General features: G+C 39.8%; 5 protein-coding genes and 11 gene segments (V, D, J or C); 2 read left to right on the top strand and 14 right to left on the bottom strand.

Annotated features, from left to right (window-relative positions):
- Nucleotides 1–10,801: 10,801 nt before the first annotated feature.
- LOC142972060 (E3 ubiquitin-protein ligase RNF139-like) lies at nt 10,802–18,965 on the bottom strand. Its single transcript, XM_076112860.1, has 6 exons — nt 18,385–18,965; nt 15,833–16,467; nt 15,206–15,353; nt 14,837–14,943; nt 13,979–14,230; nt 10,802–13,723 (listed from the first exon to the last, which is right to left on the bottom strand). The coding sequence occupies exons 1-6, from the start codon at nt 18,545–18,547 to the stop codon at nt 12,953–12,955; spliced, it is 2,076 nt and encodes a 691-aa protein (XP_075968975.1). The 5' UTR covers nt 18,548–18,965; the 3' UTR covers nt 10,802–12,952.
- A 712-nt stretch (nt 18,966–19,677) lies between these two features.
- LOC142972081 (deoxyribonuclease TATDN1-like) lies at nt 19,678–25,106 on the bottom strand. The gene is made up of 12 exons (XM_076112874.1): nt 25,025–25,106; nt 24,294–24,359; nt 23,158–23,207; nt 22,738–22,801; nt 22,407–22,550; nt 22,075–22,117; nt 21,791–21,876; nt 21,669–21,709; nt 21,064–21,140; nt 20,431–20,501; nt 20,126–20,252; nt 19,678–19,998 (listed from the first exon to the last, which is right to left on the bottom strand). The coding sequence occupies exons 1-12, from the start codon at nt 25,101–25,103 to the stop codon at nt 19,896–19,898; spliced, it is 951 nt and encodes a 316-aa protein (XP_075968989.1). The 5' UTR covers nt 25,104–25,106; the 3' UTR covers nt 19,678–19,895.
- A 249-nt stretch (nt 25,107–25,355) lies between these two features.
- Nucleotides 25,356–27,857, top strand: LOC142931416 (NADH dehydrogenase [ubiquinone] 1 beta subcomplex subunit 9-like). The gene is made up of 4 exons (XM_076075319.1): nt 25,356–25,493; nt 26,421–26,613; nt 27,143–27,256; nt 27,494–27,857. Exons 1-4 carry the CDS (start codon nt 25,405–25,407, stop codon nt 27,623–27,625), a joined length of 528 nt encoding a protein of 175 aa, XP_075931434.1. The 5' UTR covers nt 25,356–25,404; the 3' UTR covers nt 27,626–27,857.
- An 828-nt stretch (nt 27,858–28,685) lies between these two features.
- On the bottom strand, nt 28,686–34,070 carry LOC142972002 (angiopoietin-4-like). Its single transcript, XM_076112752.1, has 6 exons — nt 33,435–34,070; nt 31,091–31,331; nt 29,905–30,039; nt 29,614–29,830; nt 28,915–29,110; nt 28,686–28,832 (listed from the first exon to the last, which is right to left on the bottom strand). Exons 1-6 carry the CDS (start codon nt 34,068–34,070, stop codon nt 28,686–28,688), a joined length of 1,572 nt encoding a protein of 523 aa, XP_075968867.1.
- A 7,111-nt stretch (nt 34,071–41,181) lies between these two features.
- Nucleotides 41,182–42,016, top strand: LOC142972123 (pro-opiomelanocortin-like). The gene is made up of 2 exons (XM_076112950.1): nt 41,182–41,298; nt 41,435–42,016. The coding sequence occupies exons 1-2, from the start codon at nt 41,182–41,184 to the stop codon at nt 42,014–42,016; spliced, it is 699 nt and encodes a 232-aa protein (XP_075969065.1).
- Nucleotides 42,017–43,619: 1,603 nt separating this feature from the next.
- On the bottom strand, nt 43,620–56,878 carry LOC142972001 (Ig kappa-b4 chain C region-like). The segment is given in 4 exon segments: nt 43,620–44,140; nt 44,954–45,029; nt 52,532–52,653; nt 56,857–56,878. Coding segments are annotated over 4 exon segments (558 nt in total).
- A 156-nt stretch (nt 56,879–57,034) lies between these two features.
- On the bottom strand, nt 57,035–58,566 carry LOC142972050 (Ig kappa-b4 chain C region-like). The segment is given in 2 exon segments: nt 57,035–57,601; nt 58,411–58,566. A coding segment is annotated over 1 exon segment (264 nt).
- Nucleotides 58,567–65,626: 7,060 nt separating this feature from the next.
- Nucleotides 65,627–66,616, bottom strand: LOC142971930 (Ig kappa-b4 chain C region-like). The segment is given in 1 exon segment: nt 65,627–66,616. A coding segment is annotated over 1 exon segment (264 nt).
- Nucleotides 66,617–71,031: 4,415 nt separating this feature from the next.
- On the bottom strand, nt 71,032–74,281 carry LOC142971929 (Ig kappa-b4 chain C region-like). The segment is given in 3 exon segments: nt 71,032–71,813; nt 72,017–73,436; nt 74,258–74,281. A coding segment is annotated over 1 exon segment (264 nt).
- Nucleotides 74,282–80,819: 6,538 nt separating this feature from the next.
- Nucleotides 80,820–81,811, bottom strand: LOC142971931 (Ig kappa-b4 chain C region-like). The segment is given in 1 exon segment: nt 80,820–81,811. A coding segment is annotated over 1 exon segment (264 nt).
- Nucleotides 81,812–87,385: 5,574 nt separating this feature from the next.
- LOC142931399 (Ig kappa-b4 chain C region-like) lies at nt 87,386–87,935 on the bottom strand. The segment is given in 1 exon segment: nt 87,386–87,935. A coding segment is annotated over 1 exon segment (264 nt).
- A 4,316-nt stretch (nt 87,936–92,251) lies between these two features.
- On the bottom strand, nt 92,252–93,106 carry LOC142972127 (Ig kappa-b4 chain C region-like). The segment is given in 1 exon segment: nt 92,252–93,106. A coding segment is annotated over 1 exon segment (264 nt).
- Nucleotides 93,107–100,358: 7,252 nt separating this feature from the next.
- Nucleotides 100,359–100,891, bottom strand: LOC142931379 (Ig kappa-b4 chain C region-like). The segment is given in 1 exon segment: nt 100,359–100,891. A coding segment is annotated over 1 exon segment (264 nt).
- Nucleotides 100,892–107,795: 6,904 nt separating this feature from the next.
- Nucleotides 107,796–108,796, bottom strand: LOC142972133 (Ig kappa-b4 chain C region-like). The segment is given in 1 exon segment: nt 107,796–108,796. A coding segment is annotated over 1 exon segment (264 nt).
- A 7,615-nt stretch (nt 108,797–116,411) lies between these two features.
- LOC142972070 (Ig kappa-b4 chain C region-like) lies at nt 116,412–116,959 on the bottom strand. The segment is given in 1 exon segment: nt 116,412–116,959. A coding segment is annotated over 1 exon segment (312 nt).
- Nucleotides 116,960–121,929: 4,970 nt separating this feature from the next.
- LOC142972072 (Ig kappa-b4 chain C region-like) lies at nt 121,930–122,867 on the bottom strand. The segment is given in 1 exon segment: nt 121,930–122,867. A coding segment is annotated over 1 exon segment (264 nt).
- Between the last annotated feature and the right edge of the window lie 6,757 nt (nt 122,868–129,624).

Genomic DNA, 129,624 nt, shown 5'->3' with positions numbered 1-129,624 from the left:
GAAAGGTTGCCAGCTCGTGTGAAGAGCTGCTGACACAAACTGCAGTTTGTCTCAAACGAGTGAAATACATCATTTGTGCCTCTGCAGGTTATTTTTCCCTTCGTCGACCCTTTTGTTATTTTAAAGACCGGGAGCTTTAAACTCTACTTCAGACCTGTGCAGAACGCTGACACTTCCATTCCCTTGGAGGCTCCACTTGGGGAGGAAACAGCACAAAAGACATCACAGCTGTAGGACGGCAGGAGTCAAAAGGACACGGAGCGGAGACGCTGCCAGGAGTTTAAGCTGGTGACTATAATGTGACAGACATTCAGATTTGGGTTCTGTGCTTCAAACACAAAGACAGAAACCTCAGGATTCACAGGCTAACAGGCTAACGTGAGAGGACAACACATCTCTGCAGACATCAACGGTTTTTCAATATATCGATCGGTGGTTTCTATAAAGACCGCTCTGTGCTCGTCTCCCTCTTCACCTGTTCATATATAGAACGGTCAGCTCTGAGATGCATGACTCAGCACTTTTCTGAAAGCGATGATGCGCCGCCGTTCGACCTGCCGGGCTCCGATTGAACAGCTCAAGCTCTGAAGCGAAGGCCTCGTTTAGGTGCCAATCAAACGACACAAAGTGCTGCCGAGCGCCTCAAACCACTTCTTCAACAGATTGAAACCACTCGATGAGATGGACGAGTTCCTGAGGTGTGAGGACTGAGAGCACTCATGTTTCTGTGGGTGGCAGCAGTATTTACTATGCTGTATAAATGGAGGACACGTAGAGAAGTGCTTTATGTCGGGGTTTGACATTTTGACCAATTCAAAGAATCTGAATTCATCATCATCCTTCATCAGGTTTGTCTCTCTCTTTCTAGCCTCATGTTTTCATCCATCTGACGCCTTCAGCTCTTTGTTGAGAATACTGAGCAGCAAGTCAATCCCCGTTTACTTCACACGGCTCTGAACTTCTATCTACTGGATTTATGAGCAAACTATTCCCGCAGATTTGTACTATTTATCTGAATTAACGTCAGGCGTCTGTTAGTGTCGCTGGTGCAGAATGTTCTCTGCATAGAGATCAGACCTGAAAGAGGAAACCTTCTCCAGCCCTCAGAATGATTGTTATACCTGCACAGGAGCCAAGAGGGAAACAGCTAGAAAGTGATTTAGTTTTGTTGTGATATGAAATGAAAGCTCACGCATCAGTTTAGTCTTGGTCTGAACTACAGCACTGCACGCTCACTTTAAGGGGTTTGGGCCTTTATATCTTTTAAAGATAGTTGAACTCGTGACGGGAGAGTAAACTGTTGTAGAGAATACCCTGTACTATATTAACACACTGCACATCTTACACATTCAAAAGGTACATTTATATTTTTAATACAGTGCTGAAGGGAAGATGTATTTATGTAGAACAGGAAGTTAACACGACACATGGTTCCCTGCACAAATCGTCAAAGGGATTCTTAAATTGGATTATTGCAGATAATAATGCCGTTAATGATGGTTACACCACTTTTATGATTTATTAAAGCGTGAAGTAAGAAGCTAACGTTCAAAACGGAACCGGAAGTGTATAAATTGCTGACTCATTCCCTGGTTTAAATAAGAGAAACGTGTGCAGATTCTGGACCCAGAAGTACTTTACGTAACAGCTTCATTGCCGACGCAAAAACACTTTGTCGAAAAGATAAAAAGGTTGAAGTGCACACAGTCTAAGAGCTAACGTTTAACCTGCAGTGTGGACTACATGCGGCTTCACTGGGTGTGTCTCAGGTGGTTCATTATGAGCTGTAGTGAAGTGTTGAAGGTGATCCGCACCATTACAAACAGCAGCGCTGAGTAACAGGAGCAAGAATGTCACCTCACAACGTCCCGTCCTTCTTGATGTGATGCTGAAATGTTGAGCCACAGCATCTTAAATTAAAATAAAATACATTTAATCTCATTTTAATTTGGATGAGTTTACTTAGTGTGTAACAGTCTGCCCAATGTTTAGTCACACTGAACCTTTAATGAGCAACTGGTCCTTTAAACTTTCAGGTCATTCATTCATTATATTTAAAAAAAACAACACTAGCAGAGCTGGGTTTCAATGTCCTTTCTTTTTTATTAGCAAAGAGCAATTTAGAAATCATTTAGTGTTGGAGAAATCTCATTTCCAGTCGGCATTGACCTTTGTTTTTGTCAATAAAAATATTGCAAACATTTCCTGCAGCAGCTCTGTTCAGCTGTAACTGAAGGATTTGAGCTGCGTTCTGGTTCATTTTCTTTCTGAAACCCTCGTCTGTACGCCAAACATCATCTAGACTGGACTGAGAGTTTTTCTAGTCCAACAAGATCAACGGAGTCTTCTTTAAAGAAAGTAACGAGCAGATTTCATGCATATTAAATGTTTTTAGCTCAACGTGATAATGCTGAATCAGGACTTAGTATGAAGTGAGTACGTAAACCAACATGTTCCATCTTCTGTCGCTCGGCTCACTTTCAGGTCGTCAACATTTTATTCGGCTGCAACTCAAAAACCTTCTCAGCCAACAAACGTTAATCTTTGACTTTATATTCGCAGCTTTGGTTTGCTGTAAAATGTTAGAAGCTAAACCTTCTGGATTTGATAAAATACTATAAATCCCAGACTCAATACAGTATTTATATGCCCATTAAACTTTGTCTAAAAATCAATATTTAGAGTCACAGATCCTGTTCAGCTGCTGCAGAAACGTCTGCTGATGTGGGGAAGCACTATTTGAGTTAAATAAATGTGTGTGTGGTCGGCCACGTTTTCAATCTCATTAATCATGACAAACTGCCTGATTTAGGTCATTGATCTACAAGAGCGAGGAGGAATTTTCACCCAGCATGCTTTGCTTTACAGAGACTGTGTGCAACAGTGGAATATAATATTAGGTTCTGTTTTCTTTAACGTATAATTACCTGAAAATAGGAATTTGTCGTTGTTTCTTCGTTACCTTAGAACGAGTCGTTTTTAATCTACGTACAGAGCCGCCCGCCATGTTTCTACGGTAGCCCAGAACAGACATTTACACGTTGGCCATCGACATACTTGTGACACGGGAGAAGTTTCAGTTGGCTGCAATCTGCAACCTCACCACTAGATGCCGCCAAACCCTGCACACTGCACCTTGAAGATGCCATACATTGGAGAACCAATTTAACCGTAAACAGCTAAATGGATACCAACTAATATAGGCTATGCATTACCCCCAAAACAGCTCATGAAATAAGGGAATATTAGTCTCACATCATGCATTATGAATCACACACACACACACACACACACACACACACACACACACACACACACACACACACACACACACACACACACACACACACACACACACACACACACACACACACACACACACACACACACACACCAAGAGCATAATCGATTATGAGATATTGCTTCAAATAGACTCAACGATCAGTGAACCAATCGGCATATTGTTGCAATTCTGCTTCGAACAATCGGCCCTGAAAGTCCTGATCGGAGCACCCGGAGCTGTGATTTATTTGATTGTTGCACATTTTGTAGTCATTTTTGTTTCAATAAAAAAGGAAAATCCTCGTCATCTCTCGTTAGACAGTAAAGTTACAATAGAAGTAAATAACGGCCACAAGTTTGAGGAAAGATTGACAGCTTGTGTTTGAAGTTTGAATATTCTTCAGTATTGCTTTGAAGACCCAGAAAAGGTATTCAGGACAGCCTTACATATGACGAGTATCACAGAAACAAGTATATATGGTGTTTATACTGAATATAAACGTTTATATTTATATGTATTCCCTTCTTTAGGGTGGGGGTGTTGGTGTAATTAGTTGCACAGAACTGATTCAGGTTCCTTATGTTCAGGTTCCTTATGCATAGAGAGGTTTGTGTTGCCAACTGGCCTCACGAAACTCGATAAAAAAAAGAAATCACTTTAAATCAGAGCTTCAAAGAAGTGTTGTTCCAGCCAAAAGTTCCTCAATACTGAACATCAGTGTTTCCTCTTCTTAGAAGCCACTTCTGAGCTGATTACACTGTTACCGGAGGGAAAACAAAGTGACTGAATGTTCTCTTTTTAAATGTTTATAGGGGTAAAAATAAAACATGGACGACCCTAAAGTCACATTAAGATATAGTTCTATACATCGTAGATATCGATGCATTGGCTAAAATACATTGTAGGGTTTTAACAGGCTCATCTTTGTGTGGATGAACCAATGACTGGAGCCCTGAGTCTACTCTCCTCTTCACTAGTCACCTCATGACGACAGCATCGATCGCCAAATCAATCATACGAAAAGCCAGCCGATCTCTGGAGCACCGTGAGTGAGATCAACATATTAGCATTAACATTTCACACAAATGACTAAAGAAACAAGAGTTCATAGACAGTTAATGTCACGAACTCATTGTTAAACCAGCCTCTTCTCAGGTATATTCTGTTTTAAATGAAGTCTTGTCAAATCGTGTGTTAAAAATCAGTTAGTTTGGTAAACACAAATACACTTAGCAGGCCGAGGTAGAAAATAAAACAATATCAATCCTTCAAAATATGCCCCGAAATCTGCTCCGATACTAATACTTTGGATCAGCTCTGGACATGTTTAGTACGACTAAATCAATACCCGATTATTGGAGGTGACACCAGCATAGATATCTGTGAGTCGGCTCCTCTTAGTCCACTAATCGTTGTTTTGGTTTTAGTCGACTGAGATTCGTTTAGTTGTGTTTTTTATGCTGTTTTGCATGATTCTCTGCAGAGAAACTAAGTTTTATTAAATCAACTGATTGATTAGTCGACAGAATCGTACGAGTGTGAGTCAATTAGGAATTTCTTTAGTCGAAAACAATCCTATTTGCGAGTTTTAAAAATAAAATCTTTTTTACATAAACACAATAGATAAGGGTTTCTTATGTTTGAGGGAGATTTAAAAACACTGTTTCTAAACCACCTCAAACATGCCTTCAGATTTTTTTGCACAGCAATTCCTCACAAAAACAATGAGCCCATAACATTTAGGAATGTCGCCATTCCAGTGAAACACTGACTGAAACACAATATTTATGTTAAGTTACACCTGTCATCCACATCTGCTGCACAGAGGCCTTTAGTCTCAGCTAAATATAATGTTCTCTATCTTTACATTCACTGGGAGCCTCTTAGGAGCGTCTCTAAACGTGTGAAATGGAGATGTCGTGTTTTAATGAGCCAGCAGCTCGGCTCGCTGTCACACCAACTCACTGGAAACGCTTCAGATTCTCTCATTGTTCTTTTAGCTCATTAGTGGTAAAAGTAAAGATGGGGGAGGGGGGGGGGGGGTACAGTAGCTTATTAGAAAAGACTCAGCGTCATTCCTGCACTGACTGGGTCGTCTAGTTAATATGGTCGACTCTCCACTGTCCCACTTAAAAATACACCAAATAGTCTGAGCTCAGACACAAATATGACTGACTTACTTTTACACAGAAGAAGCAGAGTTACTGTGAGGAGTCAGGTAAAGGCAGGAAAATCGGAGAAAGTGGCGGCATGAGCAAGAAGTTAACACCAAGAAGTTCACAGTAATTTAAGTCTGGACTACTTTTCAAGGAACTAAAAAGGTTCCTTTAGCCCGTGACATTGAGACTGGAGCTTAGTTTATAATTGCTGTATAACTACAGCTGTAGTAAACCAGCCGACGTGTGTCTTGCTAGAAACAGTGAATAAACCTAGATGAAATCCACGGAGCTCCTCCGGATGATGTTATGAACCCAGACAAGAAGGCGTTTAGTTTCCCGTGATATCTGGGACTTCCACAACAAGTACTAAGCAGAAATAGAGGTTATTTCTTCCATGGTTGATGGCGAAAATAAATTGCTTGAGTTCATAACTGCTTCCAGGGCGATAAGCCACGCCCCCTCTCCGGCAGGTCTAAAGCAAATAACCACAAATGGTCTGCCGTGAGTAACGTTTATTAAGAATAGTTTCAGGCTCTAAAAGTAGCAACAAAAACTAAATCTCCATGATATAATAATACGTTAAGTAGTACTCGTACAGAAAAGAAAATGTTTTGCTCGCCGAGTCAAAGCTTCCAATCCCGGACGATGTTTAGGGATCATGAGAGAGGATGAAAATAATAAATTAATCTGCGACGCATCGCTGGAATACAGACGAGGAATTAGTTGTTTGGGTGGAACTCTCTGGAGGGGAACTCAAAGCTCTTCGCTGCCACTGTTTCTACGGGATAAAATAAAAACATCAACACATTCGTGTGACCTATGAAACTTTGCGAGGGCTCAAAGAATGGACACTCACTGGGATCATCATTATCATTACCCACAGCAGCTTAACATTGAGCCTCACAACCCAGAGCCATAACATGACACACTTCTGTCCTTTCATCCTCAGATTAGTACTGGGGAATGTTTCTGTTTTGAGAGGATACTTGTCCTTTAAGAATAAAAGATGTCCACTCTTCAAAATCTTCCATACCTGTAGAGAAACTTGAGGAAGCCACATTCCTACTTACACAACAGTCGCTCTAACAAAATGTTTGGGTGTGGATCCACAGCCGGGTCTCAGGCTCTCTTTCTTCATTTTGCTTGAAACTACAGGTTATGCAATGCTGCATTTCCTAATCCCTTGTAGTGTATTAATAGATGAACAAAAATGCTGTTGCGTGGTAGGCGGATAGATTAGCAGCCAGAAAAGGGAAACAAACAAAATAAATCAGCAGTTTGGGTGCAGAGTGCCAATAACGGAAAACTATAAATCTATTACGAAGGCGTTTCCTGAATTTTGGAGGCCTTTTTGCACAAATGTGGAGGGTCCCATAAATGCTCTCCACTCCATTAACCGCATAATATTTCGGGTGGCCAGTTACGGCTGCATGCTCAAGGACCTCTCGTGGTTGCCGTCAACTTTTATTGCCTGTTTTTTAATACTTTTATACTGATAGGGCCCCGCAAGTCATAACACAGCTGAGTGCATCACCGAACCCCAGGCACTGCTCTGAGACCAAACACACACACAGTGGGGTACAGACCATAGACCGTCTATGGGGAAATCAGTTTACTCACTTTTAGTGTTTTGGATGGTGTGATTGGCTAACAGCTAACAGAACTAGCAGTACAAACACTGGCGAGTACACCGTCGCCACTGCCGAGTACATCGTCGCCACTGTAACATTGTGACTAACTTCTCTATAAAATGGTAGACGAGGCACTTAGTAAACCTTTTGTGGTTTTGTAAACCTCCTTGCCACATCATTTAGTGATAAAACACTATTTACATGTCTGGGGCTCATACAAAGGAGGCCAATTCGATTTTAAATGCTTTAAAAACAGGTCTTAAAAACCTTAATTTGAGTAAGTATTTTGCAGCCAAATCAAATAGTTTACAGGATGTTCAGCCTTTGTTTCTTTATAATGCTTTTAATACTTAACTTCTTTCTTTATAGGTCTTGTACAGGGACAATATAATGTTGGAGACACACCCGGTGGAGATCTGGACTCTACTGAGAGCACCTTTCATAGTTGAATCTGCATTTTGTCTCCATGAGACTAAGATCTCTGTGACAAAGAGACGTCACTCCCTACTCAAATAAGTGCACTCCTGATTCAGCAGCTGATTTTACTATTTTAGTCCTAAGATGAGTCACTCTGCTTGAAAAGGGGAAACAATGCTTCAACATGAACCAAAACCAAACAGAAAATACCCTCTGATGACTCTCTCACTCACACCTTTTTATTTGGATCCAACCAAGAGAAACACAATAGCGGCAGCGACCTGTCAATTACAGTAAGCCCCGCCCTAAAGCATCCCCTGCTTTATGGTCTGTTTGACTCTAAATGGACCATAATGTACTAAATGAACATCATGCTGTATTGAAGAAGACTTGAAACTAGAGATTGAGATCATAAACTCATGTTTACTGAGGTAATAAATCAAGAGAGAAGTAGAGTCATTTTCTCATAGACTTCTATACAACCAGAGGAGTCGCCCCCTGGTGGTCAGTAGAGAGAATGCAGGCTATAGAAGGAGACACCCTCTTCAATGTTGTTGCGGTCTCTCCAGCTGCCATCGTTACCAAAGAGCCACATGTTTTACAGATTACTACACTTGTACCTGTCTCAGGTGTGGCTCACATGCCTTTGAGGGCCAACTATCATTCATTCAAAGACTCCACCCATTGACTCACACTCATTCAAGTGGAGATAAAGGACCCATCAGTTAAACACAAGCTGCTAAGGTGACAGATGTATACTAGCCATAGTTTGCACATCAATATCGGTCAATATGGGAAAATATCGGTGCATGTCTCGCGCCTGGGGATTTGTCGGGAGCTCGTTTAATAATTCTCACCTTGAACAATGGCTATGGACTCGAAACTCTGCAGCTCGTGCAGTAGACACGTCCTCTCCGTCGGCTGGAGGTGGTAAATAAAGTCTTTGGCTCTCATCGGAGAGTTCAGCGGCTCTCTCGGCTCGTTCCTCGCGCCGTGTGTTCCCATCTGTCGCCCATTTCCCGGCAGCCCCGGGAATATCACCGCAGCCGTTGATGGTGGCGGTTGCCTCAATCCCGACGGTAACTTCTGTACAACCGGTCGGAGGACTCTCTGTAGGCAAATCTTGAGCATTATGGCGAAATAAATAAAGTACTACTAAAACCAGTTTATTATTAACGCTTCTTTAAGCGCAGAGCTCCGCCGTCGTCTCAACCGTCGGCTCCCAGCAACAAACGGCTGGCACGCGAGCTTAGAAGCACTTTCTAGCTAGATTCGAGCTCGCGACGACTTTTAATGGCCGTTTCTCTAGAACTCGAGTTAACTTTCATGTACATGTCTTCTCCTTCGTCTCATGATCCATTGAGACTCAGCGGACAGGAGGAGTTAATGCACATGAAGTTCAAGCTAAAGCCGAACAAGTACTAAACAGCATCAAGCCGGAATTAAAAACACTGATTTCCGGCAGAAGCTTTTCAAAATAAGACGTGGTGCTTCCGGTCACACCTTTCATGTTAAATCCACTGGCAAAAAATATACATTATAAATAATGCCTTCACTACGAATTACGAAAATACTTAATGTTTTACTATATATATATCAAAATGATATATATATAGTATATACAATAATTATTATTACTATTAATAAACTATCATTTAAACATATACAATAAAAGGGCATAATGAGAAGTAGCATACATATATATATATATATATATGTATACACACCACTTCTCATATAAATTTACATTTCTGTTTCCAGTACAGTTTATTCATTTTGCAATTATTGTTCACCTTTCTATCACAAATATATATATATAATGTTATGTATGTTACATTTCATCCCTCTATATTAACTTCACATTTTCCTAGCTTGTTTTTCTTTTTATACATATTTAATGAGTGTCCTTGTCAGAAGCCTATAGATCAACAACTTTCATGGCCAGTAACTGCCTCTCTGTAATCGTAAATCGTTTATGTATCTTTTAACATAAAGTATCTGCAAACCAAATCTAATGTTTGTTTGTTATTTGTTTCCTTCATATTACAGCAACTTCACTCTCGTCTGAATACATTACCGTCATCTCTGATTTACTTTGATGGCATCCAGTAATATTGTGTATATTGTTCAATAGTATTATGTATAATAACTGTGTAGAGGGGGCTTCTTGAAGGCCTCTCTTCATCTCCAGAATGAATTAAAAACTGAAGTCCAGGACCAGTAGCACGGTAGTACCTTCACCTTGAAATGTCACCTAAATGTCAGTAAAATGTCCCTTTCAGCGAGAGTAGTCTCCTCCTGCAGGTGAGACTTGTTTGATTCATACCGGTTCACCTTTCTCAGTCTTCATGGCCCTTCACACTGTGCCACGGCAGAGATCCGGGCAGGTTAATGGTGTGCCACACTGTGAGAAATTAGTCAAATAAAATCTGTCTCAGGGTCGTAAAATATCAATTATGAGGCACGTCAGATTGTGCAATGAATGTCTGGTGAATCACAGCGCTAGGGATCGAAAAACAAAGACAAATGAATAAACAAAACAACAAGCACAGACAGGTCACATGATCCATCGCTACCATTGCTATGTTTTTAAAAATGCAGCATCAAACATTCGCTCTGCTGCTGGAACCTTTCAAAATAAACGTGAGTAGTAGCAGCAATGAGGTTTTTGGTCTTTGGTGTCCAAATATAAATAATATATATATATATATATATATATATAATATATATACATACATATATAAATAAATAAATATAAATAACAAATATAATATAAATAATATATAATACATATAAAAATAATATCAATATATATAACTAAATAAAAATGAATACAATATAAATATACTGTTAAGTGTACTCTATCTTTTGTATTTGCTTGGTTACCACAGTTTTGCAGTATTGCAGGTAAACTACTCAATGAATCACCTGCGAACTGCGACTTTAAAAGCATAAATGGTGAAATAGCTCCATCTACTGGACCAATGAGTCCACTGCATGATATTCACTGCAGTTCAGCAGTCTCATTGTATTTCTATGTGTGCCAAATATGTACTCGACAAAGTAATTTAAAGGGACAGCTCACCCCAAAATAAAAAATATGTTTTTTTCCTATTATGTGTAGTGCAATTTATCAATTTAGTTTGTTTTGGACAGCTTCATGTCGGATCTATTTTCTTGCAACCACAAGAAACTGTTCACAACAAGGTGTGTGGATTGTTTTGAGTCCCTTTAAAAAGAAAGAAAAAGAAAAAAAAAAGTTGATGTTTAATGTTGATGTTCGTGACATATCGGAGACACGGGTCCAAACGCAATATCAAAGATGATTTTATTTACATAAATCTCTTTTTAAAACAAAAGGCAAAAATGAACAGCTTTTACCTTTTTCAAAAAGCTTCCAGAACAATCAATCAAACCAATAATCAAGAGTCCTTCACAGCTGAGAAACATGTCAAAAAGCACAGCTTTCTAATCACACATCAGACCTCCCGCCTCTCTCTCTCTCTCTCTCTCTCGTCGTCATCAACAAGAACTTCACGGATTCCTTGCAGCTTATTTTTCTGCGACCAGCGATTACAACAGTAATGAACAGGAGTTTGTAGTCAAACCCTTTAAGACGTTCAGGCTGTGGAAGTCTAAACAGTGTAATACTCGGGAGGAGTTGTGCTTCAAAGAGGTTTAATACAAAGTCACAATGAAGACCTCTGTGATCTGTATCGTCTAAATAAAATAAAACAACAATTTGAGAACATGTCTCCTGAATGATTTCTGGGCTGTTCTTTTGTTCCAGTAGTTTAAGCATCAGTGTTTAGTCGGACATCTTCCTTGTAGCTCCAAACAGAAGAATAAATATCACAAATTGGGAGCAATGACAGCGTTTTCTGTGACTTCCAGACTGTTTTCTGCCGCTCCGTAAGATTTCAGAACCTTTTATTGCCCAAGTACGTTACACATACAAGGAGCCTGACTTGGTGACATTTCTTTCAGGCCTGCAGACAGGAACCCTGAGACTAGAAGCACAGTGTGAGCCTGTTGGACTCCTGTGTGGACCAGTGATTAGAAAACATAAAAAGGTGCATTTACTGAGTGATATGAGCGAAAATCAGCTCTTACAACGCGACTAATAACACAAAAAAAAGTAATTATGGTACGTTTTTTTTCTTCCTTTTGAAAGAAATGCAAAGTACTTCGTAGATAAAACAAGTGGCACCTTCTCATACTGTATTATTGTGACACTTAGAGAAATAATCATCTCACCCGAACACCAGCGCTGTTATTCACCGAACTAAATACTGATTCACGTGAAGAGGAAATATGCATTGTTGAAAGAACATCTCATCCGAATGGTGTTTGTTTTATTAGATGTACAATAACGTACACAAATGTAAGCGAGGTCACACAAGAGACCAGTAAGTCGTGACGAGAGGTATTTCAGTGATTTCAGTAGCGAGTCACTTTGTAAAAGTCAGACACACCTCTCAGGTTCTCTGGTCGGTGCAGAGTGGATAGAAAACGGCTTCACTCTCCTTCTCTCTCTCTCCGGACACGCTCACCAAATCTCTGCTTTAACAAGTCGGTTATGGTTATGTTGGTTAGTGACAAAAAACGTCGAGCATGCGTGCAGGAAACCCGAGCTGAGATCAATCAAGTCAGGATTTGAGAGAACACATATCAAGAGAAAGTGAGCGGAACTGATGCTTTGAGCCACACACACCGTCAACCAATCATTTTTGGCAAAAAATAACAGCTGGAGGAAGCAATAACAGCAGTTTTCACACTCTAAACTTTCTTAAAACTCTCAAAAAAACCCTGACTTTGCACGTCGATTGAAGCTCGAATCAGTTTAATCGCTCCGGTTCTTCGTCGTTAATGAACTAACACACTGCTGGAGAGCTTCAACTGCATCTCCAGACATCGTCTGAGCACATTATATGTCAGCAGGCACACACACACACACACGTGCACACACACACACACACACACACACACTGGGGCTGCTTACATGACAAAATCTAAACAAGTCATGTGACCCAAGTGTTGCTTCTTTTCTTTTCTCTGGAAGAAAAACTACATTTCCACAGTGTGCTTCAACTTATGCTGGGCAGAATATATATATATATATATATATATATATATATATATACACACATTTCAAAATGTAGGTTATTAAAATGGTTATTAAATAATAAGTATGAGTTTTTGGTCTACATCATGCAGCCTCGGCGTGCACACACACACACACACACACACGCGCACACACTCACTCAGAGCAGCAGTTAATCTTTCCTCGAGCCCTTTTAGAGTAAAACTCAAAATCAAACAAAAACAAACAAAGAATAAAAAGCATGACATCCCTGACATTTTTCAAGAACAAATTAAGATGCTGTTGTGTTTTTTATAATTATTAACTTAAATATAATAAAGATATATACGTATATTTCTCTTCTATAGATCTCTTCCTGTCAGTCCTCGGTGGAGTCTGTGTCGTCGTTGATATAGTCTTCTTCTACTGGCGAGCTGCCATGTTGAGTCCCCCACTCGTCCTCGTCGTACTCTATGCTGTCGTTGTCCTCCAGCAGCTCGTTGTCGAGCCCCCCCGGTCCTGCCGCGGCCTGGACGCCGCCGGCCGCCGCCCCATCGTCGCCCAGCAGCTCGGCGTCCGGAGCCGCTGGGTCTGCCGCGGCGGCGGCGACGTCTTGCGGCGCCGCGTAGCCCCCGTTGTTATTAGAAAAGGCGGCTCGGTCCCGGCTCTCGTCCTCCACGTACACTCTCTGGTGGCACATGGGACACGTGTCCTGGATGTAGAGCCACTTCCTCAGGCACAGCGCGTGGAAGTAGTGGTGGCAGGGCGTGATGCGCGCCGACGTGGAGAACTCCTGGTAACAGATGGCGCACACGTCCTCGATGTTCGTCAGCTGGTCGCCGCGCATCTCCGGCAGCGAGTTGATCTTCTTGACGGCGGTGCGGCGGTTGATGAAGGTCTTCCAGCCGTTCTTGGCCTGCAGGTAGATGTTGAAGTAGGCGTGCAGGCACATCATGCACGCGCGGATCTTGCTGCCCGACTCGAACATCATGGTGTAGGCGCCGTTTCCGAACATGATGACGCCGAACAGGAACTCGATGATGTTGCCCGTGGAGCGCACGTAGTAGACGTAGTCGTCCAGCTTCTCCCACAGGACGTTGGAGAAGCCGTCCACCATGAAGAGGCCGTAGACCGTCAGTGACACCACCACCTGGAGGGAGACAAGGAAGGGGAACATCAAAGACCTTGTTCTCTACGTAAGCCACGCTTTCTGTCTCCACCTATGTGATCCACAGCTGATCCATTACCATCTCCACGCTCTTTATACCTTCAAAAGACATTCTGGAAACAGTTTTCAGCTTTAAAAGCAGGAAAAATAACATGTCAGAGGGAAGCAGGAGAAGGTGCATCTTCTATCACGAGAGCCTCACAGACCGGTGAGACCCGACAGGTTCTCCGTCCTCACCTTGAGGCAGAGCTCCACGCAGAAGGCGGTGACGGCGAACAGCCAGGTGTTGAGGGCGTAGTGGTGCCAGAGGGCGTAGCTGAGCGCCACGGGGAGCACGAAGAGCGCCAGCGACACCAGCAGGACGGGGAAGTGGCGGCGGACGGAGGAGACGTGGGAGGCGCTCAGCGACATGAGGACAGGGTCTGTCATGCCGTGGACGAAGTGCAGGATGGCCGTCAGCAGGAGGCACATGTTCCGGCTCAGGCGGACCTTCAAAATAAAAGCGAGAGGCTCTCAGTCACTGATGCATAAAGTTAAAAACACAACCTCTGCTAGCGTTTAACAGCAAGCAATACTGCACACTATCTTTCTAATAAGTCGGTAAATCAACAAGGTGTTCGGTTCAAGGTGCCTCCAAGTTTCATCAACTTAGACTTAAGAGAGTTTAAGACTCATTTAATGCCAATTACAAGTTAAAATAAGACTTTAAGTCTCCGTGGATTAGAGGTCAGCAACGTCTACCAGTTCAGAGTCTAAGAGAATAAAGGATTAAATAGTTTGTGTAGTAATGCGTCATACAGGTATGCAACATATTAGCTTACATTATAGCTTATTACCTCATACAATAGATTTTTTTCAATCATGGCTTCCTAGTTGTGCTGAGGAACTCAGGATTCAATATTTTTTACAGTACGTGATGAGAGTAAACGGTTCATCTGGGCGGCTTTTTAAAAACCACAATTTTAAGCTTCGTTTTGTTTGTTATTCCTAACTGAAGCGTTCGTCGCACACGATGAGTTTACGGACCGTCAGAAAGATGAAAATCTGATGATAATGACTTTTTTTTTTTTTACAGCTTCTAGCTACGATAAGTACCAGGCGTTCCTCGGGGTCCAGGCTGCTGAGGCCAGTCTGCAGAGCCAGGATGAAGAACAGAACCGGAGCCACGAAGCCTAAACGCTTATCCTCCTCCTCCGTCGAACCTGCAGAGGGTCAAAACAAGACGCTGAACTCCAGAATCCTTATAAATTAAATAGATTAAAGGAAAGTCACACACACACACACACACACGCACACGCACGCACGCACGCACGCACGCACGCACGCACGCACGCACGCACGCACGCACGCACGCACGCACGCACGCACGCACGCACGCACGCACGCACGCACGCACGCACGCACGCACGCACGCACGCACGCACGCACGCACGCACGCACGCACGCACGCACGCACGCACGCACCTATGAAGGCCAGGATGCTGAGGCCCAGGTAGTGAGCGACGGAGGAGATGACGGCGCTCATCCCCAGCACGGTGAGCGTGGAGTCACAGCCGGAAATGATGAGGTTACTGGTGAGATCCCAGAACACGTCCCAGCTCAGCAGGAAGCCCTGAAACACAGAGTCACCCTTACTTAAAGCTCCCTTTACATTTATACACAACGATTACACACATTTTAAGACCTTTTTGATATCAGACAGAATGCAATTTAATACGTTTTTAACGATCAAACAGGTCAAAGAATAATGGAAAACCAGTGGCGACGATAAGGCTGATTAGTATTCATCAAGTACATGAATTTAGGGACTTTATTTTACATTTTTGTCAGTACTATTCCAGCTGCATATAAGAAGGATATATATTAGATTAATCCTGCAGTCACACTTTCAGTTTATAGATGTGCAATATCTCCCACAGCAGCTCACAACCACACAAATAAATATATTTAGAACTAACGTTACCATCTTCAGAAGGAAAAAACTAATTATCAAGACCTTTGTCAGAGAATCACCCTCCGAGGCCTTTTAGAGGAACTGAATTCAGTGTCAGACACCCTGATTAAAAGCAGACTCGGCGGTTGTGATCTCACCTGTGAGTCGGTGCCTCCGTCTCCGCTCTCCCTCCTCACCGCACGCACCACGTAGACCAGGATCAGCGCCTGCGCGGTGACCCGGGTCAGCCAGAAGACCCGCAGCACGTCGGGGAACCGGATCCTCTTCCACGTGTCCTCGAGCAGCAGCTGGAGCCCGTAGATCCGGTACATGTGCCGCACGAGCAGGTAGACGTACCGGCACGAGTAGTAGAACCACTTGAGCCTCGCGGCCAGGCACACGGCCGTGTTCAGAGCCAGCGCCAGGCCCGAGAACACGGCCACCATCTGCCGGACGTCGGCGGGCAGCTCGATCATCAGCCCCCACAGAGGGATCATGATGTCCAGGACCACCAGCGCGGCGAACACCGACTGGAGGTCGAGCAGGAACACGTAGCCCACGCCGAACACCAGCTGCACCGCCGCCACGCCCAGCCACAGCGTCGGCCCGTTTCTGGGCAGCAGCCGGAAGCCCAGCGCCGCTTTGTAGTAGGCGCTGTAGAAGTCTATGTGGGAGGTGGCGTAGTAGTTGATGAGCACCGCCGCCATGCCGAGGAGGACGGCGGAGAAGAGGGTGTAGAACTTAAACAAGGCCTTCTGGGAGAGCAGCAGCACCAGGCTGGAAACGAACACACCTGAGACACAACGGGGGGACGTTAAAGGGACGGTACTGTCTCCTATAAAGATGTCTGTCTCTCTGTCTGTCTCTCTATCAGATGGAGCATCAGGATCTGGTGATGAGGTAAACAGCTTCATATCTTATTCATACACTCATTTGTTGTTGTTGTTGTTGTTGTCATTATTTATATCCTAACAATAAATGTGATGTTGTAGAAAGTGAACACAGGACTGTCGCTGACTGAAGCTTCTCAAGTTTGTCTGATGAAACAATATCAACACAAACGAGATTTAGAGGTAAACAGTCAGCTGATAATCCTGACGAGTCAAATGTTGACCAAGCAACAAAGCAAACAGAGAGAATATATATAAATATTATCACAATTAGTTTTAACTAACATGATATCAACATTTCATTTTTACATATCCCGGTTATCGTCATCTCTCCTGCACCATGTTCATTAGTTTATTATATGGATTCTTTGTCTCCTGAACGACATTAACCTCTAACAGAGAGCAGCTTTAGTCAGTGACGACGTTAACCTCGGACCAGCTTTGTAAAGAGTGACTAAATGGACTTAAAGGGCTGTTTGTGGAAGTCTTCTACTTCAAATAATAGTGCGCATTATGTTGATTTGCATCGCCTTTGAGCACTTTTCTGAAGTCTTGTTGTAGTTTTGACTTCAGGTAAACACTACTAGCTTTACTTGCTGGCACTAAACATTATTAAAAAGTGTGTTGAAGAGTCATCAGACTGTTGGCTGACTCCTCTCCAAAACACAGAGCTCTTGGCCAACACCGAGTGGACTTTCATGGAGCCGTTCAAAGGTAACCTGAACAAACGGAGAGTTATGTAACCGGGTCGTTGTTTGTCTACAATGTTCTCTTCCACCACATTGTTCTGTGTGGGGAGAATAACAGCAGCTGTGGTTAACGTACACTAGGATCAAGACACTGAATAGCTTTGTCTGTCAAATGCCACAGAAACATGGACATGTTAGTCAAGAATCATGTGACGCAATGATTAAAATGCTAGTTTAAATTATGTTTTTATGAGTTGTGTAAAAGAAAACTGAAACCACATATCGGACTGCAAAAATGCAAACAAGGCCTTTGAGATTATGAACACTAAACTCATATATGATATGATGATGGGCTATTGGAGGTCACATGATTGTTGATTATTCGAGTAGTTCATCGAAATAAAGTTAAACTGCAACAACACGAATAATCTGGTAATTTTTAAATTGATTTTCAAGTCATTTTAAAAACAAAAAGTTGAAACTTTTAATGGTTCTAGTTTTATAGGTTTTCATTCTCGTCTATGTTAATGTATTGATATTTTATTTAAGTTCTGCACTATTAGTCAGACTAAACAAAGCGTAAAAGTAAACTTGGGAAATTGTGCATTTTTCACTATTTTCGAGAATGATAAATATAGTTTAGCTCTTGTGGTTATTACTGAAATATTAACTGTGTTCTTACACAGAGTTCAGTCTATGATTGACATAACATAACAGCTTTTATAGGCTAGAGATATATCTTGACAGGCAGAATGTCAGGCTGCCTAAAAGGCCTAAAACTTACTTTAAGGACAACCGTAGGATTCTAGGGATACAGAATGTATCACAACATCTGGGATGAAAAATAATACCTGACTTTAGCGGTTAGCGAGAGAGAGATGGCGAGTTGTTGGCATCAAAAGTTAAATTTCAGACTGAATTATGTTTGAGGCAGAAGAGCCAGCACTGTGTCAGATAAACCCGGCTTGTATTGATGTTATTAGCGGTGGTTAAATCGGCTTTATTCAGGTGTGACAGGTGACATAGCGTCACTCTGCTGACTGCTAACGTCACGGTTAAGCTAACGCTAGCTGCCAGTTTGACACGAGTTGTTCAGGCTCCTGTACTGGACTTTAAAAACCCAAAACTTACCCATGACTCTCACCAACACCTTCACCATCGTGCCGGTCCATCCCAAACCCGGGTCGTAGTACGAGTTAAAAATGGCGTCGATAATAAAGATACACGGAACTCTCAGGACCACATCGAGCACCGCTAAGGCCTGCGGGCCGAGCCGGACTGGAGTGGACGCCATGCAGGCTTACAGTCCTGAGGAAAAGCCCCGGCTATTTGGCAACATTAGAATAAACAACAACAACAAAAAGCCGGCTCTCCTCCTCGGTTTCCGCTTTGCTTGGTGTCTTTATTTGATAGGTGGAGACCTGTCCGCCATGTCTGAGCCTCCTGTTGCTTCTTCTTCTCTTTTAACGTTTTAACGTCGCGTTGCTCTCCTCCGGATTGTTGTCGCCATTAAACGTTACACCGTCAGAGTCTGATATCCTGAAAAAAATACTTGGATATCTAATTAAATGGCCGTTTCTGTTGCTTTGGGAACACACAGCAGAAGTTGCTGTTAGGCTGTTAGTTCCGACGTAAGGTGACGTGACGTCCAGCGTCAGAGGGCGTGGCAGGTGACGCGACAGTTTCTTCTTCTTCTTTTTTGAGGTTTTGTTTTAGGTTTATTGGCGGTTGGCAAACAATGAATTGGTACATTACTGCCACCAGCTGGTATGGAGTGTGGATCAGGATGTCTAGTACTTAAAATAAAATAAAATAAAACAAAACAAAACAAAAAAAAAAAAAAAAAACTGGCTCATATTTTCTTAATAATATTAGTTAGTCTAAGATATTGAAATAATACTTGATTTGACATTTAGTTAAATTCTAAATTAATATACAAACCCAAATAAATGTTATAAAAGCTTTAAAAGAACAGTTTGAATCAAACCTGCTTTATTTAGTTATATTTAATGTATTTTCTTATCATTTTATATACTTTTCATTTATTTTAACACTAGTCTTGTGAAAAATAACAACATATTTGGATCCGATATGCATGTTAATGTCCTCTTTCAACACGTTTGTTAATGTTTAGGTTTTTGTTAAGTTATTCATGATAACTGGTACATTTATGCAGACTTAAATGTTTTTTGCATTGTTAAAAAATTTGCATAGATAGCCTTATGATTGAAAAAATAGTTTGAGTGTAAACAATGTAAGAGCGTATATGTTCTTTAAATAACATAGAGGAAGTGAGGCAGACCTTATGACCAAGGCTTACATTTAGTGGGAAAATAAATGAATAAAAAACAACAGAAACTTAATTTAAAAGCACATGAAACACAGAAAATAACTAATTGTTGAAGCATTAAGGAAAAACCCATGAAAACATAATTTATTTTATTTCAGAAGAAGACAGATCAGAAGTTTTTTGACTTTTCAAAATTGGCAAAGACAGAATTGTATCCATCGTTCACACACACACACACACACACACATACACACACACACACACACACACACACACACACACACACACACACACACACACATTGATGAAGATCGTTTCAGTCGGTCTCCTGAAGGTTTAACGTGCTTCGTCATCAGCTGGAGCTGAAGAAGACTTTGATGGTGTTGTTGTAGATTGCGTTGGCGAGCTCCAGCGGCTCCTCCTCCCTCGCTGCAGCCATCACCTCTAACACTTGTCTGGACGAGAGAAATAGTGAAATCTATGCATCAGCTTTTGGACTGAAGAATGTTGATGTTTGCTCGCTTGCAAACTGATGAATTTATCGAGTGAGTTCTGCAGAGAATCCACCTCAACGTTACTCACATGATGTGACAGGGCTCGTTCCTGTCCTTCAGACAATGCTCCGCCTCCCACTTCTTCTTTGTGGGAAATGTAGTTGTTACATATTTGGAGCCTGCATGCGTGTTCTTCACGCCACACCACGGAGCATCTGGGAAGGAGCAGGAAGGTATGAACGCATTAATAACTGTCAAACAGCAATATGACGCACCAAACATCCAGATCTTTTGTGTAATGATGAGCATTTGTGTATGCTCTCCAATATCAATATCTTCTTTAATATTTATATCAAATACCTTTTATACTAAAACAAACTGAAGGCATCTCACCCGTTTCTATCATGAGCCTCTCAGTGGGGATGGACTTCATGGCTTCAATATTGGCCTCTGTTTTCAAGGAACTGAAAAATAGAAATAACAATAAACACTGTTTAACATGCAGTATTAAAATAAATAAATAATAACAAAATGATGTCGTGAAACACAGAGCTGAACTGATTTTTCTTTGTTAGATAATATAATATAATACATTATATCAGGGCTGTATTGTTCACATAATTGCGAATATAAAACTAAAATTACATATTTGATGAGTCATGTTACTTTAAATACAGAATACATTAAAACACTTTCCTTCATTGAATTATTATTATTAATAATTATTATTAACAAAAACAAAAATCCACCCAAAAATAAATAAATAAATAAATCCACCCAAAAATAATAATTAAAAAAATCCGCCACAAAAAAAAAAATGACCCCAAAAGAAAGTAATGTTTTTTTTGGGGTGGAGTTTTTATTTTTTTTGCTGGCGGGAATGGGCTTCCATAGCTTAGACAAGTGTTATTTAGCATGATACACTGAATCCAACATTGTAGACCAGATGTGGAGCTGAGTCCACATGTGGTTCATGTCGGGTCAAGTCTTCGGGTTCAGTTCAGGCGAAACACTACATCCTCTCACCATCCATTTATTCCAATGAAGAGGTCAAGGTCAATGAGGGCAGCCGCGTCCTCTGCCGTCCCGTCAAACGAGTGGACCTGAAATAATAAAACTCTCAGGTAATCAGCTGGATCATAGTTTCGTCTCCAACTTTAGTGAATTAATTTCTTCTTTCTTTACCATAATAATTACATTTGTGGCAAACTACCATTCCATTGAATTACGTTTCTATTTCTTTCAAATGTGAAAGCAATGTTCTACAAATATTTCCTACAGACATCTTGTAATGAGTGAAGATGTTTGAGATCCTTCTGCAGTAAGTTTTATTGGAACGTGTGTCTATTAAATGCATCACTTCCTGTAAACTGGAGATTACCCAGGATCCCACAATGCAATGCACAATGCACACGGAGGACTTAAACAGCTAATTTAAAGAAGAAACGTCAGACAGCTTCCACAACATCTTGGAAAATCAAAAACTTCAAACAAAATCAGTAAAAACCGCAAAGTAGCAAAGTTTGAATCCCTTTTAGTGAAACACTTTAAAGTGTCTTCCTCTCTTGTATACTTTCTACCAGACAGTTAACTTTGAAGAATATCATAAAGTGTAAAACAAATGTCCTCACCACTCCTCCAACACATCTGTCTCGGTTTCTCTTCATGATGTCTGTCAAAGAGAGACAAAGAAACAGTAAAATGCTTTGTTTCACAATAAAAAGCACACCAGGTCCAGAGTGAACAAACCTACCGATGAACTCCTGATGGGAGTTCCTGCAGTGGAGGAACATCGGCAGCTGGGTCTCCTCTGCCAAGTCAAACTGCTTCTCAAAGTATCTGTTCCACACCAGAACAAGCAGAGAGAGGAAACAGTGAAGAGAGTATTTAAGGGCTTCTTCAAATTTTTGTGACAAACAATTTAACAATTTCTCAACAAAGTTATCAATAGATTAGTTTGTGATGAAAACAATTGTTACACGTAGCCAGGCGTCAACCTCCAGGTCTTTAATAAACAATAGAGACAAATAAACTTACTTGAGTTGAGTCTCTTTTGGGCAAAATTGCAACCTGTCGAAATCTGTAACAGGGAGAAAAGACACATTACAGTCTCATTAAACAATGGAAACTCTTAATGTTACGATCCGCACATCCTACTCCCACACTCAGGACACTGGAGACTTTATATTTGATATCATATTTATATTCTATAGAAGAATACACACTGATGTAGTTGTATAAAAAAAGCTAAAAGCCACAAGTGTCAAATTTGTTGTGGATAAAATTTGAAGAATTTCCGTTTCCTTTTGTGTTTTATATCTTTTTTTAAATTATTACTGCACAAACGCAACACCGTCACCAGCACCCACCTAGCCCACACTCTCCGACGGCCACCACCTTTCCTCTGTGCGCCGTCACCAGCTCCCTCAGCCCTGAGAGGTACTGGGATTCACCATTCTGCTCAAACTCACTGCAGCGGGTGGGATGGCAGCCCACCGTGCAGTAGAACTCATCTGTAACAACACACAGGGAGCGAGTGTAAAGGTGGAGCACAGAGGACAGAATCAGGCAGATTTGGTTGATTCTGCTCCTGAAGAACTGGACTCATGAATTCACATTGAGGTTGTGCACCAGGCTCTGCGATACCATCGTAAAAAGCCCACAAAGAAATCCACAACACGTCTTTTGTCGTGGTTTTACCTCTGGTCTCGGCTAGTTTAAGAGCCTCCTTGCTGTCTTCGAGGTTTCCTCCTGTGATCATAAACTGGAACAAAGCGACAGGTTTTACATTACTTATGAGACAAAAATTCGAAATGGCTTTTCGGTGTTCAAAAACAAGACTTAAGAGTCTCGGATCACCACAGTTATTACTATTTAATGCTAAAGGGAACACAAGCGCCTTTCAGTGCAGTCCGTCCGATGGTTGTTGAAACATTTCCCTCAAAATCACAAACGTCGACCTCATGATGGTGCAAGAGGAAAAAGTCAGAGGATCACTTAAGTCAGTGGGATTCATCCTCTGAGGACCATGAATGTCTGCACTAAGTTTCATGAGAATCCATCTGACAGCTGTTGAGATATTTCAGTCAAACCAAAAGTAATAATGGAGACATGGCTTACCTTTTCGACTCCGGTTCTGAGAGCTCTGTCAATGATCTCATTGAAGTCATCTGTCACAAAATCACAACTGGTCTCAGGTTAACTGGTCTCAGATTAACTGGTCTCAGATTAACTGGTCTCAGGTTAACTGGTCTCAGATTAACTGGTCTCAGGTTAACTGGTCTCAGGTTAACTAGTCTCAGGTAAACTGGTCTCAGGTTAACTGGTCTCAGGTTAACTGGTCTCAGATTAACTGGTCTCAGATTAACTGGTCTCAGGTTAACTGGTCTCGGGTTAACTAGTCTCGGGTTAACTGATCTCAGGTTAACTAGTCTCGGGTTAACTGGTCTCGGGTAAACTGGTCTCGGGTTAACTAGTCTCGGGTTAACTGGTCTCGGGTTAACTGGTCTCAGGTTAACTAGTCTCAGGTTAACTAGTCTCAGGTTAACTGATCTCAGGTTAACTGGTCTCGGGTTAACTGGTCTCGGGTTAACTGGTCTCGGGTTAACTAGTCTCAGATTAACTGGTCTCGGATTAACTGGTCTCGGGTTAACTAGTCTCGGGTTAACTAGTCTCGGGTTAACTAGTCCCGGGTTAACTGGTCTCGGGTTAACTAGTCTGGTTAACTAGTCTCAGGTTAACTGGTCTCGGGTTAACTAGTCTCGGGTTAACTGGTCCCGGGTTAACTGGTCTCGGGTTAACTAGTCTGGTTAACTAGTCTCAGGTTAACTGGTCTCGGGTTAACTAGTCCCGGGTTAACTGGTCTCGGGTTAACTAGTCTGGTTAACTAGTCTCAGGTTAACTGGTCTCGGGTTAACTAGTCTCGGGTTAACTGGTCCCGGGTTAACTGGTCTCGGGTTAACTAGTCTGGTTAACTAGTCTCAGATTAACTGGTCTCAGGTTAACTGGTCTCGGGTTAACTAGTCTCGGGTTAACTAGTCCCGGGTTAACTGGTCTCGGGTTAACTAGTCTGGTTAACTCGTCTCAGGTTAACTGGTCTCGGGTTAACTAGTCTCGGGTTAACTGGTCTCGGGTTAACTGGTCTCAGATTAACTAGTCTCAGATTAACTAGTCTCGGGTTAACTGGTCTCAGGTTAACTAATCTCAGGTTAACTAGTCTCGACAGCACACAAGCCAAAAGTAAATGCGTAGCTCACCGTCGTGCTTCTGCTTCCCTCTGTAGAGTCCTCTGAACATCGGGTCGGTGAGGTTCACACCGATATCTGAAATGGGAAGGATGGAAGTTATCGATACTGAAATATTTCACCAAACATATTGTGATTCATTTTGGATCGTGCATTTTGACTGATATTCTCTTATGATATAGTTATGATATGATACAGTGATCCTGCTGGAATGTCGCCTCTTGAAATAATATATATATATAATTGATCAACTTCTCATCTCAGTACACATTTTAACTCCTATTGTTCATCATGTCATCTCAGCTGCTTGTAAATATGTAAAACTACGAGCATTTTTTAAAGTGCATGATCATGAGCCAAACCTGCACATGGTTAAGGCTTCAATTTCCCAGTGGGTTGAGGGTTTGATTCCCACTCTAATATTGTGCAACCACCACCTTTCTTGACTCTATCTGCATTCACTTTAATGCCAAGCACAGTACCTGTTGCTGATGTATAAGCTGTCATCAGGAGTTGTGAAATGCTTTAAACCAAAATCAAACCATCTGACATGTTCGTGCACACATCTGTACAGTTGGTAACTGCTGTGTTGTCATTTCTCAGCAGGGCTAACTCAAACTAGCTCCCATGCTAACTCAAAACACACATGCTTGTCTGTTTACCACCATTACCAGCATGCACTGACTCTCATCTAACCTTCTCTTTCTGTCATGTAATGTAAACATCAAACACAAGTGTCTCACCGATGAATTTGTGCTGAGCCATGTTTGTAAGAGCAATACTTCTAAAAAGAACCACACATGCAGCTCTCACCAATCCCATAATGCGTCAATACCGTAAGTACTGTAACTGAGAGCAATCACATTATTGGTATAGTTAGCTTTTTTGTTACTTTCCCTGCTCTCCAAAGGTTCTAGACGAAAGATAATATGGAGCGCGTTTGGTTGTAGTTAGCCGTTATTACTAACATCTGTGATTAAATTGTGGGAAAAAGGGACAAAATAAACATCCAAGAAAATACGTTTGCGCATTCTAAGTGCACTTACGGTAATAACGTCCACACGCCACATAGTCCCAGAATCCACCGCGCCGCTCGCCGAGAAGGTGACAGGGGACGGTGAAAATGGCCACTGCCTATCTCACTCACCACCAGAAGGTGTTGCGGCTTTACAAGAAATCCCTTCGACACCTGGAGTCATGGTGCATCTTCAGGTAAGAGGGGCTTGTCTTCGTTTAAGAACCGCGAAAATAAGAACATAACACGTCGATGCTGTACCGTAGACAGTCTGTGTTTGCTGTGCTGCTAAGCTAACCAGCTAAACTAAGCTAACGGCTAGCCAGGTCACCCATTCCAGTCGAGTTATAGCCTTATATCAAACAGCTAAACTTACAAATGTAGTCTAATAGATCTGAATAGATAAATACAGAAATCATCATACATTATATACATTAAGCGAGTTTACATTTTAGGAATTCACTTAGTGAGAAATCTTACTTCTCATTTGCTCACCACTCCAAACACTGTTCTGTGAAATCTATTATTGTTATTACTTAAGTAATTAATCAAGCTATTAACTCTGTTCCAGATGATGAACTGATTAATTCTTTTTTTTGTCAAATGCTGTTCAGTTTAAGTAAGTAGTAGTTAAGTATGGTAGGTATAGTATAGTATAGTATATATATATTAGTCAAAAATGAATGAAGTTATTCACTCTAGATGTGGTCAATATACAATTTACAATATCTGAGAATAAGTTACACATTGTAATAAAAACAACAGAGAAAAAAACAAATAGAGCCAGAACCATACTAGGCATGTGAGACCAGTATTTAGGGTTTTGAGTTAAAAGTTACATGGAGTTATACCCAGACGTTACATTGCAGACAAGAATTGTGAAGAAGAATCAAGAACAACTTCGACATTGTCAAGCTTCTCGATGTTACAGTGTAAACAGGAAACGCACTGTCGTGTTTCTTCTGAAAACAATTAGCACACATGATAATTTTGTTTGTGTCATGTTCACGCTGTATCTGCACTAGAAGTCTTGCGGTAACAGCACACATCTGAGTCTCTCTCTGCACTCTCATTTGTATGGTTTAAGACGTGTAACTGTTTTTTAAATTTTTTTATTGTTACAGAGACAAATACCGGTTCTACGCCTGCATGATGCGAGCTCGTTTCGATGACAGCAAGGACGAGAAGGACATGGTGAAGGCCACCATGATGCTGAAGTCGGGAGAGGAGGAGTTCTGGGCCAACCAACACCCTCAGCCCTACATCTTCCCCGACTCCCCCGGCGGGACGTCCTACGAGAGATACGAGTGCTACAAGGTGAGGCAGGGCGTCACGGGCTGCGTCTGGATGTTATTATCCTGTGGATACACATTTCTTCTTCTTCAGTATTTTATCTCTTACTTTATGAAGCTCACAACTTGAGACACGAAAACAACACAATTATTTGAACTTATTAGTTTGAGAGTTTTCCTGTAAACGTCTCTGTGAGGCTACAATAGGTTTGTAAGCTGTTTCACATTTTTCCCTTTTTTTCTGTAACATAAAGCCTAGGGATGTTTCAAACACAACCTTAAACTTTTCATAAAATGTTCACAACAATGTGACCGATATCGACATGCAGCACTATGTGGTCTATCGAGTCGTTACTGCCCTCTGCTGGAGATGTAAGGGGTGTGCAACTACGACCATCTACGTCACATAATCTGACAAATTCTGTCCTCAAATCTTGAGCGAGTTTTTAGCAAAGAAAAGGAACACTTGAATGTACTTATTTAAGATTAGAATAATGACAGGAAGATGCAGACGATCGTAATGTAACGTCCTGAGCTCCGCTCTGTTCCTGCAGGTCCCAGAGTGGGTGCTGGACCACTGGCACCCCTCAGAGAAGGCCATGTACCCCGACTACTTCTCCAAGAGGGAGCAGTGGAAGAAACTGAGAATGCAGAGCTGGGACAAAGAGGTGAGCGTTTCAGCACCCGGTCCGTCTACACATCACATGTTTTACATTCCACCGTGTCGCCTCCTCTTTGCGCTTTACAAGAAGCAAAATAGACATTATAGTCCTACCTATTTATACCCTTTTAATATTTAAGGTACTTTGATCAGTGCAGAAAATGAGCTCTGTGGCAAACAGACGTTTATGATACTTGCATGTTTGGTTCAGCACGTTAATCGTCACAATTGATCTTGGTTCCAGGTCGCCCAGCTGCAGGCTGAGACTTCAGCCGGAGGCCCCAAGACCGAAGCCCTCCCTCCCGCCCGCATTGAGGGAGACCTCCCCCCTCTGTGGTGGCAGTACGTCACCCGCCCCAGGGAGCGCCCCACATAATAACCCTCCACCCAACAATCTTCAACACACAGCAACAACAACAACAACAACAACAGCACGACATCTGGCTGAATTTACATATTTCTGTGAAGAATGTTTGACGAGTCATTCACCTGTGCAGGTTGCACAGCTGAGAAAACAACCTGCCTCAATTCACACTGATGTGACTTTGGGAAGTCCTGTAGATGTATCAATGAATACCTGTAACTATTAATAAATAATTATATGTAAATGTGTGTGTTGTGTTCAACTGCAAAAAGAAAATCCTCTAAATCTAGACCTCTACAATGAGTAAAAAGTGAGGTAAAGCATACTAACTTTAATTTGTTCCAAAACATCTTTCCTACCTCCAAATATCCCCCGAGTTTAAACGTGTCTTTATAGATCTTCTCATATAACTCTGCATATATATATATATATATATATATATATATATATATATATATATATGAACGTATATATATACATTGGATATTCTCCAAAAAAGCACGAGGAGTGTTTTATAAGTTCTGTATTAAAATGCACATATGCTTGCTTATAAGACCTCTGCTCAGGTGGGAGCTAAAGAGAGCTTTGCTGGGAATTTTGTGCAGTCAGCAGACTCTATGCACCAATAAGAATGATAAAGGTGTAGTTTGCTCCACCCTGACAGGTGCAACAAAACTTCCAAGAGAGGGAGGGTCAGTCTGCACCCTCCTGTGATGCATTCGAATCATCCAAAGAGAGTGAAATCACTTATTGTGGGTGAACCAGGGTCTGTGCACGGACCCTTAAAGGTGTAGACGTAACACTTTGACATCAGTGTCTTTACTGGTGCAACAGACGAAGCAGAAGAAGTCCGTAATGATTATGAGCCTCTAAATGTGACATTAAAGGCGCTGGATATATGCTGAGAAATCAAAGTACTTACAGTTATAGTTAGTTTACTCATACAGCATAAAAAGTGCATTTGTTGGGGACTATTTTCAGCAGTGTATTAATACATAATTTGGTACGTGGGAGTTCTGGCAACCCCTGGAGGCAGCTGGCAGTCCTAAGAAAGCTGCAAGCAGGGCTTCAGCTATGGCGACAAGCGCGGCCTGAAGTTGCACGGTCGCATCATCATGGTCACCTCCTTCAGAGAGTAGAAGTCTGACTCCTTCCAGGAGAACCAGACAATGCCATCCGGCCCGAGCAGGTTCTGAGCTTTCAGAGAGTAGCGCCCCCCCTGGTGGAAACAAAGGGTGTTTCACAATTAACATATTTATAAACCTGAGTCCTACAAAATCTAGTGGCGTGTTGTCTCTGACCTCGTAGTAGACGCCGTTGAGGTTGGTGTAGAAACACTGGTGGAACCACCAGCCGGCGTGGCTGATCTCGGCACAGATGTTGCCGGTGTCTGGCGTGCTGAAGTCGTGCTGGTCGTGGTACCAACCGAACGAATCCTCCACCGTTCCACTGAAACCAGACACATGGAGGCGGTACCGGTTCTCCTCGTTCTCTATCCTGCATGAGGAGGAGAGGAAACCATAAGAGTAGAGAGATCCACTTGTCCTCCAGCCCCCTGACTGTCCTCTACATGTTACCATCTTGGTTTTTTTTGCAACCAGAAGGGACACAAGGGGGTGGAGCTAAGTACAACCGACATTTTTCAGTGACCAAAATGTTACAATTATCTTTTAAAGTTAAAGTTCTCAGACAAAAGCACAGACAACTTCTTGACAGGAAAAAACGCTCTGGTAGCGACCTGTCAATCACAGTAAGCAACTAGAGATTGAGACCATAAACTCATGTTTACAATGTTTACTGAGGTAATAAATCAAGAGAGAAGTAGAGTCATTTTCTCATAGACTTCTATACAACCAGAGGAGTCGCCCCCTGGTGGACACTAGAGAGAATGCAGCTTTAAGACATGAAGCTTTGGCTTCACTTTTCAGACCCGGAGGTTGACGTCTGGTCTGATGTCTCTGTATTGTTTACGACTCATCTACATCATCCGGTCTGACTACCTGAAGCTGTGGTACAGGGCGTGTTTGTGGGCGTGGCTCCAGTCGTGCAGCTCGATGCGGAGGCTGTAGTGGCCCTGGTTGGACAGCAGGTGGAGCTGTTGGTTGCCCAGCCAGTGTTCCTCTCGTGGCTCGCCGAAGCCTTCGCGGTACTCCGACCAGCCGCGGTTAAAACTCACCAGGCCGCCGCGCCGCCGCTGAAACACAGTCCAGCCTCCGCCTGGAGCACACACGAAGAAGAAATATGTCTTTGTGTCTATACCTTGTACTAGATAACGCGAGTGTGTGTCTCACCCTCGGTCTCCATGTCGCAGTAGACGGGCAGGGCAATGCCTGGCGACTGGATGATGGTGTAAACACCGGAATGACGAACACCGTTGTAATACAGAGACGCACAGTCGGATGGACAGAAAGACAAGCGCGGTCCATCTGAGGGACGGAGACAGAGAGACATGAAACGGTCAACTAATGATGAAACTGTGAAATCCTGAGTTGTTCAAATCTTGTCATTAGCAGTTTTTATAATGTGTGTAAACAGGTTATAATTCTATTTATGTTGCTGTGAAAACATCCTTCAAACAACTGGATTTATTCAAGTTTCTCACCAACACTACATTTAATTAGTTAGTTAGAAAACATTGCATTTACATGCTGACATTATAATTTTCCTTTACATGATACTAATTTTCACTGAACAGCCTGAACGCATCATAATGTAACTTCAGGGAACCTCCATTGGTTAGCCGTTAGCGGTGCTGCTAACGCTGCTAGCTCTCCTCCTGTCAATTTAAACACGGATCGGTTGTTTACAATGTAACATTATCAGAGATCGGCAACGAGAAAAGCACGAATGGCGATGTCCTGATCGCACGTTGTGATGGTTAATATAATAATGAATTCCACCGCTCTTCTTGGCAAGACCTGCCCTGCGAAGCTGGTTTAGGCAGAGACAATTGGTTAAGTTGAGGTATTGACCTTGAGTAGTTAGGGTCAGGATAGCCCATTGGTCGGGGCATAGGACCCGAACAAATCAGGATATCGGGACCTCGGGGAGCTTGGACTCCCGGCCAATCCTAGCACTTGAATGCTTTACAGGGCGGCGTCTTGCCAAGAAGAGCAATGGGATTCATTATAACGCCTCCGGTAGCTGCTGCATGCTCTCCTCCGGACTAGTGGAGGGGAGGATGAAATAAAAAATGAAAACGTAACAAGTTGTTTTCTCATTTCTATTTTTTCTCGTCCCCTTTCTTCGGATTATGTGGCTATTTCTTACACATTGCACCTTTAACTGTTAACAAAACATAGGCTGCAAAATCTGATTTTTGTATGGTAAAGTCAAATACATGTTGAATGCCCTGCAGCAACACAGTGCTGCTGTGTGTCGTTTTGATTGGGTTAAAAAGTTCCAGTTAGGTTGCATGAACCTCATCATGCAACACGCAATTCATGCAACTCACCACTGTGTCGGTTGCATGTGTACCTGGTGGCAGTGTGTCTCGCGTGCCGAGCAGCGGCGTCATTCTGACGACGTTGATGGCGCAGCCCGTGTTGCGGCTCATGCGTTGCGCGGCGGCGGCGGCCGAGAGGTTGCGTAGCTGCGTCTGCAGCTCGTACAGCAGCGCCGCGTGCACCAGGAGCAGCGTGTCGGCCTCGGTGTGACGCAACTCCAGAGAATGCAGGCGCTGGTCGAAGGGCGACTCTACACTAACTCTTTCTTCACCCTGAGAGTTAAAAACAGAGAAGAGTTGGTGAGGTTTGACGTTGTTCTCCTGTTGTAAACAATGGGGCCTTAAAAAAGGAAGTAAGCAGTATAATTTCAAAGGAATGCTCAATGCATCTACAAAGTGTGTTTTTTAAATCTTTCAAACCAATTTATTTGTAAATATATTTAAATATGTGGTTTAAACTTCCAAACACATGTCTTCCAATATATTGGGCGGTTGAGGTTAAAGGGACAGTGTGTAACATTTAGGGGGATTAATTGGCAGAAATGGAATATAATATTCAGAACTACGTTTTAATTAATGCATAATCGTCTTCCACAGGTCCGCCATCTTGCACCTCCATGTTTCTAGAATGGACAAACTGAACGCTGGCTCTTGGGAGAGCCATTCGCGTTCTTACGTTACCCAAAGGTAGAGATCCGTACCAAATACATGGTATCAAACAGGCCCAGGTGCTAAATTAGGGGAGTATTAATAAACTCTGACGTTTCTGTTCTTTTTTTATTATTCCTTTTTAATGTTTAGGTGTAATTCATTATCACACTGCAGTGCTCATCTCAGCTCTCTCTGTCGGGGTGAGCTCCTCCAACTAAACACACACATAGACACTGTTCAACAAGCATGACCATGTAAACAAAAGTGAAACCTAATTCAATCAACTCTGTCAGCAGTCTCTCACCCGATCAGCCAAATGTTTTTTTTTTTTTTACAAACAAGCTTAAGCTAAAGCTGTCTGTATGTAGTCTGTTTATCATAGTCTGTTCTCGTAAACTTCTCAAAAAAAATGGAGGTACTACAAAGAGCCTATACGCCGTCTGAAGATGAAATTTACGGCACACGGATGAATGCGTACTCGCGGATACAGAAACTATAATTTTGGTTATTTTGTTTGTCTTCATTTTGGGAGGATTTTACTACTGCCTCATTTGTGTGGTACAATCAATTAAATTACCAAGATGTCGGATCACCAAAATGAATACTTTTCAATTACAGGACACACAAGTAGGTACATTTAGCCCATTGAGTAGCTTCTATGCTCAAAGGGAAGGGAAAGCATTCCTCTACTAGGACTTTCGTCAGCAAACAATGGCAACATTTACAAAAACAAGCAAATATCAGACAGCAGTCTTAACTCGACTTTGACCAAAGGCGGCCCCCGAGACACTCCAGCCCAGAAAAATACTCTCTGGGTCGGGCAGACCAAAAGGCCTGCAGCTAATCCTGTTAGCATTCAGGGTTAAGGAGGACTTAGTGGGTGTCAATACAGGGAGATAAAGACAGACAAAGATAAATAGAGACAGAGAGAGAGAGAGAGGAGGGTGTCCCAATAATCTTTGCCCCTATAAAATATAAACTGCATGTATGTGTACATTATCACAGTTATTGTTAGTGTTTGTAGCATTGCCTGTATTGTTTCTGTTCAGTTTCAGTGCTAAAAGCATTTAGCTTGTGAGGCAGTGCGTTAGCGTGAATATCAAAGTACAACTGAGGCCGACTGGACATGTGGCCTGTTGTTGATGCCAGATAAAAACTCACCAAAATAATTGGTATTAATCTTTTGGGGAACACGGATATCTGTGCAAACGTTTATGACAATCTGACGTAAAGCTTTTCAGATACATCACTCTGGACCAAAGTGCTGGACAGACATCAAGCCTACAGAGGGCTGCGTAGTAAAATAAAACTGTAAAAAGAAAGTGGTTGAAATAGATGAATAATACTAAACAAATGTTTAATCCAACGTAAAACCTGTTGAATTATAAAATATAGATAAATGTATCATTATCAATCATTGAGTCGACTCTAGAGGTATCTACTCGTGAATTTTATGTTGTAGAACAAAACTTCTAGAGTAAATCTCTTAATCTTGTGTTAACCACAGACCTCATTTCAGGCTACTAACCAAAATCCCATTAAAAAAACCCTGTGACTTTGAGAAGAGGGAACCAGATGTCAAAGAATTCTACATCATGTTCAGGTGTTAGGACTCACTCCTGCAGGACTCTATTTATAACATGTCCAACTATTTCTTTAAGAAAGTGAAAAGCTGCCATTTCATTCAAACAGAGACAAACTGTGAACTAGTGTACAGCCGTGTACCTGCACCTCCAGGGACTTGACTCGATGGCGGTGGTTCCTCAGCTCCTCCTGCAGCTCTGACATCGTCTCCCTCAGCTCCTCCAGCTGCTCCTTTCTGTTCTGGTTCTCGTGGAGCCAATATGAGATGTCGTCTGTGCAGCGGAACATATCCGGGCAGCGTTGCTGCGACGTTCCCACCGGCACCGGAGGCAGCGTGGCCATCAGCCGGCACTGGCCACTAGACGTCAGCTGGCTGCTGTACTCGCCGCACTGTGCCGATGAACTGACAATAGTCCGGTTGAAGCTTTGGTTGGTTCTGTCGTTAACACCGGTGTCGCTGCTGCGTATGAATGGTGGGGAGTTCGCTGACAGGTCGGAGTGTGTTTCCAGGAGGAAGGGAAGAGGATGCCAGTCAGCGTCCTCATAGTTGTCTTTGTTTGTGTCCCAGTTTGTGTCAAAGTCTGTGTCTGCTACATCCATGCTTGTTTGGATGTTCATGTCCAGTACATCCCCGTTATTTTCTGTGAAGGTATTGGGGTGTACGTCCTCTTCGTGTCCAACGTCTGGACGTTCATCGGAGGCCGCAAAGTCACCGGTGACATGGTGACACCGGCGGGTCAGTAAGACAAAGGTCAGTAGAATGGATCGCCAATTCATCCTAAACATTCAGTAACTCACCCTCACTGATTGTTGCTGATTTTTATTTTAATCCATAGTAACTTCAAGTGAAGTCATCGGTTTGAATTAGCTGATCAACATCAAGGTCAGACGTCATAGCTACAAGTTGAGGTCCAGACTTCACCCAAAGTTACACTTGGTTTGTAGGATGGGGAAAAAAATGTACAAAACACAGCAGAAGTCCATGGATTTTATTGTCCATGAATTGTGACTTAAACACAATCCGGTTCTCCCTCTTCAAACTCTGTAACATCCCAGCCAGGTTTCTATGAAGGTGCTCAACCTGGTTCAGTGGCCCATAGACTAGTGCTTTAACATTCACTGGATTGGTAGAGGAAGAGATCTCTGAAAGTCTTGTTAACTTTTAGCCCAGGAAACACAGTTACAATCAATGAGAAGAGCAGTTTTCTATACATCATTATGATTTTACCAGCAAGCCTTGAAGTTCTTGAAGAGAGAAACCTCTTTGACATGAAAAGAGTAGTTTTAGACAGGGATGATGGTCCTTCTCAACCAGATCTAAACCAAGCCCCAGATCCTGCTACGGTCCCAGCCAGGTCAAAGGAAAAGTTCAGACCTGCTGGTTCAATCTTCCACTTCGGTTGAAACAAACTGTTGAAGAGCAGAAACAAAGTCTGGATCACATTTACACATACTTTTGACAATGTATACCACAAACACAAACGTACTGGACAACTTCAAGCTTTCAAATTTGTTAATTTGTGGGACAAATCTACTTTACATCTTGGGTAAATTAAGACCCTATTCAAACCAAAACGGGAGTGTATCTATGTTCCCAGGGACCTAAGTTTGCAGGCTCATATGGTTTACAGGGTCCTAAGTTCAGGGTCCTTTGTTTCAATGGTCATAAGTTCCCGGGTCCTATGTTTCTAAGGTCCAATGATCCCAGGGTCCTATGGTTTACAGGGTCCTATGTTCTCAGGGTCCTGTTTCCAGGATCCTAAGTTCCCATGAAAAAACAGATGCAAGAAACTAAAAGTTCATGGAAACCCAGGACCATTAAAACGATCCCTGTTGGTGCATTCAAGGATGCTCCGACTTCTGAGATTCAAGAGTCAGCTGATGCACAGAAACCTTAAAGAAATAACCAAATGTAGATACTATGAATCTTTATTCCTGCCGTTGGACGTAAAAACATTGTCATTGAATATAAACTTGCGTGTTTTGCAAAATCATTCAATATCAACAATCTTCTCTGACATTCGTGTTGTTCTTTTCACAGTGTCTACGTCCTATGCGCTTGCTTCCTTGTCCATAAATGCAACTTCAAGAAAGTTTTCAGAACAGTCCCTGCTTTCAACTGTATCACCACACGATGGCATCGCAACTTTGACAACAAAACTAAAGGTGAACTGTTAACTGTGAGTGTCTAAAGCACTGGCAACAGAGCCAGTGAGCTAAAACTTAAAATAAACAATCCTTTGCTTTGCAAGAATTTTACATTTAATGTAAATCACACTCCTACCTGTTGCCCTGTACGTCCCAGCATTGCAACGCTGAATTCATCTCAATGGAAAAGCATCAGGACAGCCAGGAGACTATTTGTGTGTGTGTGTGTGTGTGTGTGTGTGTGTGTGTGGGCACCGGGTATGACATCTTATCCTGATAATCCTCTAATGGGATTGGCAGCAATTGGCCTTGAAGGTAATAGATTACATTTAATGGGTTCAAAGTAATGTGACGACAAGTTACAGCAACTGAAAACTGATCGCAGATCTGATCTGTTCATTTCATGACCATATAGTCAATCACAGGTGCAATAATATAAGTTCTCATTGTTGGCTAAAACAGCATACAAATAAACAAATTAAATGTTCCCTCATATACACATTTTAGTGGATACTGTATTGTATATGATTTTTAATGTTCATATAATGCTTATAGATGTTTAATGGGAGGAGCCTAACAGTAACTTGCTGTAGGCTTAGAATCAGCCCTAATCCCCGACAATGTTAATTACATCCCATGATACTAAACGTTAAACACAACAAACCACATACTAATGATATTGGACACAAGTTTCCAATATAATCACAAAATATATATATGGACACAAAATCCAAAAGTACTTTGAAGTTACAGAAGTAGAACTTCGTAAACTGAAACAAACTGTGATTCTGTGAATATTTATTGCAGGTAGTTGAACTTAACATGTAATATTCTTTTATTTCTGTTCAGTGTAGACAAAAGGACAGAAAGACGGACTGAATTTAATTGCAGGAGTCGGTGAGTAAAGTGCCTCCACTTCTGATACTGTGTCGATAATGTCATCGGTTGGCTCTTCTGCCCGTGTCATCGTGCCATTACCTCTTCATGTTTTTCTTGAGCATCCTAGAGAGTGCGTGTGTGTGCGTGTGTGTGCGTGTGTGTGTGTAATGGGCTGAATGGAGGTTCAAGGCTGTGGGAGTCCTCTAATGGGTTTATATTTACCTGCCTGCCTCCAGAAGATGCTCAGTTTGTTCCATTAGTAAAACAGAAAAAAACCAGACGCAGTCGAGTCTTTGTCTGAATCAGACTTGAGAACAAAACAACAGAACTTGAGTTCTCGATAGAGAAACAGTTTGAACGAAAATGTATGTTTTGTAACAAACATTTTTTAAATTTTGAGAACACAGCAAGGGAAATAAGATTGCTTAGCGGTAACTGATCTTTGTATTTTTTACAGAATAATGTGTGTAGCTTTGATATAGATATTAACAAAAGGTCTTAGAGGGAGATTCTTGGTGGATGTTGACAGTTTTTGGAGCTCCCAGACAAAAAGCCTCCAGATCAGAGGCAAATCAGTGTTGGTTCTTGTGTGAACTGTGCACAGACAGATGAATGATGAACAAAGGAAATGGTGCCTCAATCAACAGGCTTAAAAAGGGGCTCAATGGGTATTGGTTTTCTACAAAACTTTATAATGTTTTGTAGATCAGATATGATTGATTTCAGTATTTTTTCTTCCTCCACTTGCTTCTATTTAATTGATTTCTGTTCACTTTTTCTTTGTGGGTTTGGTTCCACTTACCCGACCAATCACCAACGCAAAGTTGCCAAGATTGTCGGAAAAGTTGCAAAAGTGTTCGGAAACAGATCTTCCAAATCCGATGTTGGAACGGTTCCTTTTTCAGACCATCTGCACTTCTGTTGACGGTGGTGGAGGTAGAACTGACAGAGGCTCCTGGTGCATGAAGGGTCTTAAAATGAGGCTACCAACGGATGATTAATCTTAAAGTGAGGAGTGGCTTTGGACACAGAGCTTCAAAAAAATGAAGTTGATCCTCATCAACCTTTTCCCCGGTGGTCCGTTAAACAAGTCAATCCCCTTTCAGATTAATCATTAGTCACAGAGAGGGCTCAGAGAATGGAAAGATGCTGCAGCAGGTGTGTGTGTGTGTGTGTGTAACTGTAGACGCTGACCCCGCAGGTTTGAATCCCCTCTTCCACCCCTGTGACACCATGTCGGCTTGGTGTTAATCTGCCTGATGCGTTGGCTGACATTTAACACGTTAGGAGGCGGAGGGAGACTTGCCTGGTGCGTCTCTGTCTTTTGTTGTGCCTCTACGTTTTTTTGTCCTGAAGTCTTCAGCTTTGGAGTTTGAAGGTTGATGTGTTTCCTCCGTGAAACCACCAAATAAACAACAACGTCATTATTAAAAACATACATTTGGATGTATCAGGAAACAGCTAATATCTACCTGCTGTGGTCACAAGGTGAAAACAGACTGCTCAGATAGAACTATTATGCATGTTAAAAGTTACTTTAGAACCCATCATACCATATTAGTTAGTATGCCAAAAGAAGATTTAGTATCTCCCAATACAAGGTATGTTTAATGCAGTATTCCAAAAATGGAGTGCAGCAGGGATGGCAGATTTTTGTTGGCCAACCAGGAAGTTAACATCACTGGTTCCCCCGACAAAATGCCAATGGGATTCTTCCATTGGACTTTGGATAATCTTCACAAATCAACACCACTTTCTTGATTTTTGAAGCGTAAACGGAGTCGGCAGAAGTAAAAAGCTAACGTTAGGCTATAAACTTAACACCATGGTTGTGAGTGAACACAACAAGGGTGTGAAGGCGGACTAGTCGTTTCATTTAGCGACCGCTTTTTTCAAGACACGTAAAAGCTTCAACATTTACGAGAGGGCTATTTACTGACATATTTTATATCTGCTTGTGTTAGCCACAGACCTTATTTCATGCATCTAACCAAACACTTATTCAAAAAACCCATTGAGTGCAAAAATGCTGACTCATTTCTGGGTTTTAGGACTCGTTCCTGCAGCGCTGTATATCCGGATTTCCTGCTGCATGCTGTTCTGAACTACAATCCTAAGATACATCACATCTACTGAGAGCAGAGGCAGACGACAGCTCATTGACAAAGGTCGCCGGATATGAGAGCGAGCAACGTCATCATCCTCGGTAGCCCAGCGCGTCAAACTACGACGCTCCACTACGGTCGCAGTAAACACGAGGTTAACGTTGTGAATCCAAACAAAAACACAAAAGGATAAAGGGTTCAGAGTTCAGGTACAAGTGCACTTTCAGTTTCAGGTGGCTTCTTCTTAAGTTTCCGGCTTCCACTGGAAACCCAGTGTTCAACATCACATCGCTATGATTTGTGGTTAATTCGCTTGGACAAAGTCTGCAATAATGCAGACCTACAGAAAGGGTTCATAATGGACTCAAAATGTCTCTGAGAGAGCCCTCAAACACTCGATGATGGTATAAATACTGCAGGACTGATGAGGGAAATGGAGAACAGGTGAGCAGGTCAGGTGATGGAGGGAAAATCAGGAGGGAGGGGCCAGATGTGGGAGTCAGGTGACTGGGACAGGTGGATAAGTGTGAGGACATCTGGTGGACAGGTAGAGAAGAGCAGTGAAAGGGCCTGAGGAGGCAGAATGGGCAAATATAAACACAACCGAGGGAGATATTGAGACGCTATCTTAGCGTGTTAACATGCTAACACTGACTAATTACCACAGTACAGTTGTACAGCTGAGACTTCTGGGAATGCAGCTACTTTTGCAGATATTTGGTCAAAAACAAAAGTTTTGGACAAATTTAAATGTAGACCAGATGATAGCGCTAAAAAACGCTTATTACAATTCATCCTGAAGGGAAGATGAAGGAGTACCAAATGTTATGGTAATCTGTCCAATGGTTGAGATAAAAAACCTCACGGTGGCGCTGAAAGAAAAATCAGAGGATCACCAACGTCAGTGGGGTTCATCCTCTGGGGAACATGAATGTCTGTACAAACTCTCCCAGCAGTCTGTTAAATAAATGTTGAGATATTTCAATCACAAGAGCCATATTTTATTTAATATAACTGGAGGAATATAAGAATAAATCAGGTTTATAACCAGAACTTTCCAACAGTTTTCGGTTTTCTTCACAATGAGCTGCGTCTTTTCCTTGAAAGTTCAGCTTTTTGAGTTGGGAAGTTTTCATTGGAGCGTGTGTGCGTGTGTGTGTGTGTGTGTGTGTGTGTGTGTGTGGGTGGAAGAGGGGGATGATGTTTCATTGATTGTCTATTTTCATGCAGCAGTGTGTGTTTGCAACCATGAATGAGAAAAATGATTCGGAGATTTCAGGTAATGACGTCATCATCGTATGTGTGTGTGTGTGTGTGTGTGTGTGTGTGTCCTTGGCTGACAGGATATAAAGTCGCCTGGTCAGTTGGAAGGACTAAAGTGGAGAACAACAGAAATCTCAGTCCAACAGCTGAACGAACTGAAAACAGCAGCGAGAGAGAGAGAGACGGCGAGGTGAGTGTCTGAATATTATGATCTTTTTCTTTATTCAAATTATATTAAAAAGCTGTTTTCTACGTTCTACTCGTGAAAAACCTTTAAACTAAAAGGAGGACAGATGTAAAATAAAGAAAAAGCAAAACAAAAACATAATTATCATAATATTGATAATAATAATATTGATAATAAGCAATATCACATCAAAACAGTGATTACAAAGTGCTTTATAAAAGGCAAACGTAATATAATAAATAAAGAGTTTTAAAGATATGATGAAAAGAAGAACTGCGTGAATACATGGAATTTAAAATACGTTCAATTATATTTGTAAGAAGAGAGAACAGAGGAAACATGTTTCTGTGGTGATTATGTGACATTATTCATTTTTGAACTATGAAATATAATAATACTATCGGGATGCTTTTGTGGTCATAAGAAACAGTTTTGTGCATCATTATATTATAATACTCAACATACACAACATAACATTAGGTGCATTCTGCAATTTAAATGAACAAGTTCATTAAAGTAGTAATGTTCTGCTATTATCTTGTGATCATAAAAGAACAATTCCAGTGATTAAAAAGAAAATATTTAATAACACGTTAACACGTCATCTGAAACCAGAGGGGAATATTAAAACAGTTTTCTTGGGTATGACATTTGAATCTTGTCAACCCAACGTAGAGAAATGTTTGAGCGGATTTTTGTGTTAGCAGTAAAAATATGTTCATGATTACGAGAAAACAACAACAACTGAAATCCATAATTATGTCCTCTCCAGTAGAACCAGGGTTCTAGTTCATTTACTGTCACTTGTTCACATTATTGTATATTTTTAATATACTAGTTTATTATCACTTCTTTTCTTTGTTTTTTTTAGGATTTTATTGTTTGATATTTACTCCACACTGTTTCTTATTTTGAAATATATATATATATATATATATATATTTATATATGTAAATATATAACTTTATTTAGTGTGCTGTGCTGTAAATATGTTTTAGCTGTGGGCCTACATTCAACACAGTAAAAGTGTTGTGATTGTGATTGTTAAAATGTTTTGTTCTCATGGATATTAATAGTAATTGTAGATCAGTAGATTTTTTGTGTTCAATTTTAGATGATTAATTCATTTGCATTTATAATATTTACTTTTAAAACAATCATCAGGGCTTTATAAATACAGATTAAAGCCAAACAAATTAAGTTGATTGGATGTGTCACAAATGAGAAGCTTTTATTTTGAAATTACTGCAGCTGATCACAGACAGAGAAAAAGATAACAATGTATCGATGTACGTGTTGCAGAGAAATGTGTCTTGCGTGGCTATTGGTGGCTGTGGTGGTGGTGGGCGTGGCCAGAGGAGACGCCAGTCAGTGCTGGGGACATCCAAGCTGTCAGGACGTCAACTCTGAGACGAGCATGATGGTAACACACACACACACACACACACACACACACCTGACTAGGTTTAAAATTAGTAAATCCTTTCACACATCTGCACACATCCTCTCTGTTGGTTACAAACATCTGCACACATCCTCTCTGTCCTCTCCTCCTGCAGGAGTGCATCAAGCACTGTCGCTCCGACCTCACCGCTGAGGTGCCCGTCATCCCGGGTGCAGCCCACCTCCAACCCCCTCCTCCTCCTGCTCCTCCATCAGACCCCGAGTCTCTACCTCCCCTCTCTTTTTTATCTCCCTCCTCCTCCTTCTCCTTCCCCTCCACTCCTCAGGCCAAGCGCTCCTACTCCATGGAGCACTTCCGCTGGGGGAAGCCCGTTGGGCGCAAGCGCCGCCCGGTCAAAGTCTACGCCTCCAACGGCGTGGAGGAAGAGTCGGCCGAGCTGTTCCCCGGAGAGATGAGGAGGCGGGAGCTAGCCGGCAAGATGATGATGATGGAGGACGAGGAGAAGGCGCAGGAGGTGGCAGAGGAGGAGGCGGAGGAGCAGAAGCAGCTCCCCAGTGACCTCCACGAGAAGAAAGACGGCACCTACAAGATGAAGCACTTCCGCTGGAGCGGCCCGCCGGCCAGCAAACGCTACGGCGGCTTCATGAAGAGCTGGGACGAGCGCAGCCAGAGGCCGCTGCTCACGCTCTTCAAAAACGTCATCAACAAAGACGGACAGCAGGAGGGAGAGCAGTGATGGAGGGAGGAGGAGAAGGAGGGAGGAGAGGGAGGGAGGAAAGAGAGGCAGGAGGAGATAGATAGAAGAGGAGCAGACAGATCCTTCAGATCCGGGCTGGGCGATATGGAGGAAAAGAAATCTAAATATCACGATATTTTTCCACCAAATACCTCGATATCGAGATGATATTGTCGTATAGATATTGATATATATGCAGATATATCTGCAGGCAACCCTGTCTCCTAGAGAATTCGTTTTTTTGTTTTTATAATAGATTAATATGTAGATTATTGCTTTAAATAATTGTTTAGTTTATAAAGTATCAGACTATAGTATAATGTCCAATTTGATGTTGTCAAATGTCTTTTTTTTTGTCCAACAAACTGTCCCAAACAATGCAATGATATGCAGAGAAAATACATAAATATTCACAACTGAGACTTTCTTTTTGGAGACTGAATCAAGGATTCAATTGTCAAATGAGGCCCGTCTCACTGTTGACTTCTCCTCCATGAAACCAAGACCGAGATGTTTCCCTCAAAGGCCTGAACACTATAGTTTCTCAACCAGCTCATGAGTGAAGGTTCCTTTCATGGAAACACACTAAAGGTTTTAATGATTTCACATGACCGATGTTTGTCTCTGCTCTGTGCTCTTCTCACTGGTCAAAAATCAGATTTTGAGTTGAGTATTTGAGTGTGAAACTCTGAATAAATAAAACCTAAAGATGATTTAAAAAGTGTGATCAGCCTTTAGTAGGTACGGGTTTTATTCGTAAAGCAAGGATGGAAATTTTCAGTAAAAAGTTTTGCAGATAAATTCAGAATCAACAAAGTTTCTTTAAATTGACACTAAAGTATCTGTGTGCCGTGTTACTGTTCACTTGTAAATAATAATGTGCTGTGTCAACGTCGTTTCTAAGAGACAGGGTTACAGGTTACAGCTGCTCCTCGATCGTCGAGGGTTGGTGAAGTTCAGGAAACTAAAACTACCTGGTGAAGATTGAGAGTTATTGTTGTCATGATTAAAGGTTAAGTGTTCACACATGAATGACAGTCAGTAACTTCACCCACAGAGATATCCTGCAACAAGAGGGAGAGGGAGAGAGAGGGAGAGAGAGGGAGAAGATGAGAGGAAAAATGTTTTATATATTGATTCATGTAAATAAATGTAAATGACATGAAAACATAAAGTTATTTGCAAGCAAAAGATACGAGGAATGTTTTATATACTATCTATCTGTCCATCTATCTATCTGTCTGTCTGTCTGTCCATCCGTCCATCTTTCTATCTATCTAGTGTAGTACCATAACATTTCCACAGGAGAGCAGCACTGTACAGACACTGCAGATGAGAATTGTTTTACTTCCGACTGTGTTTTGATACTTTGTGTCACAAAATATAAGACGTTGTAAAATGCTTCGAATCTCCAGATTCCAATGAAGACAGCAGCAGTTATCTGTGTAATATATGGACACAGCTGATTGGATGTATTATTATAATCTTTATTGGTTTTGGGGGGCAGCACCGTCAGGGTGGGATGGACATCACCTATATTTTATTGAACTATTGAAACAGCATCATCTGTTTTTTTCATAAAAATATACATTAAAACAATTAATTTGATGAAAAGTTCTTTATTATTTAAATCAACCTAAATTACAGCAACACAACTTTATCAATGCAACATGAACTGAGACAGTGAGTGAGTGAAAGAAAGAGATGAACAGACATAAAGAGTTACAGAGTGCAGACTGAGATCAGTATCAGAGTGAAACCAGCAGCAGAGTCCCAGTGAGTCAGGTCAGGACTGGGAACACTGGTCTCTCCTCAGTGTCTCTGAGAGCGGAGTCTGGGAGCCCTGGGTGGCCTCACAGGTCACAGAGCCCACCTTCCTCCACTGGTCTGCAGGGAGCCTCAGGGTGCTGCTCCAGCTGTAGTGGCCGTCCTTCTCCAGCACCCCGGGGCTCCTGCTCTCCTCCCAGCTGCTGCTGCTGCTGCTGCTGCTGCCGTCCACCTTCCAGGCCAGACTCCAGTCTGAGGGGAAGCCCTTGTTGGCCAGGCACATGAGCGTGGCCTTCCCCTGCTGCAGCTCCTCACTGGAGGGGGGCAGCACCGTCAGGGTGGGGACGACTCGACCCACTGCAGAGAGAGATTCATGAAGTTCATGAGGCTACTAGTTCTGTTGGTCTTCCTCAGATCGGATCAAACTGATCTCAAACGTTTCACTTCCCTCTCTGAGCTCATTAACCATGACAACAGACAGGCATCACTGCTGAACCATGACAACAGACAGGTTTCAGTACTGAAGATAAAACATATGAACTGACCTTATTTTACAAAACTTTCTGAGTTTCACACTTCAAAATATCACGATAAAAATGAAGATTGTGAGGCTTTTATAGTATTAAGTATCTTAAGTATTTCTAGTTTCAAGCCAACACCTCATACATGATGACATGTGTTTGTTCTCTTCATGTGAGCAGGAATCATCACTGAACAGTCTGCTTCATTACTGACACATAACTAATATTGTTAACTGCTGAAATACTTCTTCAAACTCTTACGACATGTTTATTAGCTTTAAATCATCAGTCTGGGAGAAAAAGTCAGAACCACATTAAACACTGAACTAACAATAAATAATTACTATTCATTCTTTAGCCGTAATATCAAAACTTTAACTTTTAAAATTATTTTCTTCATGAAAAGTAATGCAGAGTAGTTACAGTGAAATTATGATAATGAATCAACTTAAAGTTAAAAGTTTTGTGCAACAACATTATTCATCGGAGTGGATTTTCATCGAGCTATCGACACTGAAGACTTCAAGAATTGTTACAAATATATAAGATTTTAAATATCAGAGGAAATATTACAGTAAGCTCTACAGCTATGACATTCAAACATAATACATGTGTAATGTAAGTTATTAAGGGAGTCGATCGTACTTACAGTTAACATCCAGTCTGGTTCCTCCACCAAAAGTCCACCACAGTGATACAAAGTCATTGAGCCGCCGTACAAAAACCTCTCACTGTAGAGAGACACGCTCTCTGACTCTGACACCAACAAACTCAACAAACACGTTCACAGTTTACACAGTTTATGTTATAAATGGTTAAATTACTTTAAAATGAATTCACAAACGATACATATGTATTTAACAATGGATTTGTTTCATTTTAAACATCTATGAGTAATATTAATCGGTCTTTAAGTAAAACTAATTGATGAATGATCAAGATATTGCCAGAGAAAGACAATTATTCCTTTGAATTGTAAATAATTATCATAAACTCATGTTTATTTTATACTATAATAAATTAAAAACACTATTTGTGTTTAAATCCGTCCCACAGTGATGTTGATGTGTGTTGTAGTGAATTAGGGAGATTTTACTAAACATTCCAGAAGAAAATGTTTCCATCAAACTCAAAGCAAAGACTCTTATAAATGAGCACTGACACATTCCTGATCAATACTCTGATGAAGTGATTGATCCATTGATAAACAGCATCATCACAGTAATCCAAGTCCCTGTTGGAGTCAGTCAGAGCATTTCCATAGAGAGCCACTTTGCATCAGCAGCACCATGCTCCAGTGCTCTGGGAGAGTTTATAGTCCTGAGAGTTGAACACTGGATGACTGACAGCTGTCCTTCATCACAGCAGAAGACACAGAAATCCTCCTCATCACAAACATGACTTTGATCTGCGTCCTCATCTGGACTCTCCTCTGCTGCTGCTTCACAGGTAAAGTCCAGAGAATCAAACTCCTCTCCTCTATCAACATCCGTCCCTCTGAAATGAAGCCGACTAAACCGTGACGCTGCTTTATGTGTTTGTCTCTGTGTCCTCAGAGTCCAGAGGCCAGGTCACAGTGACTCAGCCTGGAGCAGTGAGCTCTGCTGTGGGAGGCTCCGTCTCCATCACATGTAGGACCAGTCAGAAGGTTTATAACTCAGACTTTTTAGCCTGGTACCAACAGAGAGATGGAGAAACTCCTAAACTGCTTATCTATAGAGCAACTACTCGACAATCAGGGATTTCAGGTCGTTTTACAGGCAGTGGATCAAACTCTGACTTCACTCTGACCATCAGTGGAGTCCAGACTGAAGATGCAGCAGTTTACTACTGTCAGAGTTATCATCAGATCAGCAGTCAGAGGGTGTTCACACAGTGAAAAAGCGTCGTACAAAAACCTCCCTCAGTCAGAATGAACAGAAACTGAACTGACTGCTGCAGCTGGAAGCTACTGCAGAGACTGATACACTTCACTGAAGACACACACACACACACACACACACACACACACACACACACACACACACACACACACACACACACACACATGATGTACATTTTCATCAAGAGGATTCAGTATTTCACTATTGTTGCTGTAACCATTAATGAACATTAATCACAAGAAGTTCAATGGCATAAAATAATCTTGTTGTTCATCAAATTACTCTTTCCACCACAGCTTTTTATCATCTATTCATATCCTGTTATAATCACATGTTCTCATCTGATTTACCAAAGAATCAAGAAAAGCCACGAATGAAAACATTCATATTTTCTTCCTATATCTGCATGTAAATAAAACGTATGCAAAGACACAATTACTCTGACATGAAACTCAAAAACCCAACAAATATATTGAGATTAATATTCATGCTTCACCTTGAAAACATCAAATCAATCTCTCTCAACGTCCATCCACTAACTGTTGTTGAGCCTTCAGTCACATCCTCAGCAGACGGAGTCGTCCAGTTGTCATTGAAATGTAGATTTTTAAATTCCCAACAGGAAAACTACTGAATGGACTTTGTGCTGAAATAGTTTTAATTGTAAAGCTTCAACTTTCAACCTCAACTTTTCAGTCAACGTGGACGAGAAGTTGTTAAAGTGCAGCATGAAGATCTTCAGAGAACTCACATCTACATGAACGTGAGTGAAACAAATCTGTCCAACTGGAATAGACGGTGGGCTGAAGGTGTTTTAGTGTTAGAGATCGATCTCCATCGATAGAGTAAACTATATTCATGTTTGATATTGAATTCTATCATATCATAAACAATTCAAACCCACATTAATATTGATATCAGTCATCACTGACCAAAGAGATCATATTACCAAACTGGAAAGACGGAACAAAACTGTCCTCAAGTCACTGGATCAGTTTACTACCAGACCATTCAATGTCCTCCACATGTAGATATGTAAATGTGTAGATCAAAGCTCTCAGCAGAGAGGAGGAAACATGATGGAGTGTTGAGGACAGCTACACTTCACTGACTCTGTGTGTTTGCATATGTGTCCTGCCTCTCTGCTCCCAGCCGTTAAGAGGCCAGTGTTGATCAGTGGCTGTCCAGGCCTTTCAGAGACACTGACACGCCGGCAGCACGATGATGATGTCACTGACTCTACTGCTGACCACCCTGGGGCTCCTTGTTCAGGGTGAGACTCTCTTCTGAACACTTTGGTTCACCACCATGATGTTCTGCTGTGATGGAGAAACAGTGAAACAAGCAGCATTGACCTTCTTCCATCTGTTCTCCATGTTAAAGAAATGAGACTCTTCTGTTTGGATGTTGATCATCTTTCTCCAAACTGGATTTGTCTCAATAACCCTTCTGCTCTTTTTCATGTTTTCCAGATTCATCAGGAGAAATCATCCTGACTCAGTCTGCTGGACCTCAGTCTGTTGTTCCAGGACAGACTGTCTCCATCACATGTAAAGCCAGTTCAACTGCTCGTATCTACCTTCACTGGTACCTTCAGAAATCTGGAGAATCTCCTAAACTCCTAATTTATAATGCTCAATCCCGTCATACTGGAGTTTCAAATCGTTTCAGTGGAAGTGGATCTGTAACTGACTTCACTTTGACCATCAGTAGAGTTCAGACTGAAGATGCAGGAGATTATTATTGTCAGCAGGGTAGCAGCTTCCCGTTCACACAGTGATACACCGTCGTACAAAAACCTCCTCAGCTAAAGAGAAACTGATCTCACTCAACAGCTGCATTGAAGTACCGACACTTTATGATTCACTGACAATGAAGACGATATAACAGAATAATGTCAGGAAATACTTTTTATACTATAGTAAGTAATAATAGTATTTTTTTTTTAATACGGGTGTTAATCAATATATTTAAAGTCTGATCAACAATGAGCTGAAGAGTAGATAAGTTAATAAAGGTAACATGAACACTAGATACTTGCCTCTGAAATACAATATTTACTTTCATTTTTTTTAAGGATTATTTTTCAAGTAATTCAAATTTAATTTTAAATGTGATAAATATTCAAGTCAAACAGTTAAGTTTCCAACAAACCTAAACACATTGTGTGTTTGAATGATCTTGTGTTCATAGTGAAACACTTAAGCTAAGTTATATTTTGATCACACTGCTGATACTGATACTGTAGTGACTGATTCCTGTAACTAGCCACTCGGCTGGGTGCGGGAGAAGATTGTGTTTTCGTACTCGCTTCGACATAAAGATACCAGGCTTTGCGTATCTTTGGGTGAGGTTCCCATTTAATTAGAGTTCACAATTGACAATAGAACTTGATATCACTTAGAGTTAGAGTTAGAGTTATTTATTTTGCACAATTCAAACAACAAAATTTAAAATAATCAAACACAACAGAGATAAATGAATATCACAGTGCAGGAAGAGACAGAAAGCCAACTGGGCTTATTTGAAGCCTCCACCTATATAATATTAAAATTTTACAAAATTACAAAGATAAAATTTAATATGCATAAGACATTACACTACAACAAAACAAACAAAGAAAGAAAAGAAAACAAATAATGTAATTGTGTCGAGTGTGTGTGAGCATGTGTAATATAACAGCTAAAACAAGAAAGACATGAACACTAATACATAAAAAAAACTGTTACAAAACAGCAATTCGATTTTCTTTTAGGCATCTTTTAAAACATTTTATCGAGGGACATTTTTTTGTTCATTTTTTTGATATTCAAAGATAGTTTATTTAATCTGAACCATGTAGCATAGGCAGTTAAACCAGCATTAGCTTTCATAATCAGAGAATTGAAATTTGAATGAGAGAGAACTAGGGTTGTGTCATCTGCAAACATTATCGGAAAAGGCTTTTTGACACATTAGACAAATCATTAATATAAATAAGGAATAATAATGGTCAAAGAATGGACCCCTGTGGAACCCCACATATTAGTCTGGCTGTGTTTGAATAACAACCTTTAACACAAACAAACTGTCTTCTGTTGGAGACATAATTTTTTAGCCATTTGTATGCAATGTCATGGAAACCATATTTATGCAGCTTTTCCAATAAAATATTATGGTTTACTGTATCGAAGGCTTTGGAAAGGTCTATAAAAATACTGCAAGTAAATTCCTTATTGTTATGTGCAGAGATAACTTTATCAACAAGGTAAAGTAAAGCCATATAAGTTGAGTGATTTTTACAGAAACCATACTGGTGTTTGTAAAGAATTGAATTAGACTGTACATGAAACAATCTTTTTGTGTACAATTGTTTCTAGTATTTTTGAAAAACAAGGCAATATAGATCTGGGTCTATAGTTGTTAAAACAAAGTGGGTTTTCTGCTTTAAACAAAGGAATAACTTTGGCAATTTTTAAATCCTCTGGCACAACACCTGTTTTCAAAGACAAGGTGAAAATGTGAACAAGTGGCTGCAATATTGACTGTTTCACCTGTTTGACAAGAAATGCAGAAATGTTGTCATGGCCAGCCGAAGATGTTTTGATATCATCAATTATATCACTTATTTCTTGAATATTTGGGGGCATAAAATTAGAGATAATAGGGACATTTGTTGGAATAAAATCCAGTGGATTCCCATGACAAGCCGGAATATTGTTAGCTAATTCATGACCAATATTTACAAAGAATTCATTACATTTTTGAGCGATATCAAATGGCTCGTCAAGAGAATTGTCACCATCCAAAAAGACTGAAGGAAGCTCTGGGGTCGTCTTTTATCTTTGCAGCAGTTGATTTATTACTTTCCATGTGTTTTTTATATCTTTTGAGCACTTCATAAATGTTTCACTGTAATATTTCTTTTTTGTAGATCTAATGATATGGGTATAATTATTTCTACAGGATTTATAAGCCCCATGAGTAAGAGGCGTGGGATTTGAAACATATTTTCTGTTGAGTTTATTTTTTTTCCTCAGCAACTTCAGTAAATGTGTTGTGAACCGGTTCTTACTAACTTGACTGCTTTTCTTGGTGGAACTACAAATTGGAAAACAATCATTGAAACTAAGGTTAATAACTTTCATAAACTTCTGATATGCCAAATCAGCGTTATTTTCCACATATAGATCATCCAATGAAATACTGGTAAGAATATCTTTAAATTTTGAAATATTTGATTTGCTCATAATTCTTTTCTGCATAATTTTCTTAGTATGTTTAGCTCTCTTAGTCTTGATTAAAGAGTACTGGAAAATGGGAAAATGATCTGACAAGTCGGAATACAAGACTCCAGATTTGGTTCCTTCACTCAAAGAATTGGTTAAGATGTTATCAATCAAAGTCACTGAATTTTCTGTAACTCTTGTTGCTTTATGAATAAGAGGGAAAAAGTAACTAGAGTAAAGAATATTGAGAAAATCCCCAGTAGAAGTATGTAGTCGATTTTTTAAAAGGTTTATATTGAAATCTCCTAAAAGGTAACAAAGTTTATCCTCATTGTTTATCAGGTCAAGAGAACAGCCCAGACTGTCATTGAAAACTTTGATATCAGAGTCAGGTGGGCGATAAATAGCACCAATAATAACATTCTTTACACCAGAGACACCAGAGAGCTCTAAAAAAACAGATTCCACCTCATCCCTCTCTGACTTCAGCGTGAGATCATCCCTAATTTTGAATTCATAGTCACCGTGAATAAACAGAGATACTCCACCTCCAGATCTATTCTCTCTTACATAGTGAACTGAATTGTATTTTGGTATTTTAAAGATTTCTCTTGAGTCCTCAGTAAGCCATGTTTCTGACAGGGCAATAACTGATAACTTTCCCTGGTTTTGGGATGGACAATAAGTTTGTCGTATCTCAAATATGCAATGTCATACTTAGCTTCCTGGTCTCCCTCTGGTGTGTCTGGCTTGCGGTAAAAACCGTGCAATCTCCCCGTCACCCATGCATCATCACCTGTCTGTTGCACCTGTGCCCCATTTATTAATTACCTGCCACACTAACCCACACTGCCACCTGTGGTCAACCTGAGGAAGGCTCCCAATATACATTTATAATACCCAGACCTAACTAATGGCTCCTACAGATACTATTGTGATATAATGCTGAAGATATCCTACTTCATCATTGTGATTTAATTTAAACTTCTCAGACGTTGTAGTTCATTCTGATTCATTGTACTTTCTGGACACTTCTAAAACCGTGTTTCTACCAATAACACACTTTATTTGTGATACACCAGAATCATAATCAGCTTTATTGGCCATGTACGCGTACAATTTGACCCCGGTTTTTCGTTGACCTCCACGTACATACATAGAATTTATAATTAAATATAAACATTTAACGACTATGTAAAAAATAAATATAAATATGAATCCAAACAGTATATATATTTATATATGAACATAACCGTATACAACAATATAACAATAGTGTCAATGGAGTTAAGGTGATAGTGCAGTATGACTGATTAATTGTTCATGAGTGTGACGGCCAGCGGTAAGAAGCTGTTCCTGTGTCTGGTGGTTTGGGCGTATACATACAGTACACCGGATTTTCCTTGAAATATTTAAATAATCAGCTTAGTTATGAAAAACATGAATTAGCAAATAGTGTAATGAAGCAGATTCTGATGTCACAAACGCTTTAATGAATCTGGAATAAAGGTTGAATTTACTTCTATCATGTCTGGGTAACAATAACTTAAATAGTGATTATCTCACTTTATTTTTCTAAATATGAAAACTATCAAACAACATTATACTAATATTATATTATTTCTTTACACATTTCCAAGGAATTATAAAATCTCAAGACTCAGTTGAGTTAACTGTTTCTAGATTTGTTGGAACTTTTAAGACTTTATTTTAAAATAACATACATGATAACAATGAATTTGATGAAAAGTTATTTATTGTGTTGAAATAATCAAAATTAGCATCAAAACTGTATCAATGAAATGAAATGTACTGAGACAGTGAGTGAAAGAAAGAAAGAGATGAACAGACATAAAGAGTTACAGAGTGCAGACTGAGATCAGTATCAGAGTGAAACCAGCAGCAGAGTCCCAGTGAGTCAGGTCAGGACTGGGAACACTGGTCTCTCCTCAGTGTCTCTGAGAGCGGAGTCTGGGAGCCCTGGGTGGCCTCACAGGTCACAGAGCCCACCTTCCTCCACTGGTCTGCAGGGAGCCTCAGGGTGCTGCTCCAGCTGTAGTGGCCGTCCTTCTCCAGCACCCCGGGGCTCCTGCTCTCCTCCCAGCTGCTGCTGCTGCTGCTGCTGCTGCCGTCCACCTTCCAGGCCAGACTCCAGTCTGAGGGGAAGCCCTTGTTGGCCAGGCACATGAGCGTGGCCTTCCCCTGCTGCAGCTCCTCACTGGAGGGGATCAGCATCGTCAGGGTGGGAGGGACATCACCTAGGAGACACCAATCAGCTTAGAGGACAGGGACCACACAGCTGTCAATCAAGCACCAGACACGTGGACACCTTCACTGTGAGAGAGTTGATTTCCTCCTTTAAGGAGTTTCTGTCAGATGTTCTTTCTGCTCCACCAGTCACTCACTCACACATTGTTTCACTTCCCTTTAAGAAGCCTCTCATGCATATCAGCACAGAGAGAGTCATCATACAGAATGAGCTGAAATATATCAAACTACACTGGAGATAAAACATCAATATGTGGACAAATATTAAATCTTTATCATCAGAAACATTAACTAAACATTACTTATAAATATTTAGTGGAAACATTTACAAGTACAGAAAATGAAGTGACTACAATCAAACGTTCTTCATGTGGATGTCAGTCATCAATAAAAACTGTTCAAAAACTTTCAAATTTTGAAACAATATTTGACACAATGAAGAAGTTTTGCACATTTTCAAATATCTTCATCTTCACTCGGTTCAATTAATTCTGAATCATTCTGATTCTGAATTAATTTAAAAATAGTTTTAATTAAGGTCGAAATAAAAAAACTTTAAAAACATTTGTAGAAGTTTTATCTTTTTTACATTTCCAGCTGTTTAAGTTCCAGTAGGAGAGGAATGAGTAAACACATGTTTAGTAAAGCTGCTCTGAGTTAGTCTCCATGATAAAGGAGCAGAAATAAACACATGAATCCTAAAAGTGTACGATTAAAACAAGATGTATTCATCTGCCTCAAACATCCACAAACTACATTTAAAACATTACTTTAGAATAATTAGTTTAGTATTATTGTGCAGAAACTTACTTCCAACATCCAGTCTGGTTCCTCCACCAAAAGTCAACCACAGTGATACAAAGTCATTGAGCCGCCGTACAAAAACCTCTCACTGTAGAGAGACACGCTCTCTGACTCTGACACCAACAAACTCAACAAACACATTCACAGTTTACACATTGCATTTAATAAATGGTTAAATTACTAAAAACTGGTTCAGAAATGATACATATGTATTTAACAATTTATTTTAGAAATGTTAGACATCTATGAGCAATATTAACTTGACTTTCACCAAAATTAATTGATGATTGATCAAGATATTCCTGAAGAAAAACTCTCCAACAAATCCTGACAAATGTAAATAATTATCATAAACTCATGTTTATTTTATACTATAATAAATTAAAAACACTATTGTTGTTTAAATCCGTCCCACAGTGATGTTGATGTGTGTTGTAGTGAATTAGGGAGATTTTACAAAACATTCCAGAAGAAAATGTTTCCATCAAACTCAAAGCAAAGACTCTTATAAATGAGCACTGACACATTCCTGATCAATACTCTGATGAAGTGATTGATCCATTGATAAACAGCATCATCACAGTAATCCAAGTCCCTGTTGGAGTCAGTCAGAGCATTTCCATAGAGAGCCACTTTGCATCAGCAGCACCATGCTCCAGTGCTCTGGGAGAGTTTATAGTCCTGAGAGTTGAACACTGGATGACTGACAGCTGTCCTTCATCACAGCAGAAGACACAGAAATCCTCCTCATCACAAACATGACTTTGATCTGCGTCCTCATCTGGACTCTCCTCTGCTGCTGCTTCACAGGTAAAGTCCAGAGAATCAAACTCCTCTCCTCTATCAACATCCGTCCCTCTGAAATGAAGCCGACTAAACCGTGACGCTGCTTTATGTGTTTGTCTCTGTGTCCTCAGAGTCCAGAGGCCAGGTCACAGTGACTCAGCCTGGAGCAGTGAGCTCTGCTGTGGGAGGCTCCGTCTCCATCACATGTAGGACCAGTCAGAATGTTTATAGCAATAACTATTTAGCCTGGTACCAACAGAGAGATGGAGAAACTCCTAAACTGCTTATCTATGGAGCAACTACTCGACAATAAGGGATTCCAGGTCGTTTTACAGGCAGTGGATCAAACTCTGACTTCACTCTGACCATCAGTGGAGTCCAGACTGAAGATGCAGCAGTTTACTACTGTCAGAGTTTACATCAGATCAACAGTCAGTGGGTGTTCACACAGTGAAAAACCGTCGTACAAAAACCTCCCTCAGTCAGAATGAACAGAAACTGAACTGACTGCTGCAGCTGGAAGCTACTGCAGAGACTGATACACTTCACTGAAGACACACACACACACACACACACACACACACACGCACACACACACACACACACACACACACACACACACACACACACACACACACACACACACACACACTTGAGAAGATGACTCTTCTTCACCTCTATCTTTAACAGCATATTTATCGACATAACAAAAGACTTTTTAAACATGAAGATGAATTATCTCCACTTGACTTTGCATTTCATAATGAACACTTTGCATCTTTTTTGTCAGAAAGTAATCAAGAAAAGCTTCATATGTAGCACCGTTTTAGCCCAGACTACATTTGACCTTTTTATTAAAATATAATGTTAGGATTTGGAGAACAGGTAGCAGGATCAGGACCCAACACAGATACAGATGAGGAGGAAGATGGAACAATTCAATGCTTTGTTTGAAATGGCTTACAGGCATGGTCTGCTGTTTAACAGTCTCTGTTGCTTAGGAAGGTTCCTAATTAAGTGAAATAAACCTGAATTATCTAAGTGGCAGCCATGATAAAAGCAGGTCTAAATCTCTAAATACTAAGGAACTGTGCTTCAATGTTTCCTTTCTCATGTCCCTGAGCATAGAAAACACTGGACCGTCATGATTTACCAAAGGAAAAGAGATAATAACATCCAACAATTCCACTACGGCAGCAACATTTACCAAAATTCACCATTCAGCCTTCAATAACATCATCTGTTACTGTTGAATTGCACATTATGCATAAATAGGAAACATCCCTTTAGGAGGAGGGATTCTATTTTGGACAAGAATCCTGAGTTGAATTCTACAACATTCAGATTTGTCACTCTACACATTTTTAATGTTTCATAAATAAAGTTGTTTAAAAACTAAATATGAATCCACTGTAGCAGAGTGAAGGTGCAGTTGGATTTTATTTGCACCGTGGTTGTTTTTTCAACTCTTTCAATAACTTTGTGACATTTTCCATCAAAGGAAAAGTGGTTTAGAATAAATATAGGACGTCAGTTTGTTTTACTATTCAGCTGCTGCTATGGAGTCCAAAAGGAAGGAAAGAAACAGCAGGTGGGAAACAGGCAGCAAAACTCCAAACGAATGATACAACAAAGACAAGGAACAAAGAAACTGGGCTGGTATGAACAGTGAATGACTGATGGGGAAGTGGGAACAGGTGAGCAGGAGGTCTGGTGGGTGCAGGGCTAACGAGGGGTCAAACTAATCAGGGCGGGGCCGATAATCAAAACTGGCGGGAAAAAATACAAAGGCAGGAAGTGAAGTGATCTGAAACGGTAGGAGAGGTGGAATACTACACATGGATGACATGAATGAATCAAAGGAAGAACATGGAGCATGGCAGATTATGACATGTAAAAGCAAAACACATCAAATACACACACAATGTAAGAATGCACCAAAAGAAGGAAGGTCCCTCTTAACATGTGTCTTTAGCTGCTTTCTACCACAACTTCCTCAAATCTTTAGTCTAACACTTCCACAGTTTTGGAGCCAGAGCCACAAAGGCACCTTTAAGCCTTTAGAGATGGAAACACAACAAGCTCTGATCATAGCAGGACAGATGTAGAGGAGATCATGCAGGACAAACTCACAGCTTCGCTTCCAATGGCTTCCTTTCATCCTTTAAAACCAGCTAAACACTGTTAGGCTGCATCGAGACAATTATCAGATGTGACGTGAACATAATCCCTTTAGTTCTTCTAAAAATCATCACCTAAAGTTATGAAATATTGGTGATCTGACCCAGTGATCAACCCAGTCTCCTGTGATCTCATGGATCATTTCCACACACACAGACTGTGTTGTCATCGCTTTCATTCAAACATTTTGTTGAATCAATTCTCTTTCATATGACGCTGATGATATCCCGCTTTCTATTTCTAATCTATTTTCTTTAATGTATTCAGATATTTAAAAAAATGAAACCAATTAAGTTAAATTCTTACAACACATGCGTCATAATCAAGAGCAGACTCCAGTGGTGTGAGACGATGTAGTTGTTTTCCATCACAATGCTTTTAATGATGTGTCGTTACCAAAGTTAATTCATAACAAAACAAACCTGAAACAACCATGGAGAACATGTTCCCCTTAAAGTATGAAGAAGTGAATATAAAATAAGGATATTGTTGTAATTATTAAGGCTTCATCCTTTATTGTGATTAGTATTCCTGATATAAAATATATGTCACAGAAATAAGTCATGTCTGGTCTATTAATAAAGAGCACAAAGACATTACTATTTGATGACATTTTTATTGTTTTGAACAATTAAAACAAACAATAATACAAAAAGCAAGAAACCATTATGTTGAAACATTTAATGAGGAACAGAGAGAAAGAGAGAGAGAGAGAGAGAGAGAGAGAGAGAGAGAGAGAGAGAGAGAGAGAGAGAGAGAGAGAGAGAGAGAGAGAGAGTTACAGACTGAGATCAGTATCAGAGTGAAACCAGCAGCAGAGTCCCAGTGAGTCAGGTCAGGACTGGGAACACTGGTCTCTCCTCAGTGTCTCTGAGAGCGGAGTCTGGGAGCCCTGGGTGGCCTCACAGGTCACAGAGCCCACCTTCCTCCACTGGTCTGCAGGGAGCCTCAGGGTGCTGCTCCAGCTGTAGTGGCCGTCCTTCTCCAGCACCCCGGGGCTCCTGCTCTCCTCCCAGCTGCTGCTGCTGCTGCTGCTGCTGCCGTCCACCTTCCAGGCCAGACTCCAGTCTGAGGGGAAGCCCTTGTTGGCCAGGCACATGAGCGTGGCCTGCTGCAGCTCCTCACTGGAGGGGGGCAGCACCGTCAGGGTGGGGACGACTCGACCCACTGCAGAGAGAGATTCATGAAGTTCATGAGGCTACTAGTTCTGTTGGTCTTCCTCAGATCGGATCAAACTGATCTCAAACGTTTCACTTCCCTCTCTGAGCTCATGAACCATGACAACAGACAGGCATCACTGCTGAACCATGACAACAGACAGGTTTCAGTACTGAAGATACAACATATAAACTGACCTTCTTTTACGAAGCTTTCTGAGTTTCACACTTCAAAATATCACGATAAAAATGAAGAATGTGAGGCTTTTATAGTATTAAGTATCTTAAGTATTTCTAGTTTCAAGCCAACACCTCATACATGATGACATGTGTTTTCTTCATGTGAGCAGGAATCATCACTGAACAGTCTGCTTCATTACTGACACATAACTAATATTGTTAACTGCTGAAATACTCTTTCAAACTCTTACGACATGTTTATTAGCTTTAAATCATCAGTCTGGGAGAAAAAGTCAGAACCACATTAAACACTGAACTAACAATAAATAATTACTATTCATTCTTTAGCCGTAATATCAAAACTTTAACTTTTAAAATTATTTTCTTCATGAAAAGTAATGCAGAGTAGTTACAGTGAAATTATGATAATGAATCAACTTAAAGTTAAAAGTTTTGTGCAACAACATTATTCATCAGAGTGGATTTTCATCGAGCTATCGACACTGAAGACTTCAAGAATTGTTACAAATATATAAGATTTTAAATATCAGAGGAAATATTACAGTAAGCTCTACAGCTATGACATTCAAACATAATACATGTGTAATGTAAGTTATTAAGGGAGTCGATCGTACTTACAGTTAACATCCAGTCTGGTTCCTCCACCGAACGTGTACCACAGTGATACAAAGTCATTGAGCCGCCGTACAAAAACCTCTCACTGTAGAGAGACACGCTCTCTGACTCTGACACCAACAAACTCAACAAACACATTCACAGTTTACACATTGCATTTAATAAATGGTTAAATTACTAAAAACGGATTCAGAAATGATACATATGTATTTAACAATTTATTTTAGAAATGTTAGACATCTATGAGCAATATTAACTTGACTTTCACCAAAATCAATTGACAATTGATCAAGATATTCCTGAAGAAAAACTCTCCAACAAATCCTGACAAATGTAAATAATTATCATAAACTCATGTTTATTTTTTACCGTGATAAATTAAAAACAATATTTGTGTTTAAATCCGTCCCACAGTGATGTTGATGTGTGTTGTAGTGAATTAGGGAGATTTTACAAAACATTCCAGAAGAAAATGTTTCCATCAAACTCAAAGCAAAGACTCTTATAAATGAGCACTGACACATTCCTGATCAATACTCTGATGAAGTGATTGATCCATTGATAAACAGCATCATCACAGTAATCCAAGTCCCTGTTGGAGTCAGTCAGAGCATTTCCATAGAGAGCCACTTTGCATCAGCAGCACCATGCTCCAGTGCTCTGGGAGAGTTTATAGTCCTGAGAGTTGAACACTGGATGACTGACAGCTGTCCTTCATCACAGCAGAAGACACAGAAATCCTCCTCATCACAAACATGACTTTGATCTGCGTCCTCATCTGGACTCTTCTCTGCTGCTGCTTCACAGGTAAAGTCCAGAGAATCAAACTCCTCTCCTCTATGAACATCCGTCCCTCTGAAATGAAGCCGACTAAACCGTGACGCTGCTTTATGTGTTTGTCTCTGTGTCCTCAGAGTCCAGAGGCCAGGTCACAGTGACTCAGCCTGGAGCAGTGAGCTCTGCTGTGGGAGGCTCCGTCTCCATCACATGTAGGACCAGTCAGAAGGTTTATGTGCATAGCTCATATCACGTTTTAGCCTGGTACCAACAGAGAGATGGAGAAGCTCCTAAACTGCTCATTTACTATGCTAGCACTCGACAATCAGGGATTTCAGGTCGTTTTACAGGCAGTGGATCAAACTCTGACTTCACTCTGACCATCAGTGGAGTCCAGACTGAAGATGCAGCAGTTTACTACTGTCAGAGTTTACATCAGATCAGCAGTCAGAGTGTGTTCACACAGTGAAAAAGCGTCGTACAAAAACCTCCCTCAGTCAGAATGAACAGAAACTGAACTGACTGCTGCAGCTGGAAGCTACTGCAGAGACTGATACACTTCACTGAAGACACACACACACACACACACACACACACACACACACACACACACACACACACACACACACACACACACACACACACACACACACACACACACACACACACACACACACACACACACACACACACACACACACACACACACACACACACACACGAACATTTATCACAAGAAGTTAAATGACATAAAATAATCTTGGTGTTCATCAAATTACTCTTTCCACCACAGCTTTTCATCATCCATTCATATCCTGTTATAGTCACATCTGATTTACCAAAGAACCAAGAAAAGCCAACCTGAAAACATTCATATTTTCTTCCTATATCTGTATATGAAACGTATGCAAAGACACAATTACTCTGACATGAAACTCAAAAACCCAACAAATACATTGAGATTAATGTTCATTCTTCACCTTGAAAACATCAAATCAATCTCTCTCAACGTCCATCCACTAACTGTTGTTGAGCCTTCAGTCACATCCTCAGCAGACGGAGTCGTCCAGTTGTCATTGAAATGTAGATTTTTAAATTCCCAACAGGAAAACTACTGAATGGACTTTGTGCTGAAATAGTTTTAATTGTAAAGCTTCAACTTTCAACCTCAACTTTTCAGTCAACGTGGACGAGAAGTTGTTAAAGTGCAGCATGAAGATCTTCAGAGAACTCACATCTACATGAAGTTGAGTGAAACAAATCTGTCCAACTGGAATAGACGGTGGGCTGAAGGTGTTTTAGTGTTAGAGATCGATCTCCATCGATAGAGTAAACTATATCCATGTTTGATATTGAATTCTATCATATCATAAACAATTCAAACCCACATTAATATTGATATCAGTCATCACTGACCAAAGAGATCATATTACCAAACTGGAAAGACGGAACAAAACTGTCCTCAAGTCACTGGATCAGTTTACTACCAGACCATTCAATGTCCTCCACATGTAGATATGTAAATGTGTAGATCAAAGCTCTCAGCAGAGAGGAGGAAACATGATGGAGTGTTGAGGACAGCTACACTTCACTGACTCTGTGTGTTTGCATATGTGTCCTGCCTCTCTGCTCCCAGCCGTTAAGAGGCCAGTGTTGATCAGTGGCTGTCCAGGCCTTTCAGAGACACTGACACGCCGGCAGCACGATGATGATGTCACTGACTCTACTGCTGACCACCCTGGGGCTCCTTGTTCAGGGTGAGACTCTCTTCTGAACACTTTGGTTCACCACCATGATGTTCTGCTGTGATGGAGAAACAGTGAAACAAGCAGCATTGACCTTCTTCCATCTGTTCTCCATGTTAAAGAAATGAGACTCTTCTGTTTGGATGTTGATCATCTTTCTCCAAACTGGATTTGTCTCAATAACCCTTCTGCTCTTTTTCATGTTTTCCAGATTCATCAGGAGAAATCATCCTGACTCAGTCTGCTGGACCTCAGTCTGTTGTTCCAGGACAGACTGTCTCCATCACATGTAAAGCCAGTTCAACTGCTCGTATCTACCTTCACTGGTACCTTCAGAAATCTGGAGAATCTCCTAAACTCCTAATTTATAATGCTCAATCCCGTCATACTGGAGTTTCAAATCGTTTCAGTGGAAGTGGATCTGTAACTGACTTCACTTTGACCATCAGTGGAGTTCAGACTGAAGATGCAGGAGATTATTATTGTCAGCAGGGTAGCAGCTTCCCGTTCACACAGTGATACACCGTCGTACAAAAACCTCCTCAGCTAAAGAGAAACTGATCTCACTCAACAGCTGCATTGAAGTACCGACACTTTATGATTCACTGACAATGAAGACGATATAACAGAATAATGTCAGGAAATACTTTTTATACTATAGTAAGTAATAATAGTATTTTTTTTTTAATACGGGTGTTAATCAATATATTTAAAGTCTGATCAACAATGAGCTGAAGAGTAGATAAGTTAATAAAGGTAACATGAACACTAGATACTTGCCTCTGAAATACAATATTTACTTTCATTTTTTTTAAGGATTATTTTTCAAGTAATTCAAATTTAATTTTAAATGTGATAAATATTCAAGTCAAACAGTTAAGTTTCCAACAAACCTAAACACATTGTGTGTTTGAATGATCTTGTGTTCATAGTGAAACACTTAAGCTAAGTTATATTTTGATCACACTGCTGATACTGATACTGTAGTGACTGATTCCTGTAACTAGCCACTCGGCTGGGTGCGGGAGAAGATTGTGTTTTCGTACTCGCTTCGACATAAAGATACCAGGCTTTGCGTATCTTTGGGTGAGGTTCCCATTTAATTAGAGTTCACAATTGACAATAGAACTTGATATCACTTAGAGTTAGAGTTAGAGTTATTTATTTTGCACAATTCAAACAACAAAATTTAAAATAATCAAACACAACAGAGATAAATGAATATCACAGTGCAGGAAGAGACAGAAAGCCAACTGGGCTTATTTGAAGCCTCCACCTATATAATATTAAAATTTTACAAAATTACAAAGATAAAATTTAATATGCATAAGACATTACACTACAACAAAACAAAGAAAGAAAGAAAAGAAAACAAATAATGTAATTGTGTCGAGTGTGTGTGAGCATGTGTAATATAACAGCTAAAACAAGAAAGACATGAACACTAATACATAAAAAAAACTGTTACAAAACAGCAATTCGATTTTCTTTTAGGCATCTTTTAAAACATTTTATCGAGGGACATTTTTTTGTTCATTTTTTTGATATTCAAAGATAGTTTATTTAATCTGAACCATGTAGCATAGGCAGTTAAACCAGCATTAGCTTTCATAATCAGAGAATTGAAATTTGAATGAGAGAGAACTAGGGTTGTGTCATCTGCAAACATTATCGGAAAAAGGCTTTTTGACACATTAGACAAATCATTAATATAAATAAGGAATAATAATGGTCAAAGAATGGACCCCTGTGGAACCCCACATATTAGTCTGGCTGTGTTTGAATAACAACCTTTAACACAAACAAACTGTCTTCTGTTGGAGACATAATTTTTTAGCCATTTGTATGCAATGTCATGGAAACCATATTTATGCAGCTTTTCCAATAAAATATTATGGTTTACTGTATCGAAGGCTTTGGAAAGGTCTATAAAAATACTGCAAGTAAATTCCTTATTGTTATGTGCAGAGATAACTTTATCAACAAGGTAAAGTAAAGCCATATAAGTTGAGTGATTTTTACAGAAACCATACTGGTGTTTGTAAAGAATTGAATTAGACTCTACATGAAACATAATCTTTTTGTGTACAATTGTTTCTAGTATTTTTGAAAAACAAGGCAATATAGATCTGGGTCTATAGTTGTTAAAACAAAGTGGGTTTTCTGCTTTAAACAAAGGAATAACTTTGGCAATTTTTAAATCCTCTGGCACAACACCTGTTTTCAAAGACAAGGTGAAAATGTGAACAAGTGGCTGCAATATTGACTGTTTCACCTGTTTGACAAGAAATGCAGAAATGTTGTCATGGCCAGCCGAAGATGTTTTGATATCATCAATTATATCACTTATTTCTTGAATATTTGGGGGCATAAAATTAGAGATAATAGGGACATTTGTTGGAATAAAATCCAGTGGATTCCCATGACAAGCCGGAATATTGTTAGCTAATTCATGACCAATATTTACAAAGAATTCATTACATTTTTGAGCGATATCAAATGGCTCGTCAAGAGAATTGTCACCATCCAAAAAGACTGAAGGAAGCTCTGGGGTCGTCTTTTATCTTTGCAGCAGTTGATTTATTACTTTCCATGTGTTTTTTATATCTTTTGAGCACTTCATAAATGTTTCACTGTAATATTTCTTTTTTGTAGATCTAATGATATGGGTATAATTATTTCTACAGGATTTATAAGCCCCATGAGTAAGAGGCGTGGGATTTGAAACATATTTTCTGTTGAGTTTATTTTTTTTCCTCAGCAACTTCAGTAAATGTGTTGTGAACCGGTTCTTACTAACTTGACTGCTTTTCTTGGTGGAACTACAAATTGGAAAACAATCATTGAAACTAAGGTTAATAACTTTCATAAACTTCTGATATGCCAAATCAGCGTTATTTTCCACATATAGATCATCCAATGAAATACTGGTAAGAATATCTTTAAATTTTGAAATATTTGATTTGCTCATAATTCTTTTCTGCATAATTTTCTTAGTATGTTTAGCTCTCTTAGTCTTGATTAAAGAGTACTGGAAAATGGGAAAATGATCTGACAAGTCGGAATACAAGACTCCAGATTTGGTTCCTTCACTCAAAGAATTGGTTAAGATGTTATCAATCAAAGTCACTGAATTTTCTGTAACTCTTGTTGCTTTATGAATAAGAGGGAAAAAGTAACTAGAGTAAAGAATATTGAGAAAATCCCCAGTAGAAGTATGTAGTCGATTTTTTAAAAGGTTTATATTGAAATCTCCTAAAAGGTAACAAAGTTTATCCTCATTGTTTATCAGGTCAAGAGAACAGCCCAGACTGTCATTGAAAACTTTGATATCAGAGTCAGGTGGGCGATAAATAGCACCAATAATAACATTCTTTACACCAGAGACACCAGAGAGCTCTAAAAAAACAGATTCCACCTCATCCCTCTTTGACTTCAGCGTGAGATCATCCCTAATTTTGAATTCATAGTCACCGTGAATAAACAGAGATACTCCACCTCCAGATCTATTCTCTCTTACATAGTGAACTGAATTGTATTTTGGTATTTTAAAGATTTCTCTTGAGTCCTCAGTAAGCCATGTTTCTGACAGGGCAATAACTGATAACTTTCCCTGGTTTTGGGATGGACAATAAGTTTGTCGTATCTCAAATATGCAATGTCATACTTAGCTTCCTGGTCTCCCTCTGGTGTGTCTGGCTTGCGGTAAAAACCGTGCAATCTCCCCGTCACCCATGCATCATCACCTGTCTGTTGCACCTGTGCCCCATTTATTAATTACCTGCCACACTAACCCACACTGCCACCTGTGGTCAACCTGAGGTAGGCTCCCAATATACATTTATAATACCCAGACCTAACTAATGGCTCCTACAGATACTATTGTGATATAATGCTGAAGATATCCTACTTCATCATTGTGATTTAATTTAAACTTCTCAGACGTTGTAGTTCATTCTGATTCATTGTACTTTCTGGACACTTCTAAAACCGTGTTTCTACCAATAACACACTTTATTTGTGATACACCAGAATCATAATCAGCTTTATTGGCCATGTACGCGTACAATTTGACCCCGGTTTTTCGTTGACCTCCACGTACATACATAGAATTTATAATTAAATATAAACATTTAACGACTATGTAAAAAATAAATATAAATATGAATCCAAACAGTATATATATTTATATATGAACATAACCGTATACAACAATATAACAATAGTGTCAATGGAGTTAAGGTGATAGTGCAGTATGACTGATTAATTGTTCATGAGTGTGACGGCCAGCGGTAAGAAGCTGTTCCTGTGTCTGGTGGTTTGGGCGTATACATACAGTACACCGGATTTTCCTTGAAATATTTAAATAATCAGCTTAGTTATGAAAAACATGAATTAGCAAATAGTGTAATGAAGCAGATTCTGATGTCACAAACGCTTTAAGGAATCTGGAATAAAGGTTGAATTTACTTCTATCATGTCTGGGTAACAATAACTTAAATAGTGATTATCTCACTTTATTTTTCTAAATATGAAAACTATCAAACAACATTATACTAATATTATATTATTTCTTTACACATTTCCAAGGAATTATAAAATCTCAAGACTCAGTTGAGTTAACTGTTTCTAGATTTGTTGGAACTTTTAAGACTTTTAAGACTTTATTTTAAAATAACATACATGATAACAATGAATTTGATGAAAAGTTATTTATTGTGTTGAAATAATCAAAATTAGCATCAAAACTGTATCAATGAAATGAAATGTACTGAGACAGTGAGTGAAAGAAAGAAAGAGATGAACAGAGTTACAGAGTGCAGACTGAGATCAGTATCAGAGTGAAACCAGCAGCAGAGTCCCAGTGAGTCAGGTCAGGACTGGGAACACTGGTCTCTCCTCAGTGTCTCTGAGAGCGGAGTCTGGGAGCCCTGGGTGGCCTCACAGGTCACAGAGCCCACCTTCCTCCACTGGTCTGCAGGGAGCCTCAGGGTGCTGCTCCAGCTGTAGTGGCCGTCCTTCTCCAGCACCCCGGGGCTCCTGCTCTCCTCCCAGCTGCTGCTGCTGCTGCTGCTGCTGCCGTCCACCTTCCAGGCCAGACTCCAGTCTGAGGGGAAGCCCTTGTTGGCCAGGCACATGAGCGTGGCCTTCCCCTGCTGCAGCTCCTCACTGGAGGGGGGCAGCACCGTCAGGGTGGGAGGGACATCACCTAGGAGACACCAATCAGCTTAGAGGACAGGGACCACACAGCTGTCAATCAAACACCAGACACGTGGACACCTTCACTGTGAGAGAGTTGATTTCCTCCTTTAAGGAGTTTCTGTCAGATGTTCTTTCTGCTCCACCAGTCACTCACTCACACATTGTTTCACTTCCCTTTAAGAAGCCTCTCATGCATATCAGCACAGAGAGAGTCATCATACAGAATGAGCTGAAATATATCAAACTACACTGGAGATAAAACATCAATATGTGGACAAATATTAAATCTTTATCATCAGAAACCTTAACTAAACATTACTTATAAATATTTAGTGGAAACATTTACAAGTACAGAAAATGAAGTGACTACAATCAAACGTTCTTCATGTGGATGTCAGTCATCAATAAAAACTGTTCAAAGATTTTCAAATTTGGAAACAATATTTGACACAATGAAGAAGTTTTGCACATTTTCAAATATCTTTATCTTCAATTAGATCAATTCAGTTTGAATCATTCTGATTCTGAATTAGTTTAAAAACAGTTTTAATTGAGGTTGAAATTAACCAAAACTTTTTAAACATTTGTAGAAGTTTTATCTGTTTTACATTTCCAGCTGTTTAAGTTCCAGTAGGAGAGGAATGAGTAAATACATGTTTAGTAAAGCTGCTCTGAGTTAGTCTCCATGATAAAGGAGCAGAAATAAACACATGAATCCTAAAAGTGTACGATTAAAACAAGATGTATTCATCTGCCTCAAACATCCAAAAACTACATTTAAAACATTACTTTAGAATAATTAGTTTAGTATTATTGTGCAGAAACTTACTTCCAACATCCAGTCTGGTTCCTCCACCAAAAGTCCACCACAGTGATACAAAGTCATTGAGCCGCCGTACAAAAACCTCTCACTGTAGAGAGACACGCTCTCTGACTCTGACACCAACAAACTCAACAAACACATTCACAGTTTACACATTGCATTTAATAAATGGTTGAATTACTAAAAACGGATTCAGAAATGATACATATGTATTTAACAATTTATTTTAGAAATGTTAGACATCTATGAGCAATATTAACTTGACTTTCACCAAAATCAATTGATGATTGATCAAGATATTCCTGAAGAAAAACTCTCCAACAAATCCTGACAAATGTAAATAATTATCATAAACTCATGTTTATTTTATACTATAATAAATTAAAAACACTATTTGTGTTTAAATCCGTCCCACAGTGATGTTGATGTGTGTTGTAGTGAATTAGGGAGATTTTACAAAACATTCCAGAAGAAAATGTTTCCATCAAACTCAAAGCAAAGACTCTTATAAATGAGCACTGACACATTCCTGATCAATACTCTGATGAAGTGATTGATCCATTGATAAACAGCATCATCACAGTAATCCAAGTCCCTGTTGGAGTCAGTCAGAGCATTTCCATAGAGAGCCACTTTGCATCAGCAGCACCATGCTCCAGTGCTCTGGGAGAGTTTATAGTCCTGAGAGTTGAACACTGGATGACTGACAGCTGTCCTTCATCACAGCAGAAGACACAGAAATCCTCCTCATCACAAACATGACTTTGATCTGCGTCCTCATCTGGACTCTCCTCTGCTGCTGCTTCACAGGTAAAGTCCAGAGAATCAAACTCCTCTCCTCTATCAACATCCGTCCCTCTGAAATGAAGCCGACTAAACCGTGACGCTGCTTTATGTGTTTGTCTCTGTGTCCTCAGAGTCCAGAGGCCAGGTCACAGTGACTCAGCCTGGAGCAGTGAGCTCTGCTGTGGGAGGCTCCGTCTCCATCACATGTAGGACCAGTCAGGATGTTCTTGGCAATAACTATTTAGCCTGGTACCAACAGAGAGATGGAGAAACTCCTAAACTGCTTATCTATGGAGCAACTACTCGACAATCAGGGATTTCAGGTCGTTTTACAGGCAGTGGATCAAACTCTGACTTCACTCTGACCATCAGTGGAGTCCAGACTGAAGATGCAGCAGTTTACTACTGTCAGAGTTTACATCAGATCAACAGTCAGTGGGTGTTCACACAGTGAAAAAGCGTCGTACAAAAACCTCCCTCAGTCAGAATGAACAGAAACTGAACTGACTGCTGCAGCTGGAAGCTACTGCAGAGACTGATACACTTCACTGAAGACACACACACACGCACACACACACACACACACACACACACACACACACACACACACACACACACACACACACACACACACACACACACACACACACACACACACACACACACACACACACACACACACACACACACATTTACTTGAGAAGATGACTCTTCTTCACCTCTATCTTTAACAGCATATTTATCGACATAACAAAAGACTTTTTAAACATGAAGATGAATTATCTCCACTTGACTTTGCATTTCATAATGAACACTTTGCATCTTTTTTGTTAGAAAGTAATCAAGAAAAGCTTCATATGTAGCACCGTTTTAGCCCAGACTACATTTTACCTTTTTATTAAAATATAATGTTAGGATTTGGAGAACAGGTAGCAGGATCAGGACCCAACACAGATACAGATGAGGAGGAAGATGGAACAATTCAATGCTTTGTTTGAAATGGCTTACAGGCATGGTCTGCTGTTTAACAGTCTCTGTTGCTGAGGAAGGTTCCTAATTAAGTGAAATAAACCTGAATTATCTAAGTGGCAGCCATGATAAAAGCAGGTATAAATCTCTAAATACTAAGGAACTGTGCTTCAATGTTTCCTTTCTCATGTCCCTGAGCATAGAAAACACTGGACCGTCATGATTTACCAAAGGAAAAGAGATAATAACATCCAACAATTCCACTACGGCAGCAACATTTACCAAAATTCACCATTCAGCCGTCAATAACATCATCTGTTACTGTTGAATTGCACATTATGCATTAATAGAAAACATCCCTTTAGGAGGAGGGATTCTATTTTGGACAAGAATCCTGAGTTGAATTCTACAACATTCAGATTTGTCACTCTACACATTTTTAATGTTTCATAAATAAAGTTGTTTAAAAACTAAATATGAATCCACTGTAGCAGAGTGAAGGTGCAGTTGGATTTTATTTGCACCGTGGTTGTTTTTTCAACTCTTTCAATAACTTTGTGACATTTTCCATCAAAGGAAAAGTGGTTTAGAATAAATATAGGACGTCAATTAGTTTTACTATTCAGCTGCTGCTATGGAGTCCAAAAGGAAGGAAAGAAACAGCAGGTGGGAAACAGGCAGCAAAACTCCAAACGAATGATACAACAAAGACAAGGAACAAAGAAAGTGGGCTGGTATGAACAGTGAATGACTGATGGGGAAGTGGGAACAGGTGAGCAGGAGGTCTGGTGGGTGCAGGGCTAACGAGGGGTCAAACTAATCAGGGCGGGGCCGATAATCAAAACTGGCGGGAAAAAATACAAAGGCAGGAAGTGAAGTGATCTGAAACGGTAGGAGAGGTGGAATACTACACATGGATGACATGAATGAATCAAAGGAAGAACATGGAGCATGGCAGATTATGACATGTAAAAGCAAAACACATCAAATACAGACACAATGAAAGAATGCACCAAAAGAAGGAAGGTCCCTCTTAACATGTGTCTTTAGCTGCTTTCTACCACAACTTCCTCAAATCTTTAGTCTAACACTTCCACAGTTTTGGAGCCAGAGCCACAAAGGCACCTTTAAGCCTTTAGAGATGGAAACGCAACAAGCTCTGATCATAGCAGGACAGATGTAGAGGAGATCATGCAGGACAAACTCACAGCTTCTCTTCCAATGGCTTCCTTTCATCCTTTAAAACCAGCTAAACACTGTTAGGCTGCATCGAGACAATTATCAGATGTGACGTGAACATAATCCCTTTAGTTCTTCTAAAAATCATCACCTAAAGTTATGAAATATTGGTGATCTGACCCAGTGATCAACCCAGTCTCCTGTGATCTCATGGATCATTTCCACACACACAGACTGTGTTGTCATCGCTTTCATTCAAACATTTTGTTGAATCAATTCTCTTTCATATGACGCTGATGATATCCCGCTTTCTATTTCTAATCTATTTTCTTTAATGTATTCAGATATTAAAAAAATAAAAGCAATTAAGTTAAATTCTTACAACACATGAGTCATAATCAAGAGCAGACTCCAGTGGTGTGAGACGATGTAGTTGTTTTCCATCACAATGCTTTTAATGATGTGTCGTTACCAAAGTTAATTCATAACAAAACAAACCTGAAACAACCATGGAGAACATGTTCCCCTTAAAGTATGAAGAAGTGAATATAAAATAAGGATATTGTTGTAATTATTACAGTTTTTCTCGATTGCTAAGACACATTTCTTGAAATGGTCACCCATTTTCTCAAAACTGTAAACACAAAACCTCATCTTCAAGCACTATTTACAAAACCTCTGAATCCTCTTGCAAAATGAAACTTTCGCCTCAAAACAGTTTTACCTGTGCTCAAAATCAAACACTGCTCTCAAATCATAAACAAAGTGATCAAAATAATATACACTATCAAGCAGTCATTAAACAATACACCAATAAATATAAAACACATTGTTCAAAACATATAGTTCTCAGGGAGAAGTAGATTTTTAATCTCAAAACAAATTTCATATCAACGAAAACATGTTCTATTACAGTATCTCAAAATTGATCAGAAATTACTACTGTGCTTTGATCTTTGCAATTTATTTTGTTCTTCCTCCTCCTTGTACCCCTATTTTTACAGTACTGTACCCTGCGTCTCACAAACGTGTCCTTTGTCTCTGTGATACTGTAATTCTTGTTCTTTGTTGATATGAACCTGCAACCAGTCAAAATCTATTGAGCAGTCAGTACTGTTCCTGTAACAAATAGAAAGCACGATGTTCAAGGCCATACAATTTGTTTATTGTACATTATACAGCCTACAATGCACTGTAGGCCTACTACAGTATACAATACAGTAAAAGGGACAAAAATCAAAGGAGTCAACATGTCATCAATGTGCTTCTTCTTGTCTTTGGGCTGGGTCAGGCCAGAGCACTTCGTCGACATCACAAGCAATATTTTCTCTCCTGAGGCAACGGGGGAAGAAGCCTCTTGTGTGCCGTATCCAGCCCTGACATGATTCCTCACCTATATCACCACAGGCTAATTCCATGGCTTGCAGCAGATTTACTCTGGTGTAGGGTTGTCTATCATACACTTTCCATCTCCATGAGGAGAAAAACTCCTCAATCGCATTCAGGAAAGGCGAGTATGGAGGGAGGTACAAGGTCACAAACTGACCATTGATGTTAAACCATTCCCTTACCTGAGCAGCTCGGTGGAAACTGACATTGTCCAGCACTATCACATTGGTGGGAATGGGATTCTCATTTAGCTCTTGACCCTGCTGCTCAAATAAAATATCTCTTAGATTGGCCAGCAATCTTAGAAGATGCTGGGTGTTATATGGCCCGAGTGTAACATGGTGATGTAGAACACCGTGGTTGCTGATAGCAGCACAGATTGTGACATTGCCACCTCGTTGACCAGGGACTTCAACAATGGCCCGCTGTCCAATCACGTTTCGGCCTCTCCTTCTCCTCTTTGTTAGATTGAAGCCTGCTTCATCGACAAAGATTAACTCATGGGGTCTGTCCAAGGATTCCAAGTCAAATATTGTCTGTGTAGGAACACAATATAATGTATGTAGAATTTAGTAAGTTGTACAGAGACAGTGCTATATTGTAGAGTTCAATTAGGCCTACTGTATGCACTTCTGATTCACATACATTGTATGTACTGAAGAGTAATGTCATTCACATAGTATGTGGCAGTACTGTAGACAATCTGGATTACAGTAAATGTGTCTGAATGTACACTTACTTGCACATACTGAGCTCGCAGTTCTTTCACCCTTGGTGAGTTGCGCTCAAAAGGTACTCTGTATACTTATTTCATTCGTATCCTGTTACGATGGAGGACACGGTCAATTGTGGAAATGCTCACACTGTCGATTCCCTGGAAGTCTGTGTTGTCTTGTATCACTCGTTCCTGGATTTCTCTGAGTCGTATTAAATCATCTTGAAGGACCATGCCCACTATAACGGTCTCTTGCTCCTGAGTGAATATAGCTCTCCTTCCACCTGCATGTGGCAGCCTTGCAGTTCTACAAAAAGTAGATGTGCAGTTACAAAACATATTCATGCAGTACAATACATACAGTGATGAACTTTACAAATGTCTATTGAAACAGCTGCATATAGTGTAGTACAGTAAATTTGCAATTACAAAAATACAGTAGCATACTGTACCTGTTCTCTTCTCTGAATGTCCTCACTATGGTGGACACAGAAAATCGGCTCAAATTGGGGTGCACTCTAAGTCCTGCTTCCCTCATTGTCAGTCCGTGGACTATAACATGGTCTATGACTGTTGCTCGAATTTCATCAGATATTTCCACTCTTTGTCTTCCTCTTCCTATTCGTCCTCCTCTTCCTCTTTCTTGCCCTCCTCCTCTTCCTCCTCGTCGCCCACCTCACATACGTACTTGCCCTCGTCCTCGTCCTCTCACATTGTTTCTTCTATCCATTCTCAGACTTTCTCCTTCCCACCTTCAACCACCTGTTTGCTCTCTAAACTGGCTTATATTGGTTGTGTCACATCATTTGATACAAGTGAAATCAATTTTGAGTGATTGTGTTTAATCAATGACATGTGTTCTCTATTTGTATTTGATTGTTGCCACTTGTGTTTACCAGTATGGATGACATGTGCATTAGACTGAGAATGTGTTTTGAGTTTTGCTGAAAAGTCTAAGTGAGATCTGCAAATTGTGTTTTACCAAGTGAAATAGTTTAAGGTATTGACAACAGACTGCACAGAGAGAGAGAGAGAGAGAGAGAGAGAGAGAGTTACAGACTGAGATCAGTATCAGAGTGAAACCAGCAGCAGAGTCCCAGTGAGTCAGGTCAGGACTGGGAACACTGGTCTCTCCTCAGTGTCTCTGAGAGCGGAGTCTGGGAGCCCTGGGTGGCCTCACAGGTCACAGAGCCCACCTTCCTCCACTGGTCTGCAGGGAGCCTCAGGGTGCTGCTCCAGCTGTAGTGGCCGTCCTTCTCCAGCACCCCGGGGCTCCTGCTCTCCTCCCAGCTGCTGCTGCTGCTGCTGCTGCTGCCGTCCACCTTCCAGGCCAGACTCCAGTCTGAGGGGAAGCCCTTGTTGGCCAGGCACATGAGCGTGGCCTTCCCCTGCTGCAGCTCCTCACTGGAGGGGGGCAGCACCGTCAGGGTGGGAGGGACATCACCTAGGAGACACCAATCAGCTTAGAGGACAGGGACCACACAGCTGTCAATCAAACACCAGACACGTGGACACCTTCACTGTGAGAGAGTTGATTTCCTCCTTTAAGGAGTTTCTGTCAGATGTTCTTTCTGCTCCACCAGTCACTCACTCACACATTGTTTCACTTCCCTTTAAGAAGCCTCTCATGCATATCAGCACAGAGAGAGTCATCATACAGGATGAGCTGAAATATATCAAACTACACTGGAGATAAAACATCAATATGTGGACAAATATTAAAGCTTAATCATCAGAAACCTTAACTAAACATTACTTATAAATATTTAGTGGAAACATTTACAAGTACAGAAAATGAAGTGACTACAATCAAACGTTCTTCATGTGGATGTCAGTCATCAATAAAAACTGTTCAAAGATTTAAAAATTTGGAAACAATATTTGACACAATGAAGAGGTTTTGCACATTTTCAAATATCTTCATCTTCACTCTGTTCAATTTTGTTTTCTCATTGTGATTCTGAATTTCTTTAAAAACTGTTTTAATTGAGTTAGAAATTAACCAAAACTTTTTAAACATTTGTAGAAGTTTTATCTTTTTTACATTTCCAGCTGTTTAAGTTCCAGTAGGAGAGGAATGAGTAAACACATGTTTAGTAAAGCTGCTCTGAGTTAGTCTCCATGATAAAGGAGCAGAAATAAACACATGAATCCTAAAAGTGTACGATTAAAACAAGATGTATTCATCTGCCTCAAACATCCAAAAACTACATTTAAAACATTACTTTAGAATAATTAGTTTAGTATTATTGTGCAGAAACTTACTTCCAACATTCAGTCTGGTTCCTCCACCAAAAGTCAACCACAGTGATACAAAGTCATTGAGCCGCCGTACAAAAACCTCTCACTGTAGAGAGACACGCTCTCTGACTCTGACACAAACAAACTCAACAAACACATTCACAGTTTACACATTGCATTTAATAAATGGTTGAATTACTAAAAACGGATTCAGAAATGATACATATGTATTTAACAATTTATTTTAGAAATGTTAGACATCTATGAGCAATATTAACTTGACTTTCACCAAAATGAATTGATGATTGATCAAGATATTCCTGAAGAAAAACTCTCCAACAAATCCTGACAAATGTAAATAATTATCATAAACTCATGTTTATTTTATTCTATGATAAATTAAAAACACTATTGTTGTTTAAATCCGTCCCACAGTGATGTTGATGTGTGTTGTAGTGAATTAGGGAGATTTTACAAAACATTCCAGAAGAAAATGTTTCCATCAAACTCAAAGCAAAGACTCTTATAAATGAGCACTGACACATTCCTGATCAATACTCTGATGAAGTGATTGATCCATTGATAAACAGCATCATCACAGTAATCCAAGTCCCTGTTGGAGTCAGTCAGAGCATTTCCATAGAGAGCCACTTTGCATCAGCAGCACCATGCTCCAGTGCTCTGGGAGAGTTTATAGTCCTGAGAGTTGAACACTGGATGACTGACAGCTGTCCTTCATCACAGCAGAAGACACAGAAATCCTCCTCATCACAAACATGACTTTGATCTGCGTCCTCATCTGGACTCTCCTCTGCTGCTGCTTCACAGGTAAAGTCCAGAGAATCAAACTCCTCTCCTCTATCAACATCCGTCCCTCTGAAATGAAGCCGACTAAACCGTGACGCTGCTTTATGTGTTTGTCTCTGTGTCCTCAGAGTCCAGAGGCCAGGTCACAGTGACTCAGCCTGGAGCAGTGAGCTCTGCTGTGGGAGGCTCCGTCTCCATCACATGTAGGACCAGTCAGAAGGTTTATGCTTCGGGCAGCACTAACCTTTTAGCCTGGTACCAACACAGAGATGGAGAAACTCCTAAACTGCTCATTTACTATGCTAGCACTCGACAATCAGGGATTTCAGGTCGTTTTACAGGCAGTGGATCAAACTCTGACTTCACTCTGACCATCAGTGGAGTCCAGACTGAAGATGCAGCAGTTTACTACTGTCAGAGTTTACACATCATCAGCAGTCAGAGTGTGTTCACACAGTGAAAAAGCGTCGTACAAAAACCTCCCTCAGTCAGAATGAACAGAAACTGAACTGACTGCTGCAGCTGGAAGCTACTGCAGAGACTGATACACTTCACTGAAGACACACACACACACACACACACACACACACACACACACACACACACACACACACACACACACACATGATGTACATTTCCATCAAGAGGATTCAGTATTTCACTATTGTTGCTGTAACCATTAATGAACATTAATCACAAGAAGTTCAATGACATAAAATAATCTTGTTGTTCATCAAATTACTCTTTCCACCACAGCTTTTCATCATCCATTCATATCCTGTTATAGTCACATGTTCTCATCTGATTTACCAAAGAATCAAGAAAAGCCACGAATGAAAACATTCATATTTTCTTCCTATATCTGCATGTAAATAAAATGTATGCAAAGACACAATTACTCTTACATGAAACTCAAAAACCCAACAAATACATTGAGATTAATATTCATTCTTCACCTTGAAAACATCAAAACAATCTCTTCTCAACGTCCATCCACTAACTGTTGTTGAGCCTTCAGTCACATCCTCAGCAGACGGAGTCGCTCAGTTGTCATTGAAATGTAGATTTTTAAATTCCCAACAGGAAAACTACTGAATGGACTTTGTGCTGAAATAGTTTTAATTGTAAAGCTTCAACTTTCAACCTCAACTTTTCAGTCAACGTGGACGAGAAGTTGTTAAAGTGCAGCATGAAGATCTTCAGAGAACTCACATCTACATGAACGTGAGTGAAACAAATCTGTCCAACTGGAATAGACGGTGGGCTGAAGGTGTTTTAGTGTTGGAGATCGATCTCCATCGATAGAGTAAACTATATTCATGTTTGATATTGAATTATATCATGAAGTCCAATGAAATGTGTTGGCAGATCTGGTTTATCATTTAATTTATCAAGTTTATATTTGAAGTTTGATCAGGAAGTTCACGGGACAGCTCCACTTTCTGGACCAATCAGATTGTTGATTTTAAAATCATTGAAAATACGAACCAATCACATACGGCTTTAATAGAACGTCTCTCGCTGAGGATGAATCATTTAAAAACTTAAAGCAGAGAGGAGCCTTCGGTCCACCGTCTAGACCTGAAGATGACTTCCATGTTTTCTGGTTCTGTCCACACGTCCAAAACTTCTGGTTGAGTTTCTCAAACAAACTATCTGAGCTCCTCAACCTCAGCCTTCCTTAAAGACTCATCACAGCTTTACTTGGTGAAATCTCCACATTACAAACACATCAACATGTCAAACCCACATTAATATTGATATCAGTCATCACTGACCAAAGAGATCATATTACCAAACTGGAAAAACGGAACAAAACTGTCCTCAAGTCACTGGATCAGTTTACTACCAGACCATTCAATGTCCTCCACATGTAGATATGTAAATGTGTAGATCAAAGCTCTCAGCAGAGAGGAGGAAACATGATGGAGTGTTGAGGACAGCTACACTTCACTGACTCTGTGTGTTTGCATATGTGTCCTGCCTCTCTGCTCCCAGCCGTTAAGAGGCCAGTGTTGATCAGTGGCTGTCCAGGCCTTTCAGAGACACTGACACGCCGGCAGCACGATGATGATGTCACTGACTCTACTGCTGACCACCCTGGGGCTCCTTGTTCAGGGTGAGACTCTCTTCTGAACACTTTGGTTCACCACCATGATGTTCTGCTGTGATGGAGAAACAGTGAAACAAGCAGCATTGACCTTCTTCCATCTGTTCTCCATGTTAAAGAAATGAGACTCTTCTGTTTGGATGTTGATCATCTTTCTCCAAACTGGATTTGTCTCAATAACCCTTCTGCTCTTTTTCATGTTTTCCAGATTCATCAGGAGAAATCATCCTGACTCAGTCTGCTGGACCTCAGTCTGTTGTTCCAGGACAGACTGTCTCCATCACATGTAAAGCCAGTTAAGGTGTTAGTATCTACCTTCACTGGTACCTTCAGAAATCAGGAGAATCTCCAAAACTCTTGATTCATGATGCTACAACTCGTCATACTGGAGTTTCAGGTCGTTTCAGTGGGGTTCAGTCTGGGACTGACTTCACTTTGACCATCAGTGGAGTTCAGACTGAAGATGCAGGAGATTATTATTGTCAGCAAGATAACAGTTTCCCGTTCACACAGTGATACACCGTCGTACAAAAACCTCCTCAGCTGAAGAGGAACTGATCTCACTCAACAGCTGCACAGAAATACAGACACTTTACGTTTGACTGACAATGAAGATATTATAACAGAATAATGTCAGGAATACTATTTATACTATAGAAAGTAATCATGGTAATCTTGTTGAAATAGATCATTAATCAATTCAATGATAACTTCTCAGACTTTGTAGTTCATTCATATTCATTTTACTTTCTGGAAACTTCTAAAAATGTTTCCACATGAGAGTTTCTACCAATGACAAACTTAATTTGTGATATTCATGAAGTATATCAAATTTTCCTTAAACTATTTAAGATTCAGCTTTGATACAAAAAAAATACAATTTCAATCAGAGTAATACAGTTTTCAGGAATCTGGAATAATGGATGGATTTAATTATATTATGTCAGGGTCACATTAACCTTATATATGGATTATCAAATTCGTTTTTTTTAAAATATGAAAACAATATTAAACACAACATTGTAGCATTATTACATTATTTCAGTAGAAATGTCCAAGTCATTTTAAAACATTCAGTTGTGTTGAATGTTTCCAGAATCAATGGAACTATTAAAACAGCAACATCTGTTTATTCTTCAATAACATGCATGAAAACAACTAATTTGATGAACAGTTCTTTATTGTAGTGAAATAATGAAAATTAGCAACATTTTTTTTTGTGTTCAAAATATAAAACAACATTGAACATGGCATTATATTAACTTGAAGTTGCTTGTTTAGGAAATTGCCAGGAACTTTTAGAATCTTGAGACTCAATCTTTCTATATTTTATTGAACAATTAAAACAGCAACATCTGTTTCTTTCATAAAAATATACATTAAAACAATTAATTTGATGAAAAGTTCTTTATTGTTTTAAATCAACCTAAATTTCAGCAAAAAAACTTCATCAATGAAACATGCACCGAGACAGTGATGCATAAACAGACATAAAGAGTTACAGAGTGCAGACTGAGAGTATCATTTTACTGAACATTTTTAGTGTCTTAGATGATATCGACAAATTATATAATTTAACACAATTCAGTACAGAGTACATGACTGAGCATTATTTCTTTCTAAAATCATCACCTTAATTATATACTCCAAGTTATCTGATGCTAAAACAAACTCAGTCTCATTGGATTCAATAGATCAATTCTTTAAATGTAAGAATATGGAAGCAGTTATTCTTTTATAATATACATGGGCACAGCTGATTTGATAAATAGGTCTTCAGTATTTTAAAAGAACAATAGTTTTACTACAAGCAGTGAATAACGAACGTGTTTTGATCCTTCAGAAAGATAGGAGGAGACAGAGACTGTGATCATCTCTCTTTTGTGTCCAGTCTTTTGATAACATTTTACTGTTTCATTAAAACATTATTAAATGTAAAAAACTAAAATTAAATTCATGTTATCTCACATTATGCAGATGATACCCTGCTTTTTATAACTTGTCTTGAAAAGTCTTGTTATTTAGAATTTGAATTCAGAAATTCACAATTTCTTTGAAGAATTTAACAACACATGAACATAACATGGATCTTCTTAACCCTTACATACTGTTTATATTTGATACCTTCACAGTATGGTTCGGGTCAATTTTGACCCAGACCAAGAATTCCCTCATAGTAAGTGTCTGTACCAAATTTTAAACTACAGATCTATTTAGAATGTCTAAATAGCCTATGTCTCATTAATACATGTATGATTAATCCTTAATAAATGTTTCAGAGAGCAGGAAGAGTGTAGTTTTACAACATTCGTTTTTGGAGAAAAACCTCTACTATTACACATTATCATGTCCTGTTTTACATAAGACATAAAAACATAAAAGCCATAATGACTTAAATATATTGTATTGAATTTGAAAATGTCATGAACATTCTGTAACTGTTGGAATTTAAAATATAACCATATTTAATCATTGCAACCATTAAACGCTGTCCCCACTGCTATATCATAAGAAATCATAATTATCAATATTATTTCAACATTTACCACTTAGAACACAACGCATTACATAATAAAATGCTTATTATAAACTAGTCAATAATCAGTCAGTAATCAGAGCTTTCTTCCACGTTGTCTTCCTGCTCTGACACATCCTCCAAATCACTGTCAACCTCCTCATGTTGGAAGAACAGATCGAGGGCCTGTTGCACACTAAATCTTGCTGCCATGATGTCAGTCACTGAAAGGGCAGCACAGGTACCTTTATAATGCTATGATCCCCCCCCATCACCACCCTCCCAACCCAAATTGATTCAAATGTGTTACTTTGTAGATTATGTTATTACATTGCAGGTGCTTGTGCTTGCAGGTGCAGATCTTGTGTCTGTTACAAGGCACCCTCTGACCTCTGGATGACCTCTGTTCCCTTTGTGCACCATGATCACTCCTGTGCTGTTTACTATTTCACTGTTTCAAGATTCCCCCATGCCCCTTCAAAGACCAGCAGGTGTCTGTCTCTGCGGGAACCTGGTCGAATGTTGTTGGAACACAGACAGTTCTCGTGACAGTGTCGAGGTCCCCCTTGAACTCTGTCACCACTGTCCTATAAAAAATACACACAAATATGGCCTGTACAGTTTCAAGATTCCCTAAAACCACCACTTTCCTTGATTTCCCCACACTGGTAGATCCAAAATCCATCTCAATAGATACGGGTCAAATTTGACCCGAAACAGCCTCAGTGTACAAAAATGTGTAGCACCTGTTCAAACGTATAGAATTTTAAAATATTTTCATATTTGTGTATTTTGGGTCACTTTAGGAAAAGTCGTCAAATTTCAGGCTAAAAGAATGACGTTCAGGGTATTTTTACTGCTGTCAAATGTTAAAAAACGGGTCAAATTTGACCCTAACAGTATGAGGTTAAACATTAGTATTAAAAGAGAGCTTTGTGATTCACCATTCAAATGTTCTTACCATGTGTATTGTTACCAAAGTTATTGAATATAGTTCATACTGGAATGATAATAAACAAATATCCAGTCATAAAACCTTTTAAAAGTAATTAGACATAATTAGAGTTAATATTTTGATTTTTTTGTGCATTGATCTTACTAATGTTCCTAATATATAATAAATATCAAAGAAAGAAAGTCAAAAGAGACATCACTTTTATAATACACATGATATAATCTTTATTATTTTAAAATGATGAAACCATCAACACAAGCAAGTTCATGTTTAAACATGAGAGAAAGAGAACCAGAGAGAGTTACAGAGTGCAGACTGAGATCAGTATCAGAGTGAAACCAGCAGCAGAGTCCCAGTGAGTCAGGTCAGGACTGGGAACACTGGTCTCTCCTCAGTGTCTCTGAGAGCGGAGTCTGGGAGCCCTGGGTGGCCTCACAGCTCACAGAGCCCACCTTCCTCCACTGGTCTGCAGGGAGCCTCAGGGTGCTGCTCCAGCTGTAGTGGCCGTCCTTCTCCAGCACCCCGGGGCTCCTGCTCTCCTCCCAGCTGCTGCTGCTGCTGCTGCTGCTGCCGTCCACCTTCCAGGCCAGACTCCAGTCTGAGGGGAAGCCCTTGTTGGCCAGGCACATGAGCGTGGCCTTCCCCTGCTGCAGCTCCTCACTGGAGGGGGGCAGCACCGTCAGGGTGGGAGGGACATCACCTAGGAGACACCAATCAGCTTAGAGGACAGGGACCACACAGCTGTCAATCAAACACCAGACACGTGGACACCTTCACTGTGAGAGAGTTGATTTCCTCCTTTAAGGAGTTTCTGTCAGATGTTCTTTCTGCTCCACCAGTCACTCACTCACACATTGTTTCACTTCCCTTTAAGAAGCCTCTCATGCATATCAGCACAGAGAGAGTCATCATACAGAATGAGCTGAAATATATCAAACTACACTGGAGATAAAACATCAATATGTGGACAAATATTAAATCTTTATCATCAGAAACATTAACTAAACATTACTTATAAATATTTAGTGGAAACATTTACAAGTACAGAAAATGAAGTGACTACAATCAAACGTTCTTCATGTGGATGTCAGTCATCAATAAAAACTGTTCAAAAACTTTCAAATTTTGAAACAATATTTGACACAATGAAGAAGTTTTGCACATTTTCAAATATCTTTATCTTCACTCGGTTCAATTATATCTGAATCATTCTGATTCTGAATTAATTTAAAAATAGTTTTAATTAAGGTCGAAATAAAAAAACTTTAAAAACATTTGTAGAAGTTTTATCTTTTTTACATTTCCAGCTGTTTAAGTTCCAGTAGGAGAGGAATGAGTAAATACATGTTTAGTAAAGCTGCTCTGAGTTAGTCTCCATGATAAAGGAGCAGAAATAAACACATGAATCCTAAAAGTGTACGATTAAAACAAGATGTATTCATCTGCCTCAAACATCCACAAATTACATTTTAAACATTACTTTAGAATAATTAGTTTAGTATTATTGTGCAGAAACTTACTTCCAACATCCAGTCTGGTTCCTCCACCAAAAGTCAACCACAGTGATACAAAGTCATTGAGCCGCCGTACAAAAACCTCTCACTGTAGAGAGACACGCTCTCTGACTCTGACACACTGAACTAAACCTACAAACACTCAAGATGCAACTTCACCATTAAAGTAAAGTTATGATTTATTCCCCAGTTTATAGTTTTACTTTCCTAACAATTCGTTTTTAAATTTCTGTTGCTGTGAACTTTGTTTCTTCGTGCAACATAACTGTCGAAAAAGTCGTCCATCAAAATTAAAACACAACTATTTGTTTCTACATTGTTGAATATAAAAGAATACAAAGACCAATGACTTCTGATATAAATATATATTCAAACATTTGACTTACTTCCAACATCCAGTCTGGTTCCTCCACCGAACGTGTTCCACAGTGATACAAAGTCATTGAGCCGCCGTACAAAAACCTCTCACTGTAGAGAGACACGCTCTCTGACTCTGACACAAACAAACTCAACAAACACATTCACAGTTTACACATTGCATTTAATAAATGGTTGAATTACTAAAAACGGATTCAGAAATGATACATATGTATTTAACAATTTATTTTAGAAATGTTAGACATCTATGAGCAATATTAACTTGACTTTCACCAAAATCAATTGATGATTGATCAAGATATTCCTGAAGAAAAACTCTCCAACAAATCCTGACAAATGTAAATAATTATCATAAACTCATGTTTATTTTATTCTATGATGAATTAAAAACACTATTGTTGTTTAAATCCGTCCCACAGTGATGTTGATGTGTGTTGTAGTGAATTAGGGAGATTTTACAAAACATTCCAGAAGAAAATGTTTCCATCAAACTCAAAGCAAAGACTCTTATAAATGAGCACTGACACATTCCTGATCAATACTCTGATGAAGTGATTGATCCATTGATAAACAGCATCATCACAGTAATCCAAGTCCCTGTTGGAGTCAGTCAGAGCATTTCCATAGAGAGCCACTTTGCATCAGCAGCACCATGCTCCAGTGCTCTGGGAGAGTTTATAGTCCTGAGAGTTGAACACTGGATGACTGACAGCTGTCCTTCATCACAGCAGAAGACACAGAAATCCTCCTCATCACAAACATGACTTTGATCTGCGTCCTCATCTGGACTCTCCTCTGCTGCTGCTTCACAGGTAAAGTCCAGAGAATCAAACTCCTCTCCTCTATCAACATCCGTCCCTCTGAAATGAAGCCGACTAAACCGTGACGCTGCTTTATGTGTTTGTCTCTGTGTCCTCAGAGTCCAGAGGCCAGGTCACAGTGACTCAGCCTGGAGCAGTGAGCTCTGCTGTGGGAGGCTCCGTCTCCATCACATGTAGGACCAGTCAGAATGTTTATAACAATAACTTTTTAGCCTGGTACCAACAGAGAGATGGAGAAACTCCTAAACTGCTTATCTATACAGCAACTACTCGACAATCAGGGATTTCAGGTCGTTTTACAGGCAGTGGATCAAACTCTGACTTCACTCTGACCATCAGTGGAGTCCAGACTGAAGATGCAGCAGTTTACTACTGTCAGAGTGCACATCACATCAGCAGTCAGTGGGTGTTCACACAGTGAAAAAGCGTCGTACAAAAACCTCCCTCAGTCAGACTGAACAGAAACTGAACTGACTGCTGCAGCTGGAAGCTACTGCAGAGACTGATACACTTCACTGAAGACACACACACACACACACACACACACACACACACACACACACACACACACACACACACACACACACACACACACACACACACACACACACACATTCAAGATTTTATGACTTCTCACAACAATACATGGACTTACATTAATTTTCTGGGAATTACCGAGTGGCGGGCCGTGTATTTCGTACCTGGGCCTTCAGTGTTGTCCTACTACAGTTGAACCACCTCCTCATAACCTCATTATGACGCCAGCATGACGGGATGCTTCGTCATTAATGGACAATGATGCATATAGTCAAAATCAATGTAATTAACACAATGACAAGAAGAAACTCACAAGAACCAGTCACATATTTATATGACAACAAAGCAGGTAGAATAACATAAAACCCAAATAACATGATTCAACAGGCCTCTGCACATTCCAGCAAAACTGCGGCGCTAAAACACTTATTCCACCGCACACTAAAGAGCACGGGCCATTCAAATATCATTCACATCAGAGGGAACAATATTAACCGTATCATAAAAACGACACGATAGAAAAATTAACACAGTTGTAACGCTACTGCAGATGTAAAAAAACAAAAGCACTTCACTTACCAGAGCTGCTGTTCACTATTTAAAGACAAAGTATATCCTCCTTTCTTTGTTGACAAAGAGTTTAATCTCACGGTTGTTCAGTAGATCTGTGCGGTTTAGTTCCAGCCAGAAGTCCTTCTCGATTCATGGACGCCAGTGAAGACAGTCGAGCCTCCCCAGTTGTATTTCTTGAATAAGTTTTAATGCGTTTGAGGGCTGAAAATGTCCGCTCGATACAGGCAGCAGATATTGAGATTGTCACCGCCAAACATGACAAAACACTAAAAATGTAATGTCACGTAAAAACTTATTGCAGATCTTTAAACTTTAACTTGTTTTACTACAAAGTTCTGCCAGCTAGTTTCACAACAGTCACGCTAGCCCACTGACCAATCAAGCCGAACGTTAATGCTGACGTACTTGTAGGCCAGCTAGAAGACTCTGGCACGTCAAAGAATACGCCCAACATGTCAAACTAAAAACCTGATTGGTTGAAGACTATGACAATCAACAATATCGTCCCCATTTACTTAAACTGCAAAGGGATTCACTTGTAATTCTGAAGGCCTCCGGGCAGATTTTTTTACTTAGAGACAGCATAGAGGTGAAATCTGATTGGATAAAAGCTCTACTTACAACAAGCTGTGCTGAAAGCAGAGCAACTGAGGAAGACAGTAGCTATGCATTGAGATAATAAGCTAAGGGGAAAAATATGTATAATTCATGTAGTGTATTCATGAAAAATAATGAAATTATAAAATAGCTATAACTTTGGGATTCTGTAAGTGTCTAGGCCAGCAGAGAAGGCCTTGCTGGCCCTGACGGCCCACCCTTGGTGTCATGATTTAAATAGCCAGTGAGGAGGAAAAATCATGATGTGTTGAGGACAGCTAAAGTTCACTGACTGTGTTTTTAAAGTAATTGAAAATACCAAACAATAGCATACGGGTTGAATAGGACGTCTATCGCTGAGGATGAATCATTTAAAAACTTAAAGCAGAGAGGAGCCTTCGGTCCACCGTCTAGACCTGAAGATGACTTCCATGTTTTCTGGTTCTGTCCACACGTCCAAAACTTCTGGTTGAGTTTCTCTAACAAACTATCTGAGCTCCTCAACCTCAGCCTTCCTTAAAGCCTCATCACAGCTTTACTTGGTGAAATCTCCACATTACAAACACATAAACATGTCAAACCCACATTAATATTGATATCAGTCATCACTGTTCTAAGAGAACATATTACCAAACTGGAAAGACGGAACAAAACTGTCCTCAAGTCACTGGATCAGTTTACTACCAGACCATTCAATGTCCTCCACATGTAGATATGTAAATGTGTAGATCAAAGCTCTCAGCAGAGAGGAGGAAACATGATGGAGTGTTGAGGACAGCTACACTTCACTGACTCTGTGTGTTTGCATATGTGTCCTGCCTCTCTGCTCCCAGCCGTTAAGAGGCCAGTGTTGATCAGTGGCTGTCCAGGCCTTTCAGAGACACTGACACGCCGGCAGCACGATGATGATGTCACTGACTCTACTGCTGACCACCCTGGGGCTCCTTGTTCAGGGTGAGACTCTCTTCTGAACACTTTGGTTCACCACCATGATGTTCTGCTGTGATGGAGAAACAGTGAAACAAGCAGCATTGACCTTCTTCCATCTGTTCTCCATGTTAAAGAAATGAGACTCTTCTGTTTGGATGTTGATCATCTTTCTCCAAACTGGATTTGTCTCAATAACCCTTCTGCTCTTTTTCATGTTTTCCAGATTCATCAGGAGAAATCATCCTGACTCAGTCTGCTGGACCTCAGTCTGTTGTTCCAGGACAGACTGTCTCCATCACATGTAAAGCCAGTTCAAGTGTTGGTAGCAGCCTTCACTGGTACCTTCAGAAATCTGGAGAATCTCCTAAACTCCTAATTTATAATGCTCAATCCCGTCATACTGGAGTTTCAGATCGTTTCAGTGGAAGTGGATCTGGATCTGACTTCACTTTGACCATCAGTAGAGTTCAGACTGAAGATGCAGGAGATTATTATTGTCAGCAGGGTTACAGCTCGTTCACACAGTGATACACCGTCGTACAAAAACCTCCTCAGCTGAAGAGGAACTGATCTCACTCAACAGCTGCACAGAAATACAGACACTTTACGTTTGACTGACAATGAAGATATTATAACAGAATAATATCAGGAAATACTATTTATACTGTAGTATGTTTTAATGGTAATCTTGTTGAAATAGAGTATTAATTAATACAATGAAAGTCTCATCAAAGATGAGTGGAACACTAGATAAGTTAATAAAGGTAACATGAACACTAGATATTTGGCTCTGAAATACAATATTTACTTCCGTGTGTTCTAAAGATTATTTTTCAAGTAATTAAAATGTAATTTAAAGTTTATTTGATGTATTTTCAAGTCAAACAGTTAATTTTCCAACTAACCTAAACACATTGTGTGTGTTTTGATGATCTTCTGTACATAGGAAAACACTTAAGATATGTTATAATTTAATTCATAATACTTTCTGGACACTTTTAAAACCATTTCCACATGAAGGTTTCTACCAGTGACACACTTCATTTATGAGATACACAGTATATCTGATTTTCTAACATATTTAAACAATGACTTTGTTATAAAAAGGCTAATTTACTTAATTAGTGTAATTAAGCAGATTATGAGGTCACAAAATCTTTAAGGAATCTGGATTAAAGGAGGAATTTACTTCTATCATGTCTGGGTCACATTAAGCTCAAATGATACATTTTCTGATAATTTTTTGTTTTCAAAATATAAAATAACATCTAACATAACATTATATTAACTTCAAGGTTCTTTCTTAATAAATTGACAGACAATTTTAGAATCTTAAGACTGAATCTTTCTAGATTGTATTGAACTATTAAATCAGCAACAACTGTTTCTTTCACAATAACATAAATGAAAAAAAATAATTTGATGAAAACTTATTTATTGTGTTAAATCAACTTGAATTACAACAAGCAACAACAACACTTGATCAATGCAACATGTACTGAGACAGTGAGTGAGTGAAAGAAAGAGATGAACAGACATAAAGAGTTACAGAGTGCAGACTGAGATCAGTATCAGAGTGAAACCAGCAGCAGAGTCCCAGTGAGTCAGGTCAGGACTGGGAACACTGGTCTCTCCTCAGTGTCTCTGAGAGCGGAGTCTGGGAGCCCTGGGTGGCCTCACAGGTCACAGAGCCCACCTTCCTCCACTGGTCTGCAGGGAGCCTCAGGGTGCTGCTCCAGCTGTAGTGGCCGTCCTTCTCCAGCACCCCGGGGCTCCTGCTCTCCTCCCAGCTGCTGCTGCTGCTGCTGCTGCTGCCGTCCACCTTCCAGGCCAGACTCCAGTCTGAGGGGAAGCCCTTGTTGGCCAGGCACATGAGCGTGGCCTTCCCCTGCTGCAGCTCCTCACTGGAGGGGGGCAGCACCGTCAGGGTGGGACGGACATCACCTAGGAGACACCAATCAGCTTAGAGGACAGGGACCACACAGCTGTCAATCAAACACCAGACACGTGGACACCTTCAGAGAGTTGATTTCCTCCTTTAAGGAGTTTCTGTCAGATGTTCTTTCTGCTCCACCAGTCACTCACTCACACATTGTTTCACTTCCCTTTAAGAAGCCTCTCATGCATATCAGCACAGAGAGAGTCATCATACAGAATGAGCTGAAATATATCAAACTACACTGGAGATAAAACATCAATATGTGGACAAATATTAAATCTTTATCATCAGAAACCTTAACTAAACATTACTTATAAATATTCAGTGGAAACATTTACAAATACAGAAAATGAAGTGACTACAATCAAACGTTCTTCATGTGGATGTCAGTCGTCAATAAAAACTTTTCAAAGATTTAAAAATTTTGAAACAATATTTGACACAATGAAGAGGTTTTGCACATTTTCAAATATCTTCATCTTCAATTAGTTCCATTCTATTTTAATCATTCTGATTCTGTATTTGTTTAAAAACTGTTTTAATTGAGGTTGAAATTAACCAAAACTTTTTAAACATTTGTAGAAGTTTTATCTTTTTAACATTTCCAGCTGTTTAAGTTCCAGTAGGAGAGGAATGAGTAAATACATGTTTAGTAAAGCTGCTCTGAGTTAGTCTCCATGATAAAGGAGCAGAAATAAACACATGAATCCTAAAAGTGTACGATTAAAACAAGATGTATTCATCTGCCTCAAACATCCACAAACTACATTTAAAACATTACTTTAGAATAATTAGTTTAGTATTATTGTGCAGAAACTTACTTCCAACATCCAGTCTGGTTCCTCCACCAAAAGTCCACCACAGTGATACAAAGTCATTGAGCCGCCGTACAAAAACCTCTCACTGTAGAGAGACACGCTCTCTGACTCTGACACCAACAAACTCAACAAACACATTCACAGTTTACACATTGCATTTAATAAATGGTTAAATTACTAAAAACGGATTCAGAAATGATACATATGTATTTAACAATTTATTTTAGAAATGTTAGACATCTATGAGCAATATTAACTTGACTTTCACCAAAATCAATTGATGATTGATCAAGATATTCCTGAAGAAAAACTCTCCAACAAATCCTGACAAATGTAAATAATTATCATAAACTCATGTTTATTTTATACTATAATAAATTAAAAACACTATTTGTGTTTAAATCCGTCCCACAGTGATGTTGATGTGTATTGTAGTGAATTAGGGAGATTTTACTAAACATTCCAGAAGAAAATGTTTCCATCAAACTCAAAGCAAAGACTCTTATAAATGAGCACTGACACATTCCTGATCAATACTCTGATGAAGTGATTGATCCATTGATAAACAGCATCATCACAGTAATCCAAGTCCCTGTTGGAGTCAGTCAGAGCATTTCCATAGAGAGCCACTTTGCATCAGCAGCACCATGCTCCAGTGCTCTGGGAGAGTTTATAGTCCTGAGAGTTGAACACTGGATGACTGACAGCTGTCCTTCATCACAGCAGAAGACACAGAAATCCTCCTCATCACAAACATGACTTTGATCTGCGTCCTCATCTGGACTCTCCTCTGCTGCTGCTTCACAGGTAAAGTCCAGAGAATCAAACTCCTCTCCTCTATCAACATCCGTCCCTCTGAAATGAAGCCGACTAAACCGTGACGCTGCTTTATGTGTTTGTCTCTGTGTCCTCAGAGTCCAGAGGCCAGGTCACAGTGACTCAGCCTGGAGCAGTGAGCTCTGCTGTGGGAGGCTCCGTCTCCATCACATGTAGAACCAGTCAGAATGTTTATGTTTATAACTCTAATCACTGCTTAGCCTGGTACCAACAGAGAGATGGAGAAACTCCTAAACTGCTTATCTATGCAGCAACTACTCGACAATCAGGGATTTCAGGTCGTTTTACAGGCAGTGGATCAAACTCTGACTTCACTCTGACCATCAGTGGAGTCCAGACTGAAGATGCAGCAGTTTACTACTGTCAGAGTGAACACTACATCAACAGTCAGTGGGTGTTCACACAGTGAAAAAGCGTCGTACAAAAACCTCCCTCAGTCAGAATGAACAGAAACTGAACTGACTGCTGCAGCTGGAAGCTACTGCAGAGACTGATACACTTCACTGAAGACACACACACACACACACACACACACACACACACACACACACACACACACACACACACACACACACACACACACACACACACACACACATGCACACACACACACACACACACACACACATTTACTTGAGAAGATGACTCTTCTTCACCTCTATCTTTAACAGCATATTTATCGACATAACAAAAGACTTTTTAAACATGAAGATGAATTATCTCCACTTGACTTTGCATTTCATAATGAACACTTTGCATCTTTTTTGTCAGAAAATAATCAAGAAAAGCTTCATATGTAGCACCGTTTTAGCCCAGACTACATTTGACCTTTTTATTAAAATATAATGTTAGGATTTGGAGAACAGGTAGCAGGATCAGGACCCAACACAGATACAGATGAGGAGGAAGATGGAACAATTCAATGCTTTGTTTGAAATGGCTTACAGGCATGGTCTGCTGTTTAACAGTCTCTGTTGCTTAGGAAGGTTCCTAATTAAGTGAAATAAACCTGAATTATCTAAGTGGCAGCCATGATAAAAGCAGGTCTAAATCTCTAAATACTAAGGAACTGTGCTTCAATGTTTCCTTTCTCATGTCCCTGAGCATAGAAAACACTGGACCGTCATGATTTACCAAAGGAAAAGAGATAATAACATCCAACAATTCCACTACGGCAGCAACATTTACCAAAATGCACCATTCAGCCGTCAATAACATCATCTGTTACTGTTGAATTGCACATTATGCATAAATAGAAAACATCCCTTTAGGAGGAGGGATTCTATTTTGGACAAGAATCCTGAGTTGAATTCTACAACATTCAGATTTGTCACTCTACACATTTTTAATGTTTCATAAATAAAGTTGTTTAAAAACTAAATTTGAATCCACTGTAGCAGAGTGAAGGTGCAGTTGGATTTTATTTGCACCGTGGTTGTTTTTTCAACTCTTTCAATAACTTTGTGACATTTTCCATCAAAGGAAAAGTGGTTTAGAATAAATATAGGACGTCAGTTTGTTTTACTATTCAGCTGCTGCTATGGAGTCCAAAAGGAAGGAAAGAAACAGCAGGTGGGAAACAGGCAGCAAAACTCCAAACGAATGATACAACAAAGACAAGGAACAAAGAAACTGGGCTGGTATGAACAGTGAATGACTGATGGGGAAGTGGGAACAGGTGAGCAGGAGGTCAAAGGCAGGAAGTGAAGTGATCTGAAACGGTAGGAGAGGTGGAATACTACACATGGATGACATGAATGAATCAAAGGAAGAACATGGAGCATGGCAGATTATGACATGTAAAAGCAAAACACATCAAATACACACACAATGTAAGAATGCACCAAAAGAAGGAAGGTCCCTCTTAACATGTGTCTTTAGCTGCTTTCTACCACAACTTCCTCAAATCTTTAGTCTAACACTTCCACAGTTTTGGAGCCAGAGCCACAAAGGCACCTTTAAGCCTTTAGAGATGGAAACACAACAAGCTCTGATCATAGCAGGACAGATGTAGAGGAGATCATGCAGGACAAACTCACAGCTTCGCTTCCAATGGCTTCCTTTCATCCTTTAAAACCAGCTAAACACTGTTAGGCTGCATCGAGACAATTATCAGATGTGACGTGAACATAATCCCTTTAGTTCTTCTAAAAATCATCACCTAAAGTTATGAAATATTGGTGATCTGACCCAGTGATCAACCCAGTCTCCTGTGATCTCATGGATCATTTCCACACACACAGACTGTGTTGTCATCGCTTTCATTCAAACATTTTGTTGAATCAATTCTCTTTCATATGACGCTGATGATATCCCGCTTTCTATTTCTAATCTATTTTCTTTAATGTATTCAGATATTTTAAAAAATGAAACCAATTAAGTTAAATTCTTACAACACATGAGTCATAATCAAGAGCAGACTCCAGTGGTGTGAGACGATGTAGTTGTTTTCCATCACAATGCTTTTAATGATGTGTCGTTACCAAAGTTAATTCATAACAAAACAAACCTGAAACAACCATGGAGAACATGTTCCCCTTAAAGTATGAAGAAGTGAATATAAAATAAGGATATTGTTGTAATTATTAAGGCTTCATCCTTTATTGTGATTAGTATTCCTGATATAAAATATATGTCACAGAAATAAGTCATGTCTGCTCTATTAATAAAGAGCACAAAGACATTACTATTTGATGACATTTTTATTGTTTTGAACAATTAAAACAAACAATAATACAAAAAGCAAGAAACCATTATGTTGAAACATTTAATGAGGAACAGAGAGAGAGAGAGAGAGAGAGAGAGAGAGAGAGAGAGAGAGAGAGAGAGAGAGAGAGAGAGAGAGTTACAGACTGAGATCAGTATCAGAGTGAAACCAGCAGCAGAGTCCCAGTGAGTCAGGTCAGGACTGGGAACACTGGTCTCTCCTCAGTGTCTCTGAGAGCGGAGTCTGGGAGCCCTGGGTGGCCTCACAGGTCACAGAGCCCACCTTCCTCCACTGGTCTGCAGGGAGCCTCAGGGTGCTGCTCCAGCTGTAGTGGCCGTCCTTCTCCAGCACCCCGGGGCTCCTGCTCTCCTCCCAGCTGCTGCTGCTGCTGCTGCTGCTGCCGTCCACCTTCCAGGCCAGACTCCAGTCTGAGGGGAAGCCCTTGTTGGCCAGGCACATGAGCGTGGCCTTCCCCTGCTGCAGCTCCTCACTGGAGGGGGACAGCACCGTCAGGGTGGGAGGGACATCACCTAGGAGACACCAATCAGCTTAGAGGACAGGGACCACACAGCTGTCAATCAAGCACCAGACACGTGGACACCTTCACTGTGAGAGAGTTGATTTCCTCCTTTAAGGAGTTTCTGTCAGATGTTCTTTCTGCTCCACCAGTCACTCACTCACACATTGTTTCACTTCCCTTTAAGAAGCCTCTCATGCATATCAGCACAGAGAGAGTCATCATACAGAATGAGCTGAAATATATCAAACTACACTGGAGATAAAACATCAATATGTGGACAAATATTAAATCTTTATCATCAGAAACCTTAACTAAACATTACTTATAAATATTCAGTGGAAACATTTACAAGTACAGAAAATGAAGTGACTACAATCAAACGTTCTTCATGTGGATGTCAGTCATCAATAAAAACTGTTCAAAGATTTAAACATTTGGAAACAATATTTGACACAATGAAGAAGTTTTGCACATTTTCAAATATCTTTATCTTCAATTAGATCAATTCAGTTTGAATCATTCTGATTCTATATTAGTTTAAAAACTGTTTTAATTAAGGTCGAAATAAACAAAACTTTTAAAACATTTGTAGAAGTTTTATCTGTTTAACATTTCCAGCTGTTTAAGTTCCAGTAGGAGAGGAATGAGTAAATACATGTTTAGTAAAGCTGCTCTGAGTTAGTCTCCATGATAAAGGAGCAGAAATAAACACATGAATCCTAAAAGTGTACGATTAAAACAAGATGTATTCATCTGCCTCAAACATCCAAAAACTACATTTAAAACATTACTTTAGAATAATTAGTTTAGTATTATTGTGCAGAAACTTACTTCCAACATCCAGTCTGGTTCCTCCACCAAAAGTCCACCACAGTGATACAAAGTCATTGAGCCGCCGTACAAAAACCTCTCACTGTAGAGAGACACGCTCTCTGACTCTGACACCAACAAACTCAACAAACACGTTCACAGTTTACACATTGCATTTAATAAATGGTTAAATTTCTAAAAACGGGTTCAGAAATGATACATATGTATTTAACAATTTATTTTAGAAATGTGAGACATCTATGAGCAATATTAACTTGACTTTCACCAAAATCAATTGATGATTGATCAAGATATTCCTGAAGAAAAACTCTCCAACAAATCCTGACAAATGTAAATAATTATCATAAACTCATATTTATTTTATACTATAATAAATTAAAAACACTATTGTTGTTTAAATCCGTCCCACAGTGATGTTGATGTGTGTTGTAGTGAATTAGGGAGATTTTACAAAACATTCCAGAAGAAAATGTTTCCATCAAACTCAAAGCAAAGACTCTTATAAATGAGCACTGACACATTCCTGATCAATACTCTGATGAAGTGATTGATCCATTGATAAACAGCATCATCACAGTAATCCAAGTCCCTGTTGGAGTCAGTCAGAGCATTTCCATAGAGAGCCACTTTGCATCAGCAGCACCATGCTCCAGTGCTCTGGGAGAGTTTATAGTCCTGAGAGTTGAACACTGGATGACTGACAGCTGTCCTTCATCACAGCAGAAGACACAGAAATCCTCCTCATCACAAACATGACTTTGATCTGCGTCCTCATCTGGACTCTCCTCTGCTGCTGCTTCACAGGTAAAGTCCAGAGAATCAAACTCCTCTCCTCTATCAACATCCGTCCCTCTGAAATGAAGCCGACTAAACCGTGACGCTGCTTTATGTGTTTGTCTCTGTGTCCTCAGAGTCCAGAGGCCAGGTCACAGTGACTCAGCCTGGAGCAGTGAGCTCTGCTGTGGGAGGCTCCGTCTCCATCACATGTAGGACCAGTCAGAGAGTAGATGATGGAGAGGACCAATTCTGGTATCAACACAGAGATGGAGAATCTCCTAAACTGCTCATTAACTATGGTAACAGACAAGTATCAGGGATTCCAGATCGTTTTACAGGCAGTGGATCAAATACTGACTTCACTCTGACCATCAGTGGAGTTCAGGCTGAAGATGCAGCAGTTTACTACTGTAAGGGTGAATTCTACATCAACAGTCAGAGGGTGTTCACACAGTGAAAAAGCGTCGTACAAAAACCTCCCTCAGTCAGAATGAACAGAAACTGAACTGACTGCTGCAGCTGGAAGCTACTGCAGAGACTGATACACTTCACTGAAGACACACACACACACACACACACACACACGCGCGCGCACACACACACACACACACACACACACACACACACGCACACACTTCTCATTAGAATCAAAGAAAAGACTTCACAGTTCACCTCCTGTATTTTATTTCTTAAGATAAGTTTACATATTAATTGGTACAAGTGTTTGTATGTAATGAACCAGTAGATGTAAATCTTGTATCTCCATGACGTAATACATTTTAAATTGAATCTCTGGTTTCCTCCATCAAGAAATGCAACAACATCTCAGACTTCTCATCTCAGCCACACATCATAAAATCAGCTTCTTTGCAGATGACCTCCTTATATACATCTCAGTATCATCATCTTCCTTCTCTCAGCTCCTAATCTGATTATTAATCAAAGCAGGTTTTCTTACTACACTCACTCCTCTTATATATGAACATCAAAGTTTAATCCACAAGTTGGAGTTTACATCTGAAGACAGACAAAGACACAAACATTCATGATTTCATGATTTCTCGGAACAATACATTGACTTTCATTCATTTTGTGGGAATTACCTTAACCATAATCACAACCAGCCCAATCTTAACCCTTATTCTTACCTCAATCCAAGTCTTCAGCCTAAAATGTGATGTTTTACGTGGTGCAGAAGGGCCTTTTGTCCTCATAAGGAAGGCAAGTACCCACAATGTGACTGTGTAATCAGATTTATGTCCCCACAAGACCTGCAAAAGCACAGAGATACACACACACACTCCAGTAGTTGGTTATCTGGTCTATACAGACCACTCATTGTTACTTTGGATCAATGTTGATACATACAGTATAGAATACAAAAACAGTTATAAAGATGAACTAGTTATGGACGACTTGTCTCTCCACCACTCTCAGTATTTAGCATTAAAACACGTGTTTCTTCCTCAGTGAAGTCCTTTAACATCTCAGGTATCTGTTCACTCACACCATCAGAAGATCAGCCTGTATGCTGATGACATCCTATTACCTGCCACTAACTCTTCATTTTACTTTCTATCCTTTTTTTTCATCTGATCACATGATACAGCAGCTTTTTTTTGGCGACTCTCTGCTTATTAAATGTGCAGGAAATATTTTGCATTGTTTGGAAACCACATTTCATCAAACTGAGATAAAGTAGTTAAAAGTCAAGCATTGTATTTATGTCAAATAAATTACAGATCATTTAGAAAGCAGGAAGCACCTTTCTGTTCACCTGACTTGATAAACATCTACAAAACTGTCTTTCCTAGAATCAATTTACTTTTTGTTATTACAGCTGATATTATACCCTCAGACTGACTCTCTTAACATTAGGTTAAAATAAGACAAAAACCTGAAGTTGATTTGAGACCCGTGGTGGATCTGGGTCCTTCTACATCACTCGTACATTCTGTACTCGATAGAAAAAAGAAACATATCAATCTTGGTAGGAATTAAAAATGATCATATGTAGTGAGACTCAAATTTCTTCCATAATATAATTTACATCAGCCTTTCAAACTGCTTGATGGAAACTGGATCTCAAGATATTTTCACTCCATTATGTCATGATTTAAATAGCCAGAGAGGAGGAAACATGATGGTGTGTTGAGGACAGCTACACTTCACTGACTCTGTGTGTTTGCATATGTGTCCTGCCTCTCTGCTCCCAGCCGTTAAGAGGCCAGTGTTGATCAGTGGCTGTCCAGGCCTTTCAGAGACACTGACACGCCGGCAGCACGATGATGATGTCACTGACTCTACTGCTGACCACCCTGGGGCTCCTTGTTCAGGGTGAGACTCTCTTCTGAACACTTTGGTTCACCACCATGATGTTCTGCTGTGATGGAGAAACAGTGAAACAAGCAGCATTGACCTTCTTCCATCTGTTCTCCATGTTAAAGAAATGAGACTCTTCTGTTTGGATGTTGATCATCTTTCTCCAAACTGGATTTGTCTCAATAACCCTTCTGCTCTTTTTCATGTTTTCCAGATTCATCAGGAGAAATCATCCTGACTCAGTCTGCTGGACCTCAGTCTGTTGTTCCAGGACAGACTGTCTCCATCACATGTAAAGCCAGTTCAACTGCTAGTATCTACCTTCACTGGTACCTTCAGAAATCAGGAGAATCTCCAAAACTTTTGATATATCAGGCTACAAATCGTCAGTCTGGAGTTTCAGCTCGTTTCAGTGGAAGTGGATCTGGGACTGACTTCACTTTGACCATCAGTGGAGTTCAGACTGAAGATGCAGGAGATTATTATTGTCAGCAGAGTAACAGCATCCCGTTCACACAGTGATACACCGTCGTACAAAAACCTCCTCAGCTGAAGAGGAACTGATCTCACTCAACAGCTGCACAGAAATACAGACACTTTACATTTGACTGACAATGAAGATATTATAACAGAATAATGTCAGGAAATACTATTTATACTATAGTAAGTAATCATGGTAATCTTGTTGAAATAGATCATTAATCAATTCAATGATAACTTCTCAGACTTTGTAGTTCATTCATATTCATTTTACTTTCTGGAAACTTCTAAAAATGTTTCCACATGAGAGTTTCTACCAATGACAAACTTAATTTGTGATATTCATGAAGTATATCAAATTTTACTTAAACTATTTAAGATTCAGCTTTGATACAAAAAAAATACAATTTCAATCAGAGTAATACAATTTTAAGGAATCTGGAATAATGGATGGATTTAATTATATTATGTCAGGGTCACATTAACCTTATATATGGATTATCAAATTCGTTTTTTTTTAAATGTGAAAACAATATTAAACACAACATTGTAGTATTATTACATTATTTCAGTTGAAATGTCCAAGTCATTTTAAAACATTCAGTTGTGTTGAATGTTTCCAGAATCAATGGAACTATTAAAACAGCAACATATGTTTATTCTTCAATAACATGCATGAAAACAACTCATTTGATGAACAGTTCTTTATTGTAGTGAAATAATGAAAATTAGCAACATTTTTTTTTGTGTTCAAAATATAAAACAACATTGAACATGGCATTATATTAACTTGAAGTTGCTTGTTTAGGAAATTGCCAGGAACTTTTAGAATCTTGAGACTCAATCTTTCTATATTTTATTGAACAATTAAAACAGCAACATCTGTTTCTTTCATAAAAATATACATTAAAACAATTAATTTGATGAAAAGTTCTTTATCGTTTTAAATCAACCTAAATTTCAGCAAACAAACTTCATCAATGAAACATGCACCGAGACAGTGATGCATGAAAGAAAGAGATAAACAGACATAAAGAGTTACAGAGTGCAGACTGAGAGTATCATTTTACTGTACATTTTTAGTGTCTTAGATGATATCGACAAATTATATAATTTAACACAATTCAGTACAGAGTACATGACTGAGCATTATTTCTTTCTAAAATCATCACCTTAATTATATACTCCAAGTTATCTGATGCTAAAACAAACTCAGTCTCATTGGATTCAATAGATCAATTGTTTAAATGTAAGACAGTCAAATATGGAAGCAGTTATACTTTTATAATATACATGGGCACAGCTGATTTGATAAATAGGTCTTCAGTATTTTAAAAGAACAATAGTTTTACTACAAGCAGTGAATAACGAACGTGTTTTTATCCTTCAGAAAGATAGGAGACAGAGACTGTGATCATTTCTCTTTTGTGTCCAGTCTTTTGATAACGTTTTACTGTTTCATTAAAACATTATTAAATGTAAAAAACTAAAATAAAATTCATGTTATCTCACATTATGCAGATGATACCCTGCTTTTTATAACTTGTCTTGAAAAGTCTTGTTATTTAGAATTTGAATTCAGATGTTCACAATTTCTTTGAAGAATTTAACAACACATGAACATAACATGGATCTTCTTAACCCTTACATACTGTTTATATTTGATACCTTCACAGTATGGTTCGGGTCAATTTTGACCCAGACCAAGAATTCCCTCATAGTAAGTGTCTGTACCAAATTTTAAACTACAGATCTATTTAGAATGTCTAAATAGCCTATGTCTCATTAATACATGTATGATTAATCCTTAATAAATGTTTCAGAGAGCAGGAAGAGTGTAGTTTTACAACATTCGTTTTTGGAGAAAAACCTCTACTATTACACATTATCATGTCCTGTTTTACATAAGACATAAAAACATAAAAGCCATAATGACTTAAATATATTGTATTGAATTTGAAAATGTCATGAACATTCTGTAACTGTTGGAATTTATAATATAACCATATTTAATCATTGCAACCATTAAACGCTGTCCCCACTGCTATATCATAAGAAATCATGATTATCAATATTATTTCAACATTTACCACTTAGAACACAAAGCATTACATAATAAAATGCTTATTATAAACTAGTCAATAATCAGTCAGTAATCAGAGCTTTCTTCCATGTTGTCTTCCTGCTCTGACACATCCTCCACATCACTGTCAACCTCCTCATGTTGGAAGAACAGATCGAGGGCCTGTTGCACACTAAATCTTGCTGCCATGATGTCAGTCACTGAAAGGGCAGCTCAGGTACCTTTATAATGTTATGATCCCCACCCCCACCCTCCCAACTTGCTTGTGCTTGCAGGTGCAGATCTTGTGTCTGTTACAAGGCACCCTCTGACCTCTGGATGACCTCTGTTCCCTTTGTGCACCATGATCACTCCTGTGCTGTTTACTATTTCACTGTTTCAAGATTCCCCCATGCCCCTTCAAAGACCAGCAGGTGTCTGTCTCTGCGGGAACCTGGTCGAATGTTGTTGGAACACAGACAGTTCTCGTGACAGTGTCGAGGTCCCCCTTGAACTCTGTCACCACTGTCCTATAAAAAATACACACAAATATGGCCTGTACAGTTTCAAGATTCCCTAAAACCACCACTTTCCTTGATTTCCCCACACTGGTAGATCCAAAATCCATCTCAATAGATACGGGTCAAATTTGACCCGAAACAGCCTCAGTGTACAAAAATGTGTAGCACCTGTTCAAAAGTATAGAATTTTAAAATATTTTCATATTTGTGTATTTTGGGTCACTTTAGGAAAAGTCATCAAATTTCAGGCTAAAAGAATGACGTTCAGGGTATTTTTACTGCTGTCAAATGTCAAAACGGGTCAAATTTGATCCTAACAGTATGAGGTTAAACATTAGTATTAAAAGAGAGCTTTGTGATTCACCATTCAAATGTTCTTACCATGTGTATTGTTACCAAAGTTATTGAATATAGTTCATACTGGAATGACAATAAACAAATATCCAGTCATAAAACCTTTTAAAAGTAATTAGACATAATTAGAGTTAATATTTTGATTTTTTTGTGCATTGATCTTACTAATGTTCCTAATATATAATAAATATCAAAGAAAGAAAGTCAAAAGAGACATCACTTTTATAATACACATGATATAATCTTTATTATTTTAAAATGATGAAACCATCAACACAAGCAAGTTCATGTTTAAACATGAGAGAAAGAGAACCAGAGAGAGTTACAGAGTGCAGACTGAGATCAGTATCAGAGTGAAACCAGCAGCAGAGGCCCAGTGAGTCAGGTCAGGACTGGGAACACTGGTCTCTCCTCAGTGTCTCTGAGAGCGGAGTCTGGGAGCCCTGGGTGGCCTCACAGGTCACAGAGCCCACCTTCCTCCACTGGTCTGCAGGGAGCCTCAGGGTGCTGCTCCAGCTGTAGTGGCCGTCCTTCTCCAGCACCCCGGGGCTCCTGCTCTCCTCCCAGCTGCTGCTGCTGCTGCTGCTGCTGCCGTCCACCTTCCAGGCCAGACTCCAGTCTGAGGGGAAGCCCTTGTTGGCCAGGCACATGAGCGTGGCCTTCCCCTGCTGCAGCTCCTCACTGGAGGGGGGCAGCACCGTCAGGGTGGGAGGGACATCACCTAGGAGACACCAATCAGCTTAGAGAACAGGGACCACACAGCTGTCAATCAAACACCAGACACGTGGACACCTTCACTGTGAGAGAGTTGATTTCCTCCTTTAAGGAGTTTCTGTCAGATGTTCTTTCTGCTCCACCAGTCACTCACTCACACATTGTTTCACTTCCCTTTAAGAAGCCTCTCATGCATATCAGCACAGAGAGAGTCATCATACAGAATGAGCTGAAATATATCAAACTACACTGGAGGTAAAACATCAATATGTGGACAAATATTAAATCTTTATCATCAGAAACCTTAACTAAACATTACTTATAAATATTCAGTGGAAACATTTACAAGTACAGAAAATTAAGTGACTACAATCAAACGTTCTTCATGTGGATGTCAGTCATCAATAAAAAATGTTCAAAAACTTTCAAATTTTGAAACAATATTTGACACAATGAAGAAGTTTTGCACATTTTCAAATATCTTTATCTTCACTCGGTTCAATTATATTTGAATCATTCTGATTCTGAATTAATTTAAAAATAGTTTTAATTAAGGTCGAAATAAAAAAACTTTAAAAACATTTGTAGAAGTTTTATCTGTTTAACATTTCCAGCTGTTTAAGTTCCAGTAGGAGAGGAATGAGTAAATACATGTTTAGTAAAGCTGCTCTGAGTTAGTCTCCATGATAAAGGAGCAGAAATAAACACATGAATCCTAAAAGTGTACGATTAAAACAAGATGTATTCATCTGCCTCAAACATCCAAAAACTACATTTAAAACATTACTTTAGAATAATTAGTTTAGTATTATTGTGCAGAAACTTACTTCCAACATCCAGTCTGGTTCCTCCACCAAAAGTCAACCACAGTGATACAAAGTCATTGAGCCGCCGTACAAAAACCTCTCACTGTAGAGAGACACGCTCTCTGACTCTGACACCAACAAACTCAACAAACACATTCACAGTTTACACATTGCATTTAATAAATAGTTAAATTACTAAAAACTGGTTCAGAAATGATACATATGTATTTAACAATTTATTTTAGAAATGTTAGACATCTATGAGCAATATTAACTTGACTTTCACCAAAATCAATTGATGATTGATCAAGATATTCCTGAAGAAAAACTCTCCAACAAATCCTGACAAATGTAAATAATTATCATAAACTCATGTTTATTTTATACTATAATAAATTAAAAACACTATTGTTGTTTAAATCCGTCCCACAGTGATGTTGATGTGTGTTGTAGTGAATTAGGGAGATTTTACAAAACATTCCAGAAGAAAATGTTTCCATCAAACTCAAAGCAAAGACTCTTATAAATGAGCACTGACACATTCCTGATCAATACTCTGATGAAGTGATTGATCCATTGATAAACAGCATCATCACAGTAATCCAAGTCCCTGTTGGAGTCAGTCAGAGCATTTCCATAGAGAGCCACTTTGCATCAGCAGCACCATGCTCCAGTGCTCTGGGAGAGTTTATAGTCCTGAGAGTTGAACACTGGATGACTGACAGCTGTCCTTCATCACAGCAGAAGACACAGAAATCCTCCTCATCACAAACATGACTTTGATCTGCGTCCTCATCTGGACTCTCCTCTGCTGCTGCTTCACAGGTAAAGTCCAGAGAATCAAACTCCTCTCCTCTATCAACATCCGTCCCTCTGAAATGAAGCCGACTAAACCGTGACGCTGCTTTATGTGTTTGTCTCTGTGTCCTCAGAGTCCAGAGGCCAGGTCACAGTGACTCAGCCTGGAGCAGTGAGCTCTGCTGTGGGAGGCTCCGTCTCCATCACATGTAGAACCAGTCAGAATGTTTATGTTTATAACTCTAATCACTGCTTAGCCTGGTACCAACAGAGAGATGGAGAAACTCCTAAACTGCTTATCTATGCAGCAACTACTCGACAATCAGGGATTTCAGGTCGTTTTACAGGCAGTGGATCAAACTCTGACTTCACTCTGACCATCAGTGGAGTCCAGACTGAAGATGCAGCAGTTTACTACTGTCAGAGTTTTCACTACATCAGCAGTCAGAGGGTGTTCACACAGTGAAAAAGCGTCGTACAAGAACCTCCCTCAGTCAGAATGAACAGAAACTGAACTGACTGCTGCAGCTGGAAGCTACTGCAGAGACTGATACACTTCACTGAAGACACACACACACACACACACACACACACACACACGCACACACACACACACACACACACACACATTTACTTGAGAAGATGACTCTTCTTCACCTCTATCTTTAACAGCATATTTATCGACATAACAAAAGACTTTTTAAACATGAAGATGAATTATCTCCACTTGACTTTGCATTTCATAATGAACACTTTGCATCTTTTTTGTCAGAAAGTAATCAAGAAAAGCTTCATATGTAGCACCGTTTTAGCCCAGACTACATTTGACCTTTTTATTAAAATATAATGTTAGGATTTGGAGAACAGGTAGCAGGATCAGGACCCAACACAGATACAGATGAGGAGGAAGATGGAACAATTCAATGCTTTGTTTGAAATGGCTTACAGGCATGGTCTGCTGTTTAACAGTCTCTGTTGCTTAGGAAGGTTCCTAATTAAGTGAAATAAACCTGAATTATCTAAGTGGCAGCCATGATAAAAGCAGGTCTAAATCTCTAAATACTAAGGAACTGTGCTTCAATGTTTCCTTTCTCATGTCCGTTAGCATAGAAAACACTGGACCGTCATGATTTACCAAAGGAAAAGAGATAATAACATCCAACAATTCCACTACGGCAGCAACATTTACCAAAATTCACCATTCAGCCGTCAATAACATCATCTGTTACTGTTGAATTGCACATTATGCATAAATAGAAAACATCCCTTTAGGAGGAGGGATTCTATTTTGGACAAGAATCCTGAGTTGAATTCTACAACATTCAGATTTGTCACTCTACACATTTTTAATGTTTCATAAATAAAGTTGTTTAAAAACTAAATTTGAATCCACTGTAGCAGAGTGAAGGTGCAGTTGGATTTTATTTGCACCGTGGTTGTTTTTTCAACTCTTTCAATAACTTTGTGACATTTTCCATCAAAGGAAAAGTGGTTTAGAATAAATATAGGACGTCAGTTTGTTTTACTATTCAGCTGCTGCTATGGAGTCCAAAAGGAAGGAAAGAAACAGCAGGTGGGAAACAGGCAGCAAAACTCCAAACGAATGATACAACAAAGACAAGGAACAAAGAAACTGGGCTGGTATGAACAGTGAATGACTGATGGGGAAGTGGGAACAGGTGAGCAGGAGGTCAAAGGCAGGAAGTGAAGTGATCTGAAACGGTAGGAGAGGTGGAATACTACACATGGATGACATGAATGAATCAAAGGAAGAACATGGAGCATGGCAGATTATGACATGTAAAAGCAAAACACATCAAATACACACACAATGTAAGAATGCACCAAAAGAAGGAAGGTCCCTCTTAACATGTGTCTTTAGCTGCTTTCTACCACAACTTCCTCAAATCTTTAGTCTAACACTTCCACAGTTTTGGAGCCAGAGCCACAAAGGCACCTTTAAGCCTTTAGAGATGGAAACACAACAAGCTCTGATCATAGCAGGACAGATGTAGAGGAGATCATGCAGGACAAACTCACAGCTTCGCTTCCAATGGCTTCCTTTCATCCTTTAAAACCAGCTAAACACTGTTAGGCTGCATCGAGACAATTATCAGATGTGACGTGAACATAATCCCTTTAGTTCTTCTAAAAATCATCACCTAAAGTTATGAAATATTGGTGATCTGACCCAGTGATCAACCCAGTCTCCTGTGATCTCATGGATCATTTCCACACACACAGACTGTGTTGTCATCGCTTTCATTCAAACATTTTGTTGAATCAATTCTCTTTCATATGACGCTGATGATATCCCGCTTTCTATTTCTAATCTATTTTCTTTAATGTATTCAGATATTTTAAAAAATGAAACCAATTAAGTTAAATTCTTACAACACATGAGTCATAATCAAGAGCAGACTCCAGTGGTGTGAGACGATGTAGTTGTTTTCCATCACAATGCTTTTAATGATGTGTCGTTACCAAAGTTAATTCATAACAAAACAAACCTGAAACAACCATGGAGAACATGTTCCCCTTAAAGTATGAAGAAGTGAATATAAAATAAGGATATTGTTGTAATTATTACAGTTTTTCTCGATTGCTAAGTCACATTTCTTGAAATGGTCACCCATTTTCTCAAAACTGTAAACACAAAACCTCATCTTCAAGCACTATTTACAAAACCTCTGAATCCTCTTGCAAAATGAAACTTTCGCCTCAAAACAGTTTTACCTGTGCTCAAAATCAAACACTGCTCTCAAATCATAAACAAAGTGATCAAAATAATATACACTATCAAGCAGTCATTAAACAATACACCAATAAATATAAAACACATTGTTCAAAACATATAGTTCTCAGGGAGAAGTAGATTTTTAATCTCAAAACAAATTTCATATCAACGAAAACATGTTCTATTACAGTATCTCAAAATTGATCAGAAATTACTACTGTGCTTTGCTCTTTGCAATTTCTTTTGTTCTTCCTCCTCCTTGTACCCCTATTTTTACAGTACTGTACCCTGCGTCTCACAAACGTGTCCTTTGTCTCTGTGATACTGTAATTCTTGTTCTTTGTTGATATGAACCTGCAACCAGTCAAAATCTATTGAGCAGTCAGTACTGTTACTGTAACAAATAGAAAGCACGATGTTCAAGGCCATACAATTTGTTTATTGTACATTATACAGCCTACAATGCACTGTAGGCCTACTACAGTATACAATACTACAGTAAAAGGGACAAAAATCAAAGGAGTCAACATGTCATCAATGTGCTTCTTCTTGTCTTTGGGCTGGGTCAGGCCAGAGCACTTCGTCGACATCACAAGCAATATTTTCTCTCCTGAGGCAACGGGGGAAGAAGCCTCTTGTGTGCCGTATCCAGCCCTGACATGATTCCTCACCTATATCACCACAGGCTAATTCCATGGCTTGCAGCAGATTTACTCTGGTGTAGGGTTGTCTATCATACACTTTCCATCTCCATGAGGAGAAAAACTCCTCAATCGCATTCAGGAAAGGCGAGTATGGAGGGAGGTACAAGGTCATAAACTGACCATTGATGTTAAACCATTCCCTTACCTGAGCAGCTCGGTGGAAACTGACATTGTCCAGCACTATCACATTGGTGGGAATGGGATTCTCATTTAGCTCTTGACCCTGCTGCTCAAATAAAATATCTCTTAGATTGGCCAGAAATCTTAGAAGATGCTGGGTGTTATATGGCCCGAGTGTAACATGGTGATGTAGAACACCGTGGTTGCTGATAGCAGCACAGATTGTGACATTGCCACCTCGTTGACCAGGGACTTCAACAATGGCCCGCTGTCCAATCACGTTTCGGCCTCTCCTTCTCCTCTTTGTTAGATTGAAGCCTGCTTCATCGACAAAGATTAACTCATGGGGTCTGTCCAAGGATTCCAAGTCAAATATTGTCTGTGTAGGAATACAATATAATGTATGTAGAATTTAGTAAGTTGTACAGAGACAGTGCTATATTGTAGAGTTCAATTAGGCCTACTGTATGCACTTCTGATTCACATACATTGTATGTACTGAAGAGTAATGTCATTCACATAGTATGTGGCAGTACTGTAGACAATCTGGATTACAGTAAATGTGTCTGAATGTACACTTACTTGCACATACTGAGCTCGCAGTTCTTTCACCCTTGGTGAGTTGTGCTCAAAAGGTACTCTGTATACTTGTTTCATTCGTATCCTGTTACGATGGAGGACACGGTCAATTGTGGAAATGCTCACACTGTCGATTCCCTGGAAGTGTGTGTTGTCTTGTATCACTCGTTCCTGGATTTCTCTGAGTCGTATTAAATCATCTTGAAGGACCATGCCCACTATAACGGTCTCTTGCTCCTGAGTGAATATAGCTCTCCTTCCACCTGCATGTGGCAGCCTTACAGTTCTACAAAAAGTAGATGTGCAGTTACAAAACATATTCATGCAGTACAATACATACAGTGATGAACTTTACAAATGTCTATTGAAACAGCTGCATATAGTGTAGTACAGTAAATTTGCAATTACAAAAATACAGTAGCATACTGTACCTGTTCTCTTCTCTGAATGTCCTCACTATGGCGGACACAGAAAATCGGCTCAAATTGGGGTGCACTCTAAGTCCTGCTTCCCTCATTGTCAGTCTGTGGACTATAACATGGTCTATGACTGTTGCTCGAATTTCATCAGATATTTCCACTCTTTGTCTTCCTCTTCCTATTCGTCCTCCTCTTCCTCTTTCTTGCCCTCCTCCTCTTCCTCCTCGTCGCCCACCTCACATACGTACTTGCCCTCGTCCTCGTCCTCTCACATTGTTTCTTCTATCCATTCTCAGACTTTCTCCTTCCCACCTTCAACCACCTGTTTGCTCTCTAAACTGGCTTATATTGGTTGTATCACATCATTTGATACAAGTGAAATCAATTTTGAGTGATTGTGTTTAATCAATGACATGTGTTCTCTATTTGTATTTGATTGTTGCCACTTGTGTTTACCAGTATGGATGACATGTGCATTAGAGTGCAGAATGTGTTTTGAGACTGAGAATGTGTTTAGAGTTTTGCTGAAAAGTCTAAGTGAGATCTGCAAATTGTGTTTTACCAAGTGAAATAGTTTAAGGTATTGACAACAGACTGCACAATTAGCTAAACGAGTTCAGGCAACTGAGAACTTTGTTCAGCCAATGGGTTTTAGTGTTTTAGCAATTGAGAAAAACTGTAAGGCTTCATCCTTTATTGTGATTAGTATTCCTGATATAAAATATATGTCACAGAAATAAGTCATGTCTGCTCTATTAATAAAGAGCACAAAGACATTACTATTTGATGACATTTTTATTGTTTTGAACAATTAAAACAAACAATAATACAAAAAGCAAGAAACCATTATGTTGAAACATTTAATGAGGAACAGAGAGAGAGAGAGAGAGAGAGAGAGAGAGAGAGAGAGAGAGTTACAGACTGAGATCAGTATCAGAGTGAAACCAGCAGCAGAGTCCCAGTGAGTCAGGTCAGGACTGGGAACACTGGTCTCTCCTCAGTGTCTCTGAGAGCGGAGTCTGGGAGCCCTGGGTGGCCTCACAGGTCACAGAGCCCACCTTCCTCCACTGGTCTGCAGGGAGCCTCAGGGTGCTGCTCCAGCTGTAGTGGCCGTCCTTCTCCAGCACCCCGGGGCTCCTGCTCTCCTCCCAGCTGCTGCTGCTGCTGCTGCTGCTGCCGTCCACCTTCCAGGCCAGACTCCAGTCTGAGGGGAAGCCCTTGTTGGCCAGGCACATGAGCGTGGCCTTCCCCTGCTGCAGCTCCTCACTGGAGGGGGGCAGCACCGTCAGGGTGGGAGGGACATCACCTAGGAGACACCAATCAGCTTAGAGGACAGGGACCACACAGCTGTCAATCAAACACCAGACACGTGGACACCTTCACTGTGAGAGAGTTGATTTCCTCCTTTAAGGAGTTTCTGTCAGATGTTCTTTCTGCTCCACCAGTCACTCACTCACACATTGTTTCACTTCCCTTTAAGAAGCCTCTCATGCATATCAGCACAGAGAGAGTCATCATACAGAATGAGCTGAAATATATCAAACTACACTGGAGATAAAACATCAATATGTGGACAAATATTAAATCTTTATCATCAGAAACCTTAACTAAACATTACTTATAAATATTTAGTGGAAACATTTACAAGTACAGAAAATGAAGTGACTACAATCAAACGTTCTTCATGTGGATGTCAGTCATCAATAAAAACTGTTCAAAGATTTTCAAATTTGGAAACAATATTTGACACAATGAAGAAGTTTTGCACATTTTCAAATATCTTTATCTTCAATTAGATCAATTCAGTTTGAATCATTCTGATTCTGAATTAGTTTAAAAACAGTTTTAATTGAGGTTGAAATTAACCAAAACTTTTTAAACATTTGTAGAAGTTTTATCTGTTTTACATTTCCAGCTGTTTAAGTTCCAGTAGGAGAGGAATGAGTAAATACATGTTTAGTAAAGCTGCTCTGAGTTAGTCTCCATGATAAAGGAGCAGAAATAAACACATGAATCCTAAAAGTGTACGATTAAAACAAGATGTATTCATCTGCCTCAAACATCCAAAAACTACATTTAAAACATTACTTTAGAATAATTAGTTTAGTATTATTGTGCAGAAACTTACTTCCAACATCCAGTCTGGTTCCTCCACCAAAAGTCCACCACAGTGATACAAAGTCATTGAGCCGCCGTACAAAAACCTCTCACTGTAGAGAGACACGCTCTCTGACTCTGACACCAACAAACTCAACAAACACATTCACAGTTTACACATTGCATTTAATAAATGGTTGAATTACTAAAAACGGATTCAGAAATGATACATATGTATTTAACAATTTATTTTAGAAATGTTAGACATCTATGAGCAATATTAACTTGACTTTCACCAAAATCAATTGATGATTGATCAAGATATTCCTGAAGAAAAACTCTCCAACAAATCCTGACAAATGTAAATAATTATCATAAACTCATGTTTATTTTATACTATAATAAATTAAAAACACTATTTGTGTTTAAATCCGTCCCACAGTGATGTTGATGTGTGTTGTAGTGAATTAGGGAGATTTTACAAAACATTCCAGAAGAAAATGTTTCCATCAAACTCAAAGCAAAGACTCTTATAAATGAGCACTGACACATTCCTGATCAATACTCTGATGAAGTGATTGATCCATTGATAAACAGCATCATCACAGTAATCCAAGTCCCTGTTGGAGTCAGTCAGAGCATTTCCATAGAGAGCCACTTTGCATCAGCAGCACCATGCTCCAGTGCTCTGGGAGAGTTTATAGTCCTGAGAGTTGAACACTGGATGACTGACAGCTGTCCTTCATCACAGCAGAAGACACAGAAATCCTCCTCATCACAAACATGACTTTGATCTGCGTCCTCATCTGGACTCTCCTCTGCTGCTGCTTCACAGGTAAAGTCCAGAGAATCAAACTCCTCTCCTCTATCAACATCCGTCCCTCTGAAATGAAGCCGACTAAACCGTGACGCTGCTTTATGTGTTTGTCTCTGTGTCCTCAGAGTCCAGAGGCCAGGTCACAGTGACTCAGCCTGGAGCAGTGAGCTCTGCTGTGGGAGGCTCCGTCTCCATCACATGTAGAACCAGTCAGAAGGTTTATGCTTCGGGCAGCACTAACCTTTTAGCCTGGTACCAACACAGAGATGGAGAAACTCCTAAACTGCTCATTTACTATGCTAGCACTCTACAATCAGGGATTTCAGGTCGTTTTACAGGCAGTGGATCAAACTCTGACTTCACTCTGACCATCAGTGGAGTCCAGACTGAAGATGCAGCAGTTTACTACTGTCAGAGTGCACATCAGATCAGCAGTCAGTGGGTGTTCACACAGTGAAAAAGCGTCGTACAAAAACCTCCCTCAGTTAGAATGAACAGAAACTGAACTGACTGCTGCAGCTGGAAGCTACTGCAGAGACTGATACACTTCACTGAAGACACACACACACACACACACACACACACACACACACACACACACACACACACACACACACACACATGATGTACATTTCCATCAAGAGGATTCAGTATTTCACTATTGTTGCTGTAACCATTAATGAACATTTATCACAAGAAGTTAAATGACATAAAATAATCTTGGTGTTCATCAAATTACTCTTTCCACCACAGCTTTTCATCATCCATTCATATCCTGTTATAGTCACATGTTCTCATCTGATTTACCAAAGAATCAAGAAAAGCCAACCTGAAAACATTCATATTTTCTTCCTATATCTGTATATGAAACGTATGCAAAGACACAATTACTCTGACATGAAACTCAAAAACCCAACAAATACATTGAGATTAATATTCATTCTTCACCTTGAAAACATCAAATCAATCTCTTCTCAACGTCCATCCACTAACTGTTGTTGAGCCTTCAGTCACATCCTCAGCAGACGGAGTCGCTCAGTTGTCATTGAAATGTAGATTTTTAAATTCCCAACAGGAAAACTACTGAATGGACTTTGTGCTGAAATAGTTTTAATTGTAAAGCTTCGACTTTCAACCTCAACTTTTCAGTCAACGTGGACGAGAAGTTGTTAAAGTGCAGCATGAAGATCTTCAGAGAACTCACATCTACATGAACGTGAGTGAAACAAATCTGTCCAACTGGAATAGACGGTGGGCTGAAGGTGTTTTAGTGTTGGAGATCGATCTCCATCGATAGAGTAAACTATATTCATGTTTGATATTAAATTATATCATGAAGTCCAATGAAATGTGTTGGCAGATCTGGTTTATCATATAATTTAACAAGTTTATATTTGAAGTTTGATCAGGAAGTTCACGGGACAGCTCCACTTTCTGAACCAATCAGATTGTTGATTTTAAAATCATTGAAAATACGAACCAATCACATACGGCTTTAATAGAACGTCTCTCGCTGAGGATGAATCATTTAAAAACTTAAAGCAGAGAGGAGCCTTCGGTCCACCGTCTAGACCTGAAGATGACTTCCATGTTTTCTGGTTCTGTCCACACGTCCAAAACCTCTAGTTGAGTTTCTCTAACAAACTATCTGAGCTCCTCAACCTCAGCCTTCCTTAAAGCCTCATCACAGCTTTACTTGGTGAAATCTCCACATTACAAACACATAAACATGTCAAACCCACATTAATATTGATATCAGTCATCACTGTCCAAAGAGATCATATTACCAAACTGGAAAGACGGAACAAAACTGTCCTCAAGTCACTGGATCAGTTTACTACCAGACCATTCAATGTCCTCCACATGTAGATATGTAAATGTGTAGATCAAATTTACTTGAGAAGATGACTTTTCTTCACCTCTATCTTTAACAGCATATTTATCGACATAACAAAAGACTTTTTAAACATGAAGATGAATTATCTCCACTTGACTTTGCATTTCATAATGAACACTTTGCATCTTTTTTGTCAGAAAGTAATCAAGAAAAGCTTCATATGTAGCACCGTTTTAGCCCAGACTACATTTGACCTTTTTATTAAAATATAATGTTAGGATTTGGAGAACAGGTAGCAGGATCAGGACCCAACACAGATACAGATGAGGAGGAAGATGGAACAATTCAATGCTTTGTTTGAAATGGCTTACAGGCATGGTCTGCTGTTTAACAGTCTCTGTTGCTTAGGAAGGTTCCTAATTAAGTGAAATAAACCTGAATTATCTAAGTGGCAGCCATGATAAAAGCAGGTCTAAATCTCTAAATACTAAGGAACTGTGCTTCAATGTTTCCTTTCTCATGTCCCTGAGCATAGAAAACACTGGACCGTCATGATTTACCAAAGGAAAAGAGATAATAACATCCAACAATTCCACTACGGCAGCAACATTTACCAAAATGCACCATTCAGCCGTCAATAACATCATCTGTTACTGTTGAATTGCACATTATGCATTAATAGAAAACATCCCTTTAGGAGGAGGGATTCTATTTTGGACAAGAATCCTGAGTTGAATTCTACAACATTCAGATTTGTCACTCTACACATTTTTAATGTTTCATTAATAAAGTTGTTTAAAAACTAAATATGAATCCACTGTAGCAGAGTGAAGGTGCAGTTGGATTTTATTTGCACCGTGGTTGTTTTTTCAACTCTTTCAATAACTTTGTGACATTTTCCATCAAAGGAAAAGTGGTTTAGAATAAATATAGGACGTCAATTCGTTTTACTATTCAGCTGCTGCTATGGAGTCCAAAAGGAAGGAAAGAAACAGCAGGTGGGAAACAGGCAGCAAAACTCCAAACGAATGATACAACAAAGACAAGGAACAAAGAAACTGGGCTGGTATGAACAGTGAATGACTGATGGGGAAGTGGGAACAGGTGAGCAGGAGGTCTGGTGGGTGCAGGGCTAACGAGGGGTCAAACTAATCAGGGCGGGGCCGATAATCAAAACTGGCGGGAAAAAATACAAAGGCAGGAAGTGAAGTGATCTGAAACGGTAGGAGAGGTGGAATACTACACATGGATGACATGAATGAATCAAAGGAAGAACATGGAGCATGGCAGATTATGACATGTAAAAGCAAAACACATCAAATACAGACACAATGTAAGAATGCACCAAAAGAAGGAAGGTCCCTCTTAACATGTGTCTTTAGCTGCTTTCTACCACAACTTCCTCAAATCTTTAATAATAATAATAATAATACATTTTATTTATATAGCGCTTTTCATAAAACTCAAAGACACTTTACATTAAAATCATCATATATAAAGCAATACACTAAAAACATAAAATACACAATAGTGGTCACACATTAAAAGCAGTTTTGAACAGGTGGGTTTTGATCTGTGATTTGAATATGGAAAGTTCAGTGCAGTCTCGGATGTGTTTGGGGAGAGAGTTCCAGAGGGAGGGGGCAGATATGGAGAAGGCTCTGTCACCCCATGTCCGGTGCTTGGTCCTGAGTGGAAGAGACAGGAGGTTGGTATCAGAGGAGCGGAGCCGACGGGATGGAGTGTGGTGGTGAAGCAGGTCGGTGAGGTAGGAGGGGGCCTGATTGTGGAGGGCTTTATGAGTGAGGAGAAGGATTTTGTATTGGATCCGTTGTGGGACGGGGAGCCAGTGGAGGTTCTGAAGAACAGGGGTGATGTGGTCGCGGGAGCGGGTGTGGGTGAGCAGGCGAGCAGCAGAGTTCTGGATGTACTGGAGTTTATTTAGGATTTTGGATGATGTGCCGTGGAGAATGCTGTTGCAGTAGTCAATTCTTGAGGTGATGAAGGCGTGGATCAGAGTTTCAGCAGCAGATGAGGAGAGTGATGGGCGGAGACGGGCTATGTTTTTTAAGTGAAAAAAGGCAGTTCTGGTGATTTGTTTGACGTGGTGTTCAAAGGAGAGGTTGCTGTCGAACATGACTCCAAGGTTGCGGATATGTGGGGAGGGAGACAGAGTGGAGTTGTCGATGGTGAGGCAGAAGTTGTTACTGGTTTTGGTGAGGGATTTGGGACCGATGATGATCATGTCAGATTTATCACAGTTCAGTTTGAGGAAGTTGGTTTGCATCCATGATTTAATGTCAGTGAGGCAGCTGGTGAGAGTGGAGTGAGTAGCAGTGGTAATGGCCTTTGTGGAGATGTAGAGCTGGACATCATCGGCGTAGCAGTGAAAGTGAAGACCATGTTGACGGATGATGTTACCAAGAGGGAGCAAGTAGAGGATGAACAGAAGAGGACCAAGCACCGAACCCTGGGGGACGCCTTGAGACAGAGGAGCAGTGGAGGAGGTGCAGTTGTTGATACTGATGAACTGTTGTCTGTTTGTGAGATATGATTTAATCCAGGAGAGAGCAGTTCCAGTGATGTTGAGGGAGGATTCGAGGCGGGAGAGAAGGATGTTGTGGTTGATGGTGTCAAAAGCTGCAGTGAGGTCGAGGAGGATGAGAATGTTGAGGTGACCAGCGTCGGAGGAGAGGAGGAGGTCGTTGGTGACTTTGAGCAGGGCTGTTTCAGTGCTGTGCTGTGAACGGAAACCGGATTGAAATGGCTCGAACAGATCGTTGGAGATGAGGTGGGCTTTGAGTTGTGTGGCGACAATGCGTTCCAGTATTTTTGACAGAAAGGGAAGATTGGAAATGGGACGGAAATTGCTCATGGTGTCAGGGTCAAGTCCAGGTTTTTTGAGGATGGGGGTGACAGCAGCCAGTTTAAGTGTGTGGGTCAAGTCCAGGTTTTTTGAGGATGGGGGTGACAGCAGCCAGTGACAGAGACAGTCCTTGACCAGATTAGATGGTATGGGATCCAGGATGCAGGTGGGGCTTCTCATTCCAGTTGTGAAGTTAGGCATCTCCAATGGGGACACAAGGGAGAACTGAGAAAGGGGCTGAGGGGTGGAGGAGGGGGGGGCAGGTGGAGAGATGGAAAAGGCGGGGGAGGTGTTCAGGTTGCTGTAAATGGTGTCAATTTTTGTTTGAAAAAATGAAAGAAAAGAGTTGCATTTGTTCACTGTGAAGGATGTGGAGGTGTTGTCCTTGGGTTTGAGAAGCTTGTTTATTGTGGAGAAGAGAGCCTTTGGGTTAGAGGAGCCAGACTGTATGAGGTGTGAGTAGTAGGTGGACCGGGCTGAAATGAGAGCGTCTTTGTATTGTTGAAGGTAGTCGGAGAGGGCTTGGAGATGGACTGTTAAACCGGAGTCTTTCAAGCTGGCGCTTTCGAGATTTCATCTGGTGGAGTTCAGGAGTGTACCAGGGAGCCGAGTGTGTGAATGAGACAGTTTTGGTTTTCATGGGAGCCAGTTGATCAAGACAGGAGGAGAGTGTGTCATTGTAGTAGTTTACAAGATCGGAGGGATTATCAGACAGCGGGGCAGGGGAGGCAGACATGGTACTGGCAAGAGAGGCTGAAAGAGTTGTGGGGGAGATAGATTTGAGATTTCTGAAGGATATGGTGCGCTTCATTTTTGGCATGGGGATAGGGATGTCAATGTCCATGGTGATAGCCAGGTGGTCAGAGATGTTGAGGTTGAGGCTGGAGAGTTGCGGTATTGTGAAACCAGTGGAGCAGACCAGATCCAGGATGTGACCTCGGCTGTGGGTGGGGAAGTTGATATGTTGTGTGAAGTTGAAGCATTGTAGTAGTTCCAGGAAATCTTTAGTCTAACACTTCCACAGTTTTGAAGCCAGAGCCACAAAGGCACCTTTAAGCCTTTAGTGATGGAAACACAACAAGCTCTGATCATAGCAGGACAGATGTAGAGGAGATCATGCAGGACAAACTCACAGCTTCACTTCCAATGGCTTCCTTTCATCCTTTAAAACCAGCTAAACACTGTTAGGCTGCATCGAGACAATTATCAGATGTGACGTGAACATAATCCCTTTAGTTCTTCTAAAAATCATCACCTAAAGTTATGAAATATTGGTCATCTGACCCAGTGATCAACCCAGTCTCCTGTGATCTCATGGATCATTTCCACACACACAGACTGTGTTGTCATCGCTTTCATTCAAACATTTTGTTGAATCAATTCTCTTTCATATGACGCTGATGATATCCCGCTTTCTATTTCTAATCTATTTTCTTTAATGTATTCAGATATTTAAAAAAATGAAAGCAATTAAGTTAAATTCTTACAACACGAGTCATAATCAAGAGCAGACTCCAGTGGTGTGAGACGATGTAGTTGTTTTCCATCACAATGCTTTTAATGATGTGTCGTTACCAAAGTTAATTCATAACAAAACAAACCTGAAACAACCATGGAGAACATGTTCCCCTTAAAGTATGAAGAAGTGAATATAAAATAAGGATATTGTTGTAATTATTAAGGCTTCATCCTTTATTGTGATTAGTATTCCTGATATAAAATATATGTCACAGAAATAAGTCATGTCTGGTCTATTAATAAAGAGCACAAAGACATTACTATTTGATGACATTTTTATTGTTTTGAACAATTAAAACAAACAATAATACAAAGAGCAAGAAATCATTATGTTGAAACATTTAATGAGGAACAGAGAGAAAGAGAGAGAGAGAGAGAGAGAGAGAGAGAGAGAGAGAGAGAGAGAGAGAGAGAGAGAGTTACAGACTGAGATCAGTATCAGAGTGAAACCAGCAGCAGAGTCCCAGTGAGTCAGGTCAGGACTGGGAACACTGGTCTCTCCTCAGTGTCTCTGAGAGCGGAGTCTGGGAGCCCTGGGTGGCCTCACAGGTCACAGAGCCCACCTTCCTCCACTGGTCTGCAGGGAGCCTCAGGGTGCTGCTCCAGCTGTAGTGGCCGTCCTTCTCCAGCACCCCGGGGCTCCTGCTCTCCTCCCAGCTGCTGCTGCTGCTGCTGCTGCTGCCGTCCACCTTCCAGGCCAGACTCCAGTCTGAGGGGAAGCCCTTGTTGGCCAGGCACATGAGCGTGGCCTTCCCCTGCTGCAGCTCCTCACTGGAGGGGGGCAGCATCGTCAGGGTGGGAGGGACATCACCTAGGAGACACCAATCAGCTTAGAGGACAGGGATCACACAGCTGTCAATCAAGCACCAGACACGTGGACACCTTCACTGTGAGAGAGTTGATTTCCTCCTTGAAGGAGTTTCTGTCAGATGTTCTTTCTGCTCCACCAGTCACTCACTCACACATTGTTTCACTTCCCTTTAAGAAGCCTCTCATGCATATCAGCACAGAGAGAGTCATCATACAGAATGAGCTGAAATATATCAAACTACACTGGAGATAAAACATCAATATGTGGACAAATATTAAATCTTTATCATCAGAAACATTAACTAAACATTACTTATAAATATTTAGTGGAAACATTTACAAGTACAGAAAATGAAGTGACTACAATCAAACGTTCTTCATGTGGATGTCAGTCATCAATAAAAACTGTTCACAGATTTTCAAATTTGGAAACAATATTTGACACAATGAAGAAGTTTTGCACATTTTCAAATATCTTCATCTTCAATTAGATCAATTCAGTTTGAATCATTCTGATTCTGAATTAGTTTAAAAACAGTTTTAATTTAGGTTGAAATAAACAAAACTTTTTAAACATTTGTAGAAGTTTTATCTTTTTTACATTTCCAGCTGTTTAAGTTTCAGTAGGAGAGGAATGAGTAAACACATGTTTAGTAAAGCTGCTCTGAGTTAGTCTCCATGATAAAGGAGCAGAAATAAACACATGAATCCTAAAAGTGTACGATTAAAACAAGATGTATTCATCTGCCTCAAACATCCACAAACTACATTTAAAACATTACTTTAGAATAATTAGTTTAGTATTATTGTGCAGAAACTTACTTCCAACATCCAGTCTGGTTCCTCCACCAAAAGTCCACCACAGTGATACAAAGTCATTGAGCCGCCGTACAAAAACCTCTCACTGTAGAGAGACACGCTCTCTGACTCTGACACCAACAAACTCAACAAACACATTCACAGTTTACACATTGCATTTAATAAATGGTTAAATTACTAAAAACTGGTTCAGAAATGATACATATGTATTTAACAATTTATTTTAGAAATGTTAGACATCTATGAGCAATATTAACTTGACTTTCACCAAAATTAATTGATGATTGATCAAGATATTCCTGAAGAAAAACTCTCCAACAAATCCTGACAAATGTAAATAATTATCATAAACTCATGTTTATTTTATACTATAATAAATTAAAAACACTATTTGTGTTTAAATCCGTCCCACAGTGATGTTGATGTGTGTTGTAGTGAATTAGGGAGATTTTACAAAACATTCCAGAAGAAAATGTTTCCATCAAACTCAAAGCAAAGACTCTTATAAATGAGCACTGACACATTCCTGATCAATACTCTGATGAAGTGATTGATCCATTGATAAACAGCATCATCACAGTAATCCAAGTCCCTGTTGGAGTCAGTCAGAGCATTTCCATAGAGAGCCACTTTGCATCAGCAGCACCATGCTCCAGTGCTCTGGGAGAGTTTATAGTCCTGAGAGTTGAACACTGGATGACTGACAGCTGTCCTTCATCACAGCAGAAGACACAGAAATCCTCCTCATCACAAACATGACTTTGATCTGCGTCCTCATCTGGACTCTCCTCTGCTGCTGCTTCACAGGTAAAGTCCAGAGAATCAAACTCCTCTCCTCTATCAACATCCGTCCCTCTGAAATGAAGCCGACTAAACCGTGACGCTGCTTTATGTGTTTGTCTCTGTGTCCTCAGAGTCCAGAGGCCAGGTCACAGTGACTCAGCCTGGAGCAGTGAGCTCTGCTGTGGGAGGCTCCGTCTCCATCACATGTAGGACCAGTCAGAAGGTTTATGTGTATAGCTCATATCACGTTTTAGCCTGGTACCAACAGAGAGATGGAGAAACTCCTAAACTGCTCATCTATTGGGCAACTTCTCGACAATCAGGGATTTCAGGTCGTTTTACAGGCAGTGGATCAAACTCTGACTTCACTCTGACCATCAGTGGAGTCCAGACTGAAGATGCAGCAGTTTACTACTGTCAGAGTTATCATCAGATCAGCAGTCAGTGGGTGTTCACACAGTGAAAAAGCATCGTACAAAAACCTCCCTCAGTCAGAATGAACAGAAACTGAACTGACTGCTGCAGCTGGAAGCTACTGCAGAGACTGATACACTTCACTGAAGACACACACACACACACACACACACACACACACACACACACACACACACACACACACACACATGATGTACATTTTCATCAAGAGGATTCAGTATTTCACTATTGTTGCTGTAACCATTAATGAACATTAATCACAAGAAGTTCAATGACATAAAATAATCTTGTTGTTCATCAAATTACTCTTTCCACCACAGCTTTTTATCATCTATTCATATCCTGTTATAATCACATGTTCTCATCTGATTTACCAAAGAATCAAGAAAAGCCACGAATGAAAACATTCATATTTTCTTCCTATATCTGCATGTAAATAAAACGTATGCAAAGACACAATTACTCTGACATGAAACTCAAAAACCCAACAAATATATTGAGATTAATATTCATGCTTCACCTTGAAAACATCAAATCAATCTCTCTCAACGTCCATCCACTAACTGTTGTTGAGCCTTCAGTCACATCCTCAGCAGACGGAGTCGTCCAGTTGTCATTGAAATGTAGATTTTTAAATTCCCAACAGGAAAACTACTGAATGGACTTTGTGCTGAAATAGTTTTAATTGTAAAGCTTCAACTTTCAACCTCAACTCTTCAGTCAACGTGGACGAGAAGTTGTTAAAGTGCAGCATGAAGATCTTCAGAGAACTCACATCTACATGAACGTGAGTGAAACAAATCTGTCCAACTGGAATAGACGGTGGGCTGAAGGTGTTTTAGTGTTGGAGATCGATCTCCATCGATAGAGTAAACTATATTCATGTTTGATATTAAATTATATCATAAAGTACAATGAAATGTGTTGGCAGATCTGGTTCATCATATAATTTAACAAGTTTATATTTGAAGTTTGATCAGGAAGTTCACGGGACAGCTCCACTTTCTGAACCAATCAGATTGTTGAATATAAAATCATTGAAAATACGAACCAATCACATACGGCTTTAATAGAACGTCTCTCGCTGAGGATGAACCATTTAAAAACTTAAAGCAGAGAGGAGCCTTCGGTCCACCGTCTAGACCTGAAGATGACTTCCATGTTTTCTGGTTCTGTCCACACGTCCAAAACTTCTGGTTGAGTTTCTCAAACAAACTATCTGAGCTCCTCAACCTCAGCCTTCCTTAAAGCCTCATCACAGCTTTACTTGGTGAAATCTCCACATTACAAACACATCAACATGTCAAACCCACATTAATATTGATATCAGTCATCACTGTCCAAAGAGAACATATTACCAAACTGGAAAAACGGAACAAAACTGTCCTCAAGTCACTGGATCAGTTTACTACCAGACCATTCAATGTCCTCCACATGTAGATATGTAAATGTGTAGATCAAAGCTCTCAGCAGAGAGGAGGAAACATGATGGAGTGTTGAGGACAGCTACACTTCACTGACTCTGTGTGTTTGCATATGTGTCCTGCCTCTCTGCTCCCAGCCGTTAAGAGGCCAGTGTTGATCAGTGGCTGTCCAGGCCTTTCAGAGACACTGACACGCCGGCAGCACGATGATGATGTCACTGACTCTACTGCTGACCACCCTGGGGCTCCTTGTTCAGGGTGAGACTCTCTTCTGAACACTTTGGTTCACCACCATGATGTTCTGCTGTGATGGAGAAACAGTGAAACAAGCAGCATTGACCTTCTTCCATCTGTTCTCCATGTTAAAGAAATGAGACTCTTCTGTTTGGATGTTGATCATCTTTCTCCAAACTGGATTTGTCTCAATAACCCTTCTGCTCTTTTTCATGTTTTCCAGATTCATCAGGAGAAATCATCCTGACTCAGTCTGCTGGACCTCAGTCTGTTGTTCCAGGACAGACTGTCTCCATCACATGTAAAGCCAGTTCAACTGCTAGTATCTACCTTCACTGGTAACTTCAGAAATCAGGAGAATCTCCCAAACTTTTGATTTATTATGCTACAAATCTTCAGTCTGGGATTTTAAATCGTTTCAGTGGAAGTGGATCTGTAACTGACTTCACTTTGACCATCAGAGGAGTTCAGACTGAAGATGCAGGAGATTATTATTGTCAGCAGGGTAACAGCTGGCCGTTCACACAGTGATACACCGTCGTACAAAAACCTCCTCAGCTGAAGAGGAACTGATCTCACTCAACAGCTGCACAGAAATACAGACACTTTACGTTTGACCAACAATGAAGATATTATAACAGAATAATATCAGGAAATACTATTTATACTGTAGTATGTTTTAATGGTAATCTTGTTGAAATAGAGTATTAATTAATACAATGAAAGTCTCATCAAAGATGAGTGGAACACTAGATAAGTTAATAAAGGTAACATGAACACTAGATCTTTGGCTCTGAAATACAATATTTATTTCCGTGTGTTCTAAAGATTATTTTTCAAGTAATTCAAATACATTTTTAAATTTTTTAGATTTTCTGTTCAAGTCAAACATTTAACTTTTCCAACAAAAATAAACACATTGAGTTTGTTTTAATGATGTCGTGTTCATAGTAAAACACATCTTATGTTATATTTATGTTACACTGCTGATACTGATACGATGATGATATAATATGCTGATGACATCATACTTCATAATTCAAATTCAATGATAGGGTCACAGTAACCTCAAAGTATTGATCATCAAATTAGTTTTTTTTAAATATACAAACAATATTAAACACAACATTATAGTATTATTACATTATTTCTGAAGAAATGTCCAAACCATTTAAAACATTAGACTCAGTTGTGTTGAATGTTTCCAGAATTAATGGAACTATAAAAACAATAATATCTGTTTCTTTTTCAATAACATGCATGAAAACAAGTAATTTGATGAAATGTTCTTTATTGTGGTAAAATAATGAAAATAAGCAAAAAAAAAACTGTGTTCATCATATAAAACAACATTGAACATGACATTATATTAACTTGAATTTGCCGTCTTAAGAAATTGGCAGAAAGTTTTTGAATTTTAAAACTCAATCTTTCTAGATTTTATTGAACTATTGAAACAGCATCATCTGTTTTTTTCATAAAAATATACATTAAAACAATTAATTTGATGAAAAGTTCTTTATTATTTTAAATCAACCTAAATTACAGCAACACAACTTTATCAATGCAACATGTACTGAGACAGTGAGTGAGTGAAAGAAAGAGATGAACAGACATAAAGAGTTACAGAGTGCAGACTGAGATCAGTATCAGAGTGAAACCAGCAGCAGAGTCCCAGTGAGTCAGGTCAGGACTGGGAACACTGGTCTCTCCTCAGTGTCTCTGAGAGCGGAGTCTGGGAGCCCTGGGTGGCCTCACAGGTCACAGAGCCCACCTTCCTCCACTGGTCTGCAGGGAGCCTCAGGGTGCTGCTCCAGCTGTAGTGGCCGTCCTTCTCCAGCACCCCGGGGCTCCTGCTCTCCTCCCAGCTGCTGCTGCTGCTGCTGCTGCTGCCGTCCACCTTCCAGGCCAGACTCCAGTCTGAGGGGAAGCCCTTGTTGGCCAGGCACATGAGCGTGGCCTTCCCCTGCTGCAGCTCCTCACTGGAGGGGGGCAGCACCGTCAGGGTGGGAGGGACATCACCTAGGAGACACCAATCAGCTTAGAGGACAGGGACCACACAGCTGTCAATCAAACACCAGACACGTGGACACCTTCACTGTGAGAGAGTTGATTTCCTCCTTTAAGGAGTTTCTGTCAGATGTTCTTTCTGCTCCACCAGTCACTCACTCACACATTGTTTCACTTCCCTTTAAGAAGCCTCTCATGCATATCAGCACAGAGAGAGTCATCATACAGGATGAGCTGAAATATATCAAACTACACTGGAGATAAAACATCAATATGTGGACAAATATTAAAGCTTAATCATCAGAAACCTTAACTAAACATTACTTATAAATATTCAGTGGAAACATTTCTAAAACGTTCTTCATGTGGATGTCAGTCATCAATAAAAACTGTTCAAAGATTTAAACATTTGGAAACAATATTTTACACAATGAAGAAGTTTTGCACATTTTCAAATATCTTTATCTTCAATTAGATCAATTCAGTTTGAATCATTCTGATTCTATATTAGTTTTAAAACAGTTTTAATTGAGGTTGAAATAAACCAAAACTTTTTAAACATTTATAGAAGTTTTATCTGTTTAACATTTCCAGCTGTTTAAGTTCCAGTAGGAGAGGAATGAGTAAATACATGTTTAGTAAAGCTGCTCTGAGTTAGTCTCCATGATAAAGGAGCAGAAATAAACACATGAATCCTAAAAGTGTACGATTAAAACAAGATGTATTCATCTGCCTCAAACATCCAAAAACTACATTTAAAACATTACTTTAGAATAATTAGTTTAGTATTATTGTGCAGAAACTTACTTCCAACATCCAGTCTGGTTCCTCCACCAAAAGTCCACCACAGTGATACAAAGTCATTGAGCCGCCGTACAAAAACCTCTCACTGTAGAGAGACACGCTCTCTGACTCTGACACCAACAAACTCAACAAACACATTCACAGTTTACACATTGCATTTAATAAATGGTTGAATTACTAAAAACGGATTCAGAAATGATACATATGTATTTAACAATTTATTTTAGAAATGTTAGACATCTATGAGCAATATTAACTTGACTTTCACCAAAATCAATTGATGATTGATCAAGATATTCCTGAAGAAAAACTCTCCAACAAATCCTGACAAATGTAAATAATAATCATAAACTCATGTTTATTTTATACTATAATAAATTAAAAACACTATTGTTGTTTAAATCCGTCCCACAGTGATGTTGATGTGTGTTGTAGTGAATTAGGGAGATTTTACAAAACATTCCAGAAGAAAATGTTTCCATCAAACTCAAAGCAAAGACTCTTATAAATGAGCACTGACACATTCCTGATCAATACTCTGATGAAGTGATTGATCCATTGATAAACAGCATCATCACAGTAATCCAAGTCCCTGTTGGAGTCAGTCAGAGCATTTCCATAGAGAGCCACTTTGCATCAGCAGCACCATGCTCCAGTGCTCTGGGAGAGTTTATAGTCCTGAGAGTTGAACACTGGATGACTGACAGCTGTCCTTCATCACAGCAGAAGACACAGAAATCCTCCTCATCACAAACATGACTTTGATCTGCGTCCTCATCTGGACTCTCCTCTGCTGCTGCTTCACAGGTAAAGTCCAGAGAATCAAACTCCTCTCCTCTATCAACATCCGTCCCTCTGAAATGAAGCCGACTAAACCGTGACGCTGCTTTATGTGTTTGTCTCTGTGTCCTCAGAGTCCAGAGGCCAGGTCACAGTGACTCAGCCTGGAGCAGTGAGCTCTGCTGTGGGAGGCTCCGTCTCCATCACATGTAGGACCAGTCAGAAGGTTTATGTGCATAGCTCATATCACGTTTTAGCCTGGTACCAACATAGAGATGGAGAAGCTCCTAAACTGCTCATTTACTATGCTAGCACTCGACAATCAGGGATTTCAGGTCGTTTTACAGGCAGTGGATCAAACTCTGACTTCACTCTGACCATCAGTGGAGTCCAGACTGAAGATGCAGCAGTTTACTACTGTCAGAGTTTACATCAGATCAGCAGTCAGTGGGTGTTCACACAGTGAAAAAGCGTCGTACAAAAACCTCCCTCAGTCAGAATGAACAGAAACTGAACTGACTGCTGCAGCTGGAAGCTACTGCAGAGACTGATACACTTCACTGAACACACACACACACACACACACACACACACACACACACACACACACACACACACACACACACACACACACACACACACACACACACACACACACACACACACACACACACACATGAACATTTATCACAAGAAGTTAAATGACATAAAATAATCTTGGTGTTCATCAAATTACTCTTTCCACCACAGCTTTTCATCATCCATTCATATCCTGTTATAGTCACATCTGATTTACCAAAGAACCAAGAAAAGCCAACCTGAAAACATTCATATTTTCTTCCTATATCTGTATATGAAACGTATGCAAAGACACAATTACTCTGACATGAAACTCAAAAACCCAACAAATACATTGAGATTAATATTCATTCTTCACCTTGAAAACATCAAATCAATCTCTTCTCAACGTCCATCCACTAACTGTTGTTGAGCCTTCAGTCACATCCTCAGCAGACGGAGTCGTCCAGTTGTCATTGAAATGTAGATTTTTAAATTCCCAACAGGAAAACTACTGAATGGACTTTGTGCTGAAATAGTTTTAATTGTAAAGCTTCAACTTTCAACCTCAACTTTTCAGTCAACGTGGACGAGAAGTTGTTAAAGTGCAGCATGAAGATCTTCAGAGAACTCACATCTACATGAACGTGAGTGAAACAAATCTGTCCAACTGGAATAGACGGTGGGCTGAAGGTGTTTTAGTGTTAGAGATCGATCTCCATCGATAGAGTAAACTATATTCATGTTTGATATTGAATTCTATCATATCATAAACAATTCAAACCCACATTAATATTGATATCAGTCATCACTGACCAAAGAGATCATATTACCAAACTGGAAAGACGGAACAAAACTGTCCTCAAGTCACTGGATCAGTTTACTACCAGACCATTCAATGTCCTCCACATGTAGATATGTAAATGTGTAGATCAAAGCTCTCAGCAGAGAGGAGGAAACATGATGGAGTGTTGAGGACAGCTACACTTCACTGACTCTGTGTGTTTGCATATGTGTCCTGCCTCTCTGCTCCCAGCCGTTAAGAGGCCAGTGTTGATCAGTGGCTGTCCAGGCCTTTCAGAGACACTGACACGCCGGCAGCACGATGATGATGTCACTGACTCTACTGCTGACCACCCTGGGGCTCCTTGTTCAGGGTGAGACTCTCTTCTGAACACTTTGGTTCACCACCATGATGTTCTGCTGTGATGGAGAAACAGTGAAACAAGCAGCATTGACCTTCTTCCATCTGTTCTCCATGTTAAAGAAATGAGACTCTTCTGTTTGGATGTTGATCATCTTTCTCCAAACTGGATTTGTCTCAATAACCCTTCTGCTCTTTTTCATGTTTTCCAGATTCATCAGGAGAAATCATCCTGACTCAGTCTGCTGGACCTCAGTCTGTTGTTCCAGGACAGACTGTCTCCATCACATGTAAAGCCAGTTCAACTGCTAGTATCTACCTTCACTGGTACCTTCAGAAATCTGGAGAATCTCCTAAACTCCTAATTTATAATGCTCAATCCCGTCATACTGGAGTTTCAAATCGTTTCAGTGGAAGTGGATCTGTAACTGACTTCACTTTGACCATCAGTAGAGTTCAGACTGAAGATGCAGGAGATTATTATTGTCAGCAGGGTAGCAGCTTCCCGTTCACACAGTGATACACCGTCGTACAAAAACCTCCTCAGCTAAAGAGAAACTGATCTCACTCAACAGCTGCATTGAAGTACCGACACTTTATGATTCACTGACAATGAAGACGATATAACAGAATAATGTCAGGAAATACTTTTTATACTATAGTAAGTAATAATAGTATTTTTTTTTTAATACGGGTGTTAATCAATATATTTAAAGTCTGATCAACAATGAGCTGAAGAGTAGATAAGTTAATAAAGGTAACATGAACACTAGATACTTGCCTCTGAAATACAATATTTACTTTCATTTTTTTTAAGGATTATTTTTCAAGTAATTCAAATTTAATTTTAAATGTGATAAATATTCAAGTCAAACAGTTAAGTTTCCAACAAACCTAAACACATTGTGTGTTTGAATGATCTTGTGTTCATAGTGAAACACTTAAGCTAAGTTATATTTTGATCACACTGCTGATACTGATACTGTAGTGACTGATTCCTGTAACTAGCCACTCGGCTGGGTGCGGGAGAAGATTGTGTTTTCGTACTCGCTTCGACATAAAGATACCAGGCTTTGCGTATCTTTGGGTGAGGTTCCCATTTAATTAGAGTTCACAATTGACAATAGAACTTGATATCACTTAGAGTTAGAGTTAGAGTTATTTATTTTGCACAATTCAAACAACAAAATTTAAAATAATCAAACACAACAGAGATAAATGAATATCACAGTGCAGGAAGAGACAGAAAGCCAACTGGGCTTATTTGAAGCCTCCACCTATATAATATTAAAATTTTACAAAATTACAAAGATAAAATTTAATATGCATAAGACATTACACTACAACAAAACAAACAAAGAAAGAAAAGAAAACAAATAATGTAATTGTGTCGAGTGTGTGTGAGCATGTGTAATATAACAGCTAAAACAAGAAAGACATGAACACTAATACATAAAAAAAACTGTTACAAAACAGCAATTCGATTTTCTTTTAGGCATCTTTTAAAACATTTTATCGAGGGACATTTTTTTGTTCATTTTTTTGATATTCAAAGATAGTTTATTTAATCTGAACCATGTAGCATAGGCAGTTAAACCAGCATTAGCTTTCATAATCAGAGAATTGAAATTTGAATGAGAGAGAACTAGGGTTGTGTCATCTGCAAACATTATCGGAAAAGGCTTTTTGACACATTAGACAAATCATTAATATAAATAAGGAATAATAATGGTCAAAGAATGGACCCCTGTGGAACCCCACATATTAGTCTGGCTGTGTTTGAATAACAACCTTTAACACAAACAAACTGTCTTCTGTTGGAGACATAATTTTTTAGCCATTTGTATGCAATGTCATGGAAACCATATTTATGCAGCTTTTCCAATAAAATATTATGGTTTACTGTATCGAAGGCTTTGGAAAGGTCTATAAAAATACTGCAAGTAAATTCCTTATTGTTATGTGCAGAGATAACTTTATCAACAAGGTAAAGTAAAGCCATATAAGTTGAGTGATTTTTACAGAAACCATACTGGTGTTTGTAAAGAATTGAATTAGACTGTACATGAAACAATCTTTTTGTGTACAATTGTTTCTAGTATTTTTGAAAAACAAGGCAATATAGATCTGGGTCTATAGTTGTTAAAACAAAGTGGGTTTTCTGCTTTAAACAAAGGAATAACTTTGGCAATTTTTAAATCCTCTGGCACAACACCTGTTTTCAAAGACAAGGTGAAAATGTGAACAAGTGGCTGCAATATTGACTGTTTCACCTGTTTGACAAGAAATGCAGAAATGTTGTCATGGCCAGCCGAAGATGTTTTGATATCATCAATTATATCACTTATTTCTTGAATATTTGGGGGCATAAAATTAGAGATAATAGGGACATTTGTTGGAATAAAATCCAGTGGATTCCCATGACAAGCCGGAATATTGTTAGCTAATTCATGACCAATATTTACAAAGAATTCATTACATTTTTGAGCGATATCAAATGGCTCGTCAAGAGAATTGTCACCATCCAAAAAGACTGAAGGAAGCTCTGGGGTCGTCTTTTATCTTTGCAGCAGTTGATTTATTACTTTCCATGTGTTTTTTATATCTTTTGAGCACTTCATAAATGTTTCACTGTAATATTTCTTTTTTGTAGATCTAATGATATGGGTATAATTATTTCTACAGGATTTATAAGCCCCATGAGTAAGAGGCGTGGGATTTGAAACATATTTTCTGTTGAGTTTATTTTTTTTCCTCAGCAACTTCAGTAAATGTGTTGTGAACCGGTTCTTACTAACTTGACTGCTTTTCTTGGTGGAACTACAAATTGGAAAACAATCATTGAAACTAAGGTTAATAACTTTCATAAACTTCTGATATGCCAAATCAGCGTTATTTTCCACATATAGATCATCCAATGAAATACTGGTAAGAATATCTTTAAATTTTGAAATATTTGATTTGCTCATAATTCTTTTCTGCATAATTTTCTTAGTATGTTTAGCTCTCTTAGTCTTGATTAAAGAGTACTGGAAAATGGGAAAATGATCTGACAAGTCGGAATACAAGACTCCAGATTTGGTTCCTTCACTCAAAGAATTGGTTAAGATGTTATCAATCAAAGTCACTGAATTTTCTGTAACTCTTGTTGCTTTATGAATAAGAGGGAAAAAGTAACTAGAGTAAAGAATATTGAGAAAATCCCCAGTAGAAGTATGTAGTCGATTTTTTAAAAGGTTTATATTGAAATCTCCTAAAAGGTAACAAAGTTTATCCTCATTGTTTATCAGGTCAAGAGAACAGCCCAGACTGTCATTGAAAACTTTGATATCAGAGTCAGGTGGGCGATAAATAGCACCAATAATAACATTCTTTACACCAGAGACACCAGAGAGCTCTAAAAAAACAGATTCCACCTCATCCCTCTCTGACTTCAGCGTGAGATCATCCCTAATTTTGAATTCATAGTCACCGTGAATAAACAGAGATACTCCACCTCCAGATCTATTCTCTCTTACATAGTGAACTGAATTGTATTTTGGTATTTTAAAGATTTCTCTTGAGTCCTCAGTAAGCCATGTTTCTGACAGGGCAATAACTGATAACTTTCCCTGGTTTTGGGATGGACAATAAGTTTGTCGTATCTCAAATATGCAATGTCATACTTAGCTTC

Source organism: Anarhichas minor, unplaced genomic scaffold (assembly GCF_050575085.1).
Source record: "Anarhichas minor isolate MPS153535 unplaced genomic scaffold, ASM5057508v1 ptg000051l, whole genome shotgun sequence".
NCBI lineage: Eukaryota > Metazoa > Chordata > Actinopteri > Perciformes > Anarhichadidae > Anarhichas > Anarhichas minor.
This window is presented reverse-complemented; position numbering and strand designations above follow the sequence as displayed.

Bases quoted from the DNA above. Each gene is read 5' to 3' on its own strand.
- LOC142972060 (XM_076112860.1), bottom strand. From the start codon at position 18,547: ATGGCGTCCACTCCAGTCCGGCTCGGCCCGCAGGCCTTAGCGGTGCTC. The intron at 16,468-18,384 runs GTAAGTTTTGGG...GTTGTGTCTCAG, and splicing joins GGTGTTGGTGAGAGTCATGG to GTGTGTTCGTTTCCAGCCTG. The intron at 14,944-15,205 runs GTGCGTGCGTGC...GACCCTCTGCAG, and splicing joins CAGCATCCTGGCCTTCATAG to GTTCGACGGAGGAGGAGGAT.
- LOC142972081 (XM_076112874.1), bottom strand. From the start codon at position 25,103: ATGGGATTGGTGAGAGCTGCATGTGTGGTTCTTTTTAGAAGTATTGCT. The intron at 24,360-25,024 runs GTGAGACACTTG...TTCCCATTTCAG, and splicing joins GGCTCAGCACAAATTCATCG to ATATCGGTGTGAACCTCACC. The intron at 23,208-24,293 runs GTGAGCTACGCA...ATTTTGTGACAG, and splicing joins AGGGAAGCAGAAGCACGACG to ATGACTTCAATGAGATCATT.
- LOC142931416 (XM_076075319.1), top strand. From the start codon at position 25,405: ATGGCCACTGCCTATCTCACTCACCACCAGAAGGTGTTGCGGCTTTAC. The intron at 25,494-26,420 runs GTAAGAGGGGCT...TTATTGTTACAG, and splicing joins GAGTCATGGTGCATCTTCAG to AGACAAATACCGGTTCTACG. The intron at 27,257-27,493 runs GTGAGCGTTTCA...TCTTGGTTCCAG, and splicing joins TGCAGAGCTGGGACAAAGAG to GTCGCCCAGCTGCAGGCTGA.
- LOC142972002 (XM_076112752.1), bottom strand. From the start codon at position 34,070: ATGAATTGGCGATCCATTCTACTGACCTTTGTCTTACTGACCCGCCGG. The intron at 30,040-31,090 runs GTACACATGCAA...TCCGTCCCTCAG, and splicing joins GCGAGACACACTGCCACCAG to ATGGACCGCGCTTGTCTTTC. The intron at 29,831-29,904 runs GTGAGACACACA...TGTGTGCTCCAG, and splicing joins CTGCGACATGGAGACCGAGG to GCGGAGGCTGGACTGTGTTT.
- LOC142972123 (XM_076112950.1), top strand. From the start codon at position 41,182: ATGTGTCTTGCGTGGCTATTGGTGGCTGTGGTGGTGGTGGGCGTGGCC. The intron at 41,299-41,434 runs GTAACACACACA...CTCCTCCTGCAG, and splicing joins ACTCTGAGACGAGCATGATG to GAGTGCATCAAGCACTGTCG.